Raw genomic sequence first — 144,179 nt, 5'->3', positions numbered from 1 at the left:
TGAAATAGAGTGCTTGTTGGCATGGTGTAGAGATAACAATCTCTCCCTCAACATCAGCAAAATAAAAGAGCTGGTCATTAACTACAGGAAGCAAGCGGTAGAGCATGCCCCTGTCTGCATAAACGGTGCTGAGATAGAAATGACTGAGAGCGTCAAGTTCCTGGGAGTGATCACCAACAACCTGTCCGGGTCCATCCACACTGACATTATGGTCAAGAAAACATTGCAATGTCTCTATTTCCTTAGGAGGCTGTGGAAATTCAGCAAGTCCATTCAGTCACTTACATATTTTTATAGATGCACCATTGAAAGAATTCTACCCAGATGCATCACAGCTTGGTATGGTAACTGCTCTACCTAGGATTGTAAGAAACCACAGAGAGTTGTAAACACAGGCCAAAGCCATGATGCAAGCCAACCTCCCAACCATTGACTCCAACTGTGGGGAGATGATGGCCTAGTGGTGTTGTCGCTAGACTGTTAATCCAGAAACCCAGATAATGTTCTGGGGACCCAGGACTGAAGCCTGCCATGGCAGATGGTGGAATTTGAACTCAATAAAGATCTGGAATTAAGAATCTAACCATGAAAATGAATCCATTGTCAATTGTCGGAAAAACCCATCCGGTTCACAAATGCCTTTTTAGGCAAGGAAACTACCATCCATACCTGGCCTGGCCTACATGTGACTGCAGACCCACAGCATTGTGTTGACTGTTAACTGTCCTCTGGGCAATTAGGGATGGGCAATAAATGCTGCCTAGCCAGCAACACCCTCATTCCCTGAATGAATAAAGGAAAAAAAAAACTATATCTCGGGAAGGCAGCTAACATAATCAAAGGGCTCTCATCTCCAGTTTAATCTCTTCCAACCTCTTCTATTGGCCAGATACAAAACCTTAAACACAATCACACACAGTGGCTCAGTGCAATATGAGGTTCGATTTCAGTCTGTAGTGACTGTCTGTGTCCAGTTTGCCCGTGTCTACATGGGTTTCCTCCAGATGCTCTGGTTTCCTCCAACAGTTCAAAGATGTGCAAGTTACATGGATCGGCCATGCGAAATTGCCTGTCGGTCTAGGGTGTGCAGGCTTGGGAGGTTAGCCTTGAGAAAAGTAGGATGGGGGTGGGTCTGTTTGGGATAGTCTTCAGAGGCTCAGTGTGGACTCAATGGGCCAAATAGTCTGCTCTCACACCGTTGGAATTCTATGATTCATTTGTACCAACAGATTGAAGAACAGCTTCTTTCCTGCTGTTATTAGGCTTCTGACGAAACCTGCCAAATATTAAATTTAATGTTGATCTTGCTCTTTGTGCATCTTCTCTGCAGCTGTAACATTGCATTCTTTGCTCTTGTTCTATTATCCAAATAAACATTGTGTGGGAGAGATAATAGGAACTGCAGATGCTGGAGAATCTGAGGTAACAAAGTGTGGAGCTGGATAAACACAGCAGGCCAAGCAGCATCTTAGGAGCACAAAAGCTGACGTTTCAGGCCAAGACCCTTCATCAGAAAAGACAACTGTGGATGCTGCAAATCAGAAACAAAAACAGAAATTGCTGGAAAAGCTTAGAAGCTCTGTCAGCTTCAGTAGAGACAAATCAGAGTTAACGTTTCAGGCCAAGTGACTCTTCCTTAGAACCGTGGTTCTGAGGAAGGGTCACTGAACCTGAAACACTAAGTGTGATCTCTCTCCACAGATGCTGCCAGTGCTTCTAAGCTTTTCTAGTAATTTCTGTTTTTGTTTCTAATTTATATAAACTTGACCCCTGAAGTCCAGGTATCATTTTTGTAAACCTATGTTACGCTCCCTCCAAGGCCAATATATCCTTGCCAAGGTGCCCTGATCTGTTTACAGCATTCCAAATGGGGTCTAACCAGAGTTTTGCATAACTGTAGCATAACTTCTGCATCCTCGTACAACAGTCCTCGAGATATAAAGGCCAGCATTTCATTAGCTTTTGTGATTATTTTCTGTACCTGCTTGTGACATTTTTAAGATCATAGAATTCCTACAGTGTGGAAACAGGCCCTTCAGCCCAACAAGTCTACACTGAACCTCAGGCCAACCGACCCAGACCCATTCTCCTGTAACCCACCTAATCTACACATCCCTGAGCTCTACGGGCAATTTAGCATGGCCAATCCACCCAGCCTACACATCTTTTGACTGTGGGAGGAAACCGGATCTCCTGGAGGAAAGCCATGCCAATACGGGGAGACTGTGCAAACTCAACACAGACAGTCACCCAAGGGTGGAATTGAATCTGGGTAGCTGGCGCTATGAGGAAACAGTGCTAACCACTGAGCCATCATGCCACCCCAAAGGTATATGAACCTGAACTCCCAAATCTTTTTGGACAGCCGCCGTATTTAACTTCCTATCATCCACTGTTTTTCACTCCAAAATGGATACCTCACACTTACATTGAACTCCATCAGCCAGAGTTATGCCCATTCACTTAATCTATCAATATCCCTTTATAATTTTATGCTTTCATGTACACTATCTACAATGCCTAATTTTGTGTCATCAGCAAATTTGAATATATAACTTTCTACATCATTATCCAAGTCATTAACAAATAATGTGAATAATTGAGGCCCTCTCAGAGATACTTACAGGACACCACTGGTCCTGCCAATTTGAGTACCTACACATCATCCTTGCTTTCTGCTGCCTACCACTCAACCAATTTCCTGGTCAAGACTGTAATTCATCCTCATTTCCATGGGATTCTACTTAGTTCACAGTTTCTTATGTAGAACTTTATTGAAAGCCTTCTAGAAGTGCATACAAACAACAACCATATACGTTCCCCTGTTCCCCTGTTAATCACTTCATAAAATTCAATGACATTTATCAGGCATGACCTACCCTTCACGAATCCATACTGGATCTCACTGATTAACTGAAAATTTTTGAGGTGTTCAGTTACCCCATCCTTGATTATAGACTCCAATAATTTTTCCATCACTAACTGGTCTGCAATTCCCTGGTCTGCCTTTTTTTACCCTTCTTAAAAAGGGAGTGGCATGCGCAATTTTCCAATTCAGAAGGATGGCTCCAGTGTCTAGGCAAATCTGAAAGATTCTGTTTCGGGCATTTACAACGTGCTCACTTTCTTTAACATCCTCAGATAAAAATGGTCAGGGCCCAGGGATTTGTCACTCTTTAATTCCATTAATTTCCTCATTACCAATGTTTTACTTATGTTAATTTTATTCGGTCTTTGCTCCTGATCCACTATACATTCCCTTGGACACTGAGGTAAAGTAATTATTCAACATGTCTGCCATTTCTGCACAATCATTGACAATATCCCCACTTTCATTCTTTCATGGGCCCACGTTGTTCCTGGCTACCTGCTTCATCAGAACACAAGTAAGCACATTTGTTCATTTGATCACCTTCAGAAGCTATAGCCCATGTTCATCTCCTCTGACTTGGAGACAGTAAGGACTGCAGATGCTAGAAGTTACAGTTGATGACTGTGGAGCTGGAAAGGCACAGCAAGTCAGCCAGCATCTGAGGAGCAGGGAAGTCAACGTTACGGCCAGCTCCTCGGATGCTGTCTGACCTGCTGGTCTTTTCCAGCTCCATCCACATTCATTGACTTCATTTCCTCTAATTCTGGCCATAACTTTATCAGCAACCTATCATTTTATTTTGAACTCTTTAACCCAGTTAGCAGCAGCTTTAGTCAATAACAGTGTATTTCATATTTTAGTCCTGAGTTTTACAGAATTAATGCTCATTGCAGGCCCTCATTTCCTCTTTCTTTCCAACAACCTACTTAAATGCCAATCTCTCACAGTCTACTATCACTCGACTCCATCAGTGCTTCTGCTATTAAGATTTTAAACTCTTTTGAAAACTTTGAAGCCAAAATAACCAGAACACAACACCTTAAAGGGGCAACTTTCTCTCTTCATACTCTTTTGAAATAACCAGTTTAAACAATGAAACCAATTCAAATCAACTTGGCCCAAAGACAAACAGGCAAGCCATTTCTCTCAACTACCCTTCAGAGGTGTCTGAGCAGATATTTCACACTTTACAGTACATGCAGCAAATCTCTCCAGAACTAAATTGGAAGAAACAAACATTAAGTAAAATGTATGTATTTGAAATGAAAAATTACAAATCAGCGTTATACACCTAAATTACAATAAATGAATGTGTAAACATGTCAAATTAAGTTTATTTTTAAAGTAGATACTACCATATAATGAACTAAATAGTAATAGATTTTCCATGATGCTGTATGTGTAACTTGTAAAACATGGCCTGAGGTACTTTAGAGATGTAGATAAAAAGGAAAGGGAGAAAGTTGAAGGCTGTGGATGCATACTTTATGTTAGAAAATAGTTGCTCAAAAATATGTCCAAGAGTGTAAGACCTTACAGAAACTTCAAAAAGATAGGTTGTGGCAGGATTAAATGGATTCCTAGGTATGTGTGCTAAAACCAGAGATTCTGGAAGATGGAAATTAAGAACAGCCACAAGCTATCTCTTGGCCTGAATATGATGATCTTATTGCTGACTGAGGCAAATTGAGAACTTGCATTATGTTGTCGAGAAATGTTTATACGAAAGCATGACACAAAACATGTGACGATGGAATTCGCTAGCTACAAGGGTGATCAAAACAGAGAGAGATCAATGATTTTTTAAAAAATGCACATTTGGAGGAAATCTATTTTCAGGGATACTGGCATAAATTGGAGAAATGGGACTAAGTGGCTTGTTCTACAGAGAGCTACATAGACTCATTTGGCCAAATCATTTGTTTCCTTGCCATGAATTACTCCATGGCTTAACAGAAAGTTAAGATTTTAGGACAAAGCTGACAGCTAATAGAGATAGTAAGCTTTTCCAGTAAGCATTCCTATTGTAACTCCAGTTGGAGTATATCAGAGTGCCAGAAATGTACTGAAAAGGAGGTGCATTGAGTTTCCATACAAAGGTCAATGGCACACATGGGGCAGGACTGTAGGAAGAAATTCCTCATGAGGGGAGTTACATTTTCCCAGAGTCAGGGAAGATCATAGCTTGTCGCTAGTACCTCCTTCAAACTGGTAGGATTATGCAGCAGGTCAGGATCAATATGAAGCAGAACTGGAGGAGTGAGAAGCAATTTGGTGTCTCTGAAGCGGGTGACATCACTGGGAAGCATACCAGGAGGGATGTGAAGCAGACCAGGATTAATGTAAACAGACCAAGAAGAGGGAGCAGGCCAGAGTCAGTCCGAAGCTGATCAGGGACAGAGTAAAACAGTTTGGGGTCACAGCGAAGCAGAAAAAGGAGACGTATCAAACAAGTCAGGATCATTATGAAGCAGACTATTAGCAGTGTGAAGCAGGTCAGGGTCATTGTGAAGCAGAATTAAGAACAGAAATCACTGGAAAAGCTCAGCAGGTTTGGCAGCATCTGCAGAGAGAAAGTAGAATTATCATTTCAGATCCAGTAACTTTGCTTCAGAACACCTTTTTTTAAAACAAAAGTGTTATTGCACGTCTCTGGAGTAAGTGTGCCTTGAACCCACATCTCCTGATTCTGAATTAGGGAAACTATCACTGCCCCACAAGGGTCCCCATTCTGAAGAAGGTCACATTAATTATCCTTTCTCTCACAGTAGCTACCAGATGCGCTAAGCTTTTCCAGCGATTTGTGATTTGTTTCTGATTTCCAGCATCTGCAGTTCTTTAGTTTTTTTGTTTGGGGTTTTTCAATATGAAGCAAAGGAGGATCTCTGTGAAACAGACCAGGAACGATGTGAAAAGCAGTCAAGATTGCTGTGAAGCAGACCGGGAGCAGTGTGATATAGTTAGGGATCAATAGAGTAAGAAAAAAAATTACTATGACATGAGAAGAATGACATAAGCTGGTTGGCTAATGAACTTGGGCATTTTATATCTCTCTCCCCAAAACAAGGAAATTAGTCTAAAGAACTGAGAAATTTATATCTTTATAGTTAATGGACAATGGAAGAAAAGAAATAAGTACCTGGTGAGTCTTCAATTTTTAAGTAGTAAATTTTGTTATCTAATTGGTAGAAGAATGGCTGGATAGCTCACACTCCTGAAATGCATGCACATCCTGTTCCATCTAAAAACTGTAGGATATTTCATACAGAGATAACCAGACACTCTAGCATGGTTATCTCGGAATCCAAGTTCTCCAGCACTTTCTGCTTTTTAGATTAGATTAGATTCCCCACAGTGTGGAAACAGGCCATTCGACACTAGATCATTCTTGGGTTGTAAAAGGTTTCAGCAATTTCTTTCATATTGTTAGCTAAGCAATTATAAACAGTCTTCATGAACAACTATCTTATAATGTTTCCATTTACTTGACTATGCCTTTACATGGGACCATCTGATTAGATTAGATCAATTAGAATTTGCCAAATTCTACCTGCAAAAGTATTTTATTCATTTATTGTTCTCTGAAGCCCTCCTTCCGCAATCAATAATGTTTTATTTACCAAATGCTTAGCAATAACGCGGTCTCAAAAAGTACATTTTCTTGAGTCTCCTATTTGCACTTAAGAAACAACCTTAACTTTAGGTTATCATTGCTTGCTGCTTTAAAATCTATAGAAGCCAAAGACAAAAGTTCCTTTCTTTGCTGCAGTCAGAAGTCCAGACTGGTGGGGGTGCATTTAATAGACAGACTGGAGGATTGCCGTTACAAAGTGTGCCAAATCCATCTGCATCAAACCTTTCAAACCACTCTACAGTTGTTGTTTATTTGAAGAGAGTTTCACTTAACAGTAGAAATTGCTGATGTCATTTCAATTTCTTTCTGACAGGAAGCAAATGCAATTCATTTCTCATGGCTGTTTTCCTGTTGGTTTCAGTGGCCTCCTCCTTATCATGACCTTCTAGCTGACATGTTTTTAATCACTAAAATTGCAAATAAGCAAAAAAGAACTTTATCTGAATTACCTACAGACGTGTCTTACTTTAATATGTGCTGGAGTAAATAACGGTCCTAGCCACAGGTAAATCATAATAATAGAGAAACGTTAAACTTTGAAAACACAATGATTTTACTAGTGCAGACTCCTAAGTTTAATTAAGACTGGGATTTTATAAAACTGCTGAAAAGCAAGTACTTTCTTTCCCCTATACACTTAACGATATTCATGACAGATTCTAATTTTAATTTTATTGATTCAAAGAATCCAGCAACTCAAGAGGAAACTATTTGGCTCCATTTGATTCTGTCAGCTCTTTTGAATGATCATAGTCTCACTCCTATATTCTTGAACACAAGATTTGCATTTTCCTCTTTCAAGTATGTCTCCAATTTCCTTTTGAAAGTTACTCCTGAATCTTCTTCCAGCACACTTTCGGACAGTGCATCAGAGGCCATGTCAACTCACCGTATAAAAATATATCTGCATCTTGGAAATCTTCTAGAATGTTGTTGAGCAGCACTCATTCAGGCAAATTGAAAATATTCCATCATACACCTGACTTGTTCCTTGTAAATGGTAGAAAGGCTTTAAGGAATTAGGAAGTGAGTCACTTATCACAGCATACTCAACCTTGTACTTAAAAAGTTTAAATACACAGTAACTCCTGTCCCCAGGCTGAAATAAGAAGTTGATCCCACTGATGGCACAGCAGACTGAAACTAACATTGGTGCTGCTGGCCTTATTGTCATGCACCTGTTTTTGCTGCTTCCCTGTTCCCTGTTCTCTGTTCTCCTTCCCACCCTGCCCATCACTCCCCTTACCATTCTGGTTGCTGCTCCACTTGTGACCTCACTCTCTGCTTCATTTGCTGCTCCCCTCACTGCCCAACTCCATGCCTGGCTCAGTGTTTTACACTGGAATAAGGGCAATGAGTGAGATAGCAGGAGAAGCAACAAAGGCTCAGGGATTGCAACTGGGGCACTGAAACAGTTGAAAAGATGGGTATTGAGTGGGAGGAATGTAGAGTATAGTCTGTCCATTGTGAGATGGAGGAGGTGATGGCCTAATAGTATTATTACTAGACTATTAATCTAGAGAGCCAGGTAATGTTGTGGGGACACAAGTTCAAATCCTGCCATGACAGAGCAAAAAAGGAAATCTGGAATTAAGAATCTAATGATGACACTGAAACTGTTGGAGAAAACCCATCTGGCTCACAAAAGCGCTTTAGGGAAGGAAACTGTCATCCTCAACCATGCTCAAGAGCCAGAGCACCTTCTCCCATGTCCTCACCCCAAACGCTCTCACACCAGGCCTTGTCATCACATGGGCTGCTACCGCAAACAACCCATTGTCAGCCACTAATGGTCCTATTGACCATTACGCTTTCCTTCGTCTGCCTAACAGTTGTTCCATGTCTCTGCCCCCAAGGGCTTGCGGAACGCCTACGTTCGGTTTGTACTAAACAACTGCACCTCCCAGTCACGAACCATTTCAACTCCCCCTTTCATTCTTCAGACAACATGTCCATCCTGGGCCTCCGGCAATGCCACAATGATGCCATCCGAAGTTTGCAGGAACAGTACCTCACATTCCGCTTGGGAGCCCTGCAGCCCAGTGTAGACTTCACAAGCTTCAAAATCTGCCCCCCACCCCCTACCGTGTCCCAAAACCAGCCCAGCTTGTCCCCACCTCCCTAACCAGTCCTTCCTCCCATCTATCCCCTCCTCCTACCTCAAGCCCCACTCCCATCTCCTACCTACTAGCCTCGTCCCGCCCCCTTGACCTGTCTGTCCTCCTTGGGCTGACCTATCTCCTCCCTAACTCCCCACCTACACTCACCTTTACTAGCTCTATCCCCAACTCTTTGACCTGTCTGTCTTCTCTCCACCTGTCTTCTCCTCTATCCATCCTCGATCTGGCTCCCCCTCTCTCCCTATTTATTTCAGAACCCCCTTTCCCTCCCCCATTTCTGAAGAAGGTTCTAGGCCCAAATCGTCAGCCTTCCTGCTCCTCTGATACTGCTTGGCCTGTGTGTTCATCCAGCTCCACACCCTGTTAATCTCAACTTTCAGAAATGATGCGTCTTGAATCTTTGACACTTGATGCTCTTCCAAATAAGTATTAAGTTTATTGGGACACTATCTGAGAATCCTTCCATAATAATGATTTCTGAACTCAGTTCAAATCACTAATGACCCTTGTTCTCTTTTCTATGTTGTTATAAAAGTTAACATTGTAAACATTTTGTCAATTAACATCTAGGTATCCTGCTGGGCAATTCACTGAAATCATACACCTTCTTAAAAATTATGCAATTAGCTCATTGCCCTAAATGACATTCAGACCTCTTAAAAGAAAGATTGTTACTTTCATAGACTAAAACCTACTGAAGTTTGTCGAGCTTTAATGACCCACTGTGTCATTAATATCTGGGGAAATTACTGAGATTTCCATGCGATGTGCCTTGATCACTGCACAGAATGTAGTATTCACTCACAGCCTGTTATGGCTTAATTCTCTTAGTAAATGCCCCGAATATCACACTTTGTCTACTTCAACAAAACGATTATTAGCTTCTAGCCGGATTGTAAAATATTTTGGTCGTCTGGTCTAAGACCATTTCATGAGGGATATGGAAAGCAAGCCAGAAAGCAGAGTTCACAGCCATGATTTTATTTAAATCTGGTGGGTTGAATGGCCGACATCTGCTCCTAATTGTTATTTTGTTGTGTTCTTATCAAATATAACAGTGAGGAAGTCTTACTACAATAATCCATCATATTGGTGAGGTCATACCTGGAGTATGTGCAGCTTTGTCTCCTGACCACTTTTGGGACACATACCAGATCACAGCAGCAGTGAGGCTATCTGTGCAGTGTTTCTGAGACTAACTGACAAAGACAGTGCCTCAGTATTAACACAGGTTGAGAAGGCCAGAAGGTCATTCTACATGCGGGATGGCAAGGGCTGGCAAGCTGGCATTGAGTCTGCCATGAAAATGTTGCTTGCTGACGTGAATGGGATTAAGGTGGGGCAAAATTGAGGAGCAAAGGGTGGGAGAAAACAGCAGCCATTTCTTCAATATGAGCTTGTTCTGTGACATCAGTGTCCAGGAGATCATGATCGAATTACAAGCCTTTTCTGCATGACTGCCAAAGTGTGGAGCTGGATGAACACAGCAGGCCAAGAAGCATCTCAGGAGCACAAAAGCTGACGCTTTGGGCCGAGACCCTTCATCAGAAAAGGGGAATGGGGAGAGGATTCTGAAATAAATAGGGAGAGAGGGGGAGGCAGACCGAAGATGGGTAGAGGAGGAGATAGGTGGAGAGGACAGTATGGATGGGGAGGTGGGGAGGGGATAGGTCAGTCCGGGAAGGGCAGACAGGTCAAGGGGGCGGGATGAGGTTGGTAGGTGGGAAATGGAGGTGCGGCTTGAGGTGGGAGGAGTGGATAGGTGAGAGGTGGGACAGGTTAGGCAGGCGGGGATGAGCTGGGCTGGTTTTGTGATGCAGTGGGGGGAGGGGGAGATTTTGAAGCTGGTGAAATCCACATTGATACCATTGGGCTGCAGGGTTCCCAAGCAGAATATGAGTTGCTGTTCCTGCAACTTTCAGGTGGCATCGTTGTGGCACTGCAGGAGGCCCATGATGGACATGTCATCTAAAGAATGGGAGGGGGAGTTGAAATGGTTTGCAACTGGGAGGTGCAGTTGTTTACTGCGAACCGAGTGGAGGTGTTCTGCAAAGCGGTCCCCAAGCCTCTGCTTGGTTTCCCCAGTGTAGAGGCAGCCACACCATGTACAGTGGATGCAGTATACAACATTGACAGATGTGCAGGTTAACATCTGCTCGATGTGGAAAGTCATCTTGGGGCCCGGGATGGGGGTGAGGGAGGAGGTGTGAGGGCAAGTGTAGCACTTCTGGCGGTTGTAGGGGAAGGTGCCAGGTGTGGTGGGGTTGGAGGGGAGTGTGGAGTGGACAAGGGAGTCGCGGAGAGATTGGCCTCTCCGGAAGGCAGACAAAGGTGGGGTGGGAAAAATATCTTTGGTGGTGGGGTCGGATTGTAGATGGTGGAAGTGTCTGAGGATGATGCGTTATATCCAGAGGTTGGTGGGGTGGTATGTGAGGACGAGGGGGATTCTCTTTTGGCAGTTATTGCGGGGACAGGGTGTGAGGGATGAAGTGCGGGAAATGCGGGAGACACGGTCGAGGGCGTTCTTGACAACTGCGGGGGGGGATGTTGCGGCCCTTGAAGAACAAGGTCATCTGGGATGAGTGAGAGTGAAATGACTCATCCTGGGACCAGATGCAGCAGAGGCAAAGGAATTGGGGATAGGGGATGGAATTTTTGCAGGAAGGTGGATGGGTGGAGGTGTATTCCAGGTCGCTGTGGGAGTCGGTGGGCTTAAAATGGATATCAGTTTGTAGGTAGTTGCCTGAGATGGAGACAGAAAGGTCCAGGAAGGTAAAGGATGTGTTGGAGATGTTCCAGGTGAACTTGAGGTTGGGGTGGAAGGTGTTGGTGAAATGGATGAACTATTCGAGCTGCAACCGCAGGAAGTGCTTTTAGCTTCTAGCTTTTATTAGCTATTAGCTTTTATTAATAGAGGGATCGAGTTCCGGAACCAAGAGGTTATGGTGAAGCTGTATAAAACTCTGGTGCGGCTGCACTTGGAGTATTGTGTACAGTTCTGGTCACCGCATTATAAGAAGGATGTGGAAGCTTTGGAAAGGGTGCAGAGGAGATTTACGAGGATGTTGCCTGGTATGGAGGGAAGGTCTTACGAGGAAAGGCTGAGGGACTTGAGGCTGTTTTCATTAGAGAGAAGAAGGTTGAGAGGTGACTTAATAGAAACATATAAAATAATCAGAGGGTTAGATAGGGTGGATAGGGAGAGCCTTTTTCCTAGGATGGTGACAGCGAGCACAAGGGGGCATAGCTTTAAATTGTCAGAGGTAGTTTCTTTACTCAGAGAGTAGTAAGGGAATGGAATGCTTTGCCTGCAACGGTAGTAGATTCGCCAACTTTGGGTACATTTAAGGCGTCATTGGATAAGCATATGGATGTACATGAAATAGTGTAGGTTAGATGGGCTTGAGATCGGAATGACAGGGAAGCACAACATCGAGGGCCGAAGGGCCTGTACAGTGCTGTAATGTTCTATGCTCTATGTTCTAAGTGCTACACCTGCCCCCACATCACCTCCCTCACCCCCATCCCGGGCCCCAAGATGACTTTCCGCATCAAGCAGATGTTCACCAGCCGAGTTCGTCCCCGCCTGCCTAGCCTGTTCTTCATCTCACCAATCCGCTCCTCCCACCTCAAGCCGCACCTCCATTCCATACCTACTAATCTCATCCCACCCCTTTGACCTGTCCTTCCTCCCCGAACTGACCTACCTCCTCCCTACCTCCCCACCTATGATCCTCTCTCCACCTATCTTCTCCTCTATCTATCTTCGGTCCGCCTCCCCCTCTCTCCCTATTTATTTCAGAATCCTCTCTCCATCCCCCTTTTCTGATGAAGGGCCTAGGCCCGAAACGTCAGCTTTTGTGCTTCTAAGATGTTGCTTGGCCTGCTGTGTTCATCCAGTCCCACACTTTGTTATTTGAATTCTCCAGCATCTGCAGTTCCCATTATCTCTGCATGGATGGTCTCAGGTTTACCAGCTTACAGGTTTAGTGTGAGATTGCATACGCTTCCTGAAGGTCCAACCTCCTGCAGCACACTCACATTCTGTGAGATGACAAGGTAAATTCACTGCAGGGTCTGCTGGTAAATTGCCCTTGGATTTTTGAGATTCTTGTGCTAATTGAATTAAGGTACAGATCAGCCCAGATCTCACAGAATGGTGCAATAAACTCAAATTACACCTGACTTATTCATGTTACTGTACACAGGCATGAAACCAATAGTGCTGTCAAATCCTGTGATGAAAATGGTCAGCAAGAGGACCAAACAAGTCGGTCCTCTTGTGGTATCAGAATACAACAATGTTTTGGGCTCACCTAATGTCAGAACTGGAAAGAGACAGGGAGAAAGCCTAATGTTGGCTGAAAGTGGTCCTTTGTTTTAATGTAGAGCTGGAATGAAGAATAGCCTTTCTGACAGCAGCTTCCAATAGTTCCTTTTCTCAAATGGTCCATTTTCTTTTATAGATTAATTGAGGTTATATGTTCAACACATGATTTATTTCATTTTAGATTTTCACTTGTGGAGCTGTACATAAATGTACATGAAAACTAATTCTGTGATACCCACTATAAAAATGTACACACTAAAAAATATTGTTTTTAGTCACAGTGGACTTGAAATATTAACTCTTTCCACAAATGCTGCCAGTGCTTAGTGTGTTTGTTTAAGATACCTAGACCCTGCAGTAGATAATGGGAACTGCAGATGGTGGAGAATCCAAGATAATAAAATGTGAGGCTGGATGAACACAGCAGGCCCAGCAGCATCTCAGGAGCACAAAAGCTGACGTTTCGGGCCTAGACCCTTCATCAGAGAGGGGGATTGGGAGAGGGAACTGGAACAAATAGGGAGAGAGGGGGAGGCGGACTGAAGATGGAGAGAAAAGAAGATAGGTGGAGAGACTATAGGTGGGGAGGTAGGGAGGGGATAGGTCAGTCCAGGGAAGACGGACAGGTTAAGGAGGTGCGATGAGGTTAGTAGGTAGGAGATGGAGGTGCGGCTTGGGGTGGAAGGGATGGGTGAGAGGAAGAACAGGTTAGGGAGGCAGAGACAGGTTGGACTGGTTTTGGGATGCAGTGGGTGGAGGGGAAGAGCTGGGCTGGTTGTGTGGTGCAGTGGGGGGAGGGGACGAACTGGGCTGGTTTAGGGATGCGGTGGGGGAAGGGGAGATTTTGAAGCTGGTGAAGTCCACATTGATACCATTGGGCTGCAGGGTTCCCAAGCGGAATATGAGTTGCTGTTCCTGCAACTTTCAGGTGGCATCATTGTGGCACTGCAGGAGGCCCAGGATGGACATGTCATCTAAAGAATGGGAGGGGGAGTGGAAATGGTTTGCGACTGGGAGGTACAGTTGTTTATTGCGAACCGAGCGGAGGTGTTCTGCAAAGCGGTCCCCAAGCCTCCGCTTGGTTTCCCCAATGTAGAGGAAGCCACACCGGGTACGGTGGATGCAGTATACCACATTGGCAGATGTGCAGGTGAACCTCTGCTTAATGTGGAATGTCATCTTGGGGCCTGGGATAGGGGTGAGGGAGGAGGTGTGGGGACAAGTGTAGCATCTCCTGCGGTTGCAGGGGAAGGTGCCGGGTGTGGTGGGGTTGGAGTCCCTCTTCCGCGCCTACGCAGGCCCCAAACCCCACCTCTTCCTCCGTTACATTGATGACTGTATCGGCGCTGCCTCTTGCTCCCCAGAGGAGCTCGAACAGTTCATCCACTTCACCAACACCTTCCACCCCAACCTTCAGTTCACCTGGGCCATCTCCAGCACATCCCTCACCTTCCTGGATCTCTCAGTCTCCATCTCAGGCAACCAGCTTGTAACTGATGTCCATTTCAAGCCCACCGACTCCCACAGCTACCTAAAATACACCTCCTCCCACCCACCCTCCTGAAAAAATTCCATCCCCTATTCCCAATTCCTCCGCCTCCGCCGCATCTGCTCCCACGATGAGGCATTCCACTCCCGCACATCCCAGATGTCCAAGTTCTTCAAGGACCGCAACTTTCCCCCCACAGTGGTCGAGAACGCCCTTGACCACGACTCCCGCATTTCCTGCAACACATCCCTCACACCCCGCCCCCGCCACAACTGCCCAAAGAGGATCCCCCTCGTTCTCACACACCACCCCACCAATCTCCGGATACAACGCATCATCCTCCGACACTTCCGCCATCTACAATCCGACCCCACCACCCAAGACATTTTTCCATCCCCACCCCTGTCTGCTTTCCGGAGAGACCACTCTCTCCGTGACTCCCTTGTTCTCTCCACACTGCCCTCCAACCCCACCACACCCGGCACCTTCCCCTGCAACCGCAGGAAATGCTACACTTAACCCCACACCTCCTCACTCACCCCTATCCCAGGCCCCAAGATGACTTTCCATATTAAGCAGAGGTTCACCTGCACATCTGCCAATGTGGTATACTGCATCCACTGTACCCGGTGTGGCTGCCTCTACATTGGGGAAACCAAGCGGAGGCTTGGGGACTGCTTTGCAGAACACCTCCGCTCGGTTCGCAATAAACAACTGCACCTCCCAGTCGCAAACCATTTCCACTCCCCCTCCCATTCTTTAGATGACATGTCCATCATGAGCCTCCTGCAGTGCCACAATAATGCCACCCGAAGTTGCAGGAACAGCAACTCATATTCCGCTTGGGAACCCTGCAGCCCAATGGTATCAATGTGGACTTCACCAGCTTCAAAATCTCCCCTTCCCCCACCACATCCCTAAACCAGCCCAGTTCGTCCCCTCCCCCCACTGCACCACACAACCAGCCCAGCTCTTCCCCTCCACCCACTGCATCCCAAAACCAGTCCAACCTGTCTCTGCCTCCCTAACCTGTTCTTCCTCTCACCCATCCCTTCCTCCCACCCCAAGCCGCACTTCCATCTCCTACCTACTAACCTTATCCCACCTCCTTGACCTGTCCGTCTTCCCTGGACTGACCTATCCCCTCCCTACCTCCCCACCTATAGTCTCTCCACCTATCTTCTTTTCTCTCCATCTTCAGTCCGCCTCCCCCTCTCTCCCTATTTGTTCCAGTTCCCTCTCCCAATCCCCCTCTCTGATGAAGGGTCTAGGCCCAAAACGTCAGCTTTTGTGCTCCTGAGATGCTGCTGGGCCTGCTGTGTTCATCCAGCCTCACATTTTATTATCTTAGACCCTGCAGTATTTTGTTTTTATTTCAAAGGCTATCTTCCCTTGAAACAGCTGGCATTCATGGATTGAACAGAATCAAAACTTACATTTAAAGGTGGCATAGCTTATGGTGATGTAGTTTTAGAGCTGTGAGAGATCGACTGAACTATGTGTCCTGCAGGTGAGGATACATGCCAAACAAAGCGATTTCATAAGCAAAAGAACAGTTGGGAGCACGGAGACAGAAGAAGGTAATTCATGCCATCATGACACGCCAGCCCATTTCTCGTATGCAGTAACTCTCAGGTTGTGGGTATCACTGGCAAAACCAAAATTTGTCACCCACCCCATTTATCCTTAAGAAGGGGTGCTAAACCTCTTCCTCAAGCCACTGTACACTGGATGATTATGGGGCTTCTACAGCATTTTAAAATAAGGCATTTCAAGAAATTAGGCTCACCCACAATAAAAGGAAGAGAGTCAAAGTCAGGAAGCCCATGTGACTTCGAGGACAAATTTCCCATTCTCCTCCTCCCTTGATTTTCCAAGTGGTTGAGTTGCAACTTTGGGAGATGCTGCTAAAGAATCTCTGACGCACTGCATCCGGATGCGAATATTTCAGTGTTGCAATGGCATGCTTGCGATGGAGAGAATGGATGTTTAGATAGTGGATGATGTGCCAATCAAGCTGAATGCTTTGTCCTGTGTTGTGTCAAGCTTCTTGAGTGTTGTTTCAGCTGCACTCATTTAGGCAAGTGGTGAGAGTTTTATTGCATTCCTAACTTGCAAAGGTGAGATACTTACTGCAGAATCCACAGTCTCTGGCCTGATCTAGCAGTGATGTTATTTCCCTGGCTGTTTCAGTGAGGCCTCTGATCTATGGTAACAACAGGATGTGATGGTGGGGTCCTCAGTGATGATAATATCAAAACAAGTGGCTGGATTCTATCTTGTTAGGGATGGTTCATTGCTGAAATCCATAAAGTGCAAAGATTACTTGTCACAGAGCAGATTTAAGGGCTATGTGTGGGCTCCTTCGCCAAGCGCTTGTCCACGTCTGCTTTCTTTCTTTTCTCTTTTTAATTTTGCTGTTTTTCTTTATGTTTCACTTTATTTGTTTTTCTTTTCCTTAAAGCCTTTTGCAGCAAGTTATTTGGTGACTTTGGCACAATAGTGAGAGCTGGCTGTGTATGGAACTGTGGCAGTCTCCTGGCGGTCAGAGGCAGCTCCTCCCAGCCTTTGGAACCGGTGGTAACAGTAGTGGCAGCAACACGCTTCCAGCATCAGGGCAGCAAAAAAGTTGTTCCTCCCAGAGACTGATGCGAGACTCGTTGGCTGACTGAGACCTCAGGCCTTAGCCACGCCCGAGTGCCTGTATCAGTCGTCCCAAACACTTTTCTGGAGATAAGACCTAGAATTTAAAATCTGGATGCTTTTCTCATCTTTTGAATTTTGTTACTTCTGCCATTTTTAAAATTCTGGTTTTGTAGCCAAGGTGGTGCCAAAGAATGGCGATTTTGTACAGTTTTCACTGTCCTCATGTATTTCTACATTTGAGTACACATGACAATAAAATCTATTTCCAGTTCTATTTTTTTCAGATCACAAACACAGATTGTTACATTACCTGAAGAATTGTGAATAGAGCTAAGCAATGTGCTTTTATCAGCAAATAATTGGCTTCAAGTCTATGATGGAGGAGTGAAAACATCTCAACATCTTTCCTCTGAGCTACTGTAACCAGTCACATTCACAAGTAGTGATAATGGGAACTGCAGCTGCTGGACGATCCGAGATAACAAAGTGTGGAGCTGGATGAACACAGCAGGCCAAGCAGCATCTCAGGAGCACAAAAGCTGATGTTTCGGGCCTAGGCCCAAAACGTCAGCTTTTGTCCTCCTGAGATGCTGCTTGGCCTGCTATGTCATCCAGCTCTACACATTCACAAGTAGTCCTGTTGGTGTCACTTTTACTGAATATTATTTCTGCTATGCTTTATCAAATGCCACCTTGATATCATGGGCAGTGTTTTTCACATTCTCTCTTGAGTATAGTTCTTGTCACCATGTTTGGAACAAGGCTGTGATGAGATTTGGCCAATGAATGCCTTGATCAATCAAAATCAAACTGCTTAGTTTAAACTTCACAGGAACCTGGCAGTTAACTATCAGTCATCGTTTAGCTCATGCATTCTCCATGGCAATGCCTGTACCAATCAGAGTCTAACTGCCAATCAATCAGCACTCTGCTCGCTTAGAGTACAAAAAGATTGTTTTCTCTTTGCAGTAATATTTCTAGTGAATTGTCCTGATGGGTACAAGGCAGCAGATTTTAACAAAATGCATGTTTTAGCAATGTTATCTATATCTCTTTGCAGTCTCCTCATGTTCTCTTTACAATTATTTCCTACCGATTGTTTGTGTAATTATCAAATTTCAACAATCATTCCTTTAATCCAAGTAATTAATACAAATCATAAATATTTGAGATGCCAGCATTGGTTCCTGTAACACATCGCTTATCACATTTTGCCTCTGTTGCTTACTATAACTTAAGAACAAAATTAATAATGGAATCATTTCCAATTTCCCTTCTGCTATTGTCTATTGATTAATTAAGGGAGGTACTCAGTTGTTTTTAAAAATAATTGTTTTCAAAATTAATGTAAAGTTGCCATAGTTCCAAAATTACAGCACTTTATACAGACTCTCCTGTGGCAGTTACACACCGACTAATCAATGCTATAATCTTTTATATAAACCCAGTATTCTTCCCAGTCTGGTCTCTGTATGGTATTCTGGGTAGTTGTGTTTTGTGATGCATGAAAAAAGATGATGCTCAAGTTGCTTCTGGTTTCTGATTGGTGCTTCCATCCACCTGCTCCATGTAAAAGTATCCTTCAATTTATCCTGAAAATTTCACCTGAGATCATAGTCCTTGATTTAGGATTTCTATTATGTGTTTCATATTAATGTTTTCACATACATTTTTGAGCTTTCCTGAGTATATACCAGGGCATAACATGTATAAATTTAATAACTGTGCAATATTTTGAGCATTCTTAATCATCTACAATCAACCCCTTTGGTCTAGAAAGTGATTAATTTAAAATGTGGCATCTCATTCCTTCAGAAGATTTGAAGAGATTTTGAAGGTTTTCTTAAAAAATGACAATTTTTAAAATGTTATTTATTTCTGTTTTCTCCTTATTGCTGTCTTTTTTCTCATGCCCACAATCCAATCTTTTGTTTCATCTTCTTATTACTTTCTGTACCTGGTCTGACACTGAATCCACCAAATCCTTAAATTCACCCTCCTTCTCATTCATTATGCTGTTCGAAAGATCAGGAAGACTTGTATTTATATCACATGTTTCATGACCTTCGGATGTCTGTAAGTACCTTACAGAGAATTAAGTACTTTTGAAGCATAGTCATTGTTGTATCGCAGGATCTAAGTATAGCGTTAATCCTTAATCTTCTTCGGTGGACCTACACACTCAATTAATCTAACAGAGCACACAGTCAGAAGTCCCATTCTAACAAGTTCAAAGCCAGGCTTTGATTTTCCAAGCTTAGATCAATACTTATCATATCCTAATATATTTACATATATCAGATTGGTGTCAACAACATAGAGTTTGATTCCTGCTTGAGCTGGCATGAATTCAACCCTACCCATGGTGCAGATTGTTGTAAAATGGGGCAAAGAACTCAAGAAAAGGATCTCTCCACATCTCACAGCCTCTCTTCAGTCAAAACTAATCAGACCGAGTTCTGTAATTGCTACATCCTTTGAGACATAGACATTACTAATTTTGTACTTAATGAGGAACTGTGCCTTTCAAATGAACACTTGATTGTTAAAGCTGTTTGCTGAGGGGACCAGCAGGATGTCATAATGTTAATGGGACTAAAGTGCAGGTGGCAACTCTCCTAACAAGAGGATGCCAGGGTCAGGAAACATGTGGAGAGGGAGGCTATGATCATGCAATTCTTTCTGAAATTAAGATCAGACAAAGAAAAATTTAAAAGCTGTCTAAACTCACTTTCGAGAATTTCTGTTGTAGAATAAATCTACACTACCTTATCTACATTCTGCAGGGACAACGACCACAATAATAGGCTGTGAGTTCAGGGCACAGCTTGTTGTAGAAGAAAATACTAACTAGAGGAATGTTACTTATGGGGCTTAAAAGGAAGAAGTTGAGTTCAGATGAAATGATTCTAGCAGTTAACCTAAGAGCATTTGTTTCTGTGAAGTCGTAAATTAAATTATAATTTACATGTATTTCCCTCAGGTCATTTACATTAAAGGTGCCAAAATCAAATCCATACCAAACCTTTTGATTGCAATTTAATCATGAAACAAAGGTGACTTAACCCTGAACAAGTCACAGACACTGAATATATTACAACTCATTGTATTGGCTGTGCATTGTTTACAATCATTTGCACATGTCTCATACTCACATTGCTAAGTTTAAGGGTAGTAAATATTCACCGAATGGTCTGAGCAATTTTACAAATCTCCACTGCCAGCAGTAATTTTACAAACAACAAAGAGCCTGGAAGGTGTAGTAAATGCATACAATGCTGCATCTTATTAAAGGAATTGCCAAAGTTTCTTGAAATTGCATGGGCAGTGATCAAAAGCTCTGTGGATCTCAAAATTAATATTGACAAAATTGGCCAATATTTGTGACTATTTTAAACAGCAGTAGTGCGTTCAGTTTAACTCGATCACAATCTTTGCACTCTTTTATTCACTTGGCATGGCCTCTTGATTTTGAAAAGAATACTCCCAGAATTTGTTTCTGTCATGTGTAATTCAATATCTTTGTATTTTTCCTCTGCACCTGCTCCTCCACCCCCACCACCACCGCCCCCCCCAACCCCCCATATTCTCCTTCACAACTGTTGACAACTTAATCTGCAATAAACAAAATGGCAAACATGGGAAATATTCTGGAGACTAAGACAACTCATGTACCTCATGAGAAACATTAGGGATAAACAGTTGCATAATATCCTTAGTTTGCTTACGTCGGGTGGGAGATTGGGATGGAGTGGATGGTGGTGCAATCAGGACACTGTCTTCCATTTTGAATATGTAGTCCAGCAGATATTGCACTGAATGTTAAAGGTTTTCAACACAGGGAGTACCAAATACTAGTAAACCTACAAGTACTTCACAACTTAGAAGTTTCATTCCCACCTATAAGAGATTCATTTCAATCAAAAAATGGAAAAGGCTAAACAACAAAAGGTCAAGAAAAAAAAAACAAGAGGAAATTTTGCCGCATTCTGTATTTCCTCATGGTGAACCAAAATAAGTAGTGGAATTTCCTGAAGCTAGTTATTGCAGAGTGAAAAAATTGTTCCACACCATCAAAGAGATGGAAAAGGGTGATGAAAAAGTGATTTGCCTGCACTGTTTTCCATTGCTATGAAAACAGAAAAGAATTCAGGATACAAGGGGCAACAAAGTACGAAGTGAAATGCAAAGAAAGAAGCAACAATTACACAATCTGAATGAATGATGAGGTAATATATTGATAGACAGACACTTGAAGCACCCACATTTAGATTCCATCTGGTTGAAACCCGACAAAGAGAACATTTATTCATGATAAATTTAAGACTGGCATTATGTGCTGAGGTAATTAAGAAGAGACAAGTTCAGTGAAAATACACATTCCAAAGAAGAAATGCTCCACGTCAATAAAAGGTATCACACCAAGACAGAACAAATCTCCAGTTAGCGCATTTGAGGAAGTCAACAAACTGTTTTCACCAGTAATTCAATCACTGACAGGAAAAGAGAAAATTCAAAATATTCAATGTGTTGATGAAATAAGTGTAATAATCAGCACCGATAGAAGATGTCATGCACTCACATCCATGGCAGGCACCATTGAGAGGAGACAAACGCCAGTTCCAAGATGTTATAAAGAAAAATATTACCTTTTAAAGCAGGGACCACACCAACAGCTAAAAAGAACAGACATATGTTACCAAAGTCCTCTGCAAAATGAATATGAAGTTAAAGACCCTCCAGATCAAGGGAGAACTGCAGACATCAGATCATCAGGAAGAAAGCCCAAGTCAACTGCTTCCTACCTAACAAACAACTATTCTTCAAAGTCCAAATTAAGAAGACCTTTGGAGAGAATAATGAAACTTTTAGATCATCTGAATTTATAAATTGGAAGATTTGGGATGAGATGCGAAATGAAAACATAAATATAAAAATGAACGAGCAATGATATAATAACTACAAAGGAAGAAAACACTAGGGCAATGTTATATTTCAGTCTGAAATAATCAATACTTGATTAAGTGTAGTAGGCATCACATATTGTGATGCTGCTGATGCAATAAATGTCATGTAATTTAACAAACAAAACTGCAAGTTGGACCAGAAAGGTAGACATAGAAATCCAAGTAGGCCACTTGAAGAAACTAGGAAACCAACCACACAATACGATCTATTCCCTCAAGGCTATTAAAATTTTGGCCAAGTATAGATAATCCCAAAAACATGAATAATTGGACCATGACTAGAATAAACAATCTAATAATTAATATCTAAGTACTTAATAAACCCTTTAAGTAGTGGTGCTGTGAGGTTAATTCATTCTTTCTGTGAAATGTGTTGAATTGTATAAGGTGAAGGCAGAACTTTGGCTGAAGTACAGTGCTTGAAAATAGTAACATGAGAATCAAATTAGCTTTACACCCTGATTGGATTCCATGCTGCTCTTAGCTGCACAAATACAAACTGCTTTAGCATGTTAGACTGTGGAGCCCTTCCTACAGAATTGTGCATACGTATGTCAGAACCCAGTTTTGAACATTAGTTTCCTGTGTAGTGTCTCGACAAAATGAGATGTTAAATTGCCCAGTAAAGCTGACGTTGTATCTTAGGTAAAAATCAATTTCCAGCCCATCAGATGCCACTTCCATTTCAGTGCACTCTCAGTATTGCCAGTTATATTTTGTATGGCATCTTGTGAACTGCAATAAGTTAAATTTGATCTAAATTTTGGCAGGTTTAAAGCAGAAATGAGCCACTTGACCTTTGGTCAACAGCACATGAACAGCTTCCTGTAGGAATGAAGAGAAGTGTCATGTAAAGAAGTCAAATAAAAGTTTCAAGAAAGAATAATTTAACTATCATGTGACTTTAAACATTGCAAAAGTTTAGAAAGTAAGGCTGAAATATTTCCAGGCCCTGAACGATGTGGGCTATGGTGAAAAATTTGGAAGAATCATGAGACGAGTTGAGAGATACTTTCTCTACATTGAGACTGACAAGTTACTTTTTCAATCTAAGTTCTGGACATCAAGGAGAGATTCTCACAAGTAAAACTACCACTCAGCAACACATCATTTTAATTCAATCTTATTTCACAGATCTGCATTGTCCTATTCTATTTCCCATTGGATAGAAATTAAACACAAAGAATTTCTGAAATGAAAGTCAGAGTGAATGTCTCATACTGACAGCTCACCACTCATGCCTCCAGAACTCCACATTGGGCATAGGGTATCAGTGTTTCACCAGCCTTTTTGTATTCCCATGGTATAATCTTGATCCACTTACAGTACATTTCGTTGCCATGTTGCACTTAGCAGCTAGCACCTATCATTGCAATGCTGCTGCAAGTTACTTAGTGTGCAGGGACTGGTATCCAGTTTACAGATTGGATCAGGCTGCATCCCAGAAGTTGCTTGCTGTCTTAGAGATCACTAATTTTGAACCGACCTGAATTTTCCCAGAACTTCTGTCTTACCTTTTAGTGCTGACAAAGCCTAGCAAGTCTAACATGCTTAAATAAAAAATGAAAGAACTGTGGATGCTGTAAATCAGGGACAAAAACAAAGTTGCTGGAAAAGCTCAGCAGGTCTGGCAGCATCTGTGAAAGAAAAAAAACAGAGTCAATGTTTCGGGTCCGGTGGCCCGTCCTCAGAACTGCTTCCCTGGTTCTGAGGAAGGGTCACTGGACGCGAAATGTTAACTCTGCTTTGTCCTTCACAGATACTGCCAGTCCTGCTGAGCTTTTCCAGCAACTTTGTTTTTGTTCCTGAGTTTAACATGCTTGTCAGCAGTGATTAGTTGAGGGGATGTGCTAGAAATTTTGAAAATTATGAGGAGAGAGAAATCCCCTGGGATATACCTAAGATTACTACAGGAAGCAAGGGAAGAGCTTGCTGTGCCTTTGGCGATGATCTTTGCATCCTCACTGTCCATTGGAGCATTACCAGATGATTGGAGGGTGGCAAATGTTATTCTCTTGTTCAAGAATGGGAAAAGGGGTAATCCTGGGAATTACAGACCAATTAGTCTTACTTCTGCGGTGGCCAAATTATTGGAGAGGATTCTCAGAAATAGTATTTATGATTATGTGGAAAAGCACAGCTTGATTAGAAATATTCAGCCTGGCTTTGTGAGGGACAGGTCATGCCTCACAAGCCTTATTGGATTATCTGAGGATATGACAAAATGCATTGATGAAGGTAGAACAGTGGATGTGGAATATATGGATTTTAGCAAGGCATTTGAAAAGGAACCCTCTGGTAGGCTCATTCAAAAAGTAAGGAGGCATGGGATTCAAGGAAATTTGGCTGACTGGGTAGAGAATTGACTGTCCAATAGAAGACAGAGGTTGGTAGTAGATGGAAAGTATTCAGCCTGGAGCTCAGTAATCAGTAGTGTTCCACAGGGATCCATTCGGGAGCCAGTAAAGGTGAGTGTAGGTGGGGAGTTAGGGAGGGGTAAGTCAGTCCAGGGAGGACGGACAGGTCAAGGAGGCAGGGAAACCAAGCTCTACATCTCCTTTATGTTGGAGAAACCAAGCGGAGGCTTGGGAACCATTTTGGTTTGCAACAATCAACTATGCCTCCCATTTGTGAACAATTTCAACTCCCCCTCTCACTCCTTGGATGACATATCCATCCTGGGCCTCCTGCAGTGCCACAACAATGCCACTGAAGGTTGCAGGAACAGTATCTCATATTTTGCTTGGAACCCTGCAGCCCAATGGTATCAATGTGACTTCACAAGCTTCAAAATCTCCCCTCCTGCTACAACATCCCAAAATCAGCCCAGCTTGTCCCCGCCTCCCTAACCTGTCCTCCCGACTATCCACTCCTCCCACCTCAAGCCGCACTTCCATTTCATACCTACTAGCCTCCTTGGCTTGACTGTCCTCCCTGGACCAAGTTATCCCCTCCTTAACTCCCCACCTACACTCACCTTTACTGGCTCCAACCCCTCCTCTTTGACTTGTTTGTCTCCTCTCTACCTATCTTCTCCTTTATCCATCTTCTATCTGCCTCCCCCTCACTCCCTATTTATTTCAGAATCCCCTTCCCCTCCCCCATTTCTGAAGAAGGGTCTAGATCCAAATCATCAGCTTTCCTGCTCCTCTGATGCTGTTCAGCCTGTTGTGTTCTGGAACTTCTGCTCTTTGTGATCTTTATAAATGACTTGGATGAGGAAGGAGAAGGGTGGGTTAGTAAGTTTTCCGATGACGTGAAGGTTGGTGGAGTTGTGGGCAGCATTGCAATGGGGCATTGACAAGATGCAGAGCTGGGCAAAGAAGAGGCAGATGGAATTCAACCTAGAAAAGTGTGAAGTGATTCATTTTGGATGGTCAAATTTGAATGCAGAATGCAGAGTTAATGGCAGGATTCTTGGCACTGTGGGGGAACAGAGGGATCTTGGGATTCATGTCCATGGATCCTTCAAAATTGCCACCCAAGTTGATGGGTTTGTAAAGAAGGCATATGGTGTGTTGGCTTTCATTGGCAGGGGAATTGAATTTAAGAACTGTGAGGTTATGCTGCAGCTGTATAAAACTCCTGGTTAGGCCAGACTTAGGCCAGAATGTTGTGTTCAGTTCTGGTGGCCTCATTATAGGAAGGATGTGGAAGCTTTAGAGAGGGTGCAGAGGAGGTTTACCAGGATGCTGCCTGGACTGGAGGGCAGGTCTTATGAGAAAAGGTTGAGGGAGCAAGGGCTTTTCTCATTCGAGCAAAGAAGGATGAGAGGTGACTTGACAGAGGTATACAAGATGATGAGAGGCATAGATCGAGTGGATAGCCAGAGTGGAAATGATTGTCACGACGGGGCATAATTTTAAGGCGATTGAAGGAAGGTATAGGGGAGATGTCCAAGGTAGGTTCTTTACACAGTGTGATGGGTGCTTGGAATGCACTGCCAGCGGTGGTGGTGGAGTCAGATGCATTAGGGACATTGAAGCGACTCTTGGATAGGCACATGGATGATAGTAAAATGAAGGGTATGCAGGTTAGTTTTGATCTCGGAGCAGGATAACAGGTTGGCACAACATTGTGGGCTGAAGGGCCTGTACTGTGCTGTACTGATCTGTGTTCTATGTTCTATTTGCAGCTACACAGAGACTTGCACACGTGGCTGATGATGAAAAGTGAACATATACTTACAAATGTGGGAGCTTATTTACATTGTCAGCTTACCTGTGCCACTTAGGTGCCCTTGGGTTTCCTTCTCTCCCTCCCCCTGCGCTCCTCTGCACTCATGAGTTCCACAGCTGGTGTGCAGGGGCCTGCCCATTGGCTGTGAAAGTCCAGTCAGGTGACACTGAAGGTATTTTCATCTGGAGGTCTCAGACATGCACAGCGTGTTCATTCATGGCTGTACATCTTCCTCAGCTCAATCTCCCAATGGGCTGTGTGGGATAGGCAGTATAGAGCTGGGAGGCATGGCCCCTTCTCAACTGGCCTAAGAGGAGACTCCTGAGGGACATGTGTGGGTTTCCTCCCCTGGCTGGATGCCTCCTGGCACTGCTCGGCCTCCTTGTAAGGACAGAAGCACCTGGAGTCCTTTGATCCCTGTTGCCCTGCCATTGGTGCCACTGTGTCAGATCGGTCTGTACACGTCAAGCCTGATTGTGTCTACTTGTGTAATTGTGTCAAGTACCTAACTGCCTACGCCATGATGTCCTCCCTTGCCTGGTGCTGACCATAGCCCTGGTATCCAGCGATATTCCAAGCACCAGCAACTTGGGGCTTTTATCCCTTGGCCAGTCATGGAGATGTAGCAGTCAAGTTCTCACCAGCAGGTACCCCTGACTTTAATTTTACTGACGTACCCCCAAAGTGGGGAGGAGGTGTTACAGGGGGCAGCCTTGCTAGTATGTCCTCTAGTCCACTTGCTCCCTCAGAAGTGGAGGAGGGGATGTCTTGCAGGGTGGCTTCTTGACCCTGGCCATGATTGACATTCCACTAGTGCCTACAGGAGCCAAAGGAGGGAAGATGTTGGGACCATGGTGTACAAGTTGCGGCATGTTAGCAATAAATGCACAGTGGGGGTGTGGGAGAGTAATTCTTACTTGGTTGCCAGGATGTGGAAGTTGCAGCATCTCCACAGGACAAGTCCTGGTCTTCACCAGTCAGGACCATAATCCTCTCCTCGCAGTGGGTGAATATCTGGTACATTATTTCCCAATCCTTGCCCTTTCAGTCCTACTGTGGGCCATTTATTCCTGTAATAAGAGAAAACAAGTGATTGAGTGATGTGGAAGTGAGTCGCAGGGATATTAGTGTTAGTGCAGGTGGAGGAACAGCACTGGTGAGGTATGCTGACTGTGAGTGTATGTCTGGGTGGATTGTAGCTCAAAGTTCATTCATGTCAGTTCCAAATATTTGAGAATTCTCAGAAGCAAAATGCAAGAGGATAAATCAAAACAATGGTACAATTCTAGATAATTGCTCCATTTGCTGTATGTGCAGAGTTCACTTCAAAGTCAAGCCGATACTCTGTACGGATGAAACTTTTCTGTGGAAAGTATTCCGACATATCATAACCACATCAATCATTGAATATTTTTACTATTACTGGGTAACATCTGGAAAGCTGTATTCCAATGTTTTTATTCATTCTTGGGCTATTGGTGCATTCTATAAGACATGTATTTATTACTTATTCTTGGTTTCCTTTGAGAAAGTGGCTATGGTCTTTCTTCCTGAGCCATTACATTCCATGTGATGTAGGTACACCCACAGTGCTGTGAGATAGGGATCTCCAAGATTTTGATCCACTGATAATGACAGGAGGGCAATATAATACTAGTGTATAACTTGTTTCACAGGCTGAATAATGTCATTTATGCTGGGCACTTTGGCAACATTCTGAACAAAGTAGGTTCAACTCTACAGTTATTTACAGATGAAAGTGATATAAATGAGTTATGAAAACCAGCTCACAAACAGAATGCACTCTATTCACATGAGGCTAAAAAGATAGTCTGGAGACCTGAGATGCTTTTAAAATTTCCATTCCAGGCATAAGATAAAACAAATACTTTTAAGGAAAGATAGCAATCAAATTCCTTCACAGTCTGATACAATGCAAAGGTTGCAGGATAGTCTGAAATATATTTAAAGACACGTGTTCCACCTCATAACAGGATGAAATTGAACTGAAGCCCAAAATGCGTGCAATTTTTATCCTAGCCAAGAAAGGACTGATGTTTGACGTGAAATATAAAAAACCACATCTATTTCATACATCAATATTTCTAATGGCACCCAGATCCAAACATGTATCCTTCTGAATTGGGTGAAGTGACTCTTATTTCTCAATACTTGCGATTCACCAGGCACACGTTGTGTTTGTTACACCATTTAACTAAGTGGCTGTATTGTGATGTTAACAGTATGGCTCAATTCCTACACTGACTGATGTAACCATAAAGAACTTTCCTTCTCAACCTCTCTCCTTGTCTGTTACTCACGTTAAACCAACATCAGGTATTCTTCTCTCTATTAAGGGAGTGGGACTATTGAGATTTTGACTTTTATAATAAAGGTACCAGTCTGAAATTTGTAGCCATTGTTGCAGGTTTATGGCAGAACATGGGCACTAACTGTGTGAAAGATATACATTCTCCAGTGAAAGTCAAATCCACTTCATCTTGGGATTAGATGGCAGTTGCTGTTGATCCTAATAAAGGCATGTCATAATGATGGATTGTAACCCTGGCTGCAATGGATATTTTTTAATCTTTTAATTCTAAAATGTGTTTTTCTTTAAAAAGAGGATAACCATAAACAAAAGCAAAAGACTGCAAGATCTACATTCAGTGTGGCCTTGAAAAGTCCTTTGTGTGCCCCACGGAATGTTGTACCTGCAGGGTATCAATGCAACTTTAAACAGACTGAGATTTCACAGAAAGAGAAAACAAGGAAGCTGACTATCTCCCTCTTTTCAGCAGGAAGCTACCTCTTGCAGACATTTTTGTGTTTAGTCTATCCATGAGCACAGAAAAAACTTGGAAATCAACCTCAACCCCGGTCCATGCGTGCTCATGGTGGAGAGTATTCTTGAGGGAGAAGGGCTGTTATTAGAAGTAGATGTGCTAGTGAATGGGGTTGATGTACACTAGCCTGGATTTAAGCATTTGTATGTTGTGAAGATCATTGTCAAACTAATCACACTTTCCATATAAGTAAAAATACTCTCTTGTTGGTAAGTGCCAGAAACCAACTAGCCAAAAAGGAACAGTACAGAACATTTTCAACTAGTCTGCAAAAGCCAAGAATCTCTAAACTGACAGTTTGTTTAAATATCAATGTTTCACTACCTACTCTTCGCAGGCTATCGAGAGAGACTGGACTCAGTTCTTATTCATACTTGTCTGTATGTATGTTGAATTATTATTTCTTTTTACTTTAATAAAGAGTAACTCTTTTGTTAACTCAAGAAAGCTTGAGTTAAGTTCATTTTTAAACCTAAATTCATTTGATGTTGGAGAAGGTACTCACAAGGGAGAGTTATGTTTTAAACTAATCTCTTTGCGACAAACGAAGGGGCTGGGTGGATAAAGAAGAGGAGCCTATTCATCCCTCCTCACCAGGGAGCTTGACGATTTGTGGTATCCATATGGGCCCAGGATAACTTGGGGAGCTTCATGTGGGATCAGTTGTGGCATGCATGACCTCCACCCTGCCTTTACACAGGCACCATGGCAAAGGATAGTGCCACCAAGAATGGAGGTTCCTCAGGCTTATGGATTTCAAGTCCTAACATTTAATAGAATGTGAGAACTGGTCTCCAGCACATTGGAAATGAGTGCCAACTGAGGAGCACAGATGTTTTTTAACACAAGTTGGTTTCTGAGAAAATGTTTAAAACTGCAGGCCCTGTGCCAAGGGTGACACTTGCTGGTAATTTTCCATGCTTTAGGGAAGCCTCAACATCACTTCACTACACCTGGCATGTCTGAATCCGTGATGACTTGAAACAATAACACATTCATTCAAAACTTAGACAATGCATGTCTATGGTACTCAGCTCAGTTTGGCACAGAGATGGCTGCGGATAAAAAGATTTCCATACAAGGCAGTATTTAGTATTCAGACCACACGGCCAGTTAATCTTTAATGAGGTGAATAGCCACTGTCAGGTAGTTGTGAACAGCATGGGTTCTATCACACAGCCGCTCTTGGAACCTGCCCTGACTCAGAAGGAATCTCTTTCAAGACATGTGCTGTCATATCATCATGAAGCAGTTGCAAGATTGTAGTGAAGTCCTTTCAACATTCAACTCTTCCAAATATTCCAAATAATCTGAATAATCCAAATGCTTTGATAATTTTGATGAAAACAATGGAGTGTTCCTGGTAAGAATTGCCAATGTTAGAATCAGAGATAACACAGTGTGGAGCTGGAGGAACACAGCAGACCAGGCAGCATCAAAGGAGCAGGAAAGCTGATGTTTCAGTTCGGGACCCTTCTTCAGAAATGGGGGAGGGGAAGGGAGCTCTGAAATAAATAGGGAGGAGGGGTGAGGCTGGGGAAAATGGGTGGGATGGTGATAGGTGAGCACAGGTAGGCAGTGGTGGTGATTGGTCAGTTAGATGGGAGGAGTGGATAGGTGGGAGAGAAGACGGACAGGTTGTATCAGGTCAAGGAGGCGGGGTTGAGCTGGAGGGTTGGTCATGGGACGAGGCCGGGGGTGGGACGATTTTGAAACTAGTGAAGTCCATATTGAGACCATTGGGCTGTAGACTCCCTAGGCCGAATATGAGGTGCTACTCCTCCAGCTTCTGGGTGGCATTGTTGTGATACTGGAGGAGGCCCAGGATGGGCATGTCATCCAGGGAGTGGGAAGGGGAGTTGCGTGGTTCACAGCTGAAAGGTGTTGTTTGCTGTGAACTAAGCGCAGGTGCTCTACAAAGCAGTCTCCGAGCCTCCTCTTGGTCTCACCGATGTAGAGGAGGCCACGTGAGGAGCAGTGGATGCAGTAGACCACATCAGCAGATGTGCAGGTGAACATCTGTCTGATGTGGAAGGTTTTTTTGGTTCCTTGGCTGGAGGTGAGGGACGAGGTGTAGATGCAAGTGTAGCACTTCCTGTGGTTCCAGGGAAAGGTGCCAGGGATGGTAGGGCTAGTGAGGAGTTTGGATCAGATGAAGGAGCTCTGGAGAGTTAGGGGTGGGGAAGGAAATATATCCTTGGTAGTAGGTCAGATTGCAGGTGGCGGAGAATGAATCCAGAGGTTAGTGAGGTAATACGTGAGGACAAAGAGGGCTCTGATTTTGTTTTTGTTGTGGGGAGGGGTTCTGAGGGCAGAGGTGCGGTCGAGAGCATTTTTGACCACTGAAGGGGCAAAGTTGCAGTCCTTGAAATAAGAGGACATCTGGGATGTTCAGAAGTGGAACGCCTCACCTTGGAAGCAGATGCAGCGGAGGTAGAGGAATTAGGAATAGGGGATCACATTCTTGCAGGAAGGTGGGTGAGAGGAGGTGGAGTCTGGCTGTGGGAGTCAGTGGGCTTGAAACCGACATCTATTTCAAGCCAGTCACCAGAGCTGGAGGCAGAGAGGTCCACAAGGGAGTGAGAGGTATCAGAGATTGTCCAGGTAAACTTGAGTTTGGGGTGGAAGGTGTTAGTAAAGTTGATGAACTGTTTAAGCTCCTCATAGATGCACAAGGCAGCACCGATACAGTCATCAATGTAGTGGAGGAAGAGCTGGGGTATAGTGCTGGTGTAGCTGCAGAAGACGGACTGTTCCACATATTCTATGAAGAGGCAGGCATAGCTTGGGCCCATGTGGGTTCCCATGGCCATCCCTTTAGTCTGTAGGAAGTGGGAGGAGTTGACGGAGAAGTTGTTAAGGGTGAGGATGAGTTTGGTTAAGCAGATGAGGATGTTGGTGGAGGGGGACTGGTTGGACTTGAGGGAGACGAAGAAGGGGAGGGCCTTTAGGCCATCCATGTGGGGGATGCAAGTATACAGGGATTGGATGTCCTTAATGGAGATGAGGTGCTGGGGGGCCAGGGAATTGGACATCTTGTAGGAGGTGGAGAGCATAGGCGGTGCCCTGGATGTAAGCGGGGAAGTTCTTAGACTGGGGGGAGAAAACAGAACCATGGTAGGTAGAGATAAGTTTCGTGGGGCAGGATCCAGTAGTGACACTGGGTCAGCCGGGGCATTCAGGTTTGTGGATTTTGGGAAAGATATAGAAGGGTTGGGGAATGATGAGGTTGGAGGCTGTGGGCTGGAGGTCACCTGAAGTGATAAGGTTAGAGATGGTCTGGGAGATGATATTTTGGTGGCCAGGTGTGAGGTCATGATTGAAGGGGGCAGTCGGAGGAGGTTTTTTTTTGTTCTGAATAGTTTTGATGGCTTTATCTGGGAACAAAGATAATATTAGGGACAATGGGAACTGCAGATGCTGGAGAGATGTGTTTTGGAAGGTCTGAACTGTGTCTCTGGGTGAATTCTTTAGCCACAGGATGTAGGCATTTGAGGAGAATGCATGACAGGAGTTTATCTGCTCTGGACAACAGGGCTGTAATAATTTCCACAATATGGTTTATCTATCTTCTTGAAGATAGTTACAACTATTATATTCTTAAAATCAGGGGAGAGTTCCAATTTGCAGGATGAGTGAATTGACTTTGATGTGATCAAAAATTCAGCTGGAAGATCATCATGGCGACAGTCTTTGAGAGTTCCAGGTCTCTCATTGATGAATGTCCACCCAGGGATTCTTATAGCAGGGTACTGTGGATGAGCACAGTGTGTATAATGTTAACATGGCTGTATGATTTGGCTGTAATTTTCATATTGATCTGTCCAAATATGGTTAATCTAAATTACCGAAATTATGATAACTAGCAACCAATAACATCAGATCATTTTATTGCAACCATTATTCCATTCCCTAAATCAACACAACTTCAATCCAATGTTTCAGAAATAATGGGAACTGCAGATGATGGAGAATCCAAGATAACAATCAGTTTCTAGCTGGAACCATTTCAAGCCCACCGACTCCCACAGCTACCAAGAATACAGCTCCTCCCACCCACCCTCCTGAAAAAATTCCATCCCCTATTCCCAATTCCTCCGCCTCCGCCACATCTGCTCCCAGGATGAGGCATTCCACTCCCGCACATCCCAGATGTCTACGTTCTTCAAGGACCGCGACTTTCCCCCTGCAGTGGTCGAGAACACCCGTGACCGTGTCTCCCGCATTTCCTGCAACACATCCCGCACAACCCGCCCCTGCCACAACCACCCCCAGAGGATCCCCCTCGTTCTTACACACCATCCCACCAACCTCCGGATACAAAGCATTATCCTCCAACACTTCCGCCATCTACAATCCGACCCCACCACCCAAGACATTTTTCCATCCCCACCCTTGTCTGCCTTCCGCAGAGACCGCTCTCTCTGTGACTCCCTTGTCTGCTCCACACTCCCCTCCAACCCCACCACTCCCGAAGCCTTCCCCTGCAACCACAGGAAGTGCTACACTTGCCCCCACACCTCCTCCCTCACCCCTATCCCAGGCCCCAAGATGACTTTCCATATTAAGCAGATGTTCACCTGCACATCTGCCAAGTGGTATACTGTATCCACTGCACCCTGTGTGGCTTCCTCTACATTGGGGAAACCAAGCGGAGGCTTGGGGACCGCTTTGCAGAACACCTCCGCTCGGCTCGCAATAAACAACTGCACCTCCCAGTCGCAAACCATTTTAACTCCCCCTCCCATTCATCAGATGACATGTTCATCATGGGCCTCCTGCAGTGCCACAATGATGCCACTCAAAGGTTCCAGGAACAGCAACTCATATTCCACTTGGGAACCCTGCAGCCCAATGGTATCAATGTGGACTTCACAAGCTTCAAAATCTCTCCTTCCCCCACTGCATCCCAAAACCAGCCCAGCTCATCCCCTCCACCCACTGCATCCCAAAACCAGTCCAGCCTGTCCCCCCCATCTCTAACCTGTTCTTCCTCTCACCTATCTCTTCCTCTCACCTCAAGCCGCACGTCCATTTCCTACCTACTAACCTCATCCCGCCTCCTTGACCTGTCCGTCTTCCCTGGACTGACCTATCCCCTCCCTACCTCCCCACCTATACTCTCCTCTCTACCTATCTTCTTTACTCTCCATCTTCGGTCCGCCTCCCCCTCTCTCCCTATTTATTCCAGAGCCCTCTCCCCAGCCCCCTCTCTGATGAAGGGTCTAGGCCCGAAACGTCAGCTTTTGTGCTCCTGAGATGCTGCTGGGCCTGCTGTGTTCATCCAGCTTCACACTTTGTTATCTTCAATCCAATGTTTGTTATTTTATTTTAACAATCTTTCTCCAAGAAAATACAATGCACAAACTCCTTGAAATTGTCACTTAATGAAACATGATTCAGTAAAATACTGTTATTCAGCTACTTCCAAAACAAGAAAAAAGTCCCATTCATTAACAAGCTTTACGTTGGGCATTTCCAGCTGCTCAGTTCATGAGAAAGTGGCACGGCAGACTATTGGGTGGTAATTACCACTTCAGTGCCCAAAGAAATAATCTTCGTATCCACAAACAATATGATACCACCCATCGTTTTTAAAGGCTGAATTTATGAAGTCCAACTGCTCCCAGATGACTGTGATAGAACAACACTTAACAGAACTCATTTAAGAGTGAAAATTGAAATTACCTCATGTATGGTTCTGAAACACGGAAATAACTGCTCCTGGATGAACAGAGCAGGCCAAGCAGCATCTCAGGAGCACAAAAGCTGACGTTTCAGGCCTAGACTCTTCATCAGAGGTCTAGGCCCGAAATGTCAGCTTTCGTGCTCCTGAGATGCTGCTTGGCCTGCTCTGTTCATCCAGCTTCACACTTTATTATCTTGGATTCTCCAGCATCTGCAGTTCCCATTAGCTCTGATCTCAAATAGCTGCTCCTATTGATTTCTACACTAACAGCATAGACATTTTTTTTCCTCAATGTATTAACAATATCACTAAATATAGCAACCAGTATGTCTCTTCAGAATCAGCAAAACAAACATCCCTCAGGGCCACCAAGGATTCCAGGATAAATTGCAGGATTTGAATGTCAATAGTGACAGCTGGTAATGTAACTGCACTGGGTATTCCTGGGCCCCAACCTAATCGTCTGGAAGTGTGGGTTCAAATCTCACCATATTTTATTCAATAAAACTGAAACTAAAAGCTAGTCTAATAATAGCCAATCTTGTAAATGCCCATTTGTACGCTAATATCCTTCAGGAAAAGAAATCTACCCAAAGCAAACTGATTGACTCTTAACTCCCCTCTGCAGTTACTCAGTACAAGGGCAATTAGAAATGCCCACATCCTATGATTTTCATTTTAAAAAGATATGATAACTGTCATCTTCTGCTCTTGATCACACAAAAATATTGAGTGCATTTTTATTTCCAATAGGTTCCTGCGCCATCCTGGGCTGGTTATTCTGCTTGGGCTGGTCTCGTTGAACCACACTGTAAATATGAGCCCACCTCCACTTCGTTAGCTCCCTTTAATTTTCTGGAGAACAGCTCATTAATTCTTTTCAGGCAGGAAACTTGGCTGACTGCAGGAGGGAGTTCTGTCCCAGAGAGGTGCTGGTCAATCGAAGACTGGCAGCTCCATGATCACTGATGCAGTGCCCACTGCCAGTGCTGCAAGTGGGGAAGGAGGTGGCATTGAACAATGCAACTGGATATCGAGCTGAGATCTCTCCAGGGCCAATCCGACAGGCCAAAGTGTGGAGAAGGTGAAGGGGTGGTTCATGCTGGAGAAGGTGGGACTTGAACAGGCCCTTCTGGTCCAGGGGTGGGGACTGCCACCACACCACAAGAAGGCCTATCCACTGTATCAGAGCAGCAGGACGTGGCCTTTAATTGAACAGCCATTGTCTCTTTAAGGGTCTCAATTGAGTTGTGAGCAGATTTCTCATCTGATCTTACATCCTCAACATGAAAACTCACGTGGGGGGTGGGGACAGAGGTTCCAGCAATGGGTATGACAGCTGCCTTTTTTTTAGCAGATCTATCTGTATATTCTCCCGTCCATGGGAGGCCTGAGTGTACCTTGGACTCCTACAATAGCTTAAGGAGGCATACGGCTTGATTGACAGACAACTGACTATACAGTTGAATTAAAGCTATCACCCTCCCACAAGTAGTATGCATTATTTGAAAAGTGCCATAGAAGGCAAGATTGTTTCACATGCAGGAAAACTTCAGGCATTTAAAACAATGAATATTTGTAAGAACAATTATTGCTGCATGACAACTAATATCTTCTTTTATCAAACACAGTGAATGTGGAGAAACTTAGCAGATCTGGCAGTATCTGTGCAGACAGAAACAGCGTTAATGTTTCAAGGCCGGTGTAACTCTTCAGAAATGAAGGGTATTGGAAGAAGGTTCATTTTATATTTTTGACAAGACACAGAGGAGGAGCAGGAAGGCAGGATGGCCTAGAGGTCCTATTCAAAAGACAAAGGGGTTGTCAATAGTGAAGAAAGAAAAAGTCATGTAAAAAGTATGTAAATTAAATATTTTCTTTTAATGTATTTGTTTTAGGAAACTTGTGCATTCTCCAATTTATCCAGTTGGCTAGATACAACAAGTGTAAATGGAAATATAATTTTAGATTAATTTTAATGTTATTGACATGGGTTTTTTCACATATCATAGTAAAACGCCTTTTTCCTATTTCCAAAGTATGAAACTAATAAAAGATATTGCTTTATCTTGAGCATGGAGTTAACTTTACATGCATTTTAAAATTTTTACTATCTGTATCATACTTGCTCCACTGTATCAAGTAAGTAACTCACATGTCGCACAAATGCTAGGCTATGACCATCACCAATAAGAGATAATCCAATCACTGTCCCTTGACATTCAATGGTGTTACTATCACTGAATCCCCCACTATCAACATCCTGAGAGTTACCATTGGCCAGAAACTGAATTGGACTTGCCACATAAACACAATGGCTACAAGAGCAGGTCAAAGGCTAGGAATACTGCAGTGAGTACCTCACCTCCTGACTCCCCAAAGCCTGTCCATCATTTACAAGGCACAAGCCAGGAGTGTGATGGAAGACTCTCCACTTGTCTGAATGGGTGCAGCTCCAACAACACTCAAAAAGCTTGACACAAACCAGGACAAAGTATTGTGTTTAATTGGCACTTCATCCACAAGCATCCACTCCCTCCATCACCAATGCTCAGTAGTAGCATGTACTATCTACAAGATGCACTGCAGGAATTCATCTAAGAATCTCAGACAACACCTTCCAAATCCTGACCACTTCTATCTGGAAGGGCAAAGGCCACCAGTACATGGGAACATCATCTTCAATAACCCCTCCAAGCCACCCACCATCCTGATATAGAAATATAGCATTGTTCCTTCACTATTGCTGAGTCAAAATCCTGGAATTCCCTCCCTAATGGCACTGTGGGTCAAGCCACAGCAGGTGGACTGCAGCTGTTCAAGAAGGCAGCTCATCACAACCTTCTCAAGGGCAACTAGGGACAGCAATAAATACTGGCCAGCCGGCAATGCCCATATCCCTCAAAAATGAATATTCTTAAAAAAAACTAATAATTACAACATCCTGCACCTCTTGCTGAGTCATGGGTTCTAATTGCACACCAGAAGCTTACAGGAATTTCTATGATAATTCATGGTGATCCTGAAATCAGAGATGTTGTTGAATATACTGCTGTAATGTTAATATTTTTAAAATGGCATATTCTCTTGCATAATAAGTTTGATTTGACTCCGTCGTTTTGAGTTTCTGTGGCCTATAGCAGATGTTAGAGCAGTCAGATGGATCCTTGCGAAGGTTCATACTGAAGCAGAATGGCAAGATGTAACTTGTCATTGTTGTTTCTGGTAATATTCTGTCTCACTGATAATTGATGCCTGTCTGTAATCATGAGTGCAGTGTTCACCACTGCAATAATAAATGGGTTATCAATTTGAATTTTATTGCACTGTAAACAAATGTGGATGCTCATTCAGAAAGACGTTAATATGTTGCCTTGCTGTTCTATTCACAGGTGCAGTTCATTCTCCAAGATCTTTGACTCAACTTTGTAGCTGGCGTATGCATGCATTGAGGAGGACAGAACCAAAAGTATCATAGTAAAAGTGAAGCTGTTTTACTGGCAGTGTTAATGGGCTGGCCCAGCATCAGTGTCTCTCCTAACATACTATATAGAAGACACCCTGATCTAATCAGGAAAATCTTGACTTATCTGAATTGATTCCAATGATTTGGAATCATATTAATTTGAATTTCAGAATCTTGTTGCAATTAATGTTAAATTGTTACAGTGTAATGCAAGAAGCAGCAAATCTGGTATATTCCAAATATGACTGTACATTATATGATTACTACAGGTCTTAGTATTGTAACTGATGTTAATAAGGCAACGTAGTGTTATAAAAATAAGTTCTGAGACTACTAATGGAATTTTATACAAGTCAATGATATACAGGTCAACTGCACTGCTTTGTGACATACAGAACATGAGAGCTTGTGCTGATCTTGTTTGATCACAGTGGAGGGGACTGGATTTGATGCAATTTTCCCCAATATGTTTGGGAGAAGAAAATGTAGTATCAACTAGAGTTTCTGCTTAAAATTGCTATCTGGTGATTTAGTTGAAAAATATAGGACCTGAAAATATATTCATGTGACACTCTCTAAAGTGAGTTATGTTGCCACATACTGTTTATCTACCACATGAGGAACAGGCATTCAGGAAAGAGAGTAAAATTCTTCCACAGCCTATGAAACTACCAAGTAAAGAGTCAGTTCCCTCAAGAAAGAAAGAAATCTGGGGGCAGATCAAGATGCAGATCCATGGAATGACAGAAACTGAGCTATAACGTCAAATTCACACGAACTATTATTTTGACATTTTGCGTCAGTGCTGGAGAGTGTTAACATCTCTGTTGAATACTCGTTGTGTAAATATCCATGCCTTAAAAGTGAAAATCTTAATTTTGATTAAATGCACACAGCAAGAACTGAACATGTTTGATTCAGAATTAACTTATGTCATCTCATTTCTATCTCCATTGAAGTCAACAGATCATAAATTAGTACCAAGTGTAGAACAGGATTGAGATGCCAATATGCCCCAGTCTTGTTTTGGTGTGATAGGTGGAAATTTGACTTCCATGTTGAAAGCACTTTCTAAACTGTTAGTGCACAGACAGTGAACTTGAAAAGGTGTAATTCAGCACAGTTCAGCAACGGGCTTTAAACCTGCTCTCCATACTACATGTGAGACCCTCCTTCGTGGGATCACAGAGATGGTGAATGGAGCATTCAACCCCCTCTGAGACCACTCACTGCAATGTGATCAAGGCCATGGTCGAGTCCAACACTGCTTTTGCCTTGCCCTGTGTTCCTCTTTGAGCTGTGATAGAGGAGTGCAATAGACTTAACAAGTGGGCAAGGAACCTTCATAAACATCTTGTGTAGCTACAAACTCCAAACAAGAAGTTATTTGTGCCATAGTTTCACCATGTCAGGTTGCAGGTGCAGGAATTCTTCTGGTGAAAGATCAGGGTTAATAGCCATCAGCTTTGGTCAGAGCTTTGTCTCAGTATTCTGAGATGGAGAGCTTGAGTGAAGCCTATTTAAGACCATTAAATAGCGACATTTTTTTAAAGTAGATTGAAACGTAGATTTTCATATTGTTATGATTTATCTAATCTTGATTGATAATGTGCAAATTTTACTAATTACACATTGAATGTCACCATGCAGCTTTATTGCTGTTTGTTTTTGCTGGTGTCTGGAGTCATATTAATTTTCAAATATTAAAATAGGATCAGTTGGAAAATAATTTGGGAAGCATTGGTCTAAAACGTAACTTTAACTCATGAAGGATTCTTAACCTTTGTGATAAAATTTGAGATAAATGCATACATTGTTCAGAAACCAAAACTTGCCATTCTAACTAATTCAGTCTGTATGGGATTCCAATTAAAATCCATTGCAAAACAACTGACTCTAAAATTTTCTATGAAATGGATGAACAAGCTGGTTTCTTAAAAACTAAACAGGTCAGCCAGCTTTGACTCAGCATCAGATTCAGGCCTGACAATAAATTGAAGCCATCAAGTCTTTCTCGCTAACATCTGGCACAATCATACACATTTAAGTCTCTCAGACGACTCTATACACATCCTTTGGTGTGGTGTATTGTTCATGAAGGGAATGGCAGTGATATATAGTAGGGAGGGAGGAGTTCTGGGAGTCCTCAAAATTATCTCCAGATCCCATGGCGTCAGGTCAAACATGGGTGACAAAATCTCCTGCTGATTACCACCCACAGCACTCTGTACACAACTGAATCAGTGTTCTTTCGTTATGAGTGACACTTGGAAAAAGCATTGAGAGTGGCAAGACACAGAATGGACTTGGGTAATGGACTTTAATGTTCGTCATCAGCAGTGGTTAACAGCACCAATGCTGCCCAAACTGGCATGAAAATTGCAACTACCAGGGGTACCAGAGTAGATTGTGAGACACCAACTTCTGAGAAAACCCACTTGACCCAGCCCTTGTGAATCTAGTCATTGATAATGATAGTTATGCTAGGACAACACAGTCCTGGGTTAAATAGATGTGCAAAGACCTGGAAAATGGAGTAAAATATTGGAAAATGTCTATTGGTCATTTTGACAGAAAGAACGAGAAAGAGGCATGATATCTAAATGGTGAGAGATTTCTGAGATCTAGATGCAGAGGGATCATAGTGTTAAATCAATCCCAGAATGTTAATATGCAGGTATGTCAAGTCATTGAAACATACATAGACACATAGAAACACAGAAGATAGGAGCAGAAGGAGGCCATTCATCATGATCATGGCTGATCGTACAACTCAATAGCCTAATCCTGCTTTCTCCCCATAACCTTTGATCCCATTTGCTCCAATTGCTGTATCTAGTCCCCTCTTGAATGCATTCAATGTTTTGGCATCAACTACTTCCTGTGGTAATGAATGCTACAGGCTCACTACTCTTTGGGTGAAGAAATGTTTGCTCATCTCCATTCTAAATCATCTATCCCAAATCCTCTTACTGTGACCCCGGTTCAAAAAATTGAAAGGACAGAGAGCCATGAGTTTGAATTTTTCTTCAGAAGGCGTTGAAAGTAGGTCTGTTGAATATTTATAAGGAGTTGATAAATAGATTCTTGGTAAACAAAAAAAATTAAAGGTTATCTCGGTTAAGCAAGAATGTGGAGTAATCAGAGCAGTGTGATCTTATTGAATGCTGGCGCAGGTTTGAGGGGGCAACTGGCCTAGACCTGTCTCTAATTGAAATGTTCATATGTTGATGGACGTGGTTCCATCATTATACTGATGATACCCTCTGCTAACGTACTAAAGACCTGCTAGTGGGAGAGATTCAGAAGGGATCTAGATGCTCAACATAACACATTTAGAAAGCTCTGTGACAATCAGCAGCAACAGAAATAAAAATGTAATCTAATATCCTGGTATATTCATTTGAACACATGAATAAGAAGCAGCAGTAGGCCATTCAGCATCTTGAGCCTGTTCTGTACCTCAGTAAGGTCTTGGTTTTTTTTATGGGCATCACTAAATGGCATGGGTTTCGCTGAATGGCCAGTATTTATTACCCGTCTGCAAGTTGCTCTTCAGATGGTGGTGGTGAGCTGCCTTCAAGGACCACTGCAGTCTACGATTTTTAAACAGTGACCGCTGGTTCTAGATTCTCCCACAAGTGGAAACATCTTTCCACATATACTTTATCAATACCTCTTAGGATTTTATATTTTTCAATCAAGTTGCTTTTCTAAACTCCAGCAGACACCAGCTTGCTCAAAGTTTCTCATCAGCCAATCTACTCATTCCAGATTCTGTGCTAGTGCACTTTCACTAAGCTGCTTCCAATGCATTTATATCCTTCCGTTAATAAGGAAACCAATGCAATGCACTGTCCTTCAGATACAATCTCATCAGTGCCCTATATCATTGAAGAATAGCCTCAGTACTTTTGTATTCTATTTCCCTCATAATAGATGATGAAATTCTATTGGCTTTCTTAAAATACTTGTTGTAGCTGCATACTAGAATTTTGTGTATCACGAACAAAGCCACTCAGATACCTTTGCATCTTCGGGTTTTACAATCTTACACCATTAAAATATTATGCTTCTTTTTTTATGCTACCTGCCAAAATTGACTAGTTCACATTTTCCTGCAGTATATCTCATTCAGCACATCTTTGCCCACTCACCAGCCTACCTATATCCATCAGCAGTGTCCTTACGCACTCTTTACAACATACTTTCCTAGCTATCGTTGAGTCATCAGAATATTTGGCCACCGTATCTTCTGTCCCTTCACCCAAGTCATTTCTATAAATTGTTAACAGGTCAGGTCCCAGCATTAGTCCTTGTTGCAAACCACTCTTTAATCTCACCAACTTGAAAAAGATACATTTATGCCTATTTTCTGATTCCTGCTCGCTAACTAATCTTCTACCCGTATCAATGTGCAACCCATACACCTGGATTCTCCAGCATCTGCAGTTCCCATTATCTCTGATCACCATGAGCTTTTATTTTCTTCAATAAACACCGTACGCTTTATTTTATTTTATCCCTCACTCTGCTATTACCAACAAGCCAGGAAACCAAGATAACAAAGTGTGAAGCTGGATGAACACAGCAGGCCAAGCAGCATCTCAGGAGCACAAAAGCCAGGAAACCAACTCTGTTCAATGAGCAATATAAAGGGCCATACATGGGACAGTGTAAGGCAGACCAAAAAGTAAGTTCCAAAATGGTGAAGTCACTACTGAGAACCACAGGTATGATAAACAGCAGAGGCAACATGCAGTAGGCAGCATTAAGTCATCTCCCAAAAAATGGATAAAATTCTGCAGTCTAGTCACATCCGGGTAAGAATGGTGATAGACAACTAAGTAATTAATTTTAAAAAAAGAGTGACCATGAACAGCAACAATTTTAATGATGGCAGGCCCTTGAACATCATTGCAAAATACTAGCCTTTCTAAGCTAGTCATGCAGAATTGATGGTCCATCTTGGTTTCCTCCTATAGTCCATAGAATCACAGAAATCAGAAGTGGCTTTGGGAGAACTTGAGATTGTCAGCATGAATTATAAAATGGTGGAAATAAAAGGCCAACCTAGAGTTTGGAAAGAAGAGAGATGGAAGGATTGCAGGATGATCCCTAACCTCACTTATGGACAACCTAACAGAAATGTTTAAAATTAAAATTAAATTAAAACTTTAATATGGAAGTTATTTTTTGTTACACAGGTTTTGTTATAGACAAGAAACTTACAAATGGCAAACACAGAATAAATTTGGAAAATGTTCCATCCTTTTTGAAGAAAATGCTCATTATCAATTTGAAAGACTAGGCAAGCATTATTTTGTGGGAAACATCCCTCATATAATCCTAAATGTTAAACTTACTACTTCTATCATTGCCTATTCCAATTGTCACTTTCATGCACATGCACAGGGCTATTCTGAAAATTGCCCATATCTATTGGGGTGCTTAACTTTCAATGAACATCTCTGGGGAAAGAGTCACATAGCTCAGGTGGTGACTGTCAACATAGAAACATTGATTATAATGTTACTACCTGGTCTTCTCAACAGTCCCTATGGTCTACATTAATAGAATTGTTTGACCTTGCGATATTTCATTGTGTCAGTTTACTTTTCAAAGCCAACCTACTGGGAAGACCCCTCAGAAAATGAAACTATTCTCCTTCATCATCAGTAAAAGCAGGTTTATGGCAGACACAAGTCTGATACCAAAAGGTTTTAATAGATCAAACCAATGCTTCAAGTCTGTCAATAGTGATGAAAGTTGCAGCCTCCACCTTTAATACTGCTTGCTGTATGCTGCATTACATTGCCAGTGCTATGTGAAACAAGCACAAGCAGATGAAGTCAATTAACCCACACTCAAGACCAAACAAATATTGACTATCAGGACATCAACGCAAATCCTGGTTGAGCTGTATGTTTAAATTACAGAATCACTGAACTGTAATAGCACAGAAGTAGCCCCATCTAGACAAATTAAATGCAGGAAGGATGTTTTGGATGACTGTGGAGTCCAGAACCAAGGATCACAGCCTGGGATAAGCCATTTAGGACTGAGGCAAAGAGAATTTTCTTCATTCAGAGAATGGTGACCTGTGGAATTCTCTGCCACAGGAAGTGGTTGAGGCCAACATATTGAAAATTTTCAAGGAGGAGATAAATATAATTCTTAAGACTAAAGGGAGCAAAGGGTACAGGGAAGAAAGAGGAAAAGATTACTGATTTTGATAATCAGCCACGGTCATATGGAATAGCTCAACTGGCTCAAAAGACTGATTGGCCTACACCTACTCCTATGTTTCTATGTTTTCGCCATTTCTCTGATTGAGCAATTCACCAAGTGCATTCTGCTTCCTCCAAAGTACTCCCATTCACGGCAGTCCACATCATAAGTACTTGCTGAACGAAAATGTTCCTCATCATGTCTCAATCACTTCTTTGTGTAATTAGTTTAATTCTGTGTTTTCATCCTTCCACCAATGGGAAGAATTTTCTTGTCTCCTCTGTTCTCTCATGAATTGGAACACCTTTGTCAAGTCTGCTCTTGACCTTCTCTTCTCTTTCGAAAAACAGTCTCACATTTTCGAAACGTACTACATAACAAGTCTGTTATTCTTAAAATCATTCTTGGGAATATTTCCTGACCTTCCCCAAAGCCTTCACATCTTATTTAAAATTCAGAACCTAGAACTACTACAGAGTTTTATGAAAGTTTGACCCTATCCTCTGTTCTAATAATCAATGACAATATTAACAATGATAGTAGGAACTGCTGATGCTGGAGAATCCGAGATAACAAGGTGTAGAGCTGGATGAACACAGTAGGCCAAGCAGCATCAGAGGAGCAGGAAAGCTGACGTTCCAGGCCGAAACCCTTCATCTGATGGTGGGTCTAGGCCCAAAATGTCAGCTTTCTTGCTCCTATGATGCTGTTTGGCCTGCTGTGTTCATCCAGCTCCACAATATTAACAAAGCCTGGGTTACTGTACACTTAATGAACTGCTTTTTCAAACTGTGTGTCCTTCTGCTCCTGCATCCATTTTAGAGTAATGCTCTTAAAAATACTTTAAATATTATAGTTTAAAATAATTTAAAATATTTTCTTAAAAAACTGCAGATGGTGGGGATCTGAAACCCTTCAGTTTTGATTGTCTAGCAAATGATATTGTCAACAAAATGAATCGCCTTAAACATCTCTGCACTGGACCTCATCTGCCACTATCCAGGCCATTTTACCAGCTTTCTGAGATAACAAAGCATGGAGCTGGATGACACAGCAGGCCAAGCAGCATCTTAGAAGCACAAAAGCTGACGTTTCATCAAAAAAGGGGGATGGAGAGAGGATTCTGAAATAAATAGGGAGAGAGGGGGAGGCAGACCGAAGATGGATAGAGGAGAAGATAGGTGGAGAGGAGAGCATAGGTGGGGATGTAGGGAGGAGATAGGTCAGTCCGGGGAGGACGGACAGGTCAAGGGGGCGAGATGAGATTAGTAGGTAGGAAATCCCCGTCTCCCTAACCTGTTCTTCCTCTCGCCTATCCCTTCCTCCCACCTCAAGCCGCACCTCCATTTCCTACCTACTAACCTCATCCTGCCCCCTTGACCTGTCCATCCTCCCCAGACTGACCTATCCCCTCCCTACCTCCTCACCAATGCTTTCCTCTCCGCCTATCTTCTCCTCTACCTATCTTCAGTCGGCCTCCCCCTCTCTCCCTATTTATTTCAGAATCCTCTCCCCACCCGGTCCTTGGATAAACATATGGATGATAATGGAATAATGTAGGTTAGATGGGCTTCAGTTTGGTTTCACAACGTCCAAGGCCGAAGGGCCAGGGGTCTAGACCCAAAACGCCAGCTTTTGTGCTCCGAAGATGCTGCTTGGCCTGCTGTGTTCATCCAGCTCCACACTTTGTTATCTCGGATTCTCCAGCATCTGCAGTTCCCATTATCTCCTACCAGCTTTCCTACCCTCCTTGTGAAGATTAACACAAAGTTTGATTCTGGGGAAACTGTAGTTTAACCAGTTGCAAACAATAGAGCGTGTGTCGCGCTGGAATTTGCACCGGCATTTCCAGAGCCACGTTATACATAATTTTCCAAATATTTAAAATGACCAGGCAGAAAATCGCATGGAGTCTGTCGGAGCGGGTACTGCTCACAATCAGGGGAATTAACTCCTGGACTATATTCGGCATGCAACTCTTCCAATACTGCCATCACAGTTTTCACGTGACCTAAAAGTTTGTTTTTTCATGTTGATAAGAGCCAGGCAAGAAGGAATGGAGCACACAAACGATATGCGCCGCGCCTCGTGCTTATCTAACAGAGAACCAGAAATTCAACAAGTTCTTTACTCAACTGGAAATCGTGACAGAAACTGGTCGGGCGTGACTGCGGGGGATCATCTGCAAGACGAACAAAACATTCGTTCGAACAGGAAGTCTCTCCCATTGTGGAAAAAAAAGCACTTAAGTGAAGGCAGCTTTTTCCGATGTGTTATAATAGCTTGCTTGATTTAATGTGAAACAGTTGGGTCTTGTGTAAACCTCGGCGGAACATATGACCCTAAGACAGTCATAGAGTCAATCTCCTCCTGTTCGTTCTAAAGATTGCTGTTCTTGACAAATAAAGTCATAATATATAGTCAGCAGCGCAGCAGCTTATGATTGAAAAACAAATCTGTGAGGGAGTCTGTGGGATTGTTTTCTGTGGTTTTCCACACTTGGAGAGTTGATAGATTTATAAAAATTGGGCAAATCATGTAAACTATTTACATCACTAAGACACATGATGGAAACTAAACAGCGTGTGTACCGTTTGTAGTGTGTTTGGAATTGTGTTGCCTTGAATGACTAGCTTCTGGGAACTCGATAAGGACGGAGTGGGTCTTAATTAGGGTCATATTTTAGTGTTTGACCACATCAACTTGGAGCAGCTTCCGTTTGAGTGTTAGAGAGAGATAAGCAAAGTCCAGTTCTTGCCTCAATCCAGCCACCTCTGCACTTGCAAGCTGACGAGTAAAGTTTATTGCCTGAAGGTCTTGAAAATTCAAATAAAACTCCGCTGCCACGATCATCCCACCCTTTGCACACTCATGAGGAGCGTGCAAACTGCTCAACCGAAAGAATAGCATGGCCTCTCTGATGAAGGATCTAGGGCCGAAACGTCAGCTTTTGTGCTCCTGAGATGCTGCTTGGCCTGCTGTGTTCATCCAGCTTCACACTTTATTATCTCGGGTTCCGGGCCTATCCGCTGCTGACCTCTGAGCTAGCTGCTCGCACTCTGACCATCCCAATGTAACTAGGAAGGAGTAGCAAGAACTGCAGGTGCTGGAGTCAGAGACAACTCCGCGCTGTATTGTCTGTAACTAGGTTTGAATTCACTGTAAACGCAAAATATTGCGGAAGCTGGAAGCCAAAACACGAATAGAAATTTCTTCATATACTCAGCGAGGCCGGGCAACATCTAGAAAAGGGGAAACTATTTACATTCCAGGTCGCGAAATTCTGGGCTAAAGCTCATCGGCCTGAAAGTTTAACCCTGAATGGCGATAACAATTGAAAACTTTTACTTTCTTCGGAAGTTGTATGCAGCTTCTTTTAATTGTTCTGTAGATCTCCGCTTTTCTTCTTGATTTTCTTTCCCCTCCTGAATTTGGTGACTCATGCCGGTGATAAATTCCTGCATCATTCTGTGTACAACTGAAGGCGGTGACTACCCTCTCATTGACATAAACACGACAACTCTAGTCTGACTGTCTCAGAAGCGGCATACTGTACTCCTGTTAGCTTCACATTGTTCTGTATAGAGATACAACAGCAATCCCTCCTGTCGATTTGAATGGAACATATGCTCTTCTTCAAAGTCTCAAAGCAGCCTCGATATTAGGAATTCTTACACAGTATAGAGTGTAGTTCTTGATATCCCACGTGCACTATAGGCAAACAACTGACTTGCGAATGTAAGGTAACAGATTTGTTTGCTACCACGGGTGTTGAATGAGGTTTGAGTCATCTGTTTGCATTGCCGTGCAAAGCAGAAATGTATTTGTACAAAACAGTACATGTATAAAACAATCCTGCATCCAGACAGGTTGTGTATACCAAGGAGAACAAACTCAGCGTTTCCTCTCACTAGCATGACTCAGATCGAGAGCCTGGTGCTGTAGGGACTTGCAGGTGTCAGCCACATCTCTAGCCGAGACTGCTGTGGCAGCTCGAATGATTGCTCTTTTTCTAATCAGGTTTTTGTGTCCACTGCTCGTCAATGCAATGAGGGGGTGCTGTGAGGTGTGTAGATAGCGGTAAAGTTGAAGACATCCTGCTAAAACACCGGAAATCAATACTGACATGGGCATCGCGCTACTTCTGCACTTCTCCAACATTGCAGCCTTTCCCAGCCACACATCTCCTTTCTCTGTTTGTCTCACAAACTACAGCTCATGAGACCCAGTCACTGCCCACTCTGCCAAATGACCGATAGTTTTGTTCTATGAGGTGCATCTGAAATGATATCCTTGCTCTGCTCTCTGTAGATTTATTGCAGTCATCGCGTTTGACTCACGGGTCAGAGGATCGGGAGCAAAGACACGATCTTAAGAGTGTCCTTGCTGGCAAACGCACAATTATAATGAATTGTAGCGGGCGTAGATGCAATAATTCATAAAGGAAGGGCAGCAGGAAAGTGAACTCACCAACATGACAACGTTTTTGTAAAGTATGATGGGAAAGCAAGGCTGAGTCACGGGCATGTATAAATCTTTTCGCATTTAAAGTAAAACATTGCTATTGTTTGGAATTAAATTTAAAAAAAGCTGCTGTCTGGAGATAACTGACGTATTGAAAATAAATTACGTGAAGTCGAATCTCATGTATTTTATGCTCCTGATATTCAAGTGTCTCTGGAAAAGGTAGTACTTCGAATTGATGCAGCTAAATCCAAGATTTCGTAATTCATTAGCAGATGTAGCATGTGATCTGCAATACAGAAAATAGGCCTAAGGCCTACCCAGCCTGCACCTGTCAATAGCACTCACTGAATTATTCTAATCTCATTTTCCAGCACTGGGCCCGTTGTCTTGAAAGCCTTGGCATCACTTCGGCACATCTAAATACCTCGAGAAAAGTTCAGAGCTAACTCTACGCTCAAATTCAAACAACTTCCACCCCAGCACTGCCGTTGTCAAAACAAAATCTCGAAAGAACTGCAGATGCTAGAAATGAGAAACACAAAGAGCAATTGTTGGATACACTCAGCAGATCTGGCAGCATCTCTGAAGAGAAAGTAGTTTCAGGTCCAGTGACCCTTCTTCAGAACTGCTTATACGTTCAATTAGAAAAGTAAATGACTGGGCAGTAAATGGTTATTTTTTGTGCCAAGAAGTGCTAAATACTATTTAACCATCTCACTGTTCGACTCCCGACGAAAAGAGGAGGCAATGGCCTAGTGGTGTTATCACTGGACTGTTAACCCGGAGACCCAGCTGATGTCTTGAGGATCTTCTTTCGAATCCCGCCAGGGCAGCTGATGCAATTTGAATTCACTAAATACCTGGAAATGAAGAATCCAATGATGACTATGAATCCGTTGCCTATTGTCGGGGGAAAACCCATTTGGTTCACTAACGCCCTTTCGTGAAGGAAATTGCTGGCCTACCTGTGGCTCCAGACCCACAGCAATGTGGTTGATTCTTAACTGCCCTCTGGGCAATAAAATGCTGCCTGCCCGGCGACATCCTTATTCCGTGAATGAATAAAAGAAAAACTGTAAACGCCATTTAGAGACGACAACAAATATACACATAGGCTCAGCTGCATATTTCACGTTGCCCTTCCTGGCTTTGCAAAATTTAATGGAATCCATAAAATTTATTTTCGCTTCCAAACACTATTAATGAGGCGTGGTGGTATATGCTTGCGACATGTAGAAAATTATAGGTTCGTGTTGTAGAATTGTTCTAATCAATTTTTTTCAACAATATGTGCTAACATGTTTTCACCCGCAAGGAACTGCAATTTTGTGATAACTTTCCCGGTTGTTCGGGATGTTTAAGGATCAACAGCGCCGTCACGTCACGTGACGAATGGATCAACTTTCATGGTTCGGCACCTCCTCCCGTATATAATCCACAAATTGCCATGTCCACTTGACACACATTGAACTGACCTCAAAATTACAGCAGCTTCCTTTTCAGGGCGGACTAAATCAGAGGAAAAGCTCCTGGATTATCACGAGTGGCTTTTGCAGAATTCCTATTAACCCTCAGTCATTGAAAGGTGACTTTAACATGTTCCGCCGTCCGATCGACTGCAAGAACATAAGGCTGTGAGAAGCAGCGAATATTGACAAAGGAAGCAGATTGGCACAGCAACGGGAGACCACGTTCATTGGGATTCCGGCATTCCCACTGTGACATGTGGAAGAAGTGGGTTTTCGCGCTGTTGGTATGGCTGTGGACGGGATTTCCTAATGCAACGGGTGAGAGGGCGTTTTGCAGACTAACCTGGCAAAGTAGTGTGTAGGATTGAATGTCAAGAAATTCAAATTGAAGAATTCAGAGCACAATTCAACTTGAATCGTTGTAGAAAATGCAAGCACTTTATAATGCAAATTTGAGGTAGTTTTCTAATTATAGAAAATATTGTGCAATTATTACGTATTCTATCGGAATTTAACTCCATGTGCTATTACATTTCGTTAGAAACATAACTGAGTCTAAGGCACAGGGAATGCTTTTTTGAGATTATAAAAATGACTATGTGAGGCGTCCACTGTATTCAGAACCAGGGGGTCCGACCTATAACTTGATAAATCTCATTGAACAAAAATAAATGGTACGTTAGCCCTAACAGATAGTAGCCAAGCAGACTCAACCTTCTCGTTGTATGAAGCAGCTTTAGACGTCGAGCTTCAAATCATTTGTAGTGCCCTGGTTAGTTCCAATTAACAGCCCACTGCAGGCTCAGGGTTAGACTTTTCTAATTATCCTGTTACACAGCGCTGGAGCAGGTGGTAATTAAACCCGCGCCTCCTAGCCCAGAGGTAGGGACGCTATCTAGTACAAGAGCCCGAGGGTGAGATTACAAAAAAATTTAAACAACCCATTCAAGAGATGCTATCACTTAGATATATTTTTGCAGTAGGTGGGACTTGAACCCAGGCCTCCTGGTTCAGAGGTAGGGACACTAACTGCACCACTGAAACCCTCGGCTCAGATTCTCAGGATCTAACAAATGACAGGAATCTGGTGTGTCTTTGTGATGGCTTGGGATTCGCTTTGAATTCTCCGTTCGGTGAAATACAAAGATTAGTTAATAGTTGGACAACTGTGAATTTCAGTGCAAACTTTGTAATGATCTGTGATTTACAATGGGTTACTGCCCATTTATATTTCACCGAGTGTCCTCTTCTGCTGACTGTACTGTCATGCAGTATTGAAGCCGAAAGCTTGTGGATAAAATTGAACGGCAGTTCGGCAGTTCATTTATGTTAAAAGTAAATACTCTGGCTGCTGGTTCAGTTTGTGGTATGGACTTTTATAGGTGGTCCATTGTGAAATGAGTTATCCCAAGAACATAACCTGGTGAAAACTGGGCGGAATAGTACTGTGAACTGAAATCAGTCAGGGGGAACGCCGCTTCCCTTAGGAGCTCAGCTTTTACACCGCTCAGGAAGCTGCTGGGAAGTGGAGATGGGCCCAGCGGCCGGGGGAAGTGCGATGGAGATTTCTGGGAGGTAAAAAGGAACGACAGGTGACCGAAGGCATATCTTTTACTGGTACGCAGCCCCATCGGCTTTCGAAACAAATGGTGGAACTCGCTGTCAAGTTCAACTTCTCTCCCAGGATATTCTTCACAATCTGGGTAGCAGCATTACGGACTGAAGTCACGTTTCATGGTGGCCATTCTCTCCGAGATCCCTATAAATGTTGGAGAGGAACGTTCGTAGGAAAAACAAACCGAAACTTTATCGGTATAAAGAGGGGTTAGATAGATATATTAAAAAAAAGAAATAAGTCGAGGATTTGAGGGCAATGACAATCTGACACGAAAGTGGAGTTGACAACTGGGACAGACATTTTATATAATGGAGGGGACAGGCTTGAGGGACTGAATGGCCGACTCCTGCTCCTATTTGTTCTGTCATCTGGAGTATAATGGGGTCCCGATCGCACTCCTACCTAAACACAAGTCGCTCTTGCTGGGAGCAAACCCACTGCTCATACTACGTATGATATCCAACCATTAAAGCCCGGACCCTTGAGTAATACCACTCCCAGTTTTACGAACCGTTCAAATATATCTCGATTTTATGTGCCTGGATCCAGCATCTCTCGCTTGAAATCATAATTCATGCACCTAATTTGGCCTGTGAAAGGAAAGGAACGAAAACAAAATAATTTGATTTAAAACTGCCATTTTTCATAATGTATTCCTAGAAAAGGAAATTGAAAAGTGACCTGGGGCGGTTACCGCGATTCATTTTTACAAGGTTTTAATGTCAGTGCAGTTCCCTGGTAGCTAATTAAAGGTAAATGGTGGGTAAATGGTGCTAGAGGGTTGGGGGGAAGGGTGGAAGGAGGCAAGGTGGATAGGATTACTGAAGTCTGCTATCAACACGGATTGTTTCCCTGAAGTAGCTCATGACAGACGGGCAGGAGACGTGGGAGCAGTTGCTGTTCAGAGGAAATCTGTTGGGCAATAAGTGCAAGTCCCCTCTGACAGACTTTCTAACGAGGCGAATCTCTGTATACTTTAAATTGAACTTAGATCAGCATTTGGACCCAGCAGACCTGCACACTCCTCCCGCAGCCTTATTAGATGGACTGACAGCATACAGCATACCTGTACAGCAGGATAAAAATAAATACCATTCACATTTCGGGGTGTCACTGTCAGCGATTGTCGTAACAACCGTGATCTGGTTGCTGGATAGAAGGAAATCTTCATTTAAAAAACGCAGTCTTTTATATAACGTACCATTTTGCCATTAAATGAACCATACACAATTTTGTGTTTGAAAGGCTTTGTAAAGGTCCGTTATTATTTACCTTTTTTTATTTTTGTCGATGTTGCCATGTGAAGAAATTTGTTCAGAGAAAACCTTGACATTCCCATTGGCTGAGCAAATCTGCTGATTGTCCACTTCATTCCAAAAGTTCACATCCTTTGTAAGTCCTTAACATCGCGTAACATCAGAAGAATCGGAAATGCGCCCCGAGTTTGTGAAGTTTCAGTCAGTTAGCAAACGCTTGACCAACTGCTCTCATCCTGGTCTGAAACAGGCTGCAGAACAGCACCATGCGATTTGAAGAGAATATTTAAGAACTATTAAACTTCAAAATAAAATGCTCTTCGTGTACCATCTGTACATTCCTGCCATTGTTAAAGTCCTCACTGTTGTTCGAACGTATCCTTTTAAATGCTATTTGTCTGACGATATAGACTGCTTGCACTTTACAGTCATTGCTTCCTGTTTTATCTGCGTTCATTTTTCTGATGTATTAACTTGAAGTATTTTGTGGGGCAGTGAAAGGTGTCACACAGACTCAGAAGATACTTAAAGAGGAAGAATACAATTAGTCCCATTCTTGATAATGGGAACAGCAGATGCTGGAGAATCCGATATAACAAAGTGTGGAGCTGGATGAACACAGCAGGCCAAGCAGCATCTCAGGAGCACAAAAGCTGACGTTTCGGGTCTAGACCCGTCATCAGAAAAGGATCTAGGCCCAAAACGTCAGCTTTTGTGCTCCTGAGATGTGCTTGGCCTGCTGTGTTCATCCAGCTCCACACTTGTTATTAGGCCCATCCTGACTGATTTACTCTGAATGAAATGACATTCCTCCACATATAGTTATAGAATCATAGATCCTCATTGCTTCTTTATTGGTTCTAGGGCTTTTGTCTCCACCAAACTTATGGTGGTCTATTTGTGTTTAGCTTAACTTTGTTATAATCAATGCTAATGAATGCATTACAACAAAAGACATGACACATATGAAATTGTGATATTTGCCACCTTTCAGCTCTCCATTACAATTCTAAATGTCATTTCAGACAAGAGTTTATTCATATTGTTAAAACCAAAATTATTAGATTTGCAGAAATCAGACTGAAAGCTGATGAAAATCAAAACTTAAAATACATTGATTTATTACAATTTGGGGAAACAATATATTTACTAATGAGGTGAATGCTGGTAACTAAAGTTCTTATATGCATAGAGAATGTTTAACTGTATTATCAGTTTCTGGGGCTGTTTGAGCTGTTTCTCTTCAGATATAAATACCATTGGGTAATGGAATGGGAAATCATCGGTTACACTGCCACATAGCAGGCCCGTGCTGCTTATTTGTCCTATAGGAAAGAAGTTAAATGCCTCACTTTATAACACAGTTTTCATGCTGAGCAGAACTTTTGCACCTCAGCACCAACAAGAAATAGATGATGTTTGGTTGAATCTTATATATCTGGTGTTACATACTAAGTGATTGTTTCTTTTGATATTTCATTGGACAGACTGAAACAGCAGTATAAAGTGCAATTCTAAAAATACACATGCCTGGCATTTGGGAAATAAGTGTGTGAATACACCATGCAGTCCTGCCATGTGATGTGACCAGACTTGCAATAACATGCTTTTTTAGATTCCTTGTTGGGCAACATTGTAAATTTAGGCAAAGCCTAAACATGCTTACCGCAGTTATATTTCAAAAAGCAACAAATTTCTTCCTCACCTGCTCCAAGCATCTGGCTACTTTTGAGGCACATTCACTATTGGAGCTACCTCAGTGCCGCTAAGTAGCCTTCAGAGAAGGTGTCCCCTTGTCCTTCTCTTTGTGTGACATGAACACCAAAAGTCCTTTCTGGAAAAAAATGTTGTTCATCATCCCAGGCTTAATGCAGCCATTTCATTCTGGCAGTTGCTTTAAGATATCTTGCTAAAACTCCAGATGGTATTTAACATGCCACTTTGCTTTGTGTACAGGGTACTGACAACACCACATTGTAAAGTAAGCTTAACTCAGAAAATCAAAAGTGTTGGCAGCATCCCAGGGTGTATTACTCCTATTATCATAATAATGTGGCTGTCCTAATGAAGAATGTTTAAGCTGTATAATTTTGACAATATACTTATTTGAGTAGTTTGAAAATATACATTTTTAAGCAGGTCTGGTAACTTTTGCATAAGTGTCATTCTCTTAAACACAGTTTCTCTTTTGCCATGGCAATTAATGAATTAATTTTGTCATGAAGTCAATCTCTTCTAATTCATTTATACATTCAAGATTTTGTTAAAAGAATGTTCACCATGTAGGTCATCGTATTTTGCATGAAATAAATAGAAAATGTTTATTTTTAAATTAGGCATTATAAGACCTAATCCTGTAGAGTCAGGTTTTATTCATTGGATCTAGTGAGAAAATTAAAATTTCTGAAGAAGGGTCCTGATCTGAAATATCAATTTTCCTGTTCCTCTGATGCTGCTTGGCCTGCTGTGTTCCTCCAGCTCCACACTATGTTATCTCTGACTCCAGCATCTGCAGTTCTTACTACCTCTGAAACGAACATAGTCTTTTTTTAAATCTTGCATATGAAATTAATATGAGATTTGTAGCAAACATTGTGCATGGAATGTAGATATTTATTTACAATGTTCATGAAGAACTTGTGACAGAATGTCAAGATAGAAAGGTTTATCATAAAAACTTAATGCAGCAAACTTACTGTAACTTTTTAATAACTAAAACAATGTAATTATTTATATTCAGGTATGTTTTGAACTACTACTACTTCATCCTCATTGATTTATCACAATTTCCAATCTTCAGCTGAATCCTCAAACATTACAGAAGACATAGTCACAAGTACAGGAAAATATATGTTTTAAATTATAACTTTACAAGGTTCCTCACAGGAAATAGTTCCTGGTCACTCCCCAGAAGAATTTCCTTCCTATCTCCCTACAACAGTGTTTGCACATTTTCTAGCCCAGGCTACACCCTTGTGTATGATGCATGATATGATGTCAACTGATGGCTGATCCATGGATAAATTACCATTCAATAATGCTAATAATAATGAGGTAGTAGGGCAAACAAGTGTCACAAAGCAGACATCTTGTGTTGTCACAATTCTGTTACCATTTGAATTGGACTTTTCAGCCTTCAACCTCACTTTAACATGATCAACTACTATGCATAGTCTGACTCATTTTTAAAGATGTTTCACATTGAAATTAACCAAATGTTTTAATTTGCAGGTTCCTATTCTCCCCCACAGCTTAGCATCCAGAGTAAAGAACATGTAATTAATGCTAATGACACTTTAATAATTACTTGCAGGTAAGAGAAAGTTCTGCACTTCACATGAAATAATACTTTTAAAAGATTTGCCCCATATCTCATAACCATATGCTAAAGTTGAATGATTGTAAATGTGTGCACGTAAATGTATGAAAATATCTGGAAAAGGTAATAAGGGATAGGATTTATAATCATCCAGAAAAGTATAAATTGATGAGGGATAGTCAGCACAGTTTTGTGAAGGGAAGGTCGTGCCTCACAAACCTTATTGAGTTCTTTGAGAAGGTAACCAAACAGGTAGATGAGAGTAAACCGGTTGATGTGGTGTATATGGATTTCAGCAAGGCGTTCGACAAGGTTCCCCACAGTAGGCTATTGTACAAAATGCGGAGGAATGGAATTGTGGGAGATATAGCAGTTTGGATCGGAAATTGGCTTGCTGAAAGAAGAACAGAGGGTGGTAGTTGATGGGAAATGTTTACCCTGGAGACCAGTTACTAGTGGTGTACCGCAAGGGTCGGTGTTGGGTCCACTGCTGTTTGTCATTTTTATAAATGACCTGGATGAGGGCATAGAAGGATGCGTTAGTAAATTTGCAGACAACACTAAGGTCGGTGGAGTTGTGGATAGTGAAGAAGGATGCTGTAGGTTGCAGAGAGACATAGATAAGCTGCAGAGCTGGGCTGAGAGGTGGCAAATGGAGTGTGAGGTGATGCACTTTGGTAGGAGTAACCGGAAGGCAAAGTACAGGGCTAATGGTAAGATTCTTAGTAGTGTAGATGAGCAGAGAGATCTCGGAGTCCATGTACACAGATCCTTGAAAGTTGCCACCCAGGTTGACAGGGCTGTTAAGAAGGCATACAGTGTTTTAGCTTTTATTAATAGAGGGATCGAGTTCCGGAACCAAGAGTTTATGCTGCAGCTGTACAAAGCTCTGGTGCAGCCACACTTGGAGTATTGCGTACAATTCTGGTCACCGCATTATAAGAAGGATGTGTAAGTTTTGGAGAGGGTGCAGAGGAGATTTACAAGGATGTTGCCTGGTATGGAGGGAAGGTCTTACGAGGAAAGGCTGAGAGACTTGAGGCTGTTTTCATTAGAGAGAAGAAGGTTGAGAGGTGACTTAATTGAAACATATAAAATAATCAGAGGGTTAGATCGGGTGGATAGGGAGAGCCTTTTTCCTTGGATGGTGATGGTGAACACGAGGGGGCATAGCTTTAAATTGAGGGGTGAAAGATATAGGACAGATGTCAGAGGTAGTTTCTTTACTTAGAGAGTAGTAAGGGAATGGAATGCTTTGCCTGCACGGTAGTAGATTCGCCAACTTTAGGTACATTTAAGTCGTCATTGGATAAGCATATGGACGTACATAGAATAGTGTAGGTTAGATGGGCTTGAGGTCGGTATGACAGGTCGGCACAACATCGAGGGCCGAAGGGCCTGTACTGTGCTGTAATGTTCTATGCTCTATGCTCTATCTGTATATCTATTCCAACAATTTCTCCTGTCTGTTTACCGACCTACCTAACTACAATGACATACATTCATGTATCTGTATAAAATTCTACTATCTTTGTGTACATGTGGACAATGAAAGTTAAACAAGTGAACACGTGTTACTGTATGAGCATTAAGTTCATCATGTTTTAAAACACTTCCACATGACTCACAATTGCCTACATTAAAACGTATTAGTTAGGAACAGCTTTGAAAGAGCCTGCAAAACCTATAAAATTTGCTGTGGAAACTTTACAATCACAGCTAATCTTTTGTTGCCGTGAAATGGGAAATAGGAAAACACTATTATAATTTACAGTCCACAGTTCATAAATTAATTCTGTCATCAAAAGATGACATGTGGACAACATTCTGAGCTCATACCTATTGTCTGTGAATTCTCATCAGGAAATTTCCAAAATATCTGAAAATCTATTAACTGTAAGCGTTAAATCTGAAACCGATAATTTGTATATAAAAGAACAGAAATAAAATTGCTACTGTTCTTGAATTGAGTCAAATGTTTACATAAATATCCATTTGCTATGGTCTTTCCCCTTGGAATTCTCTTCCCAATGCCTTCAACTAATTCATTTCGTTTGACTAAACCTACGTTGATGCAGCTGAAACAAATGTCATTCAATAGCAGACTCCAATTCCACGACTCCCCAAGAGAGCCACTGTTTTAGCGTTACGCAGCACAAGTAGTTATATGAGATGGAATGTTCTACAGTTGCTCCTCAGCAATTTTCATTTTGGAATATTAGTGAAAATACGGCTAAATTACAGTAGACTCTATTCATTATGGCACTTAAACACTCACGGTATCATTTCACTATGACCTTTACAACGTATTCTACGCATTTTCTCTTTATTTCTACTTTAAATGATTATTGCAATCCACTCTCCAATCGATAATTGTGTAATAAATCTGATTAAACACCATGTAATTTATATCCAGGTCTGTATTCCTTTTCGGAAACGTAAGAGGGACGAATTCTACGTTTCGCCTCTTTGTATTGTAAGCAAAAAAAAAACACTAACTTTAACCGGCTCTGCATTTCTAATTGAGGACATGTTGCTTCTAAATGTTTGCTGCAGAGGACGTGAACCATTGGAATGGTCATGGCCCAGGAATCACAGTAACATGGAACACAGAATATCCCTGACTGATTGCACCAACAGTACCTCGTTTTGCAAAACTCTCATTTTGACAAAAACCATTGCAAACGATACGGGAGCATATCGGTGTTTCTACAAGTATTCTATGGCGCAAGAAGCTGCAAGTATTTATGTCTTTGTTCAGGGTATGAAAACTTCTCTTCAATTGTCCTTTGCCTTATATAATCATTGAAAAGCAATTCCAGTTTCAAACACAGTTCCACCATCGTCATGACTCCCCTGGAGGTCACTTCTTTCAACTTAATATGAACTGAACATTCCAAAGTTATAATTTAAAAAGGCAAGCATTGAAGGGGGAATAAACGCAAACAGCTTTTTTTTTAAAAAATGACAGCATTATAAATGATAGCACAAGGGAGAGTGGCAGCGATTCAAATTTAGCGTATGGATATAAACACAAACAGAACACAATTTCAATTGGTTACATTTTCTCCAGTAGGTAGCATTTCAATTTAAACTTGTTTTTCCTGAAGCACGTGGATTTAGTCTGTTTTACCCTTTGATCTCATGGCTATGCCTCTTTCGTGGGAGCCCATACAGATTCTTATCAGACGCCGTACAAATGATCACCTTTGCTTCAACTGGAACAGTGTACCCACAATAAAGCCCACCACATGCTGGGGTTAACCTCCATAGGGTTCCTGTTTTCCGACTTCCAAAGCAATGTGGTTAAACGCAGATTGCCTGCAGCACTTCCTTCTGTCTTACCGATCAGAGGGAGTTCAAATGAAAAAAAGAACTAGTTTCCTGATTGCTGTCCTTGACTCTGCATTGTATGCAAGTGGTCTTTAAACAATTGCGAATTATCCGCAAACAGCAATTTAATAATAGAAGATTGCAGTTCTCCGCCATTTATGATGCTTAATAATATTACACTTTTTGAAGAACATTGAAGAGATTGAACGGGAACGAATGTGGTATGTTCGATTTAAAATTAGTTAGCCTAAGGGTATTAATTCCTGATGAAATTCATTCAGTAAAATGTTTCGTAAGATAGCTTATTTGAAATGAACCGTACTGTAGTTGCATCCCGGTTATATAAACCAAGAAAATATCGATCATAAGTAAAAACAATTTGAGACAAAACATTGCTTTGGCCATATATTGGCATTGTTTTAGCTTGTACCTTAGTTGCATGCCCAATAACTGGATGATAGCTGATAGGCTGTGAAATGGATTGTTTGAATAAGCATCATATTTTCGAACTATTTCTCCATGATCTTAGGCTCAAGAATGTTTTAGTGCCCCATTGAATTTTACAGAAATGCCGTGAAATGCACTCATTGATTCAAAATGAGTTTATGCTGTTTGGCTGTTGGCGTTTGGGGCTGGTAGACTTCTTGTAAATTTGTCTGTTTTCATAGATTGGGGATATACACAGATCCTTACCAGGTTTTGGAACTTTTTACCCCCAAACTGCCATTTTTGTGCATTTAAAATGTATTATGAATATTTGTCAAAGTTGAAAGGAGACAGGCAAACACTTAAATGTGAATGCCAAACTGCTTCACTGTTCTCATTAACTTTCTGAAGTGGCTTGATTAGGTGGAATTCATTTGATAGCTGCTTCCGATGAAAATTGTCTGAGTAAAATTACAACTGAAAAAAAAAGGTATCAAAGAATTAGACCTTGACTTTAGTGGGTATTTGTTTGCCAGAACCAATCCTGATGGGAGTAAAGTAGATTTGACTATTAAACAGCAACTTTGGCAACCTCCATGTCAGAGATTTCCCAAATAGTGCAAGATCTTGTCCAAGATCAGTGACATCTGGAGCTGTTATCTTACAATGCTCTATATGTAATAGTTTGAAAGAGGCAATTCTTTTCCATTAATTGGTAAACTCTTGAAGGCTGGAGTGCAATCTCAAATCTTAAGAATTAGAAACCAGCTTTGTACCAGTAGAACAATAAAAGAACAGTACTCTTTACTATATAGTCCTGGTGTCAGTCATTAAGCCGAATAAAGCCATACTCATAGAAACTGCATGCATTACCTCAAATGAGTCAACCATGTAAGCCAAAATCTTAAAGTACTGCAATTATTTACCCCAAAGATTTAACTGAAGTCATCAACATCTGTTGCAACCATACAATATGCTATAGAATCATCTGCTGTTATCACAAACTACTTCACTTCAAGAGGTTAAAGAGATATATTGTTTGCATTTTAGACAATCAAATTCCCTTTGTGAATTCCTATCCTGGGAACCCAGAAGCATTGTACATAATGGAAACCAAGACAGTAGTGATTCCATGCAAAGTATCCATGCCGGATCTTAATGTGACCCTACATACGGTAAATATAACTGCTTATTTACGTGACTGCAATGTATAACTTCCCCAGGTTATGCTAAATTACAGTTTACCTTACAACAACCATGTAAATCTAGATATAAATGCAAATGTGTATTTCAATGCAATTTTGTTAGCAGCATGATCACATTCAGAATAATTTAATTTTTTTTGTTTGCAGATATTAGAGATTAATTGAGACCTCCTTGAAATGAAAATGTTAAGTTTGCCATTATAGTATATCACAAAAGTATTATACTACATAACAACAATATAGAGAAAGCAAATACTGAAGTGCTAAAACCTGACTTTCAAGCGATAAGAAATGAATTAAAAAATAGAATCTCAACTAGAGTATTTTATGGGTTACACCTATTTTCACATGTTAATGGAGTAGAAATAGGAAGATATGGAGGATCAGCGTATGGCTTGACACATGGTGTAGGTGAGATTCCTTCAGATTCTTGCACCATTGAGAACAGTTCTTGTACTGGAGGCACCTATTCAAAAGGGAAATCTTGCAAATCAACAGAACTGGAACAATGTCCTAATGGGAGTGTTCAATAATGTGCTTGTGGAGAATATGAACTAAATTGGCAGAAGGCCAGGCACCAGAATGTAGAATGAGGAAAGAGGAATAAGATGCATAAAGCAGTGAGTGTTCAAAGTTTTCAAGAAGATTTGTAGCTCGGCTTATGGATGAGGTTGTAGACATGCGCCCTGAGCTGGTGTGTTTGGTTGCAGATGATTCATCACCCAACTAGGTAACATCTTCAGTGTGCCTCCAGTGAAGTGTCAGTGTCTGTCCCACTTGTTAATTATATGCCTTGGCTTGCTGGGGTGGTTGGTATTACTTCTGGTTATATTTCTCAGTGGTTTGTACACAGGGTCTAAAACAACGTGATTGTTGATGGAATTCCAGTTGGATTACCAGGCCTCCAAGAATTCCCTGGCATGTCTCTGTTTGACTTGTGCGATTATCGTTGTGTTGTCTCAGTCAAATTCATGTTGCTCATTGTCGGTGCGTAGTGAGACGAGTGAGAATTGGTTGTGTCTCTTGGTGTTCGGCCAAGTGAAGAGTATAGTACAATATTAGATGGGAACAGGCTAGAGAGCAACAAGGAATATAAAGACAGGCTTTGAATGCTTACGTGCAAAAACATGAAGGACTATGTTTGTACAGACAGATGGAGGCTCCAAAGAGATTTGAATATGATTAATCAAATTCAGAAGCCTTACGACCATTTTGGATAGATCCCATTTTTTTCTGGCAGGAAAAAGTGGAGTTGTGTGACTTACATGAGGGAAAGCTGAACTCAGCAGGGCTTTTGACTTCAGGGAGTCAACAACTTTTAGGCTAGATGTAAACACTTTGGAAGGGTTGGTAAGTTCTGCGAAACTGTCGCATTGTGAAATTATTTAAACCCCCAGTGCTCAGAATACAAGAAAAAGCCTCCCTGCCTCAGTGAGAATTGAAAAGGACTTTACTGGCAATGACAATAGATTCATAAAGTCATAACAATGTACATCACAGGACCTTCAGTGTAACTCATCCACACCAACCAGATCGTCTAAATAAATCTAGTCCCATTTGCCAACATTTGACTCATTTCCCTCTAAACCCTTCCTCTTCATGTGCCCATCCAGATGCTTTTTAAACGTTATGATTGTACTAGCCTCTACCACTTCTTCTGGCAGCTGATTCTATCCACGCACCACCCTCTGCATGCAAAGGTTGCCCCTCAGCTCCCTTTTAAATCTTTCCCCTCTCACCTTAAACCTATGCTCTCTAGTTTTGGACTCCCCTACCCTGGGGAAAAGATCGTGTCTATTTATCCTATCCATGCCCCTCATTATTTTATAAATCTCGGTAAGGTCACCCCTCAGCCTCCAAATGTTCCAGAGAAAATTGCCCGAGCCGATTCGGCCTCTCCCTATAGCTCAAAACCTCCAACCCTGACAACATCCTTGTAAAGTTTTACAGCATCCTTCCCAAAGATGTGTACCTGATGGCTGCTTCCCGTGACCACTACTAAGTTCTGGCATGTTCACAGTTAGATTCAGAGTCCAAAAATGTTATTAAGCAGTTAACTGTGTTTTGTATGGGGTGTAGTAGTAGCGTCCCTACCTCTGAGCCAGAAGGACTGGATTCAAGTCCCTCTTTTTTCAGAGGTATGTTATAATGTCTCTGAAGAGGTTGTTTAGTGCTCCATCAGGGGCTGTGCAACCTGACTTTATGTTGTCATGGTAAATCATTGGTTATCACTGTTGCCTCATGGCATCAGGGACCCAGGCTCAATTCCACCCTTGGGTGGATTGTCTGTGTGGAGTTTGCATTTCTCCTTGTGTTTGCGTGGGTTTCCTCCAGGTGCTCTGGTTTCCTCCCACAGTCCAAAGATGTGTATGCTATGGTGGATTGGCCATGTTAAACTGTCCCATAGTGTGCAGGCTATGTAGGTTAGCCATGGGAAATGTAAAGATAGGGCCTGGATGGGATGCTTTTTGGACAGTCAGTACGGGCTGAATATCCTGCTTCCACCCTGCAAGGACTCTATGCTTCAGAAGAGGTTTACAGGACTTAAAAGGATAGAATACCTGAAGAGCACCTTCTTATGATGTTTGCTAAGCAAGAGGACATCGACAAACTATTGGTGGAAGTTGAGAATACAGAGTAAATGGATGGCATGCATATTGATAAGCAGGGTGTACTAGAATGATTGGATATGCCTAAAGTGAATAAGACAAGCTCAAAGTGGATAAGTCCAGTGGCTTGCATCCCAGTTTGTTAAGCGTGGAGATATTAGAAGGGCACGTTATAATCTTCCTTGATATCCGCAACATACCAGAACATTGGAAAATGACCAATATAAGACCCCCTTAGAGGAAAGTGTGTAAGACCTCACTTATATCTACAAAGACCAGACATTACCGATGGTTAAAGTCTTGGGGATAAAATGAAGAAGCACTTGCAAAGGGTTGAGTTAACTATCAAGATCCAGCATGTATTTGTTAAAAGTAGATTGTATTTGATTTATCAAATTAACTTTCTGATGTTGCATAGACAAGGTTGATTCGGGGATAGCCAAAAATGTTTTCTAATGTGCTCCAAGAAAGCATTTGCCAAAGTACCACATACGAGTCTGTTGACAAACCTGAGGGTCAAATTTTCCTCTCCCTGTTATAGTGTAAGCAACAGTGAGAAAGGAGGAAAAAGAAGAAAACTTCAGAATCTCAATGATGAGTAAAACTTTCTTAATTTTTCCCTCAGCCTTGACCACCAAATTTAGAATCTCACCATTTGGCAATGACTACCTTATTTCAATACATCTGCATCTGATTAAAGATCCAGTTGCAATTGTCCCTTGTTCCCTGAAAATCTAGGTGGCAGAAATGCTGACATGCAAATCAGAGTGAGTGGCCAGTAGCTGCAGCTCTCCGAATGCTTGTCCCAGTCATCATTCAATGGATCTGTCACTACAGCATTCCTTTACACTCTATGGCCAACATTCTACTGGACATTTTATCCTCAGCATTGGCAAACCACCAGTCTTGCCATATTATCAGGTCTGGTGTCAGGTCAAAGCACAAAGTACTTCAGACCTTCAATACAGGGATATCTAGGGTTGCGTGTTTCTGCCACATCACTTTGTGTACAGGCCCACAGACACATCATGCATCTACACGGGATGTATCTTAAGGCCTTTAGCTGGCTTTCTTCGCACTGTCGTACTAACTTCAGCACAGACTTACTTAAGAGCTAACAGCTTCTGTGTGCGTCCCATTGCTTCCTTAGTTCACAGGCTATTTAGTGCTCAGTTACAGGTGGCCAATCTCTGTGGTTTGTATTATTTTTTGAGCACTTAGGGAGAGGCAGCCTGTCATGGTGGGCCCCTAAACAATTTAAAGGAGCTGGACATGTTGATGTGAGCCATCATGCCACGTCAACATTACACCTGCAGCATGTGCTAGCAGATTACGTGGCAGACAAGCTGAATATGCTTCAAACAAATGGCTACATGTGATTGTCAAATTGGAGCAGTCCTTAGTGGGACCAAGAGAAATATGTCAGTTGAGGAGTTGATTCCTTTTCAGTCAATGAAGATTGGATCATGATCATTCAGGCACATGGATGCCTGGGTTCTTATAGGACTGTCTCCTCATCCTACAGGGACTGGGGTATAGTCAAACTACAGGTCAATTGTAATTACATCTGGGAACTACAGTTACATCAGCCAGTGTGCCACTGGTGATATTAGTCTGAGGACCTATAGCCCTATGGATGTGAGGAGGCAGAGAAAAGACTTATTGCTTTGGAGTGCAGAAGATCATTGAGCTTTTTCCTGCATTTCTAGGCACTGCCTTATCGCAGGACGTAGCACTGGCCTGGGACATAATTTCGGACAAAGCTGACTGGGTTTACTGCTGTGGTCTTGTGTGTGAGTCCACAGGAAGAGGGGCAGCCCTTCTCTGGACCAGCCAATGCACCAACATCTCATGATCCCTGCCTGTGAAGCACATGATTCCCTGGGAAATGCACTGAAGTCACTACTTACATGATTATTGAGCTGAAGTGTGGAGGATTGCCTGAGAAAATTCATTCCAAGTGATGGTGAACTGGTCACCATAAATCTCACTTGACAAGGCAGTTTCACTGAAAATGAGAAAGTTGTATCCTGGAAGTTCTGGGAATGTCAATTTGCATACAATATTAGCTTAAGGATATAAAATGCTGGGTCTTAGCTACTGGTTATTTTGCAACCTGAAGTAGAATCATGGAATTCCCCAAGGGTCAGTTCCAGGACCACTGCTTTAGGCCCTAACTAGTGTATTGTGCCCATGGCTGACCACCGTAATTTAGGAAGGATGCGAAAACCCTTGAAAAGCTTTAGTGGGGATTTACTAGAATGAAGGTTTTTAGCTAAAAGGTTAGGCCGGAGAAACTGAAATTGTTCTCCTTGGAGATTGAAGGATCATTTGATTGATGTGTTTTGGTTTCAATAAGGTAAAGAAAGAAAAGGTGTTCTCATTTGCAGATAATGCAAGGATGAGGGTGCTAAGGTTTAATGAGTTGGGTGAGAGATGCAGGCGTTTTATGAGGAGAAACTTATTCACACTGCATCTGTTAATGATGAGATACTCACTGCTCATGAGGGTGATGGAATAGGTACTATCAACAGTTTGAGAAGAAACTTGGAGGGCACTTGAGGAAAATTGACTTACAGGTTTGCACAGACAGACCAGGCCAGTGAGACTGACTGAATTGCTCAATAGAAATCCAGCATAGACTCTAGAACAGAATTCCCACCTTCTGTCCAGTTATATCTCTATATTTGTGAATCATTGTATATGACCTTAACAACAGTTGGCATTTAGATTTTCATATTGTATTTTTAGTTTGCAAAACAATTCCTATTTACTTTTTGAACAGAAATATCCAGAAAAATTCATTGCTGCTGATGGAATAACAACTTTCTGGGACAATCAGAAAGGTTTCACTATTTTGAGTCACAAGATCAGAGATGTAGGAATGGTCACGTGTGAGACAACAATGAATGGAAGAGTCTACGGTTCCAACATGTACGTGGTGGTAGTTTTAGGTAAGATGCATTTTGTACATTTTCACTGAAGTGGCTAAACTTAAGTTAACTTCTGATACAGAGTAGTGATACGATATTGAAAGATATATACACAGGGGTTGGGACTCCTTCTTGTCTACCCAGAGGCTTTATGGAACCCAAGCCAATTTTTGACCAGACTTCATGATGGCTGTTGAATTTCAAATCCAGTTCCAACAAAGTAGGGAGTTTGATTTATTGGGAGTGATAAGAAGAAACCAGTTTCTGAGAAGTAATCAAAAGCTTCCAGTATCTATAAGGTAACCGGCAATAATGGACGAAGCCTTTAAAACTCAAAATTCACAAGCTACTGACATTAAAAAAAACTAAAACCAGGATTCAGAATCCACTGATTGAATCTGAGAATTAGTTCACTCTTTACTCAAAGTAGTTGGCTACTAATTCCTACCATCAATATTTGGCAATTTGGGCCTGGAGTTGGTGGTATCCTGTCAAACAGCGATGACAAAAAAAGGCTAAATCATTTAACCTTGTCTATTCCTGAAGAAAGTTTTAACTTTCTAGCTAAGATCTATCTGAAAATGGGAGCAGGTGGGAATCAACATTCACCCAGTCACACTTTTACGATCGCGAATTTGCTACATTTCAAAGTGCAAATGGTGTGGCAGGAACATGAAAATTAGTGTAATTTCTTTCTGTTATTTCTACATGGTTTAAGTAGGTTTAACCATAATATAACACAGAAGCATAATTCAGTGACTAGGGAAGACATTTTAATGCAGTTGTTTACATAGTTCCTGAATGAAAATAATATGGATGTTTATCAGTGTGTAACCTGAAACATCTGTACAATGGCCTGCATGTATCTTGTTTTAAAAATAATACAATCGATCTATAAACTGAGATAACAGATAATCGGAACTGGCCAATTTAAACTACTTCTCACAGTGGGACTGCTCTACTGGCTGATAATCCTTGACATAGCTACAGACAGTAGGATGTCATTTTATGTTTATTGCCTGCTGGGCTAGAGATTCAGGTTGGAAGATCGTTTATATTACCGTGTCTCCGGTTTTATCAACAGGAAACCTAGCATCCTGTAGTCAATAATTTGATTGCTTTTACACAGTTAATACTTCATAGGATTAAATCCATTGCAAACACTTTTGACATGGGAGATTGATCTTGTAATCAGTCGATGCTATATCCAAGAGTTTCACTTATTTGCGAAGGTATATCTCTTGTTGTTAACACATTTCTCTATGCCACAGATAGTCATCTAACAACAAGGTTAGAATATCAATATTGCTGTAACAACTATTTCTGTACACTTACGAATTTAGCTTTCTTTTGATTTTCTTTTATTTTGCGAATAAGATTTCATTTGTGGGGTTGCATCATAAAACACTGGTATGTCTGTTAGTAAGAATTGACTATCTAAGTAATCTCAATGAGTGTCTCTCTGAGGCCAACAGCTAGAGATGTATTATATTGTGCTTTTGCATCCCATCACAAAGGAGCTGAAACCCATTTTTGAAGATAAGTTCCAAAAGTACACTGGGACCCACACTATTGACACTAGACAATTAATATTAGTGTGTTTAACTAATGCCCAAAATACTCAAAGAAATAGACATTTGGGAAGGATGAAAAAAAAGACTGAATCACACACTGTGGGAAGATGTAATGTTCTACCCAAGATGAATTTGATGATCAAAGGTTTGGCTCTTTGGATGAGTGGCATGTTGGGGCCCTGTCATCTTCTCATTTCTTCCACTGATTTAAGTCCACACAAAGAAGGCACCCATCCCGTTGCCAAATGATGCCCTTAAGTAAGTAATGAGTGCCCGTAGTGTAATATCATTTATAATATCAGTGGCAGTGCCTGATTGAGGGACCCATTTTCAGGGAGGGGGAACATACTGAGAGCCAAGCTCCTGCCTTTACTGCTGAAACCCCACCTTCTTGTCACACTCTCTAGTCTGCACTTCCCATGCCACCATCACTTATCTATTAGCAGGGACCATTGCTGATCTTGACTCTCAGATGGATGCTTTTCCAGCCGTGAGTATTGCTACCACCGTTGAGAACTACAAAGCTGATGATTTCTGGCTGCGCCCATGGTGCTTGATCTCAGGGAAGACATGCTGTAGCCTGGCTGAGTGCCTGATCATCACTGAATTTGGTGAACCCTCCCAAAAGGAGGCAGTGAAGAACTCATTTTAGCTGTTCAGCTAACACTGCCATTAAATATTGCCCAATGTCATCATTTAAGATTGTGCCAGTCAAGCCATTGAAGGAAAGCATGTATGGCTATGGGAACTGACTAGGCAGCTGATCATGTAAAGAGTAGCTATTGACAGTGAGTGATTAGGCCAAGTGTTCTTGTTGTAATTTCGAAATAACTCTATGCCAGGGACTGTACAGAGGTCAAAGTAAAAAAAATTCTACATCTTTGATTTTGACTTACATGATTGTAGTTTGCATATGCTAGTTATATTTGCATGATGAACTAGTTCAAGATCAAAACTGCAATTATTGTTTAACCTTGAATTAAATCAGGCACACAGAGTCATAGAGCCTTAGAAATGTACAGCATGGAAACAGACCCTTTGGCCCAACTTGTCAATGTTGACCAGATACTCGAAACAGATACCGTCCCAACTGCCAGCATTTGTTGCATATCCCTCTAAACTCTTCCTGTTCATGTACTTGTCCAGATGCCTTTTAAATGTTGTACCAGCCTCCACCACCTCCTTTCATAGCTCACTCCATACATGCACTACCCTCTGCATGAAAAAGTTGCCCCTTAGGTCCCTTTTAAATCTTCCCCTCCCCACCTTAAACAATGACCTCTAGTTTTGGACTCCCCCACCCCAGGAAACGTTCTTGTCTGTTTACCCAATCCATGCCCCTCATGATTTTTCAGGGTGGCACAGTGGCTCAGTGGTTAGCGTTGCAGCCTCACAGAGCCAGGGACCTGAGTTCGATTCCAGCCTCGAGTGACTGTCTGTGTGGAGTTTGCACATTCTCCCTGTGTCTGCGTGAGTTTCCTCCCACAGTTCAAAGATGTGCAGGCTAGGTGGATCGGCCATGCTAAATTGCCTGTAGTGTTCAGGGATGTGTGGGCTATAGGGGTGTGGGTCTGGGTGGGATGCTTCAAGGGGTGGTGTGGACTTGTTGGGCTGAAGGGCCCATTTCTAATCTAAACCTCAATAGGGTCATCCCTCAGCCTTTGACACTCCAGGGAAAATAGCCCCAGCTTGTTCAGTCTCTCCCTATAGCTCAAATCCTCCAACCGCGCCAACATCCTTGTAAATATTTTCTGAACCTTTTCAAGTTTCACAACATCCTCCCTATAGCAGCATGACCAGAATTGTACACAGTATTCCAAAACTGGCCTAACCAATGTCCTGTAACATGACCTCCCTAATCCTATACTCAATGCATTGCCCAATAAAGGCAAGCATGCCAAATGCCTTCTTCACTATCCTGCATACTTGCCACTCTACTTTCAAAGAGCTACGAACCTGCACACCAAGGTCCCTTTGTTCAGCAATACTCCCTAGGACCTTACCATTTAGCATACAAGCCTTGTCCTGATTTGTCTTTCCAAAATTAGGCACCTGAATTAAATGCCTTGCAATACAATGGCACACAAAAGCAAACATGCAGATACATTCTAAGCACAGTTAACAAAGGAAATTTAAAAAAACACTCATGCAATTTTTGTGTCACAAAAAATGCAGAATTTTAGATCTATGATGAATATGTTGACATGGTAAGGGATATAGATGGTATTTGCTAATACAGGGAAATTTCCCCCACACAGTTGTTGCAGTGCAATTGTAAATGAGCTTTTTATAAACAGATGTATTCTTATTTACACAGAGTGCACAAAAGTGAAACATTTGTACAATTTGTAGTATCATCTTCACCTTGCAACGACGTCTCAAGGCTGAGAACTGATTTCTGCTATATTTGTGCTATTGTATATGGATAATTGTGTAATGTGTCCACCCTGCAGGAACCAAGATTCAGGAGCTTACACTAAATCCTCGGTCACAAGTGGAGTTAGCAGTGGGGGAACGTTTGATACTAAACTGTAGTGCCAAAACTGAACTCAATGTTCGGCTGATCTTTAATTGGAAGTATCCTGGATTGAAGGTATAACTAATGAAAGTCTTGAAGCTTTGCTTAGTTAAGGAAAAAAAATCTAAACATCACCATACAACAAATCCTTAGAGAACAGAAAAAGTTTGAATTCTGTCTTTGGTGCTTCATGCTTCAATCAGAAAGGGGTGAGATGACAAGTAATTTGGGTTAGAGGTAGTAAGTTCTTGGTAGGCAAATGTATACAATATTTCTGTGTTAATTGGAGGTATGTCTAAGTGTAGGCATGAAGCAAAATGTTGTAAAAAGCAAATTATATGCAAATCTCAAATGAAATAAGATTGTTAATGTATTTGTGAATACTTCTTGTGTTGCATATTTAGTGGTGGAAATCTCCAAAACTGTTTAGGTTACATTGTTGTGGGAAAATTGGAATGACAATACTTTTTAGTTATGGAATGTCCTTGAATTTTTATTGGAAAAATGAAACAAACCTACAACAAAATTAATTACAGCCGTATTGATTAACTCCTTCAACTAGAGGTGAAAAATATGTTTGAGAACTGATTTGCGTTTTAGGAGTAGGTACAGCTTGAGCTAATGTAGCATGGTAGACTTTTCAGGAAGTTGGTGTACTTAAACTTTTACTGCCCTTTAACTTGTTGCAAAGCATTCAATAACATAAATATCCTTTTAAGCAATTTGATCACTGTTAATGATTACTAATTAACAATACTTACCCAGAAGGAAAACAATTATGAATGTTAAATCCAACTTCCTCAGGTTATAGATAATGGGAACTGCAGATGCTGGAGAATCGGAGATAACAAAGTGTGGAGCTGGATGAACACAGCAGGCCCAGCAGCATCTTAGGAGCACAAAAGCTGATGTTTCAGGCCTAGACCCTTCATCTTTTGTGCTCCTGAGATGCTGCTTGGCCTGTTGTGTTCATCCAGCTCCACACTTTGTTATCTCCAATTCCTCAGGTTATAATTTGTTTTACGAGGTTTGAAAATAATATCAGACTGCATTTTAACTTTTTCCTAACTTTTTCAGTCTTTTCCTTCACACTTCATTCATTCTAACTTGTGCTGTTTCTTTATTTCCTTTCTCTACTTAGTTTGGCTTTGAGTTTGACTATTTCTGAATCATTCAATTTCATTATTGATGGAGACACCCCTATTTGTCTCGTCCTGATGCCCTGTTGCTGTTACTGTGCTCGTTCTTTCCAAAATCTTGTTGGACAAATTCTTTAGAGCCTGAACATACGATTGAAAGTTGAACCAATGGTCTTCAGTTCCATCAAAATTTGACACATTGATCATGATAAGCATAAACTTTTACTTGATTACCTCAGGAAAATTTTCCTGACAATATTAGACAGAACCATTGAAATAGAATCATGGGTCAAAAAAGAATGTGATGGAATGAATTTTCCCATTCATTGTTTTCCTGTGGGTCAGTTTAACTTTGGGTAATTGGTTAAAATAGATCACATATACCTTTCCAAACTTTCATCCCGTCTATCTCAACGGAAAGCCAGGAATAATGGGTGGCTAATTTAATACCTTATACATCATCACCTGAAGTTACTCCTTCTGTTAACATGTGATGAGTTATCACACAAATATTTCTACCTTAGTAACAATTTTTCTATCAATAACTTGAAGGTGAGTTTGACCAGCTCAAATGACCCATATGATTTTCCTGAACCACATTCTCTCTTTTCCAATAAACATTATACCTGATAGCCTCTGAAAAAAATCTTGACTTGAATATTACTTGCAATTTCAAGATGTTAGCGAGTCTGCAGGTAGCAATTTTTATTATTCTCATTGCTATCATAAATATTCATTCAATTAATTTTCATATACTCCAATGTACAGAACCCATAAGGACAGATCTCAGTATTGCATTCTTCTCAATGTAGGAAGAATTTGAATTCACATAGCATGATATATGTTCTCAGGCCGTAAAAGAATGCTTCATACATTGTATTACTTCTGAAATATAACCACTTGTTATGAATACAATATCAGTGTACACATAAATAAACTTCATGAACAAAAATTCAGTTAACCTGTTTTCATGGAGGGAGGGATACTGGCCAGGATACCAGGAGATCAAAGGACTCTTGTGGCTCAATGCTAGTGTGTCCTTTCCTCTGGGTCAGAAAGTCTGTGTGCAAAGCCCACCTACCCTGGAGTTGTGTTATAATGTGTCTGAACAGGTTGATTCAAAATACCTGATTTTTTTATTGAGACCATTTTAACATCAGACCGCATAATAACTAGATAGCTCTTCAACTTAACGTTCAACGCAAAGAATCTTTGATGAAACAGAAATTTCTCAGTATTTTACTAATGCAATGTAACTAATGCAGTTTAAATTCTAGTGTGTCATATAAACAGCATTTTTGCTATTTAGAGGGCCTGCATATACATAATGGAATTTACTTCAGAATATTATTGCTTCTATTTTTTTGGTAATTTCAACAGAATCCACACCTAGTCTTCAAAACAATGAAACAAGAACAACCCAAAGGGCTGGAACTCTCAAACATTTTGATTATAGACAACATAACGAAAGGAGATGAAGGAACATATTTTTGCAGTGCCTCCAGTGGAATGATGACAAAAGAGAACAGCACTGATGTCATCATCTATGGTGAGATCTTCTGTTTGACATGCTGTGAAATCCATGGAAGTAAATCAAGAGGGAATGCTATAAAACATTTTAGAACTACCATTAACAATCTTAAAGAAGAGAAAGGCAGATATAATTCTCAACACTGAATCAACTGGTTAGCTAAAGTGTAACAAATATAATTGTTATTTCAGAAACCAATTTGTTCACATGTTGATAGAAGTAGATTGGGTCTATCAAATGAATTTAAATAAAGTGGATAAAGATTTTTCATTCAAAGATTTATGGCAAATGCCCTGCAATTTTGTATTGATGATGGAAACTGAAATACTTGCCAAGTTCACTTACTCCATTAACATCTGTAAGCATTAGTAGCTTAATTACAGCATAGGCAGATACAATATAAAGCTCACACAACCCGAACCCAATAGTAAATATAAACACTGCTTTATAATGTAGCCATACAATAATCTTTTCCCAATTGCTTCACTAGCCATTCTGAGTGTCATAGGGATTAGAAGCACAGTGGCTATGTCACTGGACCAGTAATCTAGAGGCCTGACCTCACGTACCTTAGCATCAGCTCTTGACTTTGATGAACAACAACAAGGTAATTACCATTTTTATTGAGAAGGACAAGGATTGCAGGCTGAATGAGCAAGCTGATTATGGCGCCATGGTACAGAATGCTAATCAATGACAGTGTTAGGAGACAGTATAGTTACAAAGATAGATAGTGCTCTCTGAAAATATGAGAGGGAGCTCCAAAGGTTGTGTTGCCTGACCAGTGCCAGAGCTAAGGGCTCTTCGTTATTACTAAGAGATTAACTATGAGCAGGAGAGGGAACATCCAGTTGTTACGATCACTTAAGAACCAACGATCATGATTGAGCAAGGAATGATGCTTTGCTGTGAGAGGTTATGGTCCAAATTAAAATGCAGAATGTCACAGATAGTTTCTGGATTGCTACCAAGGGCAATACAGAAATTGATACAGGGAAAAGGAGATTGGCGAGTTAAATGGGTGATTTCTGTGGCAGGAAGGAATTTTGATTTAATATTGCACTCAGATCAACTGAATAAGATCAACACCTGTGGAAGGAAAGAGAAAACTCAAGTAGGTGGTACATTCATTGTAATGTTACCAGAGATTGAAAGATTATGTGCAGTAATCAGACCATAAGATCATAAAGAATAGGAACAGGAGTAGGTTGTTTAATATCCTGAGCCTGCTCTAGCAGTCAATAGGATCATGGCTGATCTGACATTCCTCACATCCACTTACCCCTACCCTTTCCCCATAACTGTTGATTCGCCGACTCAACAGCTGTAAATATACACAAGGACTTTGCCCCCACAATGACTCACAATCCTTTGAGAGAAGAGATATTCCTCATCTTAAATTGGCACCCCTTGTTTCTGAGAATATGCCCTCTGGTCCTAGACTCTCCCATGAAGGGAAACATTTCTTTCAGCATTTACCCTCTCAAAAACCATGAGAATCTTATTTGTTTCAATGAGATTACTTCTCATTCTTCTAAATTTTTTTGAGTATAATCCCAAACTGCTCAGCCTTTGTTCGTAAGACAATCCTTCCACACTGGCATCATTCTGATGTATCTCCTCTGAACTGCCTCCAATGACATGATATCTTTCCTTTGATAAGGGATCTGAAACTGCTCACAGTACTCCAGATGGTCTCACTGTCACTTTGTACAGTTGCAGTAAGACTTCCCTATCCTTATATTCCAACCCCCTTGAAATAAGAGCCAACATTCAATGTGGACTTCACAAGCTTCAAAAGCTCCCCTTCCCCCACTGCATCCCAAAACCAGCCCAGCTCGTCCTCTCCCCCCACTGCATCACAAAACCAGCCCAGGTCATCCCCGCCTCCCTAACCTGTTCTTCCTCTCACCTATCCCCTCGTCCCACCTCAAACCGCACCTCCATTTCCCACCTACTAACCTCATCCCGCCTCCTTGACCTGTCCGTCCTCCCCAGACTGACCTATCCCCTTCCTACCTCCCCATCTATACTCTCCTCTTCACCTAACTTCTCCTATCTATCTTTGGATGAAATAATTTACTACCGTTGACAGGACTCCACTTAACCCAAAGAACATTTAGAAATGAGAAATATAATAATGTATAGTAAACATGGGTTTCAAAAGGGAATATCCTGTTTTTCCAACTTTGCTAGATGTTTTGAAGAGATAATAGAGATATGAAATAATAAAGTAGTGCAATTGATCTGGAATATCAGTAAGCCTGTGGTAAGGTCTCCTATCATAACCGACTAATAAATAAGTCAGAGAATGTCTTGTTGGTGAACAAGTGGAAGAATGGATTACAGATAGCTTCAAGACAGAAAACAGAAGTTGGGATCATTCAGAGTAACACAAGGTCAGTAGAGTTCCATTAGGGATCATGCTAAGACCCCTACTGTTTGTAATTTGCATTCATGATTCGGACTTTGGAATAAAAAAAAACTAGGCGTGGTTTTCCCCTCCCTGGAAGGAATCCAACATATTTGCCTGAGAGTAATTGGTCATATTGGCTCCTGAAAGGTGTCTGCTCCTTTCCCTTGACCTTAGCAATTAAATTCTGGGTGAGAATAGGTATTGTTTCAGTGCAGCAGTGAGTTGCTAAGGCTGTGTTTCCTGTCTGGTGCCAGGATTAAGGACGTCTTCTCAGGAAGAAAAAATTGAAGTGGGAAGTCTGAGATCCAGTTGTTGTCCACATTGATTGGACTAAAAAAGTAGTTCTACAGAATGAACTTTAGCAGTTAGCAAATAAATGAACTAGAGCAGTTCATCAACTTCGCTAACAACTTCCACCCCGCCCTCAAATTCACTTGGTCTATCTCAGATGCCTCCCTCCCATTTCTAGATCTCTCTATTTTCATTTCGAGCGATAGTTTACAGACTGACATTTACTATAAACCCCACAGACTCCCAAAGCTGACTAGACTATATCTCCTCCCACCATGTATTCTGTAAAAACTCTGTCCTGTTTTCCCAATTCCTCTGTCTCAATCACATCTGCACTGATGAGGAGATTTTCAAGTCCCAAGCGTCCTAGATGTCCGCCTTTTTCAAACAACGTGCTTTCCCCCCCTCAATTATCCAGACAGTTCTCTACCGTGCCTCCTCTATCTCACACTCCACAGCTCTTAACCATCCCCTTCAAACATAATGAGATAGGTTCTCTCTCGTCCTCACTTTCTACCCAACCAGCCTCTGCATCCAATGTATCATCTTCAAACACTTCTGCCAACTCCATTCAGACCCCATCACCTGGAACATCTTCCACTCCCCATCTCTCTCTGCCTTCTGCAAGGACCACTCCTTTCTCCACTCCTTAGTTCGTGCCACACACCCCACGAACTACTCCAACTCGTCCAGTACCTTCCCCTGTAACCATAAAAAGTGCAACACCTGCCCATTCACCATCTCGCTCACCTCCACTCAGGGCCCTAAACAGTCTTTCCAGTGAGACAGAGCTTCACCTGCATCTCTTCCAACCTAGTCTGTTGCATATGGTGCTCCCGAAGTGGTCTTCTCTACATCAAATGTAGAATAGGTGACTTTCACTGAGCAGTGTCACCTGGCCTGTTAACGGCCCGCCTAACCACCAGTCATCGCCCATTTCAACTCTTCCCCCCCTCAACTCCCTCTCTGACATCTGTCCTCGGCCTTCTCCAGTGTTGAAGTGAATCAGAATGCAAATTTGAAGAACAACATCTTATCTTCCACCTGGGCACCCTACAACCCAGAAGACTCAACATTAAGTTCTTCCACTTCAAATAACCTTCCTACCCATCCCCAAAGCTCCCTTTCTAGCCCCACCTCCTTCCTTTCATTCCACCTTCTGACCCTCCTCTCCAGCCACCAACTGGATTAATCCCTCCCATTGACCAATCAACTCATGCCTTCTACCTATGTCCACCTATCACCACCATTTTGCTATCTCCCCCACCCCCATCTTTATCTGCAGCTCCACCTACCCCCACATCTAGTCCTGAAGAGCGGTAACACTTGAAACATTGACTTCTCCATTCGTCCAGATACTGGGTTCTTCCAGTCTACTGCTTGTCTACTTCAGATTCCAGCATCTGTAGTTTTTTGTCTCTAAGGAAATAAATGAAAACGTCAATACCTCAAAACTACTTTTTTAGATTAATTCATGGGAAATGGACATCACTGCCGTACCAACATAAATTGCCCATTCCTACTTGCACTTGAGAAGGCGGCAGTGAGCTGCCTTCAAGAACTACTGCCATCTCGGTGGTGGATCTACCATGCCTTTAGGGAAGGAATTCTAGAAATTTGACCCAGTGAAGGAATGGTGATATATTTCCAAGTCAGGATGGTGAGGCACTTGGAGGGGAACTTGCAGGTGGGGGTGTTCTCATGTATCTACTGCCCTTATCCTACTACATGGAAGTAGTCATAGGTTTGGAAGGTGTTGTCTAAGTGCCTTTGGTGAATTTCTGCAGTGCATGTTATAGATCGTACACACCGCAGTTACTAAGCATTGGTGGTGGAGGGAGTGGGTGTTTCTGGATGTGGTGCTAGTCAAGGAGACTGCTTTGTTCCGGGTGGTATCAATCTTCTTGAACGTTTTTGGTCATCTAGACAAGTGTGGAGTATTCCATCACACTCCTGACTTGTTGCTCAAATATGTTAGGCAGACTTAAGGGAGCCAGGAGCAGAATCATTCACTGTAAGATTCCTAGGCTCTGACCTGCTCTTGAAACTATGGTATTTATACATTAAGTGGACATTGATGAGACAAAATTTACGGGACAGTCAGGAATATCCTAATCTGGATCTCAATTCCCCCCCACCCTTTATCAAACTGGAGAAGGTAAGGTAATGAAGAGAATGAGCTAATGCTGTTTTAATATAAACAGAAAAAAGTACATTTTAGCCACCAAGAGTGGCTTCTAGTGCCTTTCGGAGACTATATATCCATATATATATAACATATATGTATATATATCTCCCTTATTGTGATGACTCCGCACTCTTCACACTATTGTTGAACATTAAGGTTTATTTTTACAACTTACTCACACAAATATAATGAAGAATGCTGCCTTATGCAGACAGAGCTAGTTCTTCTGGTGCTCAGAGATTTTCAAATCTCATGTTTTCAATATGAACACTAAGCTTTTAGGATCTTACTTTGTTTTCATTATGTGCTTTCAGACAGACCCTTCATCTTCATAGATCACAAAGCTGGGTCGATAGTTGAGGCAGTGCTGAAAGAAAAGAATGTCAAAATTCCGGTGAAGGTTACAGCCTATCCCCAGCCAGAGATGAAATGGTAACTGCCAAATAAATGTTACAAATAAACAAAGAGTTACTTGTCAGAAATACCTTATTATCTTCAATTATGTGCAGTAGAGTATTGCAAATATATGCATAATCATCAGTTTTATGACTAATATTGACGCATTTACATTCAACAGTCAGTATGTTTCAGCAGTTTGTCTGCTAAAATAGAGTGCATAAAATTGCAGAGTGATATTCTATATTGGTTTCTAAGACTTCAATATGTTTCGTGCAGAACACCACCGATCTGTGCAAAAATACCATGAGAAGTTTTTGCAAAGACTTCAGATTTTCAATCTGATTTTTGATCACTAATTTCTGAATGCATTTAAATATGCTTTATTTCACTTTGTTAGATAATTTAAGCAATCCCATTGTCTGTTCAGTTATTCATGGTAAATTATTTCACAGAAAAAGCCTTAAAAAGGTAATTTTTAATAAAAATAAAGGAGTAAAACCATGCAACCTGATTTGGATACATTTTGCACTAAAACAACAATTCCTTAGTTAATGGCCAACATTGTTTTGCTGTAACACTGCATGCATTTCATTGAGTGTTTTCTATAAATGCTTAGACGGGCTTAATGAAGTGTGCTTCACAAGAGCTTCTGATGGTTTGTTTTATAGGATAAAGAATGGAAGGTCAATTAGTAATGATCAAGCATACTACAAGATAAAGCAAGTTGGATATACATTGATTATCAGTGATGTGACTGAGAAGGATGCTGGAAACTATACAATTATACTTAAAAATCCAATGACGAGAGAAGAGCAGCGTCACACAATCCAACTCATAGTAAACGGTAAGAAATAGTAATTTTGTCATCATAGACTTTTCTTAACTGAATAATGTCATGTGAAGGGCCAAAACCATTGGTGTAAGACATCGCCAAGGTAGGAGGAATAATAAGGTAAATCAGAAGACAACTGTTTACTTAGTTTTTCAAGACAATAAGTTATAGGAGGAAGGGAAGACTAGGAGTTTGAAAAGGGCTTCGAGTTAAAGAGTCTTTGCATGGACAAGACCTACTGAGATGTTTCTGATGCTATACATAAATACATTAACACTCATTTCAGTAGCATTTCATGTCAATGAAATTTCACCACACAAACTCATTATGGAATAAAGGCATGACTATAGTATTCATATTCCATGTTACCAAAGTTTTCATGTAGAATATAAGTTTCACAGATGTAGTGCTGGAAAGGCAGTGGCTTGGTCTCCTGTGATAGGCAGCTCTAAGCTCCAAAAGTATTTTGAACACATGTAAATCTCATAGACTGCCTTGTGTGACTTGGCTAAATGTTGTATGCTTATGGACTCAGCTGTTTACAGCACAGAAGGAGACCATTATGCCTACGCTGCTCAACAAAGATCTGACTAATCCCATTTTCCAGCCTCTGGGCTGTACCTATATCCTTGGAGGCTATGACAATGCAAGGGAATACCTAAATACTGCTTAACGTTTCAAGAGTTTCTGGGCTCAACTACCCTCTCAGGCATTGAGTTCCAGACTCCTACCACCCTCTGAGTGAAACAATTCCCCCAGAACTCTCCTGTTAGACTTCTCACTGGTTACTGACACCCTCTACTCATGGAAAATGTGTCTTCCTAACCATGTTACCTAGGCACCTCATAATCAATGCATCTTTATCACATCCCTTTCAATCTTTGCCACTCCAAGGAAAACAACTCCAACCCAATCTTCTCATAGCTCAGCTCCTCCAGGCTAGGCAGCACCCTCTGCATCCTCTAGTGCAGTCACATCCGACTGATAATATAGTGACCAGAACTGCATTTAATGTTGCATTTGTGGCCTAACCAGCATTATATACCATTCCAACATAACCACCTTGTTCTGATATTCTATATCTCAGCTAACAAAGCAAGCATTTTGTATGCATTCTTCACCATGTTATCTACTTGCCCATTTACCTTCAGGGAACTGTGGATATGCACACTAAGGTCCATCTGACCTACAGTATTTTCCAGGATCTTATCATTCATAGTGTATTCCTTTGCCTTGTTAGCAATCCTATTACCAGCTTGAGTTCCAGCTGCCAATCCAAGCCGTCTGTTGATGCCCTCCTGCAGTTTATAGCTATTCTCCTCACTGTCTACCACCCTACCAAATCTTGCAACACCTGCAAAATTCTTTGTGCAACGTTTAAATCCAAATCATTAATGTACACCACAAACAACAAGGGTCCCGACGCTGAGCCTCACCAGAAGCAGATATCTAGTTGCAGAAACATGCTTATATCATGCTCTGCAGCCTGACTCTCAGTCAGTTTTGGATCCATCTTGTCACTTGTCTTGGATTGCATCAGTTTGTACTTTCTTGACCACATTGCCTTGAGGGATCTTACAAAAGCCTTGTGAAAGCCCTGTAGACCACATCAAATGTATTACTCACATCAACACTCCTGGTCACATCATCCAAAAATTTGATCAAAGTTGTCACCCACAACAATTCTTTAACAAATCTATGCTCACCATCCCTGATTAATCTGTGTCTCTTCAAGTTCTGATATATTCTGTTCTTCATGATTCTCTCTATAACTTTCCCACCATGAGGTCAGAATGGCTGGCCTGTAGTTTTTTTTTAATCCTTCTTCGAATGATTTTAACAATGAGATGACGTTAGTGGTCCTCCAATACAGTGGCACTTTCCTTGTGGCCAAAGAGGATTTCAAAATTACTGCCAGGGATCCTGATATTGCCTCCTTTTCCTCCTTCAACACATTGTGATATGTTTCATCAGGGCCAGTGGGTTTATTCACTTACAAGGCTGATAAGTCTGCTGTATCCTCCCTACATGTTAATTTCTTCTCATATTTCACAGTCCTGCATCCCGATGTCTTTGCCTACATCATTCTTTTCCATTATGCAAAGCACCCATTGAGGTCTGTGCCCGTTTCTTTGGTTTTTCATTAGTTCTATGGATCAGGACGTGTAAATCTGGGCCCTATGCTCCCCAGATATGCCTTAACAGAGTATAGACCCTTGCTTCAATTTTTATTTAAAAAATATACTTTATTCATAAATATATATACATAAATTGTCACTAGAACAGTTTGATTCTGTGCAGTCTTTGCATATAGAGAACAAGAAAACATTGGAATTTGACTTTCCCAAAAGTTCCATAAACTCAAGGGCATTTTACTGATGCAACGTATTATTTACATATATTGATACACTGAGGGGGCCTGATACATGAACAGACCTCCTTCGTACTTTGGCTTCAGACTATTGTCTTATGCTACTGCACCTTGGCGACAGCTGCCCCAAGATTTAAGGCGTCAGCACCCAGTCCTGGGCCTTGGAATGTGCCAGCCTGCAACACTTGGTCAAGGTTAACTCCTTGCTGTCAAAGAGCAAGTTTTGGGCAGACCAATGAATGCACTTTTACTGAATTCATGGTCCTCCAGGCACAGTTGATGTTTGTGTCGTTGTGCATCCTGGGGAACAGAACACACAGGACAGAGTGCTGCATCACATTGCTGCTCAGGACAAAACTCGATAAAAACCGCTACATCTCTCTCCAGACTTCCTTTGCAAAGGCACATTCCGGAAGGAGATGTGTGACAGTCTCTACACCCCACAGCTGCTTTGAGAGCAGCGTGCGATGTGCAGAGAGTCTGGGCATACATGAAGGATCTCATAGGGTGGTGCCCTTCTCACCATCAGCTAAGCAATGTCTTGATGCTTGTTGGAAAGTTCTGGTGTTCTGCGGATGACTTTGACAGTCTACTCAGGAAACAACCCAACAGATCTGATTGCCTTTCGCAGTGTCCTCACATCACTCACACCTCTCAGTCATGATGTGGAGGTGCTGCTCTTGGGCTGGGGTTGGCAAAGTCAGAGGCCGCAAAACAGCAGGTTTATTTGAAATCACAAGCTTTTGGAGCGAAGCCCCTTCTTCAGGTGAGGCCACAGCTGGTGCTGTGTGATTTCTGACTTTGTCCTCTCAATGATGCTGATTCCATTGGAATGAGGAGAAATTTCTTCAAACCGAGAGTGTTGACCCTGTGGATCTGTCACAGAAACTGATGGAGGTCAAAACATTGAATCTTTTCAACAGGAGTTAGATATAGTTCTAGAGTCGTAGAGTCATATAGGTATACAACACAGAAACAGACCCTTCGGCCCAACTTGTCCATGCTGACCAGATATCCTAAATTAATCTAGACCCATTTGCCAGCATTTGGCCCATATCCTTTTAAACCCTTCCTATTCATGTACCAATCCAGATGCCTTTTAAATGTTGGACGTGTGCCCATATCTACCACTTCTGGTGGCTCCTCATTCCACACCACTCTCTGCGAGAAACAGTTTTCCCTTAGGACCCCTTTAAATCTTTCTTGTTTCACCTTCAACTTATACCCTGTAGTTTTGAACACCCTCACCCCTACTACCTACTACCCTATCCATGTCCTTCATAATTTTATAAACCTCTACAGTGTCACCCCTCAGTCTCTGATGCCTCAGGGAAGATAGCCCCAGCCTATTCAGCATTTCCCTATAGCTCAAACCCTCTAACCCTGGCAATATCCTTGTAAATCTTTTCTGAATCCTTTCAGGTTTCACAACATCCTTCCTATAGCAGGGCGACCAGAGTTGCACACAGTATTCCAAAAGTGGCCTAACCAATGTCCTGTACAGCTACAACATGACAACCTAACTCCTATACTCAATAAATGCAAGCACAGCAAATGCCTTCTTCACTCTCCTGTCTACCTGCAACTCTACTTTCACGGAACTATGAACCTGCACCCCAAGGCCTCTTTCTTCAGCAACACTCCCCAGGACATCACCATTAAGTATGGAAGCCCTGTCCTGATTCTAAGGGCTAAATGGATCAAAGCATATAGGGATCAAGTGGGTACAGGGGTACTGAGTTGATCAGCCATGATCATATTGAATGGCAGGGCAGGCTTGAAGGGCCGAATGGTCTGCTCCTGCTTCTATTTTCTAGTTTTCTCGGTTTTGCCTGTGATGGGATCTTGACCTCACCCACTCCTTTCTTACTTCTTTATTTTTGATAAATCGCTCTCTTCTATCTCTCTCTATAAATATGCATATGATATATAAACCTCTTGTATGTATTTTCACTTGCCAAAATACAAATTCAAAAGCATATTGTTGATGGAGTTCAACTTTTACTGAGACCTAAGTGTGACCTCCCTTTCCACAGTCTGTTACTTCTGCCATTCCACTGAGCTCCCAAAAACGGAATTGAATCATGCACGTAGCAGGTGGTTGCTCAATTTCTCATTCCATCCCACTGGTTTATTTTGATAGAATTTTTGAGTGTATTAAAAAGGGTCACCTTGAACTACTTCAGGAATTTTTATTTCTAATAGCACTGGCAGGAGCATATTTATTGCTTATTCCTAGTTGGCTGGGAGGGGGTCATTAAAAATAAACAGCATTTTGTAAAATTGGAATCACATGGAGTAAAAAGTAGTTAGAGATGGCAGAGTCCTTTCCTCAAAACACGCTAGTGAACATTTTGTGTGTTTACAGCAATTTAAGAGTTTGCAGTAGCACTGTCTTTTGGTGCTAGATCAAATATTTCAATATTAATTGAATTCAACTTCATAATTTCAGATGGGGGAATTTGCAGTCAGAATGTTTGTGTTGCTCCTCCAGGACCACATCGAATAGCCCGTTGTATTCATCAAGTTGAATATTTTTTCACAAAATCAAGTAATTTCTTAAAATATGATTTTAATACTTCTTGCAGTTCCCCCAAGGATTCATGAAAAAGCCGTGGCTACGTACAATGACTTCTATAACTATGGGAGTAGACAGACTCTGACTTGCACTGTCTATGGCATTCCTCTTCCAGACAACATTATCTGGGAATGGCAGCCAGTAGAGAACTGTAGTTTCCTCCACCAGTAAGTAACCAATAATAAAATGTCATGAAAAATCAGATTCAGATTTTAAGATTAAAAACATACATATTTGAACATATGAATATGTAAACCATGATGCTTGATCTGTTGCATGTTTCAAGACTGGTTGGTGGATATCATTCATTTTGCATTTATCGACTTCCATGACCATTGTACACATTTCTTGTAAAACAAAAAAGATTTCTAAAGTGAAGATTAAAGTGTGAGACATACAACATGAGCAGCGATATTGAAAACTCAGTAAGATACAGGTTCAATAGACTTATTGATGAAATAAAGTCTCATTTTTTATTCACTCAGTAGAGGTGGGCATCGCTGGGTGGGCCAGCATTTATTGCCCATCCCTGGTTGCCCTTGAGAAGGTGATGGTGAGCTGCCTTCTTGAACTGCTACGTCCTCTTGCTGTAGATAGATCCACAATGCACTAACAGAAAGAATTCTAGGATTTTTGATCCAGAAACAGTGAAGGAATGGTGATCTATTTCCAAGTCAGGATGGTGAGTGCCTTGGAGGGAACTTGAAGGTGGTGGCATTCCCATGCATCTGCTGCTCTTGTCCTTCGAGTGGAAGTGGTCATGGGTTTGGAAGGCGCTGTCTAAAGATCTTGGTGAATTTTTACAGTGCATGGTACAGACTGCAGTGAGTGAACTTCAGTGGAGGGAGCGAATGCGTGTGGATGCAATGCCAATCAGGTGGGCTGCTTTGTCCTGAGTGGTGTCAATCTTCTTTCGTGTTGTTGGGGCTGTTCTCATCCAGGCAAATGGGGAGTGTTCCATCACATTCCTGACTTATGCTTTGAGGATTGTGGACAGGCTTTGGGCGTTCAGCAAGTGAGTTATTCACTGTCGTATTCCTGGCCTCTGATCTGCTCTTGTAGTCACTGTATTTATGTGGTGAGTCCAGTAAAGTTTCTGGTCAATAGTAACTGCCAGGATGTTGATGGGGGTGTTCAACGATGGTAACACTGTTGAATGTCAAGGGACGGTGATTAGGCTGTATCTTATTGGTGATGGTAATAGCCTAGCATTTGTGTGAGATGAATGTTACTTACCACTTCTCAGCCCAAGCCTGGATATTGTCTAGATCTTGTTGCATTTGAACATGGACTGGTTCGGTATCTGAGGAGTTGTGAATGGTGTTGAACATAATGCAACCATCGGCAAACATCCCGATTTCTGACCTTATGATGGAGGGAAGGTCTTTGATGAAGTAGCTGAAGATGGTTGGGCCTAGGACACAATCCTGAGGAACTTCTGCAGAGATGTCCTGGAGCTGAGTTGATTGACCAATAATAACCACAACCACCTTCCTATGTGTCAGTTATGACTCCAACCACTGGAGCCTTTGCCCCCTGATTGCCCATTGATTCCAGTTTTTCTAGGGCTCTCTGATGCCACACTTGGTCAAATGCAGCTTTGATATGACCACCGCTCTGGAATTCTTTTGCCCATGTTTGAACCAAGGCTGTAATGAGATCAGGAGCTGAGTGGCCCTGGTGGAGTCCAAACTGGGTGTCAATGAGCAGGATATTTCTGAGCAGGTACTGCTTGATAGCACTGTTGATGACACCTTCCATCAATTTACTGGTGATCGAGAGTAGACTGATGGGGCGGTAATTGGCCGGGTTGGATTTGTCCTGCGTTTTGTGTACAGGACACACTTGGGCAATTTTCCACATTGTCTGCCAGCATTGTAATGATACTGGAACAGCTAGGCTAGGGGAGCAGCAAGTTCTAGAGCACAAGTCTTCAGTACTATTGCCGGAATGTTGTCAGGGCCCATAGCCTTTGCTGTGCCCAGCTTCTCCAACCATTTCTTGATATCACGTGAAGTGATATTGGCTGAGCACTGGTATCTGTAATGCTGGGAATCACTGGAAGAGGCTGAGATGGTTCATCAAATCAGCACATCTGACCAAAGATTGCTGTAAATGCTTTAGTCTTATCTTTTACACTGATGTGTTGGGCTCTTCTGTCATTGAGGATGGGGATATTTCTGGAACCTCTTCCTCCAGAGAGTTGGTTAATTGACCACCACCATACATGAATAGATGTGTTAGAACTGCAAAGTTTGGATCTGATCCATTGATGGTGGGATTACCTAGCTCCTTCTATCATTTGCAGCGTATACTGTTTGACACATAAATAATCCTGTCTGATAGCTTCACCAGGTTAACGCCGCATTTTTAAGTATACCTGAAGTTGGCATGGCCTGCAGGTTAATCCCCTAGGTTGATGGTAACATTTGAGTGTGGGATGTGCTGGGCCAGATTGTGCAAGAGTACAATTCTGCTTATGTTGATGACCCTCAGTGCCTCATAGATGTACAGTCTTGCAAGATCTGTTCAATGTCTGTCCCGTTTAGCACGGTGATAGCAACAGGCAACAAGGTGGAGATTATTCTCAATGTGATGGTGGGTCTTTGTCTCCACAAGGACTGTGTGGTGGTCGCTCTTATTGATACTGTCATGGACAGATGCATCCGCAGCTAGCAGATTGGTTAGGATGAAGTGTTGCAAGCCCTTTCGTACTGCTTGAGACTTGACACGGTCTTTCAATAGCTGCAAAGTTGTAAAAAGACTTGTGCTCTGCAGCAACTGAACTCATAAAAGATCTTATTCTCTGTGTCTATATAAGATTCATTTATTCCAGAGGAAGTATATTGATTGATATTCACAATGAGTTATAACCTCCCACACTGGGCCCAAGAGGCTTCTCTTATCTTGGCTCAGCAGAAGGTCCGGTAGACTTCCTGCATGACAATCCTGGGCAATCTGCTTTCCTGTTGTTTGTTTGGCTACTAACTTCCACTTGCTCTTTCCTCTACAACCCCCATTGTTTTCCTTTTTCAATCACGGATGCAAGAATCTTATTGAGGACTGTAGAGGTTTCTCTGTCTCCTTATCTTCCTCAGAGGTTGAATTATCTCTAGCAACAAACTTTATTTATCAAAGCCATTCTTCCAAAAATAGTTATATCCGTCTGCATGCATCGTAATTGGAGATCTTTGAAGGAGTTTGAATAATATTTTGAAATTTATTTCTGTATATGTTATTTCTATATACATACACAGAAATAAATTACATTATATATTTTAAAGGTTAATTGGCTTTAATGAATTATTTTTTATTTGGAAAGAGTGCAAGAAGAACTGGCTTTCATTTTCATTGAAATAATGAAACTTGTGAGCGATCAGAAATGCATCACATTTTGACTTATATGACTGCAGCGTTTGATTTGTGAATAGTTATATTTATATATTTACACAGGAATGGAAACCTTTGTAAATGTCATATTGAAGTCAACATTCTAACTAATTCAATGTGAGGAAGATATTTTCAAATACTTGGTCATTATATTAGCAAAAGTACACTTTTATTAACTCGATCAACATGAAAAGTTTCCTATTTCTCCAAGAACTTAGTTCAATTGGGTAACACCTTTTAATGGTGAGATCGGATTGAGTACCGACAACTGTTCAAATGTTTGGACTAAGGGAGGATCATGGTTAATTCAATCCTGACCACTTCTCCAATGGACACAGTTAACAAGAAAGCAAACGTGGTTATCCTGCAGGGATATTGAAGCTAGTTATAAAACAAGCATCACTTATCTAGCAGACCTGTTAAAAATACAGAGCCAGGATACAGATGAGAACTTCACTGATATGCATACTCCAAACCTCAGGCATGATGTTGATTCAATGAGGAAGGAGATTGCTAGAACCATATACATCTTTATTATTTTGGAGGTACGATTTGATGATGATGCACGGATGTCAATTTATTTTGAACAGCTCCCAAAAAGAATTGAGAAACCCCTCTGAGTCGCATGAAAAGAAAATCTGGAGGAGTGTTGCAGACAATGACGGCAGCAACAAGATCGAGAGGCCAGAGCCTCGAACCGTTTTTCTTGAAGGAAAGCACAAGGTGAATCAACCATTAACAAGGATAGCAAAACTAACGCAGTCAATTTTAGACACCATTAAGTTATTAGATATATAAGCTAACTGGTAATATTTAGTCAGACATTTATTCAGACTTGAAAAGCTGAATAGTGAAATCCATTGTTTAGCTGGAATTAATTATTATTTGTGAGACTATACTAATGTTTTCAGGCTTATATTTTAATTCATTGTTTGTAAGTGTTTCTTTATATGTGCATTCTGTTGATCAGAATGAATACTGATAGCTGAACTCATCTTTTTGCATTTTGTGGCACCACTTTCTGATTGTTCTTTCTAGGTGGTCAGCACCCTTGTGATTCAGGCAGCAAATGTCTGTGCTATGTATAGATGTCGAGCTTTTAACAAAGTGGGACAAGATGAGAGGGTTATCTTCTTTCATGTAACCAGTAAGTAAATACTGCAACATCTTATTAAAAGAAAGCCTGTAGGGAGAGCCTAAAGGGTCTGCTTAGACTTGCACTTTGAGATTTGAGAACTAAATGATTATAAACAGACATATTGATATACTGTACAGCTGTCATGGCTCCTGGAAAAAGGCATTGTTTAGAATTTGAGACAATCCTCATACATTAAGTAAGCTCTATGTTATAAATAACTTTATAACAGAAAGCTCAAATGGTGAATGGATTATTTATATACAGTGAAGCTCATGTTGACAAGGGCAAGTCATGAAAAAGCATATTTTATGAAATAGCTGACCTGACCTGAGAGTTTCAGTCACAGTAGGGCAATGGTCTTCTATCATTTTTACCCATTACAATTAAAGGATGGAAGATTACACAGGTCCCCCTGATCACTGCACCTGAAAATCTGCACTGGAGTGTTAATCCCTAAAATTGACTCCTAAAATAAAAGAACTGAAATGCTAAAAGATCAACATTTCCAATCTTGAAAACTGTGGGGGTGCAGGTGGAATGGATTAGCCTTGATAGCAAGACTGGAAACTATTTTCTTTTTATTAACTTAAAAATAAGCTTGTTTTGTGCTTTCCATCTAATGAAGAATACTGAAGCCCAACTGCTGTTTTTAAAATGTATTAACTCTTCCAAAACAAATGTGCTTGGTAAAAGTTGACTTGTGGTCCACCTGATCTCATCTCCCTCGAGTTAGTTATGTGGACTTGTACATGCGATGGTGATTGAAGAGAGTCCATCGCTTTTCCAATTATAGCCTGGGACATAGGAATAGGTTGCAGATGAGCAAAAATTTACAGCTGTAATCTACTCATTCACTTACATCGAAACCAGTGGCCAGGAAATTGGAATTGCATTCAAATTAGAATGCAATCCAGATGCAGTGCATATGCCTAATGAGGCTCATGGCAGGATTGCAGTATGTTGGTCTGTTAGCCTCATTAGGTCAACATAGACAAGCTGCAGGCATTTTTAACATTACTGGAGATGGCTTGATGAAAATATTGATTGTCCTTTGTTATTAGCAATGTGGAACTCATACTGATCTAATGAAATATCACTGTCTATGCTGGTATTGTGATCCTCTTAAGTAACTTGAAGTTTAAAGACTGACTTCTTCAAAACAGGTAGATACTATTTTGTAACAGTCACATGCACAATATTTTTGACTCACAACCTTTAATTAAATTCAAGTGTTAGTCATTTCTTACAAAATTCTGACTTAACAAATTAATTACTTTTGAATATTAGTGTGTGGACTGTTTGGGAAATTTTATTTCTTGCATAGAGATTTCATGCAACCTCACTCAACTATGGAAATCACTTCTTGCTGAAGAGGGAATGACATCTTACTGATTTTTTTTTAAACTAATGAATTGTCGTTGATGCTTCAGCAGATAAATATGTGATCCAGTCTGTTTATGCAGTACTGTTTAGAGTAATAGACGATCTGTTTATGACTCTTGTGTTTATAAAATGTTTAAGAATAATGTTTGCAACAGGATACAAATAGTGAGAAGCAGGTTTTCATTTTCCTAATTTTCTTAAGAAGTGTTGAACATTAATTAAAAAGATCAAATGCCTTTTAATAGTTGAAGATCAGATTATAAAATATGTTTACATTCCTTGGCTACAGTTTTGTATATTTCCTACTCTGCCAGCTGTAATATTTGACTAGACTAACCAGGTCAAACAGAATGGTTCTAATTAAATATTTTTAATGTTGGGCAATTCATTTGAAAGAAACAAATTTTATGAATGACCAATTCTAAATAAGGAAAAATAATTTTACAATTCAGATGACAATCTGTTTAATAGTTGAATATTAAGATACATTTTAAGAGCCTTACACTTATCAACATTAACTACACATGGGCTTTTTAAAAGATGAACTATTAGTGCTGTCCTCAGAAAGACAGGAAAATATTGCCAGAATTTGAAGAGACTTGGCGAATTTTGGCATCTTTGACACTGTTTTGGTTGGTGTTGCATAGTAGCTTCATAGAAAAGAAACAACTGATTAGGCTATTAATCTTTCAGAGGGACTTGAACTTAATTTGCAGCCTACTGGCCATCCCATTGAAAAGGACAATGTAACTCTTCAGTGCAAAGCAGACAAATTTACATATGAGAACCTCAAATGGTACAAGGTTCATTCCAAAATTCTCCAAAACTGCCATGGCAACCTTGCCATCCTCCCATGTGAAGACCTCCAACGTGATGCACAACTGATGACTTGGAGGATGGTTTCTGAACCCAAGACTGAAAACATCACCATTGAACTGAGCTTTGGCAAGGTATCTCTTCATGATCAAGGAGTCTACCTTTGTGAAGCGCAGAATAAAAAGACTGGTGAAAAACACTGTATAATGAAGACTCTTTCTGTAGAAGGTGAGAAAACAAAGTATCATGAATATTGCATCATATCTAACCTGATTCTGCTACTGTTTATTGGTGAATACTCCTGCTTATGAGAACGATAAATAATGGCATTGTCAGCATTTCCCATTTAATAGTAAATAGTATCATTGGACAGAAACAAATTTCAGGTTTAATGTAAGAAAGCAAAAGTTGCCCCTTTTCAATTTTCAATTCTATTCATATTGTGCTATCCATTCATAGTTCTAAAAATGTTTGACAACCTCAGAAAGATGTTGACTGAGGTAAAATCTCTACTGATCTTCATTGCAGCTCAACAGACTCCGTTGGTACTTCAGAATCTTACAGACCAAACAGTGAACATGAGCTCGTCCATAGAGATGAAATGTGATGTGGTCGGGGCACCAAGCCCACATATAATATGGTATAAAAATAACAAGCAGCTTCTGGAAATGTCAGGTAGAGAGATTAAAATATCCCAGAATAAAATTTACATTGAAGCATGCCACAGTAACCATGCCAACGTTCAGATTTATTTAACTAGTCTTATAAAGTGCAATGGCAATTTTTGGGAATAATTTGGATTTTTGGATCATGGTCTTAAAACAGGAGGAACTGTGCCAGATGTTTGTTATTCATTTTCCTGATTTTTATTTCCATTCCTTGAGGTGTTTAGCATCCATTTAAAATTATATCTAAAGTCCAAATTATCCCAATGCTGTCTCAGTTACTTAGGAACATAGGAGCAGGAGTAAGCTTTTCAGCCCCTCAACTCTGCTCCACGTTCCTTTTGTCAGTGTCTTTAGGGAATTTCTGATTAATTCACATTCTTCATAAACATAAAGAAAAACACAAAATGCCTGTTTTTGATCAGCCATTTGGTTCCCAGTAAATAAAAGCGCATGACATAGGTAAGGATGGAACTCAGCTCTTCCAATGCTGCTGCAATCAAATAGTAAGCTCACTCTCTTAGCAAACAGGAATGTACATTCCATTGGTATTACTGGAAGATGGGCATTATTGTGCAGACATACTAAATACTATCCTCAGAAGTGGAGGGGAGGGAATAAGAGAGTAAAATAGTAAAACCAATGTAGATTTAATGTAATAAGTACTGCTTATTGCTTCGCAGTATACGAAAAAAGTCAACACAGATTTATAGGAGTTTTAAATATACAAGAAATATCGAGCATTATAGGGAAAAAATGTTTGGCAGTATTACTTTTTAAAAATTGCCTTATTATCCATTGTTTCTTTTCATTTTTGTTCATGTCATGAATTGTGATATTGTGACTGCTGCAGGAAGTCGTTGAACTAACATGGTGTGTCTGTCTGTGTCCTGCCAGGCATTGTTCTAAATGAGCTGAACAGGACCTTGACCATCCAGAGATTAAAGAAGGAAGATGAAGGGAGGTACAAGTGTGAGGCTTGTAACATCCAGGGCTGTGCGGAGACTTCTGCAATGATTGCTGTAAAAGGTTAGGATGCCAAAACAAAACCAAGATGATTTTCAGACAGAATAACACTTGGACAGTTTTGAACTGAAATGTGATAATTTGTTTAGCAAGAGGCAATATTTCTTGTTGTTTGCTCATAATGTAAGGTTGACATGGACAAGTTATCTCATTTTTACTAATAATTCTGATTACTTATTTAATTTTAATTTATTTAATGTTCTGGAGAAGGGTCTAGGCCCAAAACGTCAGCTTTTCTGCTCCTCTGATTCTGCTTGACCTGCTGTGCTCATACAGCTCTACACCTTGTTATCTCTATTTACCAACAAATATAGTTAGTGTGCTACAAATGATCAATAAACATGGATTGACATTTTCTTTGATAGTACACACTATTGTTAACTATAAAATGCTGGACTGTACTTATTTTTACTGTGTGGAAATAAAGGGTATTTTTACATTAACTAATTCTTAAAACTGCTTCTTAAAATAGTAAAACTTTTATATCTAAATCCTTGCCCTTATTCATAACACAATCTGAATAATGTCCCTACCTAAACTGTTAATTTACACAAAACAAGGAACAAACATTATCTTAGTTGCAGACGTTTTTAGTCAACTTGTACAGAGATTTTATAACATTTTTTGAGTAGGTAGGCCTTGAACCCAGACCACAACTGCCCCACTATTTCATTTGTGCCACATACAGAAAACAAAAATTTTGCATTTCTATGAACTAAACTGTAAAACCTTATTCATTGGTAACTCAAATTCTGGCAATAATTAAGATAAATGGTGACAGTTTAGCAGCTAAAGTGTTAACTGAATCCGATGATGAATTGCAGCTAAATAATTACTCCTTGAATTTCCTACTTCAGTCTGGTTATTTTCATCACTGACTAAATGTGAAGACATATACAGTTAATTTGTGAGTCAGAATTTAAAGAAATGAAAATTATTGCAGTCTTGAATGAAAGCAGAAATTGCTGGAAATATGTGTCAAGTCCTTCATCACTGAGACAGAAAGTATAAGAATTATAGTTTGGGTAAAGATCCATTCTGATGAAACATTAATCTGTCTTTTCATTTTTCAGATGGTGATAGACTTGCTATGTTATTCCAACATTTCCTGTTTTTATTATAATTCAGTGAGTCATTCATTTATATTAATTAGCTTATTGACTTACGTGAATTATGTTTTTATTACTTATCATTGATCATCCACATTGATTTGAACTGCATTCAGGGACAAGGGGAAGTACCGCTCATTCAATCATCCTTTTTGAAGAACTTAACTAGTCAAGTAGTGGCCACTTAAGGGTTTATCCTGCTCCTGTTGCTATTGTATCCATGGCATTGGGAGTCCCACATCAAACATGGTAACTATAGTTGCATGAACTGGTATGGGCATGAAGGTATGGGGTATCTCCTATTTTTGTAAGGTTCCTGTGCCCATTAATGGCACCTCTTACCCACACGCCCACACTCATAAATCACACTTTCTTGTTTGACCTCCTGTTCTCCCAAACTGGGTCAAACAATCCTGATCATAGCTAAAACCCCCTTTTTTTTATCTTGGTGTCCACCTCCAACAATGTTCTCTTCTGGGCCTGCCTGACGTACTCACTGCTTCCATTACTGGGACTGGACTTCAGCCCCTGACAGATGAAAATCCCTGTTCTAATCCATTAATATCCCATAACCGGGAGCCTCCATGACATTTTAGCCAGTGAGGGGTGCTGGAAACATTGGGTGCCATTAAACCAACCCAGTGGTTGAACTCTGGCTTCTATCACCCTCTATCAGAATGTGGACATTTTGCGTCAGTTTTCATAGTGGAAGACACCCCCAGCAAAGCAGAACTTCAAGAGTCAGGGGCAGAGGTGAGCATAGTGGCCATCGCTAAGGAGAAGGTGCTGGGGAAGCTGAAAGGTCTAAAAGTGACAAATCACTCTGAGCAGATGGGCTACACCCCAGAGTTCTGAAGGAGGTGGGTGAGGAGACTGTGGAAGCATTGATGGCAATAGGTGTACAAGGTTACGAGAGGCATGGATAGAGTCGACAGCCAGAGACTTTTCCCCAGGGCAGGATTGACTGCCACGAGGGGCCATAGTTTTAAGGTGTTAGGAGGAATGTATAGAGGAGGCGTCAGTGGGAGGTTCTTCACCCAGAGAGTTGTGAGCGCATGGCATACTTTGCCAATGATAGTTGTGGAAGCAGAGTTATTAGTGTCATTTAAGCGACTGCTGGACATGCACATGGACAGCAGTGAATTGAGGGGAATGTAGGTTAGGTTATTTTATTTTTGGATTAGCATCAATCCACGGCACAACATCGTGGGCCAAAGGGCCTGTACCGTGCTGTACTTTTCTATGTTCTATGTTCTAATTCCAGGAATCACTGGATGGAGTGAGGGTGGTCCCAGAAGACTGGAAAATGGCTAATGTAACACACCTGTTTAAGAAGGGAGGGAGGCAGAAGATAGGAAAGACTAGGCTAGTTAGCCTCACTTTGGTTATTGGTAAAATTTTTGAGTCCATTTTTAAGTGGAGTTCTGCAGGGGCTAGTGTTAGAACCACAACTAATCAAGTTACGCATTAACGACCTGGACAAAGGAACTTGAGGGCATTGTTACTTAGTTTGTGGATGACACACGTAGCTGGAGGGACAGACAGTTTTGCAGAGGCAGGGTCAAGGCAGAAGGTCCTAGACAGGCTGGGAGAGTGGGCAAAGTTGTAGCTGGTGAAATACAATGTGGGAAAGGGTGAGGTTGTGCACTTTGTAAGGAATAATAGAATCATGGAATCCTTATAGTGTGGAAGCAGCATTGGAGTCCACACTGACCCTCAAAAGAGCATCCCGCTCAGACCCACCCCTTACCCTATCCCTGTAACCCTGCATTTCCTATGGTTAATCCGCCTAGCCGATATATCCCAGGACACTATGGGCAATCTAGCATGGCCAGTCTACCTAACCTGCCCGTCTTTGTCATAGACAATTTTCTAAATGGGGAAGGGTTCAGCAATCTTGAGCACAGGTGAAATTTTGAGTCCTAGTTGAGGATTCTCTTCAGTTTCATTTAGCAGTTAGGAAGGCAAATGCAATGTTAGCATTCATTTTGAAAAAGCAAGAATACAAGAGCAGAGGTGCACTGCTGAGGTTGTATAAGGCTCTGGTCTGACTGCATTTGGAATATTATGAGCAGTTTTTGGCTCCATTTCTGAGGAAGCATGTGGTGGCATTGGAGGGGGTCCAGAGGACGTTTACAAAAATGATCTGTGTCTGTACCCGATGGAATTTGGAAGGAAGAGGGAAATCTGATTGAAACTTACAGAACACTGAGAGACCTGGATAGACAAGACATGGTGAAGATGTTTCTGTTGCTATTAGGAGAGGCTAGGACCAAGGGCACAGAGTGAAGGGATGACTCTGTAGAACTGAGATGAGGAATTTCTTCAGAGGGTGATTAATATGTGGAAACCATTGCTGCAGAAGGCTATGGAGGCCAAGGATTTCAGTGTATTTAGGACAGAGATTCATTGGTTCTTTATTGGTAAGGGGATCAAGGGTTACAGGGAGAAGGCAGGAGGATGGAATTGAGAAACATATCAACCATGATGGAGCAAACATAATGGTCTGAATGGCCTAATTCTGCTCCAGTGCCTTATAGTCATATGTTTGTGGACAGCTTCCACTTGTGTGGACTGGAATCTGCAGGGCATGGTTTTCTTCTGGACAGAAAGTCTGTGTAAGGATATTATGCCCATCTCAACAATTGGGAGCAGGCAATGGCCTAGTGGTAATATCACTAGACTATTAATCCAGGAAGCCCAGCTGATGCTCTGAGGACCTGGGTTTGAATTCCACTACGGCAGATGGTGGAATCAGAATTCAAAAAATCGTCTGGAATTAAGAATCTACTGACCACCATGAAATCATTGCCGATTGTCAGGAAAAACCCATCTGGTTCACTAAAGTCCTTCAGGTGAGGAAATGTGCCTGTCTGACCTATATGTGATTCCAGACCCACAGCAATGTGGTTGGCTCTCAAATGCCCTCTGAAATGGCCTAGCAAGCCATTCAGATGTACCAGTTGCTACAAATCTCAAAGAAATGAAACTGGATGGATCACCTGGTATTGACCGAGGCACCAGAAAAGACAATGGCAGAAACAGCTCTGTTGACCATGCAAAGCCCTCCTCACTAATGTCTGGGGGTTAGTGACAAAATTGGAAGAGCTGTCTCACAGACTAGTTAAGCAACAGCCTGACATTGTCTGTAAGCTATGATTCTGTGAGTATGACTGTGTCCCAGGCACCACCATCACCATTCTGGATATGTCCTGTCCCACTGGCAGGACAGACCCAGCAGCGGGGGCAGCACAGTGGTATACAATTGGGAGGTTGTTGCTCTAGGATCCTCAACATTGACTCTGGACCCCATGATGTCTCATTGCTTCAGGCTGAACAGGGACAAGGAAACCTCCTACTGATTACCACATACCGTCCTCCCTCAGCAGATGAATCAGCACTCTTCAATGTTGAACAACACTTGGAGGAAGCACTGAGGGTAGCAAGGGCACAAAAAGCACTCTGGGTGGGGGATTTCAATGTCCATCACCAAGAGTGGCTCAGCTGATCAAGCTGTTCGGGTCCTAAAGGACATAGTTGCTAGACTGGGACTTCAGCAGGTGGCGAGGGAACCAACAAGAGGGAAAAACATACTTGACCTCATCCTTACTAATCTGCCAGCTGCAGATGCATCTGTCCATGATAGTATCGGTAAGAGTGACCATTGTACAGTCCTTGTGGACACAAAGTCCCACCTTCTCATTGAGAACCATCTCCATCATGTCGTGCGGCACCATCACTGTGCTAAATGGGACAGACTTTGCACAGATCTAGCGACTCAAGACTGGGCATCCATGAGGCACAGTGAGCCATCAGAGCAGCAGAATTGTACTCTAACACAATCTGTAATCTTGTGGCCCAGCATATCCCCCACTCACCCATTACCATCAAGCCAGGGGATCAATCCTGGTTCAATGAAGAGTTCAGGAGGGCATGCCGGGAGCAGCACCATGAATATCTGAAGATGAGATATAAATCTGGTGAAGCCACCAAACAGGACTACTTGCAAGCCAAACAGCAAAAGCAGCAAGTGACAGACAGAGCTATGTGATCCCACAACAAATGGATCAGACCTAAGCTCTGCAGTCCTGCCACATCCAGTCTTGAATGGTGATGGGCAATTAGACAACCCACTGAAGGAGGAGGCTCCACAAATATCCTCCTCCTCAATGATGGAAGACTATATTCACAAGCATTCACGCCCTACACCACCGAAGCTCAGTAGCTATACCATCTACAAGATGCACTGCAGAAATTCACCAAAGATCCTCAGACAGCACCTTCCAAACCCATGACCTCTTTCAACTAGAAGAACAAGGGCATCGGACATATGAGAACACCATCACCTCCAAGTTCCCCTCCAAAACACTCACCGTCCTGATTTTGAAATATATCGCCGTCCCATCACCGTCACTGGGTCAAAATCCTGGAATTCTGCCCCCACAATAGCATTGTGAGTCAACCCACAGCAGGAGGAGTGCAGTGGTTCAAAAGGCAACTCGCATCTACCTTCTCATTGGCAACTAGGGATGGGCAAGAAATGTTGGCCAGCCAGCGCTGCAGACCCAGACATTCCACAAATGAATAGAAAAATCTCAACAAAATAGGGCCACTACACTTGGTTCATTTCTTAGGGCATTATCATCATTCAGAGTCAACCTGTTTGGACAAAGTTTAAACAAAGCTTGGCACTCAATTGTCAGTGATCATTAACTAGCTGCGCTTTCTAGCCATACCTCTATTGATTAGTGTCTACTTGCCAAACCTCAGCAGTCTCCTCTTGTATAGCATATGTTGTTTTAACTTGTTATTCTTTCTAAATTTTCTAATGAGTGAAAAGATTTGACAAAATTTCACTTGTTTTTCAGCAATACATTCATATTGATCTTTTCTGTATTACAGAGTATGATGCGTGTTTCTGAAAGCAGTAAATCATGTAAATGCTGAAGTATACTGTTAAACTTAATGTTTTTAACTTAATGTAATTTGTTTATTAGAAGCTCATCTTGCTCACTCTGTTTTCCACCTGTTTTGATATATATGTAAAGCTTTATCTATGCATGTATCTAGTGCTTTACAAATTCCCTGTTTTTGATTACGTGTCTCCACAAAACTGAAAGGATGTTTTTTCTTCTATATCAGGATTTGAAGATAAGGCAAACCTTGAATTGATCATCCTAGTTGGCACGGGTGTGATTGCCTTGTTCTTTTGGTTGCTTCTAATAATCATCTTGCGAACAGTAAAACGGGTAATGAAACATTCCACTATTGTCCCATGGGAACATACGTTGACTGACAAATGAAAACCGACTGTAGCCTTTTTATGCGGATCTTTCCTTTGTGTTTAAAACAACACATGCATTTTTTCTTCCTCTCCTTAATGCAGCTGAATGATTCAAAGACAGATTGTCTAATGTGTGTTAATTAGAATTTCCATTCATGGGTGAGAAAAAGTCTTGTAGCTCAATGCTGCATGTTTAGGATGACCCTTGTGTATTACAATGAAATCTGTAGTAATTGCAGGCTAGGCATGCATGTTCAGTTCAGCCAGTATCCTAGATGCTTTTGTTTGTTTGGCAACATTTAATTCTGGATCATTGGCTGCTCTATGTCCTTTCTTGACAGTCTCTAAAGTGAGCATTACCATTTTGTGAAAACAGGGCTGACTGTTAAAGTTACTTGCCTTCTCACTCTTTTCCAGCCCAGTGATGCAGAACTGAAGGCTGGCTACTTGTCAATCATCATGGACCCAGATGAAGTATCTACGGATGAGCAGTGTAAAAGACTGTCATATGATGCCAGTAAATGGGAATTTCCTAGAGATAGACTTAAATTAGGTGAGATTCCACATTTCAATCCTTATGAAGGTCATCTATATTCCTTCGTCTGCACGCACAATCTCTCAATTGACCATAAATTCATACAATTGTTGTATTCGATGGTATTGAAATGTTTTTTTGTTCTGTGTTAGTAAGTCTACATCTTTTTTGTCTGCAAGTTCTGTGAAAGATTTTACCATCTTTGACTGAGAGTTATAAATCAAATGATCGGGATAAAGCCTGTTATTATTATGCTGTACATGTTTACTTATTTATCAAATTTCCAGAGGGAGAAACACCACTGTGGTCAACAGAATCTACAAAAATCTGTTCTTTGGTGAAGAACATGCCTCTGCAATTGTCATAGTCAGAGTTGGAGAGATCTACAGGACAGAAAAAAAGCTATTTTGCTTGCATAGAAAATATATTATGTTTTTGTAAATAATTTTTGGCAGTAATATTGACCTGTTCCATGGTAAGCAGCACCTTCACTAATAACACCAGAGTTATTGAGTTTTCTGCGGTAAAACATTTTCCCTTGAATGTTGCACACCATTGTCTAAAAAAGTCCAATTTGTATTCCCCATAGTGTGGGATTTGCCAAGAATTTTCAAAGCAGCTGATTTATTAGTTCATACAATTCTCAAGATTGAAAGGTCCTTTTATTTCTTTAATCAGGCAAACCTTTGGGTTGTGGAGCTTTTGGCAAAGTGGTTGAAGCAGCTGCATTTAATATTGGAAAAACCTCTACTTGCAGAACTGTTGCTGTCAAGATGTTGAAAGGTAAACGAAAGCTGGAAAGACTTTTGTCTAAAATTGTCAGTGTAAGTTTGCTCAAATTCTGAACACTGTGTTTCCAAAAATAAATTTCCAAATTTATTACAATTCTCATTGATTTGAGAAAGGCCAGATGAGAATGTGAAATAAAGTGGCATGCCATCACCAATGTGCCAGTTGCCTAACCACCCTCCCTGCCCTATATGAGGTTGGCATGGATCAGAAGGGTCACCCACTTAGAACCAATTGTGGCCCTTATGTAGGCATTTTGCTCTGTCCCCTATTCAGCTTTGAAGGGCAGTGGGAGAAATCTGTGCCCAGTGTGTCGTTTGTCAGGTTTAACCTTGTAGGCTGGTGCCAATCAAAGTTTACTCTTTCACAAACCCATGGCGTCAATCAGAGGTTATGTTCTGACAGCTTTTCTTCTGAGCATCTACCCTCCTGTGCCCTACCTTGTTCAACATTCCCTTTCCACTCACCTCATCAAGACCAAGCTAAATGTCTTGAAATACTGGGGCAATGCTGGCAATGCCCATAATGCCCAGTGAATTTGTTTGACTGGCGACCCTCCAATTTATTAATGAGCTGTCATGTGGTTGTGGCAGAGATGTTGGTCTACTGAGCAGGTGCTAATCATAAAGCAGTGTATGTGGCACCTTGTTAAAACCAATCCATGGTCTTTGTGCAGCAATGATAAGTTCATGGTATTTGGGAGAAGTGCCCACCAGACTTTGTAGGATTTACTGCTAAAATGCTAAGATTCCAGCTGACCTCCAGGTAACAACATAATGTGTAAATCCTGCGTCAAGAGTATGAATTCTTAAAATTCATCAAAGCAAGAGAATCAGGACAACAGTTGAAATTCTATTGTGGAAATTCTTAATTAGAACAATGCAAGTGGGCAATGCCTTAGGAGGTATGTCCTCAAAATTTTACACCTACAAAATTATGCCCCTCTCCCCTCACAATAGTCCGATCCCATTTTCCTATTTTTTGAGAAGCTGCCAGAAAGTTTCCCCTCCGATGACTATTTTAAATGTTGACTGCATGGGAACTCAGAATGGGATTCAGTGGAGGTATGGGTGAGCTTTGATGCAACTTTAGATGTTTGCAGCATGTGTATTTTTAGGTTAATTGTCTCAATTGGAAATTTGGTTCCAGTAGGATTCCCCAAAAACAGTTCAGCTTAATTGAGGTTTGTTTTCACACAAATATTTTATGCGATATTTTAATTGTGAGTCAATCACAGAAAAGAATCAAAATCATGGGATGGTAGAAAATGTCTCATGCTGATTTTTTACTCAGCTTAGATTTTTAAATAGTGTGATTTCCTGTACTGTGATCTTGAATCTTCACCGAGGCTTAGGGTTAGGGCTATGCTAACTGAAGTCATATTCATTTTGCTATTTATCAGTCAAATTCTAGCAAAAAAAAATCTAATGTCAATTGATGTATGAGTACATTTAATCATCCAGCTGTACAATTCAGATTATAAATTTATTGGACAGAACTGCAGCATATTAAATGAATTTTCAAAGTTATTTTCATTCATAATCTTAGAATTTATTTTGCTTGAAACAGTTAGAATATACTTATTTATCTTACTGCTATTTTCAGAAGGAGCAACATCTAGCGAACAAAGAGCATTGATGTCCGAACTGAAGATTCTTATTCATATTGGCCATCACCTCAATGTGGTGAACCTGCTCGGAGCCTGCACAAAGGCAGGAGGTGAGTCCATTGTAAACTCCTCCCTTTGGTTTTGTTCAGGCCCACTGCTCTTTACTGAACTTCTCGGTGGAATACAATACAGAGAATTCATAGAGGTAGCCACTTTTATTTTCATTCATTCATCTCCAATATAATGTTAACCAATTAATTTATCCTTGAAAGGCAGTGAATGAATTACCGTACATCTTTTGCACTTCCAGCAAAGTTAAAAAATGACTCCCAAAATAATTCCAAATTGTGTTTCACCTAATTTGGCCATTGCTGTGCACTCCTTGTGGATGGTACTGTGGCTCAGTGTGCCTCACAGGACCAGGGTCTTGGTTTCGACTCCAGCCTCGGGCGACTGTCTGTGTGGAGTTCGTACATACTCCCCATGTCTGTGTTGGCCTCCGGGTGCTCTGGTTTTCTCCCACAGTACAAAGATATGTAGTTTAAGTGGATTGGCCATGCAAAATTGCCCATAGTGTCCAGGGATCTGATGGTTAGGTGAATTAACCACGGGAAAAATGCAGTGTTACAGGGATAGAGTCAGTGTGGACTTGATGGGCCAAATGGCCTGCTTCCACACTGTAGGGATTCTATTACACCTTGAATTATGTTTATTTTGAAATAAAGAAGATAATTGTTTCACCATGAATTTTAACAAAATAGTTAAGTGAGGTGATGTGACCTTGCTTCACCATTGTTCTCCAAAATATTGATATCAACTTCATATGCTTTGAATCTATCTGGGAGAACAGTCAAACAAAAGCTGCTTTTCAAGATCACTGGACATATCAAAGCACTTTGCAGTTTTAAGCATAACCACAGCTGTTATCTAGAAAACACAGAAGTCAATATGTGCATAACAATCTCCTACAAACAGCAAGGTTAACTGAGTGATCAATATTGGTCAGGAGGACACCAGGAAAAAAATGTTCTTCTTATTGTGCCTTGGAACTTTTCCAATCTACCCAAGCTGGTAGATGGGATCTCAGTTTGTTGTCTTATCCAAAAGTTGACATCTCCAACAGTACCCTACCAGATTGCCATTCTTGATGTAAGTGTTCAGGCCCTAAAATTGAACTTGAACCCAGAAACTATGAAGCCAGTTGCTATCAACTAACTCCTTAATGGCTTATGAATCACCTATGTGTGAGAATGGTTTTAAATATTTCACCATAAGATACAGAAGCAGAAGTAGGCCATTCAGCCCATTGAGTCTGCTCTACCATTCAGTCATAGCTGATATGTTTCTCAACACCATTCTCTTGCCTTCTCCCTGTGACCCTTGATCCCCTTACCAATCAAGAACCTATTTATCTCTGTCTTAAATGCATTCAATAATTTGATCTCCATTGCCCTCTGCAGCAGTAAGTACTACAGATTCACTACTACCTGTTTGAGGCAATTTGTCTTCATCTCAGTTCTAAAGGGTCATCTCTCCACTTTGAGACTGTGACATTGGGTGTCTTAGTCTCTCATACAAGTGAAAACATCTTCTCCACATCTGTTCAGTGTCCTGTAAGTTTCAATTAGAAGCCCCCACCCCATTCCTCAGCTCTATCGAGTTCAGACCCAGAATCCTCAATAGCTCCTCAAATAAAAAGCCCTTCATCCTCAGGTCATTCTTCTGAAGTCCTCTGGGCCCCTTCCAAGTCCAATACATTCTTCCTTAGATTCGAGGCTCAAAATTGCTCACAATACTCCACATGCAGTCTGGTCAGAGCCTAATACAGCCTCAGCGATACATGTCTACTCTTGTATTCTAGCCCTCTTAAAATGAATACTAACATTACGTTTGCCTTCCTAATTGCCAAATGAAACTTACAACAATCCTGAAGTAGGACTCCCAAATTCATTTGTGCTTCAGAATTCTGAAGACTTTCCCCATCTAGAAACTAGTCCACACCTCTTTTCTTCCTCCCAAAGTGCTTAACCTCACACTTTCCCACATTATGTTTCACCTGCCACTATGTTGCCTATTCTGCTAGCCTGTTCAATTCCTTCAGCATTTTCCCATCTTCTCAACATTGCCTGTCCGTCCACCTATCTTGGTGTCATTTGCAAAAATAGAACAATACCCTCAATTCTTTCACCCAATTCGATAATCTGTAACATGACTAGTCCCAGCACTGACCTTTATGAAGCTTCACTGGTCACTGGTTGCCTCTCTGAGAAAAACTCCTTTATCCCTACTCTCTGCTTTCTGCCCGTCACCCAATCCTATATCCATTCCAGTACTTTGCTCCTAGCACCATGTGTTCTTAGTTAGCAGCCTCCTGTACAGTACTTCTTCACAGGCCTTCTAGAAATCCACACAGATCGTGACCATTAGCTCTGCTTTGTCTAACGTGCTCATTACCTCCTCAAAAAATTCTAACAAATTTGTCAGTCATGACCTCCCTTGACAAAGCTGTGCTGACTTTGCCTGTTTTATCATGCACTTTCAAGTGCTCTGCAATCTCGTCCTTAATAATGGACTCTAAAATCTTACCAAAAACCACGGTCAAGCTAACCAGCTCATAGTATTCTGTCTTCTGCCTCCCTTTCTTTTTAAACAAGGTGTTACTTTCATCATTTTCCAGTCCTCTGGCACTCTGTTTGACTCCAGTGATTCCTGAAAGATCACAACCATTGCCTCTACAATCTTCTCACCTACCTCTTTCAGAAGCCTGAGGTGTCCATCTGTTTTAGAATTATATGTCCACCTTCAGACCTATCACTTCTCCCCAGTGAAGGCCATTTAGCTCCCCTCAGACTCCACACTCTCTTAAACGTCCCATGTGCTGCTGTGTCTTCCATCATGAAAACAGTTTATTGTCCGATGATTTGAATACAGCAATAGCTTTATTATAACCCTTCCCATTCGGACCCAGTAAATTATATCTTCTGAATTATTAAACACATGTTCCCCCTTGATTAGGATTTGCATTAACTAATAAAGAAGTTTGTAGAAAAAATGAAAGTTATGCTATAACTCAAATCTTATAAATCGTGTAGCTCAGAGTAATTTAGGCTTTGAGTATGTGATAGTCTGATCATTGGTAACTCCTTATTCTCAGCATCTAATCAGGGATTTGGCCTTTTTCATTATAGTTAACTTTCCATAGATTATCTCAAAATCAAATCAGAGATTATGGCCTTCCCTTTACAAATAAAACCTCCGTATCATACAAAACAAGAGGCTATTTACCTTGATAACAAAGTGTGTAGCTGGATGAACACAGCAGGCCAAGCAGCATCTCAGGAGCACAAAAGCTGACGTTTCGGGCCTAGACCCTTCATCAGAGAGGGGGATGGGGAGAGGGTTCTGAAATAAATAGGGAGAGAAGGGGAGACGGACCGAAGATGAATAGAGGAGAAGATAGGTGGAGAGGAGAGTAGAGATGGGGAGGTGGGAAGGGGACAGGTTAGTCCGGGGAGGACGGACAGGTCAAGGAGGTGGGATGAGGTTAGTAGGTAGGAAATGGAGGTGTGGCTTGAGGTGGGAGGAGGGGATAGGTGAGAGGAAGAACAAGTTAGGGAGGCGGGGATGAGCTGGGCTGGCTTTGGGATGCAGTGGGGGAGGGGGAGATTTTGAAGCTTGTGAAGTCCACATTGATACCATTGGACTGCAGGGTTCCCACGTGGAATATGAGTTGCTGTTCCTGCAACCTTCGGGCATCACTGTGGCACTGCAGGAGGCCCATGATGGACATGTCGTCTAAAGAAAGGGAGGGGAGTTAAAATGGTTCACGACTGGGAGGTGCAGTTGTTTATTGCGAGCCGAGCGGAGGTGTTCTGCAAAGCGGTCCCCAAGCCTCTGCTTGGTTTCCCCAATGTAGAGGAAGCCACACCGGGTACAGTGGATACAGTATGCTACATTGGCAGGTGTGCAGGTGAACTTCTGCTTAATATGGAAAGTAATCTTGGGGCCTGGGATGGGGGTGAGGGAGGAGGTGTGGGGGCAAGTGTAGCACTTCCTGCGGTTGCAGGGGAAGGTTCCGGGAGTGGTAGGGTTGGAGGGGAGTGTGGAGAAAGTGGTCTCTCCAGAAGGCAGACAAGGGTGGGGATGGAAAAATGTTCTGGGTGGTGGGGTCTGATTGTAGATGGCAGAAGTGTTGGAGGATGATGTGTTGTATCTGGAGGTTGGTGTGGTGGTATGTGAGGATGAGGGGGATTCTCTTAGGGCAGTTATTGCAGGGGCTGGGTGTGAGGGATGTGTCGCGGAAAATGCAGGAGACATGGTCAAGGGTGTTCTCGACCGCTGCAGGGGGGATGTTGCGGTACTTGAAGAACATGGACATCTGTGATGTGCGGGAGTGGAATGCCTCATCCTGGGAGCAGATGCGGCAGGGGCGGAGGTATTTCCTTTATTAGCCTAATATGCTGATGTCAATTTGTCCTACTGTGCTGATCTTTCCACATAACCTTACACTTTTTTTTGAGAACAGATCCAATTTCCTTTGTGAAAGTTACAATTAAATCTAAATCTACCAATTCTTTAGGCAGAGCACGAGTTGCAGAATAAAAGTCTCATCATCTCCTTCCTAACTTTTATTTTCCCCAATTACACTAAAGTTGTGTACTCTTGTCTCTAATCCTCCTGTCTAAAATAATTTATCCATTTTTGCTTCATCAAAACTGTCTCTAATTTTTAGAATTTTATAACTTTGTTTTGTTTCATTTCTAAATGTATCTGCCAGAGGAGGACATTGTTGGCTTCCCTTCACACTCTAATGAATCATTGAACTTCTTCACCTCTTTCACAAGTGAAGTACTTTGAGAACACACATTTATCTTCATGCCAGGCGCTCCAGTAGTATCAATTTTCACTGACCTGGAAAGAGTCCTCTTTCCACCAGAACTGCACTAACAAATTTTGACAGCCATTTGTTTGTAAATTGTGCTTTATTTGTTTGAGGCTAACCATTGGAAGTCTAGAACTGTGTGCCCTTCAGCTGCATTAACATCTTTGCAGAAGACATATGCTGGTTAAATAGTTGGGCCACCTTAGAAGTTAGAAAGCTACATGATGTACGTTTGGAGTGGCCCAATCTCCAAAATTAGGACTGATACCAAAGAAACGCCTGTCAAAAATACACATGATCAAAAAATTACTAGTTTTAGTTAAATCTAAAAAGAAGGCTATTATCTTTCCCAGAATTTGTAGTTTAAACTACACCCGCACTGAACATATAGAAATTCATTGCAAGAAACTGATAGAAACTTCACATGACAGCCGAACATTAGATTATAAGATTTTTAATAACTTCCAGATATCTCATGCACTTTACAGTCAATAAAATATTTTTTGACATATAATCACTGTCAAATTTTAAGAAATGCAACTGCCAATTTGCATGCAGCAATGCAAACAACAAAGTGAAAATAACCAGGTAATTTATTTTTGCAATGTTAATTGAGAGATACATATCCATCTTATCCTAACTCCTCTGTGCTTTCTGCGAAATATAGGATGGGATTGCTCAAAGGATACCCAAAGTCAAAGACTTTAATCTTGGTTTCAATGTTCTGTACTACCAAACAATGCTGTGGGATAATTTACACCCATCTGAGCAGGCACATCTGATGTTGCAGCATTTGTACGATAGTGCAATAGAGTGCCAACCTTCATTTTCAAGCTCTTGAGCCTTGTCACTAAGAGGCAAAGAGTGCTGTCAAGTAAACAATTGACATTGTGCTCAGTAAAAAGCTACAATTCGTTTAGTGGCACTGATATATGTAACAGTGGACAAGTGAGCTGCGTATTATAGCTAGTGCCAACCAGTAACAGCTTGGTGATTTTCCGTTGATTGGTGGGTTTCTTTGCCAGTCTTTTATGAATCCCAAACCATTAGCAATAACATTGTGAACTGGCGCCCTCTCCCAGTAACCTAATATAGTATCTGATGACACAGTGTAGAGCTGGAGGAGCACAGCAGGCCAGGCAGCATCAGAGGAGCAGGAAAGTTGATGTTTCAGGTCAGGGACCCTTCTTCAGAAATGGAGGCGGGGGAAGGAGCTCTGAAATACATAGAGAGAGGGGTGGGGCTGGGGAGGTACTTTCAGAGAAGCAGGAAAGTTGACGTTTGATGAGTTGTTTTTATTTAAATGGTTGTTAACTGCAGTGATAAATAATAGATAAATCAGAAATACAACAAAAGAATAATTCCCTGGATTGAATTGATGAAACCATTGCATTAATTTCATTGATAATTTGTGTAAACAATGAACAGTATTTACGAAGAAATAATAAGATGAAGGAGAATTTTTTTTAATTGTGATGGTACATTTTTGGCAAGCCGTTAATATTGTTAACCCTGTTGTTCTAACTTCAGGACCTTTGATGGTGATAGTTGAGTTTTGCAAGTATGGGAACCTATCAAACTACTTGAGAAGCAAGCGAAGCTATTATATCCCCTACAAGGTAAATCGATATTTGTTTGAATTACATGAATTCTGATGAAGAGTCACCGGATTTGAAGTGTTAACTCTGCTTTCCTCCCACACATGCTGCTCAGTTTTGTTTTGAATTTCACCAGCAATTTCTGTTTTTGTTTTAGATTTCCAGCATCTGTAGTTCTTTGTTCTATTTATTACATTTTTGTGCTGTGTTTTAAAGTTTTCGAAGAGGCACAGATTCAATGCTCACAGGGCTAATTGATAGAAAGAACTTACGCTTTGAATTTCATGACTTCAAAATGACCAAACATTGTTCATGGCCAATAAGTTACATCACATGGTGGTCACCGGTGTAAGGTAAAGAAACACATCAGCCAACCTACTTACAGCATAGTCCCATAAGCAGGAGTGAGATAGTAACCAGATCATCGGCTTTTACTGATGTTGTTTTCTGAATTTTCATGCTTGATAGGACCTCAGTTTAAAATCTCACCCAAAGATGGCATTTCTTATATTACTGTACACTTTCAGTATGTAGTCAACCAAAGTGTCAAGCTGGATTATGTGTTCAGGTCTGTGGAGGTCTTGCTGGATGGTGGTTGCATGTGGTCATTGCCCATGAGATGTTGGTGACCGATAGAGGTCTGCAGAGGCAAGCGGTGAGCTGGAACCACCAGCTTACTGCACTGACTTTCATGCTGGGAACGGTCACTGTCTAGTTTCTATCCAGTGGCTAGCAGAATGGGAAACTGCATATTAATGAGGGGAGATGATATAATAATGAGAATGTTAACACACACTAATCCATACAAATAGACTTCTTGCTTCGAGAATCTCATTTCACTGTCACGGTTGGTTGGAAAATGGGACTATTTGCCCTTGATGGAGGGAATCACCTCATTTGTCATTGGACACAATTCTCCCAACTTGCTAATGCCCACATCATTTAGTGATTTGCTGATGTTCCCTTACCTGTCAGCTAATAATTCAGATTGGCTGACTGAACATGTCTATTGAAAGTGAGAAGTTGCAAAATTTTAGGGAATTTGCTTTTTGAAAGAGAAATCAGAGGTAAGAAAAATGAGCGTTTTTTGGCAAGCTATAAACAACAAGCTGTCAGATCCTCTATCAATAATCGATAGAATAACAGGGCTGGCCTAGTGGAACAAATTTGACCATTATGTGATAGTGCATTACTAAATGGCAGTCAACTCAGATTGAAAAGCAATGGATTCTGCTGTACCAACTTGCTTAGAATTTTGAAGAAATGACTTCTCAAATGAAAATGAGAATGTCTTGTGCGCTATATTCTTATATTTCATAGAATCATTGAATGATACAGCAGAGAAGGAGGTCCATCAGACCAACGCTCATGTCTGTGCTGGAAGATCTTTGAGGAAGCTCCAAACCTCATGTAATGGTTACTTTGGGAAAACTCAAAGGTGGACAGAATTTTTTTCTGAATGATAAGGAAGTGGTGATTGCCAATTAGGAGATTATGTTTGGAGAAATATTTTCAGTTGAGCTTGAAAGGGAACAGTACTAGGTCTCTATTGTTCCTGATCTACATAATGATTTGGAGTTCAAAAACAAATATACATTAGCCACGTTTTCAGAACGTATCTCACAATGAGGACCAATCCTTCCTTTTGCAGTAATTATGGAAGGACATACAGATGTCCTCAATCAATCTATGTTTTCATCTTTACCTTTGTTTTTGAGCTAGACTTTGAATTTAAAATTCTATCCTCATGTTCTAATTTTCAACCACCTCACTCCTCCTATCTCTGTAACCCCTTACAGCATTACAATCCTCTGAGATTTCTGCACTCCTTCAATTCTGTACACTAGTCTACCCCTGAGTGCATAACTGATATTCAATGCCTAAGCTCTAAGTTTGTGGAATTTGCTTTGTGTCTGCCTCTCTACTTTTCCTTTCTTGTTTTAACACACTCCTCATAATCTACCTCTTCGACCAGCTTCCTTTAAATTGTTGCATGGGGTGTAGGCATCATCGGAAAAGTCCTAGCTTTCTTTGAACTGGCCACTTTTCTTGGCCATTTCAAAGGGCTATTAAGAGTCAACCATATTGTTTGGGTCTGGAGTTACATTTACCTCAGGCGAAGAAAGCAAGTTTCCTTCCCTAAAAGTCACTAGTGAACCAGATGGGCTTTTATGGCAATGGTTACATGGTTGCCATGAGACTGACTTTAAATTCCGGAGTTTTCTTATTGAATTCAAATTTCACCATCTACCATGATGGGATTTGAACTCTTGTTCCAGGATATTTTTTTCTTTAATTCATTCATGGGATGTGGGCATCACTGACCATTGCCCACAGGACAGTTAAAAATGAATCATATTGTTGTGGATCTAAAGTTACATGTAAGCCAGACCAGATAAAACATGTTTCCTTTACTAAACAACATGAGTGAACCAGTTTGTTTTTTTTTTCTGACAATTGACATTGTTCCATTGTCATTATTTGACTCTTCATTCCAGATGTTTTATCAAATTCAAATTCTATCACCTGCCATGGCAGGATTCAAACTCAGTTCTCCAGAAAATTACCTGGGTATCTGGATTAATAGTAGGTCATCACCTTTCCATTGGCTTGGGTTTCTGGTTTACTAGTCCAGTGGTATTACCACTACACCATCAGCTCCCCTCACATAACGTTAAAGGTATTATATAAATGGAAGTTTTAACTGTAAAGAAAATATTGTAATTCAGTAAGTAAAAATGGGAAAATCCGTTTAAAAAAGTGTATGGAAATATAAGATTCTTTTGTCACTCTAACAAATTGTATATTAGTTAAAACAATAAAGTTGGCATTCCCCCATTGAAAACAATGAAATGAGAACACAGAAGAACTATTTTTCCAGGCTACCCTCTGTTCATTGCCCTTTCATGATCCCATTGTCTTCAGTCTAATGAAAGATCTGCCAACAGAATTCCTGTGTGACTGAGTCATATCAGAAGATGGCCAGATGACAGAGACACAACAATGGTGGCAAATCTTTAACACCACATAAAAGTTGGCAACAATTTCTGCAAGTACTTAGTAATTGTAGTCAATTATGATCCTTTGTGAAACAATCTGAGACAGATAATTCATCACAGGCAGCACAGTATATTCAATATTCCCCCACTTCAATATAGAAAGCTGAGAACCGATTCTCGGGCCCAGCATTGCTTATCTTATCTGCTCAGTGCCCACTAATTTCAACAGACATCTAGTTGGTAGGTTATCAAACTCTTGTATGCATTACACAAGTTTTGTAGATATCATATAAAATGTTCTCTATACACATAATTTGTATTTTTATTCTCTTACTACAGAGCAAAGCACTAAAGTCAAGGCAGGTAAAAGAAAATGATTATGCTGAGATGAAGAGTGAGTTTAAACGGCGCTTAGACAGCATTGCAAGTAGTGAGAGCTCCACCAGTTCTGGGTTTGCAGAAGAAAAGTCACTGAGCGATGTGGAAGAGGAGGAAGGTAAAGGCTTACCTCGGGGCATCTTTGTTTAATTTATGAAATTGTGATGACGCAAAGAAATCCTATGCTTGAAAAAATAAACAATTTATGTTGAAGTGCTCTTGCTGAAGTAATGAATCCATTGGCAAATAGCAGCTTGACAATTGAATATTGATATTGATAAACGTGATTTGAAGTTTCTTTTATGTGTTCCAAGGCTAGCATATATTATCCATCCCTAATGGATAAGATGTGGCTTGGGGGGTCAGGGGGTGAGCTGCCTTCTTATCCTTGGGCTGCAGTGACATCTAGTGCATTGTTAAGAAGAGAGCTTCAGAAATTGACCTAATGTCAGTGAAGGGACAGTGATGTCGTTCCAAGTTCGGGATACTCTGTGACTTGGAGTGGAGCTTACAGTTGGTGGTGTTCCCTTATAATGGGGGCCTTGACCTTCCAGATGGGAGAGGTCATAGGTACGGAAGATGCTGCTGGAGGATTCTTGGGTTAGTTACTGCAGTGCATATTGTAAATATTACACACTGTATATTTGAGATGTAGAGAGTGACCACTTTGGATTTTCGCTGCCCCTCATGCATGGGTTGCCCCACAGAGATTTTCCATATTCTTGAGCAGACACCAATGCTGTAGCTACACTGGAACAGCTTGGTGAGGGCAGCAGCTAGTTCTAAAGCTCAAATCTTCAGTGCTATTGCCAGATGTTGTCAGGATGCATAGCCTTTGCATTATCCAGTACCATCAGACATTCTTGGTACCACGCTGAGTGAAGCAAGTTGGCAGTAAACTGGCATCTCTGATGCTAAGGACTTCAGGAGTACGTCAAGATAGATTGTCAACTTGTCACCTCTGACTGAAGACGAATGTAAATATTTCAGCCTTTCCTTTTGCACTGATGTGTTGGTTTCCCCTCATTCAGAATGGGGATATTTATCAAACCTCTACGTCCAGTGTGTTGTTTAGTTGTCCATCATCATTCACGGCTGTATGTGGCAGGCCTGCTGAGCTTAGATGTAAATTTTGTTTATGGGGTTGCTTAACCTTATCAATTGCGTGCTGTTTCGCACACAAGTAGTTCTGTAGTTTTTCTGTAGTTTTTATTTTTAGGTATGCGTGGTGCAGCCCCCGGCATGCCCTACCACACTCCCCAGTAAGACCAGGATCAATCTCCAGACTTGATGGTAATGGTCGATTGAGAGATATGCTGAATTATGAGGCTACATATTGCAGTTAAACCAAATGCTGCTGCTGCTGCCAATGTCCCACAGTACCTCATAGATGACCAGTTTTGAGTCACTAGATCAGTTCAAAGTTTATCCCATTTAGCATGGTGATGGAGCCACGCAACATGTTGGACGGTACGCGCACTCTGAAGATGGAACTTGTCCCTACAAGTGCGGTGGGCGGTCCTCCCGGCACTGACACGGGAGGATGCTTGGTACAGGCAGATTGGTGAAAATAAGGTCAAGTAGATTTTTTTTGAACTGGTGTATGAAAGGAAGCACATTAGTGTGCTTTAAAATTGAAACACCATTTTGGTGCAGCTCAATCAACTCAGACTTTTGATCCTTATAGTTACAGATGACCTTTACAAGAACTGGTTGACAATGGAGGACCTTATCTCTTACAGTTTCCAGGTAGCCAGGGGGATGGAGTTCCTGGCATCACGAAAGGTATAAATAAAAACCATGATATATCCTCAGTTTTTATTAATCTCAAAAACACATGATTCACATAACTCGTATACAAAGCACAGGATAACGAATCCTCGTTTTCCTTTCATAAATACCTCTATGCATGATACTGCCTTCTTTTAAATGAGTTGGGGTTGGTGTTGTCTTGGTGCACTGAGTGATAGAGCGTTGTCAGCTTGTTTTACATTTGCTTTCTATTGAAATAAAAATCAGGAAAAAATGTGAAAAGAAAGCTGACTTTCAAATATCCAATGCAAAAATACATCAAGATCTACATTGTTCTCTATAGCCAAGTGCTCTGACTTATTTTAAAAGCAATTGTAATTCCTTTTCTAGCAAACAGAATATTTCTGACAGCCAATCTTGTAAATATTGTTCTCAGATCTGACAACACTCACTGTATGCTGCCAATTTAGTGACTGTATGGATGATGAAGAGATCACACATGGCTCATGAGAAAGCCACTGTGAATGAGTGATAAACAGAAAAGAAATGGCAAGATAAATAAGTTTTTGTTCACTTTTCAGTGCATTCATAGGGATCTAGCAGCACGCAATATACTCTTGTCAGAGAACAATGTGGTGAAGATTTGTGACTTCGGTTTGGCTCGAGATGTTTATAAAGACCCAGATTATGTTAGGAAAGGAGATGTAAGTATATGAAAATTAAATTCTGCTAATATAGAATTTGTGTTATATTGAAGCTCATTATGGTAATTTAAGAAACGGATTGCCCATACATTATAAACCAGATTGATTTTAATTCCATTGAAATTAAAGGAGAAGAAGTGGAATTGGTAATAAAATAAGTGAGTGATCAATTTTCTGCGCATCCCACAATGTCAAAAGAACTTTTATTAAGAATCAAATGGTGCCCAATGTGAATGTAACAAACGTAAACTAAATACAAGTCTGAGCACTGAAAGCTAAAATATATTCTGTTGAACCCACTTGTGGCAGTGACCAATGCTGCATAATCGGTTCACTTAAATCAACGTTAGTAATATAGTAATCCAATATTAGTGATATTTTATGAAATGTTAGTTTTTCAACAAAGTACATGAGGGTTGTGCCTGTGACGCATTCATGTGCCCTCTCTACACTAAGACCTATCTACCAATACTGTTATTTCTTAAAATAGCCACTTTCAATGAAGCCTTTCCCGAGGAGCTTCTGCGTAAAGTTCAATAAGACACAATTGATAGTTAGAATTCTATCTGACATACTGATGAATTATACATATATTAAAAATAACGTGACCTAAAGTCACATTTCAAATATTTAGGTGAGAATATTTATTTAAACCAGTAGTATGTTCTTTTCTAGGCACGACTACCTCTTAAATGGATGGCCCCAGAGACCATCTTTGATAAAGTTTATACGACACAGAGTGATGTGTGGTCATTTGGGGTTCTACTTTGGGAAATCTTTTCATTGGGTGAGTGCATCCAATTGTTCAGAAAAATGTTCTTGGGAAAAGTTTTAAAAAGAGTGCTAATTCCTCAATGAAATTAATGTGCCACCTTATTCAACTCCTAGGCGCCTCTCCATATCCTGGTGTTCAGATTGATGAAGAATTCTGTCAACGACTCAAAGATGGCACACGAATGCGATGTCCTGAATATGCATCTGCGGAAATGTAATTTATAATATTTCCATTCCAATTTTCTTCTCTAGATTCTCTCTAACTGAGCTGTGTTGTCCTCTTGGACAAAGTTCATACAATCGCACAATTCTGTATTCCAATACATATGTAAAATACATTCAATGATGTTTATTCTCCAATGATTAAACTAAATTTGTCGAATTGTGTTGTAGACAATAGATTAGCTTGTTTTGACGTGAATAGATTTGATGGGCCAAATGATATTTTTCTATTCTGTCGAGGTCTCTGACTCTTTGACAAGGAGTCTTGTGGTCCATCTTGCATGCGTTGACCATCCAGTTAGTCACACTCTCCTTTCTCTTTGCCTATTGCACTGCAGTTTCATTTCACTTTCTGATATGCTTTTGAGAAGTGGAAGATGGCATGGCTGTGAAGAATTTTGCTGGGATACTATATAGATGAATAATTAGACAGTAAATCCTTCAGGGATACCAGAGCTAACAGCATAGGAAGAAAAACCATTGTGAGTTATTTTATGAGTGTGATTAGAAAAGACACAATATAGCCAGATAAATAGAGTCCCACACAGCTGGATAACAATGGAGAACTGTTAGCAAGGGAGAAGGATGGTTTGGTCATCCATATCAAAGGCTGCAGAGAGGTTGAGGACAGTGAGAATGAAATATTTATCTTTGTCACATCATGTAGGATACTATTTGATTCTTGTTTAGGGACAGTGACGACAGCAGAAACCTGATTGGAGGGATTCTTGGATTGAAAATTGGCTGGCTGACGGGAAGCAAAGAATAGTGATAAACAGGTCCCTTTCAGAATGGCAGGCAGTGACCAGTGGGATACCGCAAGGTTCGGTGCTGGGACCGCAGCAGCTTATAATATACATCAATGATATAGATGAAGGCATTAAAAGTAATATTAGCAAATTTGCTGATGACACAAAGCTGGGTGGCAGTGTGAAATGTGAGCAGGATGTTATGAGAATACAGGGTGACTTGGACAGGCTAGGTGAGTGGACGGATGCATGGCAGATGCAGTTTAATGTGGATAAATGTGAAGTTATCCACTTTGGTGGCAAGAACAGGAAGGCAGATTACTATCTATATGGAGTCAAATTAGGTAAAGGGGAGGTACAACGAGATCTAGGTGTTCTTGTACATCAGTCAATGAAGGCAAACATGCAGGTACAGCAGGCAGTGAAGAAAGCTAATAGCATGCTGGCCTTCATAACAAGAGGAATTGAGTATAGGAGCAAAGAGGTCCTTCTACAGCTGTACAGGGCCCTGGTGAGACTGCATCTGGAGTATTGTGTGCAGTTTTGGTTTCCAAAGGGCATTCTTGCTATTGAGGGAGTGCAGCGTAGGTTCACGAAGTTAATTTCCAGAATGGCGGGACTATCATATGTTGAAAGATTGGAGCGACTGGGCTTGTCTACACTTGAGTTTAGAAGGATGAGAGGGGATCTGATTGAAACGTATAAGATTATTAAGGGATTGGACACGCTGGAGGCAGGGAGCATGTTTCCACTGATGGGGGAGTCCAGAACCAAAGGACACAGTTTAAAAATAAGGGGTAGGCCATTTAGAACAGAGTTGAGGAAAAACTTCTTTACCCAGAGAGTGGTGGTCATATGGAATGCTCTGCCCCAGAAGGCAGTGGAGGCCAAGTCTCTGGATACTTTCAAGAAAGAGATGGATAGAGCTCTTACAGATAGTGGAATCAAGGGTTAGGGGGATAAGGCAGGAACAGGATACTGATTGTGGATGATCAGCCACGATCATAATGAATGGTGGTGCTGGCTCAAAGGGCCGAATGGCCTACTCCTGCACCTATTGTCTATTGATTCAAGCATGAAGTTCTGTGACAGATTAACGTGTGACAGTACATTCAAGGGCATTATAAGAATAAATGTCTAACACAAACAGGTCTCTTTGATTAACTTACTTTAGGTGGTATCTGAATAAATTTGAATATCCTGATTGTTCTATCCCATCAGCTATCAGACAATGCTGGATTGTTGGCATGGGGACTATAAAGCAAGACCAGTCTTTTCTGAACTAGTGGAGCACCTCGGAAACTTACTGCAGGCAAATGCTCAACAGGTAAGCATTAATTTGCAAAATGTATGTGTCTTGCGAAATAAGTTTAGTTGATTTTCTCTAAGAACAACAGTTTGTCCTGGTAAAGCATTGGCAAACGCAGGTGGCTCTCTGTAGGCATACGAGAACCTACATATATCCTGTTAAATCCCTGAGGCCCCATTAATTCCTAATGGACTCAGGGATAATTAGTTTTAAATAGCTTGTTAATGAACCTAATTGCCTTCCCACCATTGGCCAGGAGGTTACTGCCTCTTTTTAATAAGGATCAGTTTTGCCATTTCTGAGGTCAGGCATACGGCGTTCCAAATGATTACCTGGCTGCTTGTCCTCTTTCTTGCTTCAGAAAACCTACGTAAGTTCTGGGAATTTTTTGATATGCAACTCACCTCCTCTCTCTGGAAGTCTCTGCACCATCTACAAGTTGCGAGTATGATAGAAGCCTCTCCAGTTTGCTGGCTGAGTGTGGCTCCAACAATGTTCAAAAAGCTCAAAACCATCCAAGGAGAAACAACCAATGTGATTGGCAGCCCATTCCACCACCGTCCAATTCACTCCCTCCATCACCAACCCACCGAAGAGGTTTGTTCCTCTTAGTTCCCTCGCCAACTGCTGCACACCCAGTTTAGAGATTGTTTAGAGTCAGTAATGAGCTGCTGAGTCTCTTTTGGTGATGGACATTGCTGTACTCTACCCAGAGAACATTGTGTCTTTTTGGATATTTGTACTTTAATTGAAAGAAATGCAATCTCAACCATAGGTCAGATTGCAGAATAACCTACACCAGAAATGTAACATGTAAACTAAATTATAAAATTCTCTAGTTTATAAAGTTGTCTTTGTGTAAATGTTCTTAATAGTACTACATTTTACCTCTCATACTTTAATGATATTTTAACCATTAATTGCAATTGTTGTACCAAAAATAAATTCCATACAATTCTCAAATCTTACAAAAATCTGATTAGTAAATACATTATCTAGATATTAGCCCATGTGGAAATGAAAATCAACATGCGAATGTGGCTTATTCAACTCTTAATACAGAGTTAAGCCCATAAGACCATCAGACATAGGAGTGGAAGTAAAGCCATTCGGCCCATCGAGTCTGCTCTGCCATTTAATCATGGCTGATGGGCATTTCAACTCCACTTACCCACACTCTCCCCATTGCCCTTAATTCCTTGCGAGATCAAGAATTTATCGATCTCTACCTTGAAGACATTTAACGTCCTGGCCTCCACTGCACTCCGTGGCAATGAATTCCACAGGCCCACCACTCTCTGGCTGAAGAAATGTCTCCTCATTTACGTTTTAATTTTACCCCCTCCAATTCTAAGGCTGTGCCCATGGGTCCTAGTCTCCTCGCCTAACAGAAACAACCTCCCCAGCGTCCACCCTTTCTAAGCCATGCATTATCTTGTCTGTTTCTATAAGATCTCCCCTCAACCTTCTAAACTCTAATGAATACAATCCCAGGATCCTCAGGCGTTCATCATATGATAGGTCAACCATTCCAGGGATCATCTGTGTGAATCTCTGCTGGACACACTCTATTGCCAGTATGTCCTTCCTGTTACAGTTACAGTAGCAAGCAGACAATAAGACCATAAGATATCGGAACTGAAGTAAGCCATTCAGTCCATGAAATCTTCTCCACCATTCAATAAGAAATGGCTAATCTAATAATCATCAAATCCACATTCCTGCCTTTTAATCCTAACCCTTAATTCCCTTACAGAGTAAAAGTCTGTTTATCTCAGCCTTGAATACATTTAATGACCCGTCCCTGAAGTTCTACAGCGTAAAACAGTTCCCAAATCGCAACCCCCTCAGCAAAGAAATTCTTCCGCATCTCTGCATTAAATGTGTGAGCCCTTATATAGCAGTAATAAATGTACATTATTTTTGATTCTGTGCTTTTGTTCTGCAAACAATGTCTACGAAAAGCATTTGAATGCCTGTTCCACAACTTTTAGGATGGGAAGGATTATATTCCACTGAACATGTCGCTGACTATAGAAGATGATTCCCGGCTTTCTCTGCCAACTTCACCTGCTTCCTGTACGGAAGAACAGGAAGGGTGTGATCCAAAATTCCACTATGACAACACAGCAGGAATACGGTAATTATTTGATGGACATCCTATCATTCCTAAAGGCAGTCTTCTTGTGTTTGCGAACAGAAGGAAAATGAGAGGAAATAGTGCTGAGCCATTTCATTTGATTTTTGTCTGTCAGCTCAGTGGATTAAACATAACAGTTATGGGATGTAACACTGGACAATAAATGGAAAAAATTCTGGAAACTTTCCAAAAGTTGATAAAATCCAAAATGTTAAAAGAGCAGAAATAAAACAATGCACCAATTGATCAGACAGGAACTATAAATTACAATAGGTAACAAAATAATTAGCTTGTAGCTTACAGTCAGTAAGATGTTTCCTTACAGGATCACACATTAGCTGTTGACAATGACAATAGGTAGTACTCAGTGCTGTTACCTTCAAATCTCTCAGGCTGAAAATCCTTAGCCTTTCTTTGCTACTGGAATACAGCTCAGTGGGCGCATGTTACTTCTTTTTTTGACTGCACAATGTGTCTGTGTTAGGTTTGGGATTACATGATTAAACAGTCTATCCCTACTCCTATTTCTTATGATAATGGGAACTGCAGATGCTGGAGAATCCAAGACAATAAAGTATGATGAAGGGTCTAGGCCTGAAACGTCAGCTTTTGTGCTCCTGAGATGCTGCTTGGCCTGCTCTGTTCATCCAGCTTCACACTTTATTATCCTATTTCTTATGTTCTGGCCACTGTTTGTGAATGCCAGCAGGACTGTGAGCTTTTTTTGGGATAATGGGCAGTTTGAAGTGTGTGCCTGGTGACGGTTTGATGAGGGCAAATCGTGTGTTCCCTGCATCAGTGTCGGTACGCACGTGAATCACGCCCTTCTATAGATGAAATCATTTTTGGGTTTTCCAGTAGGATGACCAACTCAAGCTTTATGAGGCAGTGGGTGTCAGGGATTGCTGATGAGACCAGAGCCCTGGGCAATGAGATGTACTGTTATAAAATTATCCATCTGTGAAGCCCGCAGGATTACAAGATGATTCAATATTTCAGTGTACCCTTAGCAGACTAGTGCACAGAGCAAGGGACCTTAGGAAATAGAGCCTTTTGGTTCATAGATCACAGGTACTAGCCTGTGATGCCCTCTTTGAGAGTTTAGTCTTTTCTGGAAGTGCTGAATTGCAGATTTGGGCATGAGTTAACGTGTGGAAGAATTGTACCCATATCTGATATTGACACATTGCTACTGTGATGTCTGTTGAATAGTAAATTCTTTCTAGCATTTCAGAGTACGTACTTTTAAACACCATGTACTGTGAACCGTCTTGTTCCTTTTCCTAGATACTTGAATGGCAGTAAAATGCGAAACAGGCCTGAGAGCGTTAAAACGTTTGATGAAATACCAGTCGAGCAAACAACTGTTGTTGTGCTAGAGGTAAATATAGATGCATAAAATTAAGTTCTCATTTACCAGATATAAATTACAGATCTGCCTTCAAATTTTTTTTTAATGACATTAGATAAATAATTGATTATGAAGATAATGCATGGGTAATACTAATATTTGCAATCATTTTGATTTGGAGCTATGCACAAAATAAAGAGGATGGGCACAAAATTAACAAAGCTAGGACTATTGAGTGAGCATTGTCAGCGCCAATATGGCACTAGATCAAGGAAAAAGCCCATTAGCACCTTCTCAGGGTAGATAGGGATGGGCAATCAATAAGGATCCGCCACTTGATGAGAACAAAAGTGTTATTAGTTGAGGGAAATATTCTACAGGGTATTGTATTGTAAAAGACAGCTTTGAATCAGTTAGTAACTTTGAGAGGCTATTAATCATGATATAATTCCAACAAGAAGTGGTGGCTGTAGAGACAGCAATACATGTATTGATAAGGACAACTACTCAAGAGGACATAATAGGTCTTGAATTTTGAATGAGTAAGTGGAAATGGGGAGTGAATTGATATATTTACGATAGCAAGTTAGAAGTTAACGCTGGAAATATCAGTGTCTATGAATATTCTTTGATTCTAAAAATGAAGTCTTAGAATTTTATATAGAACTTTCTCTCAGGAAATCAAATGGTGGAAATAGAATTCAAGATAGGAATGTTGTGTGGGTCATCTGGAAAGAGATTTGGTGAGAAAGTGGCAACTTTCTTATACCATTCTTCCTTAAAAGTTTATTTAATTTCACTAACTGCTTGACTTTACTAGGATAACCAGACTGACAGTGGCATGATACTTGCATCAGAGGAACTTCAAACACTGGAAACAAGGCAGAGTCAGAATTTGGCATTCAGGTGAGCTTCACTACCCATAGTGATTTATAACAATTTTCTTCTGAAGAAAATGTTGTTCTGTGGAATCGTGCATCATTTTTGTCAAGAGGTTATTGCAAATCTCCAGCTTGCTTGGCACCTTGTCAGATTTTCTTTTCCAGAGTGAGTTTCTCTCTGAGAGTATCACTGACAGTAACTTCTAGCTTCAAAGGTGTTTTGAGAACTGACTGATGATACAATCTTAACACATGCAGATGTCCCCTGATAATTCAAGGAAATATTACAAATACTTATCTCTCTATCTGAGTCAAACTTTTGGCAGGCTGAGCATGTAATTTTATATTATATGTGACACAGTTTTTTTTCCCCCATTTTATGTAAAATGTTCTGCAAATGTCTGTGAAACTCATTGAGGATCGTAGGTTTTAGGAAGAAAAATAGCCGGACTTTGCTAACCACAATGCACTCCACAACAGTGGAAATTTTAAAGATTCCTCCAGTCCTAACCAAAAGCTCTTCTACATTTTTTATTTCAGGGTTTCTTTCCCTCAGTGGCTTGGCTGCATTGTTCCTTGGCAATTTTTCCCTGTGGGAGGATGTTAACGTCCAGTCATTACTAATTCTGGAGTTCAGAATGGCGCAAAACTGGAAAAAAAATGGTTTATCTTGGCAGCTTTAGCTTCATTTTAAGGAAATTGCTTTCTAATGAGCCAAAAATCTTTAATACCTGATAGACTTCTCAATGGGATTAGCATATACTGTGCTTGGAGTCAATATTGAATTCTGTTGGGTAAACACAAATGAATTTTAGAATCCTAACATGTGTCATTCTGCTGTTTCTCAGAGGAATCATCAAGACTTTATCACAAACTAATTGTTACAAAATTGGTGGCCATTCCAGTTTTACTGCCAGATCAAATTTCCTTGACAATGAGGAACATAGGACATAAGAGAACAATTTGGCCATTCAGATCTTCAAGCCTGTCAATGAGGTCATGGTTGATCTGGTGATTGTCTGAAGCTCACTTTCCTGTTTGCATCCCAAAATTCTAGATCCCCACTCCACTATTTTCTAGAGAAGAGAATTCTATAGATGATAAAGCCACTGAGAGAAAATAATGTACTTCATCTCTCTCTTTAAAAGGGAGACTTCCAAATCTTTAGTATCTCTTGGTTTTAGTTCTAGTTTTCCCCACAAGAGGATGCATCCTCCTAGTATGCACCCTCAAAATTCTTAGCTCAGACAAGCTATTACTAAAGCCATTTATTTTGAACAATCATGGCCTAGCTTTCAACATATGGATCTCTTTCCCCAAGGAATGCAAAATGGGTTGCTGATTGAATATCACTCATTTTGTTCCCTTGCCAAAGAACAATTTTAGTCCCTATATTCCACTTGCTCACTAAAAGAATTAGAACCAGAATCTTTGGCTGGTATCTGAACCTTAATCCTGATTGTTCTAAATAGTTGTGGGAATTTCTGAAAAATAATTTTCATCAATATCTGCTCTGACATGCTTGGACCCAGAGTGCACAGACTCAGGATGAAGGGATGACCCTTTAGAACTGAAATGAGGAGGAATTTCTTCAGCCAGAGGCTGGTGACTCTATGGAACTCATTGCTGAAGAGGGCAGTGGTTGCCAAGTCATTGAGTGTATTTTAAGACAGAAATAGACAGATTCTTGATGAGAAAGGGGATCAAGGGTTATGGGGAGAACACAGGAGAAAGGGGTTGAGAAATATACCAACTAAGATCGAGTGGCGGAGCAGACTCATTGGGCAGAATAGTGTAATTCTGCTTCTATATTTTATGGTCTTGTACTGTTGGTATGGTAGTTTAAAATGTGCAGGACAGGTTGGAAACTAAGCCTATATACATAGGGTCCAGTGTTCATGCCAGAATTATCTTATTGGTCTGTTGAGGTCAGAAATGCTATTGTTCTCAGAAGCATCTACAAAAAAATGAAGTGATAGGATTTGGTTTGAGGAGGACTCTGAACATCAGCATTCTGCTGGCCTTCACTATGTATGCAATTGGTGGATATACATCTGGTTAAACCAAACAGTGGTAGAAATGAAGCTTATTGGGGGAGTTGAGAAGGAGGCGTAGTGGTGTTCAGGCTGGTACCCTGAATTGAATTCCTGAAGTTAGAAGGAAAGTTTCATATCTTAAAGCTATTTTGGATTTGGAGGCACCTACACTGGATCTTCAACTCTTTTTTTTATATGATAGACACCTATGGTGTTGTGGCCATAACAGAGACATGGGTTTCTCAGGGGCAAGAATGGTTGCTGGATGTTCCAGGGTTTAGAGCATTTGTAAAGATTAGGGAGCGGGGAAAAAGAGGAGGGGGTGTAGCATTACTAATAAGAGAGAGTATCACAGCTACAGAAGCTTCCATTGTCGAGGAAGATCTGCCTACTGAGTCAGTATGGGTGGAAATTAGGAACAGCAAGGGAGTAGTCACCTCGTTAGGGATTTACTAAAGGCCCCCCAATAGCAGCAGGGAGATTGAAGAAAGCATAGGTTGGCAGATTTTGGAAAAGTGCAGACGTAGTAGGGTTGTTGTAATGGGTGACTTTAACTTTCCCAATATTGATTGGAACCTCCTTCGAGCAGAAGATTTGAATGGAGCTGTTTTTGTAAGGTGTGTTCAGGAGGGTTTCCTAACTCAGTACGTTGACAGGCCGACGAGGGGAGAGGCCATTCTAGACCTGGTGCTCGGAAACGAGCCAGGGCAGGTATCAGATCTTGTGGTGGGAGAGCATTTTGGTGATAGTGACCATAACTGCCTCACATTTTACATAGCGATGGAGAAGGAGAGGATTAGGCAAAATGGGAGGATATTTAATTGGGGAAGAGGAAACTATGATGTGATTAGACATGAGTTAGGAAGCATGGACTGAGAGCAATTGTTCCATGGTAAAGGCACTATAGACATGTGGAGACTGTTTAAGGAACAGTTGTTGGGAGTGATGAGTAAATATGTCCCTCTGAGACAGGCAAGAAGGGGTAAGATAAAGGAACCTTGGATGAGAGAGCGGTGGAGCTTCTCGTCAAAAGGAAGAAGGTAGCTTACATAAGGTGGAGGAGGCTAGGATCAAGCTCAGCTCTAGAGGATTACAGGCAGGCGAGGAAAGAGCTCAAAAATGGTCTGAGGAGAGCCACAGGGGGCACGAGAAAGGCTTGGCAGAACGGATTAGGGAGAACACAAAGGCATTTTACACTTGTGAGGAATAAGAGAATGGACAAAGAAAGAGTAGGGCCAATCAGGGATAGCATAGGGAACTTGTGTGTGGAGCCTGAGGAGGTAGGGGAAGCCCTAAAAGAGTTTTTCGCTTCAGTCTTTACGAAAGAAATGAACTTTGTAGTGAATGAAACCTTAGAGCAGGTGTGCATGCTGGAATGGATAGAGATAGAGGAAGCTGATGTGCTGAAAATTTTGTCAAACATTAAGATTGACAAGTCGCCAGGCCCGGACCAGATTTGTCCTCGGCTGCTTTGGGAAACGAGAAATGCAATTGCTTCGCCACTCGCAAAGATCTTTGCATCCTCGCTCTCTACTGGAGTCGTACCTGAGCACTGGAGAGAGGCAAATGTAATTCCTCTCTTCAAGAAAGGAAATAGGGAAATCCCCGGCAATTACAGACCAGTAAGTCTCACGTCTGTCGTCTGCAAGGTGTTAGAAAGGATTCTGAGGGATAGGATTTATGACCATCTAGAAGAGCATGGCTTGATTTAAATGCAGTCAACACGGCTTTGTGAGGGGCAGGTCATGCCTCACAAACCTTATCAAGTTCTTTGAGGATGTGACTAGAAAAGTTGATGAGGGTCGAGCTGTGAATGTGGTGTATATGGACTTCAGCAAGGCATTTGATAAGGTTCCCCATGGTAAGCTCATTCAGAAGGTCAGGAGAAATGGGATACAGGGGAACTTAGCTGCTTGGATACAGAATTGGCTGGCCAACAGAAGACAGCGAGTGGTAGTAGAAGGAAAATATTCTGCCTGGAAGTCAGTGGTGAGTGGGGTTCCGCAGGGCTCTGTCCTTGGGCCTCTACTGTTTGTAATTTTTATTAATGACTTGGATGAGGGGATTGAAGGATGGGTCAGCAAGTTTCCAGACGACATGAAGGTTGGAGGTGTCGTTGACAGTATAGAGGGCTGTTGTAGGCTGCAGCGGGACATTGACAGGATGCAGAGATGGGCTGAGAGGTGGCAGATGGAGTTCAACCTGGATAAATGCGAGGTGATGCATTTTGGAAGGTCGAATTTGAAAGCTGAGTACAGGATTAAGGATAGGATTCTTGGCAGTGTGGAGGAACAGAGGGATCTTGGTGTGCAGATACATAGATCCCTTAAAATGGCCACCCAAGTGGACAGGGTTGTTAAGAAAGCATATGGTGTTTTGGCTTTCATTAACAGGGGGATTGAGTTTAAGAGTCATAAGATCTTGTTGCAGCTCTATAAAACTTTGATTAGACCACACTTGGAATACTGCGTCCAGTTCTGGTTGCCCTATTGTAGGAAAGATGTGGATGCTTTGGAGAGGGTTCAGAGGAGGTTTACCAGGATGCTGCCTGGACTGGAGGGCTTATCTTATGAAGAGAGGTTGACTGAGCTCGGACTTTTTTCATTGGAGAAAAGGAGGAGGAGAGGGGACCTAATTGAGGTATACAGGATAATGAGAGGCATAGATAGAGTTGATAGCCAGAGACTATTTCCCAGGGCAGAAAAGGCTAACACGAGTGGTCATAGTTTTAAGCTGGTTGGAGGAAAGTATAGAGGGGATGTCAGAGGCGGGTTCTTTACACAGAGACTGCTGGACATGCATATGGTCACAGAAATTTGAGGGTGCATACATGAGGATCAATGGTCGGCACAACATCATGGGCAGAAGGGCCTGTTCTGTGCTGTACTGTTCTATGTTCTTATGTTCTACACCCTTGATGCACCATTACTGAAATAGGCATTCACCATTTACAGTCCAGTTAGAAACTCCCACTGAATCTGTAATACTTGTTGGGACCAAAAGCTTAAGTCTTTGGAGTCTAAATCCCAAAATAAGATCTGGGATCAATGGCCCTCTGAATCTCAAAAATTACGACCACACAGCTAGAAGATATAGGAGTAGAATTAGGCCATATGGCCCATTGCATCTTCTCAGCAATTCATTCATGACTAATATGTTTCTCAACTCTATTCTTTTGCCTTCTGTGTATAATCTTTGTTCTCTTTACTAATCAAGTACCTATCTATTTCTGTCTTAAATGAATTCAATGACTTGCCCACCACAGTCTTTTGCAGCAATGAGTTCCATCTGCCACTTCTTTGCGCACTCTCCTAGCCTGCCCAAGTCCTTCTACAGCCTTCCTGCCTCCTCACACTACCTTTCCCTCCACCTATCTTTTGTATCATCTGCAAACGTAGCAACAATGCCCACAATTACTTAGTCTACATTATTAATGTATAACATGTATAGTCGTGGACCCAACATGGATCCCTGTGGAAAACAAAAGATGCTGGAAATCACACCGGTCAGGCACCATCCATGAGGAGACAGCAAGTTAAAGTTTCGAGTCTAGATGACTCTTCATCATAGCAGGAACCTTATGGAAATCACTAGTCACCAGTTGCCATCCAGAAAAAAACCCCTCTATGCCCACTCTCTGGCTTCTGTCAGTCAGCCAATCCTCTTTCCATGCCAGTACCTTGCCTGTAACACTCTGGGTTCTTATTTAGCAGCCTCCTCTGCGGTACCTTCTCAGATGCCTTTTGCAAATTCTATTGTAACTATTGCATCCTATTAGTTTGATTTATGCCCTAAGTGAGTTTCATTTAACAGATTGTTATTCTTTCATGCTGACTCTAAAATATTGCAAACAAAAGCTCATCTCTACTTTACCGAAATATAACAATACCTACTCCTTGGGATAAGGATGCAAGATAAAATGAATGTGAATCTCCTTTTTTTACAGCTCATACAAACAGTTATTAGGACGAAGCATTACCGCGTTAGGTATGGTGCAGCAGATAAAGGAAAAAGTAATAAGCATAAATAACAATTTAGAGTTTGAAGTTCTGTTTTTGTGCACCAGGAGGGTCAGCACACAGACCCTGACTCCAGTTGATTTTTCCTTTGGGCCTATGCTTGCAAAGGCTTGCAATTCTGATCTGGGCATTATTTTTCATTGTTCCATGGACTTGATGCTGCCCTGTGAAGTCTGAAATGCTGTGCCATTTGTGTAAGATCATAAAGCACACCTTTAGACTTGAGTGCTGTACAAGGAGGCTAATCATCAGACATATTCTTAAAACTGTTGTGTCTCATGTTTTGAAATTATTCAAGTCACACCTTTTTTTAAACTTAGACCTTAGTTCTGTCATTTTTCTTTTAGAATGAGTCTTTAGCTTGATGCCTTTTTGTATGATTAAAATGCAAGCTTTGCACCATATACTATTTGAGGAACTCTGCCTGAGCTATACACCAGTGTCCTGCACAAATCGTGGAATCTCCTTTGGGATTTTTCTATTGCCCTTAAGTAAAAGTGGAAAGGGGAAGGGTACAGAGGCAAGTGGGTCTGATTTGTTGGAGGGCTCGTTGGACTTGTGCCCATCAAAGGAGTTTAGTGGATGGATCATGTAGTGTAAACAGCATCCATTCATTCCCTACCTTTGCCAAAGCAAAGATGATTACATTGCACCTTAATTACACCCGAAAATAAATATCAACTGTGTTTTCTCTATTCACATTATTTCTGTTTGATGCATCGAAATGGTAAAATATATCTTCTTTTTTACCTACAGTGCTTTAATCCCCAGCAAAAGTAAAGAGTCTGTGTCATCAGATGGCTCCAACCAGACAAGCGGCTACCAGTCAGGTTACCATTCTGACGACACTGACACAGTTCCTTACCCCAATGAAGAAGCAAAAACCAAGGATAATTACTGCACCTTCCCAACTGATTACAACCTAGTAATTCGATACAGCACACCGCCTGTTTAAGAATTCACTTCAACACTCAGAGGATGCCAACTTGTAGCAAATTCACTTAAGCCTTAATTCAATAAAGTTACCGCATATTTTGTATAAAATATTGTCAAAATATGAAATTTGTTCTAAACAATAGAACTATTATTAAGATTGACACTAGGTATCTTTATATTTCAGATGAGGGCAGTGTAGTAACTTGTGGTCAATAATATACCAACTGTTAAACTAAAACCAGTTTGTTCTGTTCCTGTAAGTTCAGCTTTGGTTGTACAATACATGAACTGCCACACAACGTATAAAAATAGACAAGGCTTTCAGAATTGATCTTTTAAAAAAGTGACAAACATTGACTGTTACGTTGACGTTGGTCAGCACTTCACAATAAGCCATTGCATCAAGTTGTCCACCAAACTTCAAGCAATTCAAGGCTGAGGAAAGGCAACAATTAAACAAAACACTACACAATTGAAAGTTACATCGTAACTTAAGACTGAGTTCCTAACTGACAATGAAACTGTCTGAATGTATAAATCCTATATTGCCATATTTCATCTCTGTTCAATGGATAGCTCTCCGGTTATACATTTGTGTGTGTGCAGACAGAGAATGAGAGAGGAAGTATAGATAGGCACCTATTTATAGCACCTGAGTGTTGAATGCATTTTCACAAATAAATGTAATATATTGAACACAGATAGTAAGATACAGATAATTAAATGAGTATGCTGTATGCAGTACACATTCTTATAGCCATTTGAAGGAATGTTGGATTGGATTGGATAAACAGGAAAACCAGGGAATGGTCATTTGGTGGTACATACACTGTTTCCATTGAGTAACAATCAAAGTAAAATACTTCCAAATAAACACATGTATAGACGTTGAACTGGAAATGAGTAAAGATTGTGCTATGTATAATATATATATATAGATCAGAATACAGCCCTTTTACTACTTTTGAATGTGAATATTCTGAGTTTTTGTTATGGTTTGCACAATCACCATGGAATAGACCGAAAAAGTGATCAGTGTACTATTTCTTAAAGGAATGATTCTTTATAACAAAATTACTTTATATGAAGAGAATATTTGAGCAGATTTTCATTTCACTTTTTGTTCCAACTTTTGTTTTTCAAAAGTGAAATGTTTCAAAAGATACAGTATTACAGATGAATAAACATCTGCTCATGGCAATTTATACTTTTCTAAAATATATTATGTTTTTGCAATTATTTAGATTTGTATCCTGTTTTTCAAAAATACATTTATAGAAAATCAATGTCTTGGTGTAAAATAATTTGTTGAAGGAAATTATTTGAAATTGTAAACTTACTTGCTGGACTGAACTTTAAATTGAGAGGAACAGGTGGTTCATTTGACCAGCTTCACTACCCATCTCCCAAATACCTTGTTGTGATGTTGGACATTGCATTTCTAGATGGAACATACAGGTAATGTCAAGAGTTCATTTCTCACATAAATCTGTTATTTGATGGCCTGAATGCACGGATACTTTTGCAACTATTTAGATTAGTACAATGGTTAAACCCATTTCCAGAGCAATGTACTATTTTTAAGAGCATAAGATCCAGGAGCAGGGGTAGCCCCATGAGCCTGTTCTGCCATTTAATACAATCGTGGCTCAATTTGTCCAATAGTCAGATGGTGAAAATTGATTTCAGTGCAAGCCAGGTCTTACGATGAAAGGTTCACCATCGTTGGTTTTCTGCATGACAGTTAAATCTATTTCCCCAGGCTTCAGTTATTTCATTTGTTGGCAGCATAATTTTGATTCGTGATAACTTGACTAAGTTTACAACTGAAAATTTGATATCGTCAAAGTTGTGGAAAGGTTTGAGCTAAATACACAATCATAGCTCAAAAAGTGTTTTCTGTTGCCTGTAAACAAACTGTTTTGTCTATTTTTTTTAACAGTTCTTAGGAATTGAACAATGTGTAAAAGGTTCACTTCTGCAATTTATTTTTAATAAACATTTTTGGTATATTTGAAGTTTTTGTGGTTACATTCCTTTTCAAGATTTTTGGTTCTTGGATTTATGTTAAATAATTTGCATGGTAGATTAATCTACAGCCCAAACTGCCAGGCTAAATCTTGTAGGGGTCCTTTTCTCTGTCATGGGAATGGATGGTTTTTGCCAGATTTTCACAGAGTTCGGTTGACTTGAGAGTCTTTTTCCTGATTCTGGGATTCTCAGCCTTATTTAGATGAATCATAGGCTTTCTGATTTCAGGAGCTCATCTAAAAGGTTAAAGCTGGTTTGAATCATGAGTTCACACCAAGCACACTCTATCAGGCCAGCTCAGTTGCAAAGAAGACCTGGCCTATTGTTCTACAATTTTCATGAAGTAAATCCAAGCTCTTAAAGGATCATAAACTATTAACTGTAGACAGCATGAGGAACCTATTGGCAGATAAGTTCAGGTGGTGAGAACCAGGTCTGCTGTACCAATGTATGCAGCCCAAACAACCTCTTAACCACTCATGTCCCCTTGCCAAGGTTTCCATGCCCTTTCATCCAGTATACACTACTCAGTGAATCACATGCAACTAACTCAATAGAATTCATGACTTCTCTGATACTGAAACAGTCCATGTTCTAATGCAACAACACCTGGGCAATATCCAGACATAGACTGAAAAGGAGCAAGTAACATTCATGCCAAACAAATGCCAGGCACTGACCATTACTAATAAGAGACAATCTAAATGCTATGCCTTGACATTCAAAGGTATTATCATTGCTGTCACTATCCTGAGGGTTATGATGGACTAGAAATTCAACTGGACTCACAATTTCAATACAATGGCTAAAAGAGCATGTCAGAAGCTGGAAATACTGAGTAATTCACCTCCTGAATCCCCAGAGCCTGTCTATCATCTCCAAGCCGCGAGTCAAGTGTGTGATGGAATACTCCCCACTTTCCTGGATGGGTGCTGCTTCAACAACACTCAAGAAGCTTGGCACTATCCGTGACGAAGAAGCCCACTTGATTGTCATTGCACCCACAAATGTCCACTCCCTCTACCACTGTCGCTTAGTAGCAGCAGTGTGTCCTATATACAAGATGCACTGCAGGAATTCACAATACCTTAAAAGCACCTTTCAAACCCAGGACCACTCCCATCTAGAAGGATGAGAGCAGCAGATACACGGGAACACCATCGCCCGCAAGATCCCCTCCAAACCACTCACCATCCTGAGTTGGAAATTTATCGCTGTTCCTTCACTGTGACTGGGACAAAAACTTGAAATTCCTTCCCAAACAGTGTTATGGCTCTACTTACAGCATGTGGACTGCAGGGGTTCAAGAAGACAGCTCACCACGACCTTCTCAAAGGGGGAAGTAGGAATGGGGAATAGATGCTGGCCCAGCCAGTAAGCTTGTGTAGTATGAATGAAAACACAATTCCATGTACCCAATCCTCCTGTTTCTCTATGACAAGTAAGTGGAATGTATTTAGCAGTCTTTGCATATGGAGTTTCAGTGACCTCCCTCATTGCTAACGCTGCCGACCCTTACTTTGGTCCGAGGCTATTATTTGGGCTGCAATGAGGTCACATTTCAGAGAACACTTCCTTATTGATGCAGGTGCATTGCCAACAATGATCCTTAGGTCTCTGACATTTTCCTCCTCCTCCTTCTCTGAGCTCATCTCCCCAGCCCCACTGCACACCTCCCACCACCCTCTTCAAACCTGTCCCCCACTACCAGCTTTGCCATTCCCTGCTAAATTGTTCCTGTAATACTGCAGGTCTGCAGGGATACAAAGTGCGCAGAAATTACACCGTGTGGAACTGGAACAAGTGCTGTGAGCAGAGCTGTTGAGGTCAAAACCATTCTTTTGTCCCTTGCTACACCAATCCATTAGACCTCAGCAAGTTTCAAAATCAACAAATGCTTTTATCAACTCACCAATATAGAAGTGGAAATCAATCAGGAACTAACCTCAAAGCAGATATTATTGAAAGAATATTAAGCTCTGAAAGGTCAAGAAAAAGCATTAGGTGGAGTTTTGAGTTTAAAAACGGCACTGCTGGCATCAAATCTGTGTTACACACATTGAACGTGCATCCTCAGTATCTGTGCTAATGACTCGTCCACAATGACATTTGGTGTGGCTCACATTTGGAAGTGTACGCTGCAATATGGGCACCATTCTGGTGTGGAAAAGACATGTCGCACTAAAAATATTGATGCGGGACAACCAAAAATGTCATATCTTCTACTGAGAATCTGGGATCGATGTAACCTTGGGGAGCAAATTGTGGAGGAGAGAGTTGGCAGACGGTCGGGAATTAATTTTCAGGGCCCCTAAAGACTGGAACAAATTCAGAAAGCCCCTGAAAATACCAGTGCAAATACCTCACACAACCAACAGACTCAGTGATGGCTGTGGTAAGTGGGTTCTATGCTTGTTTGTCCCATGTCTCTTCCTACTCCTTCCGGCTGTAAGTGGACACGAAAGCCATCTCCATATCATTTAAGGACTCACAAAAAATTCAATACATTGTCAACGACAACCTTTGCCTGTCAACTGTGTTTAAAAGATAAAAATATGATTAAACATGAAGAAATAACTCCTGTGGTTACTTTGGCAGTTTCTGTACATTAGAAATAATCGTATGATCAGCTGCCAGGTGGGAAAGGAAGCCTTAGTTAATAAATCATGATAACTAAAAGCATACAACTATGCAAAATGGATTTCAGTTACAAGTGTATCAACTTTCAAAGATAATAAATTATACACAGAATACATGGCGTTTTCATTAAGTAACAGACAGCAGAATTGTGGATGGCACATTTATCAATAACAATATCTTATTTTAGAAAGTAATACCATCAATGAAAGTTAACTCAGGAAGTATCGGGCTCTGATTGACAGTTTGACTGTATTAGTTCTACTGCTCTATTCTGGCCAAAAAGACAATCATATAATTCCAAATGTAGATGTTGACAAATGCCTTTAGCCTTTCTAAGAATTTTAGCAAAACTTGAACTGCAACAAAATATAACACGATCAATTTTCTCAACATTGCTGAATCTTGTAAAGAATAACCTGACATGTTTCTCACATGATGAAGGGTCTAGGCCCGAAACATCAGCTTTTGTGCTCCTGAAATGCAGCTTCACCTGCTGTGTTCATCCAGCTTCACACTTTGTTACCATGTTTCTCACAATGATTGGCAGTCTAATTTTTGCTAAATTATTTAGTTTTGTACCTGTTCTTGCTGTCACATTTTTAAAGTGATCATGTGTTTGAATGCAGAGATAATGGGAACTACAGATGCTGGAGAATCCAAGATAACAAAGTGTGAAGCTGAATGAACACAGCAGGCCAAGCAGCATCTCAGGAGCACAAAAGCTGACGTTTTGGGCCTAGACCCTTCATCAGAGTTTGAATGCAATGTTCCATTATTGTTCTATAATCAGCCTGAAGTGAGTTAAGATATTCTGACCCCCTTGGTCTTTCATTTTACTTACCTCTGTCAGAATGTTATCTAATCTCTGTCGAATAATGATATTACAAAAATCAAAAACTTTCTTTTTCTAACTAAGTTTTCCAAGGTTTAACAATTGCTTTGGATATCTTTTTACTGTTTTCTTAGAACCCTTGCGGCCCTGGTAAGAATGTGACTGAATGACGCAACGTTAGATTTTCAAGGTGAATGCATGAATAAATGATTCTTTTATTTAAAACCACAAAAGCTTGCTGCTGATTATTTCAATTTGCTCACACACACTAGGGTCAAGACATACAAACATCTTCCTTTTCAAATAGGCACACGGATACTGGACAGTAAGGGAAGGACTGTGAAGATAATGAAAATTTAGGCTAGCAGCTGCCCTGGCATGGAGTTCTAAATTAAATATAACTTTGAGAGTAGCATTGAATATCAGTGTGTACATTAGTTAAAAAAAAATAGGTGCACCTTTAATTTTCAGGTCTAAATAATTTCTAAATGATTGAGAACTAGTGTGAACCCCGCTGAAAGGTCAAGTGCAACTATCCATGAACACCTGGAGTACTGGATAGGGACCAGCTGTCTCCAAGTCAATTGAAGACAAAATAGCTATTTTCCTGCAATCAATTATACTCCCTTTGGGAATTTAATTTTTAACACTGCTCCTCCAGTATTTCTTGCTTTCAGTGTTGTTAATGACAGGAAACATGTTTTAAAGTTTTCTTCATTACTGCTGTGTTTGAATTTGCCTGTACATTTTTGGACAAACAGGTTCAGCACCTGCAGTTGCTACAAGTGAAGCATCTCTAAAGTAGATGCAAGCTACAGGGAGCCAGGAGGATGGCTTCCTGCCTCAGTTTCCACTCTAGACCCAAAAGTAGAAAGTCAGCCAATGTCTATTTTACCACCAGCATGACAGGCATTGTGTGACTGAAATTCTTTGAGACTTGGTATGATCAGTGACCTGCAACACTGATCATGCAGAGTTTGTGGTGCCTACCTCAGGCACAATTCTGGGTAAAGCCCTCACCATGTGGTCCACTCTCTAGATATCTTTCTACCATTGGGATTGGGTTTGCCTGACCCCACCCACATTGACCTTCACATGACTCTAAGAAGAAGGATGTAGGGGAAAAACTCGAACTAGTTTTAAGGATGACATAGTTCGCAATTGTCCATGTGAAGGCCAGTACACCATGGTTCATTGATCATACTATTCACCACACTGGATCTGACTGGGACCAGGGAGTGTGTATTCCCCACGCTCTGTCCCACTCACTTGGCATAACGTATCTTGAAAGAGCCAAGTGAAAGTCTCACCCTCACACGGTAATTGGAAACCCTGGGCAAAGGGCCACATCATCTAAAGGGTTCTGAAGAAGGATCACTGGATCCAAAATGTTAACTAAGCTTTCTCTCTCCACACTAAAGGTGCTGTTAGATCTGCTGACAGGCGTCCTTCAACAATTTCTGTTTTTATTTGATTCAGATCACCAGTTTCCACAGATAGCAAAGTGTGGAGTTGGATGAACACAGCAGGCCAAGCAGCAACTTAGGAGCACAAAAGCTGATGCTTCGGGCCTAAAACCTTCATCCTGATGTTTGAACACATCACAGGATCACCAAGATACCCAAAATCAAAAGGGGCATGGGGGCCATGCTGTGAAGTCACTTTAGAAGAAAATGATTGGTTTCTACATTACATTATGAATCCACCCCACTCCAATGTGATCTATCACCATCAGAGTGGTCGATGGGCAGGATGCTAAAATATAAATTCCCTCTCTTTTCATTGACTCCACATTAGAGCCAATGGGATTGTCAATTGTATGTATGTATGTATCCAAGTGCAGGCCTTCTCAGCACATCAGACCACACACTATAATAGGCATCACTATGTAAAGCAGTTGATCCTGATGAAGGGTCTAGGCCCGAAACGTCAGCTTTTGAGCTCCTGAGATGCTGCTTGGCCTGCTGTGTTCATCCAGCTTCACACTTTGTTATCTTGGATTCTCCAGCATCTGCAGTTCCCATTATCTCTGACCAGTATCCACAGATCTTTAATTCTTTTTTACATATCATTCAGTCGGGAACTGGAGGAATGTTTGAAAACAAAATACTCATATGGTAAAAAGGCATGGAATAGAAATTTGTAACAGTACAGGGATATGAATCATATAACCTTGTTCAGTACAGTAATTCTGCATGACTCACTCTTCCTATTATTGCTGGTGCAAAGGCTTCACCATCTAGCCTCTGACCTATGATTACTTATAACATCTTTTATGTGAAATAAATAAATAAACTGGCCAGCTCAGAGTTTCAGTGAGTTATTTAGCCCTCGAACTGCCTCAAGAGACAGTCCTGCAAATGATTCCACTTACTGCTGTTGCTCCATAGTTCACTGACTCAGCCTGTTTTCTTTTGCAGATTTACTGTCACTTGCATATCAAGTTGGAATGGCTACACCTTAACTTTAACTGTACTCACACCCGTCATGCCATGGTTGCGATAAGCAAATCAGGAATAGTTTGTTAATAGCACCAAGGTCTGGGAAAGCCTGCATGCCATTCTAATCAATCAGCATGATGAGGCCAGATACTGGGACCTCAAGTGAATTGGAGCCTCCAACAGCAATCAAAGAATTTATGAGAGTTATGTTAACCATATTTAGTACCTGTAAGATACTGAAGATTCTGCTGAATGAGAATGATCCTCACAGGGATGACTGGGGCCTTTCTTTAACTGCAAATGGGCTGAATGTTCCCAGCCCATTGATGATGAATTGAGAGAGCTGGCAATAATTTGGGGGATCGATTGGAAAGGGCAAACAAATAGCTTCCTGTTTGAAAGCATATTGCCAATGTTGAGGATCTTAGCACCATGGCTGTGCCAATGTAGCTGTTTAAGTTGTCCTGTTCGGAATGACCAGCTGCCACATGGACAGAATGCTAGGTAAACCCGAGTGAGTTCCAGGGTGAGACTTGTTTGATGGGTATTACATGGCCCAGAAAGGTGCCATTGTGGTGATAACTATCCCTCTGACAATACCAATCTTGGTGCACTATGAATCCTCAAGCCAGTCTGCACTCCCTCCAGATCACTGGGACCTGCATCATCTTGGCTTCCCCCGAACAAGCTCACTATTCTTCAAGGCTCTCTTCACCTGGTGTTGCAGCCGGAGAATTGGCCGCCACCACTGCTGACACAGCTGATAATGCCAACTCTCTCTTTGGATCACAATCCTCATTGGATGGCCATCCTAACAGCAAACTGTTTGCCAGCTGCCAGCAAAAAGTAGCCCCGGGATTTCATTGCCTGGTGCCTTGATGGTGGGACAATTAAACCCATATTTTCAACTGCTGCGCCTCTTCATATTCCTTGTTCAAACTGATTCGATATTTTGCATGAATCTGAGTTACACAGACACAAGTGAATCCCATCTCATGCAGTGTAAAATATTGTTCCTTATTACATTGGTGTTCTTTCGAATATCCTGATGAGTGCATGATAAAAAGCATAGACAAAGTGTGCATTTTGTCAGAAATACTCAAGTTCGACTGAACAAAATCACCATTTGTCAGCTGTCTGATCATTATATGATCACTGCTATGGTCTTTGAATAGATGTACCTAACCTGTTAGGATCCCTTACCGACACCGGTTGCTTTGGGTCCAAATTTATCAACAGCCTCACATGGTGATGCCTATTATAGTGTGTGGTCTGATGTGCTGAGAAGGCCTGCACTTGGATACATACATGCATACAATTGACAGTCCCATTGGCACTAATGTGGAGTCAATGATAAGAGAGGAAGTTGATATTTTAGCATCCTGCCCATCGACCACTCTGATGGTGATGGTGACATTGCAGTGGGGTGGATTGATAATGTAGTGTAGAAATCAGTCGTTTTCTTCTAAAGTGATTTCACTGCATGGTCCCCATGCCCCTTTTGATTGTGGGTATCTTGGTGATCCTGTGATGTGTTCAAACCTAGGACTGGCGACAAACTAGCTCAAGCATTAATTATCCTGATCTGTGAGAATCTCTGGTTTCATAACTGGCCATGAAATCCTCAAACTCTCCTTTCTGAAGACGGTCCAATGTGAAGGCAGACAAAGTCAGAAGTTACACAAATCCAGGTTATAGTCCAACAAGTTTATTTGAAATCACAAGTTTTCAAGCTGCTTCTTTGTCACGAGAATAAGGGTCACTGGAACTGAAACGTTAACTCTTATTTTTCAAGGAAGGAAAACAGAGAATGTTGGAGAAACTCAGATGTCCTGGCAGCATCTGCAGAGAGACAAACAGTGTTAATGTTTCAACTCAAATATGCCTTTTCTTCTGAAGAATTCTGAAGAGTTACTCTCCTTTGTGATACTGATCTGGAAGATTTGTTTTTGCATCCATAATGTAGGTTTCCTGCTTTCTCACAGCTAAAATGTAGTGTACCAGCCTTTTGCACCTGAAAATAGAGGAATGCCCCCATTTTCACAGCTTCACTTGACGAAAGTGTTTGTGGCCTTAAATGTTTGCGGCCTTAAAATGATTTCTGTTTCCTTTACTGAATGAATCCCACAGCCTATGACTTTAATACTTATGCTCTCTTTGATTAAAGTTTTTTTTCTGACTGATTCTAGCTGTCTGTAGCTCTAATATTAAACCCATTTCTTTTATGTTTTCTTCATGAATAATTCCCACTGGCTGGTTTCAATGAATACTCCTTAAATTCTATCTCAGTTATAGACCATTTTGCAGAAGTTTAACTACTCAATTAACCTATCTGTATGTGCTTGTAACCTTGTCAGATTCACCGAGATGCTTAATAAAAACCGAAAGAGCTGCGGATGCTACAAATTGGGAACAGAAACAAAGTTGCTGGAAAAGCTCAGCAGGCCTGGCAACATCTGTGAAGGAATAAAACAGAGATAACGTTTTGGGTCCAGTGATACTTCTCAGAACTCACCTGGACACTTACTTGGCTAAAAGTTTTGAGGGACCAGCACTGATCCCTGATGCATACCATTCATATCTTGTCAAGCCTGTAATGAAACATTTAAGCTCACTTTCTATTTCCTATTAACTAGTCAATCTTCTATTCATGCTAATATGGTTTCCTCTATACCATCAACTTTTATGTTTGTCAACAGCCTCTAATGTGGCACCTTATTAAATCCTTCCAGGAAACCTAAGAGTAGTACATTAACTGCTTCTCCTCTGTCCACAGCCCTTGTTACTTCTTTGAAGAACTCCAATAAATTGATTAAACATGACTTTCCTTTTCCAAAAAACATGTTTACTCTGCCTGGTTACCACAAACTATTTTAAACATTCTGCTGTAATATCTTTAGTAATAGATTCTAATGTTTTCCTTATGACAAATGCTAAGCCAACTGGCCTGTTTGCATCCTGTTCTCTGTCTGCCCCCAATTTTTCGAATAAAGGAATTACAATTACTCTTATTCAATATAATTCAACCTTCCCAAGACCCAGAGAATTTTGGACTTTTCAAAATCCATATTAATTTATGTCACAGGCTTTTTTCTTTTAAGAGCCTAAGATGACATATGTAAGGACCCAGAGATTTATTTGACCTCATGTCCAACAATTTACTCAGTACCACTTCTCTGGTGATTGCAATTTTCATGAATTTTTTTCCTCATATCCATTTTGTGATTACAGCTACTTCTGGGATGTTACTTGTAGTATCGATACTGAAGATCAATACAAAATACCTGTTTAGATCATCTGCCAACTGCTTACTCTGCATCATTAACTCCCCAGACTCATCTTCCATGGGATCAATAGTAACTTTGATAACTCTATCATTTGTTTTTATATTATTAACTAGATTTCTCTCACTTTAATTTTCCCACCTTATTAATCTTTCAGTCATTCTCTTTTTTTTAATCTTCTGTCAAATCTTCTGACTGCCTGTCCACAAATTTATGCTTTTTCTTTAAATTTGATTCTTTCTTTATTCATCTTAACTAACTATACAGATGATGGGACATCCTGTTGGATTTGTTATTTCTTATTGGCAAGTGTATTTTCTTTGAGTCCTTTAGTATCCCCTTGAATATCTACCACTGCATCTCAACTGACTTATCTGTTAAACCTAATTTGCCAGATCACTTCAGCTAGTTTTGCTTTCCTGTCCTCAATACAGTCCTCATGTATGTTATAATTTTAATCTTGGACCCACTCTTTTCCCTCCAACTGAATGTAAAATTCAATCATATTACAATCACTGCCACCTAGAGGTGTTCCACAATGAGGTAATTAATTATCTCATAGTTTTAATTATCTCAATGAGTTATCCTAAGAAACTCTTCCAAAAAAGATTCTATGAACTTCTCGGCTAGGTTGCCTTTGCTAATCTGATTTTTGCAGTCTATATGAAGATTAAACTCATCCACGATTATTGCCATATCTTTCTGCCATGATGGCTGACTTTATCCTTTGGGCTACCACGTGGTTACCATGAAGGGGCCTTTGCAACACTTCCAGAAGTGAATTTTTGCCTTTATCATCTATCATCTTGAACCAAACTGACTCTACGACCTGGTTTCCTAAACTTAGGCTCTTTCCTCTACTGTTCTAATATCACCCTGGCATCGTGTCCTTCCTGACATGTACCCTCCAATACTCAGCTCCCAATCTACAGCCATGTGTCTGTAATGGCTATTAGATCATGTCTACATGTTTCTATTTGCACTAACAGTTCATCTGTTATATCTTGAGTGCTACATCCATTCAGATCCAAAGCTTTTAGTGTTATATTTATTCATTATTCTCCCGACTACTAACCTTTTCTATTGATTTACTATTTACCATTGATAATACCAAATTCTTCTTACCATAGTAAATTTATTACTTCCATGTTAACACCTTTTACTGTTGCTTCTTCTCTTGTATTTTGTTTACCACGTTATCTTAAATTTGATGCTTGTTCTCCCTAATGAATTTAAAGCACCCTAGTTATGTGGCTTACTCATGGCACAATTCAGGTGTAAAAAAGTCAGGAATTGCTGGAAAAGGTCAGCAAGTCTGCCAGCATCTGTGGAGAGAAATCAGAGATAATATTTTGGATCACGCAACCGTCCCTCAGTTCAGGCATAGTCTGGCCCAACATCACAGTCCCCACTTTCGCCAGTGCTGGTTCCAGTTTGCAAACAACTAGAACTTTATTTTTCTTCAATTTACTGATGAGATGTGGGTGTTATTGGCTGTGCCAGCATGTAATGAACCATCCCAGAGAGCAGTGATGAGTCAGCCACATTGCTGTGGGTCTGAAGTCTGTAGGTCAGACGAGGTAAGGAAAGCAAGCTTCCTTCCTGAATGATATAAATGAATCAGATGTGTTTTCTAACCATTGACAATGATTTCATGGTCATTCTTAATTCCAGATTTCTTTTAAAGTCAAATTCCACGATCTGCCTTGGTCAGGTTCAAACCCTGGTCCCCAGAACATTACTTGCATTTCTGGATTCATCATCTAATGATAATATCACTATGCCATTGCCTCCCCGAGAATTGAAATTTCCCATGCCAATCTTTGAGCCAAATATTAATTTTTCTAAGGGATAGTAGGAACTGCAGATGCTGGAGAATCTAAGACAACAAGGTGTAGAGCTGGATGAACACAGCAGGCCAAGCAGCATCAGAGGAGCAGGGAAGCTGATGTTTCGAGTCTAGTCACTTCCTCAGAAAGGTCTAGACCAAAACGTCAGCTTTCCTGCTCCTCTGATGCTGTTTGTCCTGCTGCGTTCATCCAGCTCTACACCTTGTTGTCTCATTAATGTTTCTAATGTTGTTTTGCCCAATGCCTATTTTCATGTGACTCAGGTATCAGCCAAAGAATATAACCTTTGAGGTTATGCTTCTTAATTTGGTGCCTAGCTCCTCATACAAATTCTGAGAACCTCTTTTGTGATCTTCTCCAATTCATTGATACGTACATGGACAACATAAACAAGGACTTGCCCCTCCCATTATAAGTTGCTACCCATGTTTAAGCACATGTTTCCGGTGCTGGCGCTGGGCAGGAAGTATACCCTTCTGACTATTACTGTTTGCTGCAGAGAAGAGTGTTAATTCCCTTAGCTATATTTCTCCTACAACCACTGCATTCCTTTTTCTCTCCCCCCCAGATGAATAGCTTCCTGGATTACTGTGCCTTGATCAGTTCACTCATCAACCCTGTGACCACTCCCTCATCCTAACAAATTGAAATAACCTCAAAACTGTTAAGCATTGGAAAAGTTGAGGTTCCTGTACTCTTGCCCTCTGGGTTCCCTCACCTAATTCAATTGCAGCCATACTCACTCATCTTTGACCACTGATCAAATCAGATGAAGCTCTTACTTCAAGTTGTGCGAGCACTTGCACACAAAAATAAATCTGGGTCATCCCCGCTACTCGCTGTGGTGTTGCAGTGTGTGTCACTCAGCCTCCAGCACCATGGCTCTAAGCCAATGCTTCTCCAGCTGCTAACTCTTATCACAAAAGTGTTTGCTCTGGATCACATTGCCATCCAGGAGCCATAATGCTGCAGCCGTAACATATCACCTGATAATGGGAACTGCAGATGCTGGAGAATCCAAGATAATGAAACGTGAGGCTGGATGAACACAGCAGGCCAAGCAGCATCTCAGGAGCACAAAAGCTGACGTTTCGGGCCTAGACCTTTCATCAGAGAGGGGGATGGGGTGAGGGTTCTGGAATAAATAGGGAGAGAGGGGGAGGTGGACCAAAGATGGAGAGAAAAAAAGATAGGTGGGGAGGAGAGTATAGGTGGGGAGGTAGGGAGGGGATAGGTCAGTCCAGGGAAGATGGACAGGTCAAGGAGGTGGGATGAGGTTAGTAGGTAGGAGATGGAGGTGCGGCTTGGGGTGGAAGGAAGGGATAGGTGAGAAGAAGAACAGGTTCGGGAGGCAGAGACAGGTTGGACTGGTTTTGGGATGCAGTGGGTTGGGGAAGAGCTGGGCTGGTTGTGTGGTGCAGTGGGGGGAGGGGAAGAACTGGGCTGGTTTTGGGATGCGGTGGGGGAAGGGGAGATTTTGAAGCTGGTGAAGTCCACATTGATACCATTGGGCTGCAGGGTTCCCAAGCGGAATATGAGTTGCTGTTCCTGCAACCTTCGGGTGGCATCATTGTGGCAGTGCAGGAGGCCCATGACGGGCATGTCATCTAAAGAATGGGAGGGGGAGTGGAAATGGTTTGCGACTGGGAGGTGCAGTTGTTTATTGCGAACCGAGCGGAGGTGTTC

At 41.2% G+C, this 144,179-nt stretch overlaps 1 protein-coding gene across 1 annotated transcript; it reads left to right on the top strand.

The window, feature by feature from the left end:
* Positions 1-50,333: 50,333 nt before the first annotated feature.
* On the top strand, positions 50,334-131,402 carry kdr (kinase insert domain receptor (a type III receptor tyrosine kinase)). The gene is made up of 30 exons (XM_048533717.2): positions 50,334-50,723; positions 56,511-56,592; positions 59,155-59,360; positions 61,408-61,532; positions 66,957-67,125; positions 71,132-71,271; positions 73,716-73,884; positions 79,076-79,193; positions 79,829-80,004; positions 84,952-85,108; positions 88,922-89,054; positions 89,370-89,478; positions 91,546-91,896; positions 92,197-92,343; positions 93,231-93,362; positions 99,611-99,717; positions 100,170-100,305; positions 100,966-101,070; positions 102,682-102,795; positions 109,098-109,186; positions 112,504-112,660; positions 114,230-114,327; positions 114,876-114,998; positions 115,674-115,785; positions 115,887-115,986; positions 117,965-118,070; positions 120,047-120,192; positions 121,480-121,573; positions 122,364-122,449; positions 129,236-131,402. The coding sequence occupies exons 1-30, from the start codon at positions 50,660-50,662 to the stop codon at positions 129,432-129,434; spliced, it is 4,050 nt and encodes a 1,349-aa protein (XP_048389674.1). The 5' UTR covers positions 50,334-50,659; the 3' UTR covers positions 129,435-131,402.
* Positions 131,403-144,179: the final 12,777 nt, after the last annotated feature.

Source organism: Stegostoma tigrinum, chromosome 1 (genome assembly GCF_030684315.1).
Source record: "Stegostoma tigrinum isolate sSteTig4 chromosome 1, sSteTig4.hap1, whole genome shotgun sequence".
Classification (NCBI taxonomy): Eukaryota; Metazoa; Chordata; class Chondrichthyes; order Orectolobiformes; family Stegostomatidae; genus Stegostoma; species Stegostoma tigrinum.
This window is presented reverse-complemented; position numbering and strand designations above follow the sequence as displayed.

Bases quoted from the DNA above. Each gene is read 5' to 3' on its own strand.
- kdr (XM_048533717.2), top strand. From the start codon at position 50,660: ATGTGGAAGAAGTGGGTTTTCGCGCTGTTGGTATGGCTGTGGACGGGA. The intron at 112,661-114,229 runs GTAAAGGCTTAC...TGATCCTTATAG, and splicing joins CGATGTGGAAGAGGAGGAAG to TTACAGATGACCTTTACAAG. The intron at 115,987-117,964 runs GTAATTTATAAT...CTATCCCATCAG, and splicing joins GAATATGCATCTGCGGAAAT to CTATCAGACAATGCTGGATT.